The following is a 144,179-nucleotide window of genomic DNA, read 5'->3' on the forward strand; positions in this document are numbered from 1 at the left end:
AGGTGGCCTAATTGAAGATTGTCCTTCTCCAAAGGGAGCTACGCCTAAGTTAGCCATTTAAATCTTTTTATAGCTACTATTTAAGATTTGCTATAACCCCGCTCTGATACCACTTGTCAGGATCAAGCGCTACCGGTTCTTCTAAAACCAATTGGTGGTAGAAGGGGTGCAACCTTTTCCTTTAAACGGAAGCGCAGAGCCCTGCACTAAGCGTCGGGTGGACATGAGGGGCTGCACCAATTCTAAGTAGGGGTGCCGACGAGTTGGCACGCCAAGCACCGTCGAGCTGGGGCCTACTACTACGATCCCTCGCAACAGGGTTGATTGCTTACTTCCCATAAAGCCAACAGACCTGCGTCCCCTGCAACTGGTCAAAGAGATCATCTATACGAGGCAAAGGGTAACAGTTCTTCACCGTCACTTTGTTAATCTCATGGTAATCAATGCACATATGCATCAACCCGTCCTTCTTCTTCACAAATAATACTGGAGCTCCCCAGGGTGAAACACTAGGTCGAATGAATCCCCTATCCAGTAATTCTTGCAACTGCTCCTTCAACTCCTAAAGTTCTGGTGGAGCCATCCGGTATGGAGCTTTAGAGATCGGTGCCTTACCAGACAGCAACTCAATCGTAAACTCCACCTCACGATCTAGAGGTAAATCGGGTAAATCGTTTGGAAACACATCCGAAAACTCATTAACCACCCGAATGTCCTCGAGTCTCAACTCATCCCTTGGCAGTTCCTTCACACAAGCTAGGTACCCCTGACAACCATCTAAGAGTAACCTCCTCGCCTGCAATGCAGATAAGATCTATGGCGCCGGATGCACACACGATCCTACGAACTCATACTCCTGCTTCCCAGGAGGTCTGAACACCACTACCTTCTTACGACAGTCGATCACAGCATAATTGGAGAACAACCAATCCATCCCCAGAATGACGTCAAAACCCGACATGTCGTATACCACCAGATTTGCCAATAGCAGTCTCTCCTAAATCATAACTGGACAGTTTCCTATTATCTTACTACAAACTGTTACACTCCCAGTTGGCGTAATTACAGACAACAACTCACTCATCACACAAGTTTCTGCCCCACACAACTTCACAAAACTAGCAGAAATAAACGAATGGGTTGCCCCCGAATGAAATAAAACAATAGCTCTATTCGAAAGCAATAACATGGTACTTGTCACCACGTTCCCAGTGTGTTCTGCATCTGCTGGAGTAAGTGAATATACTCTCGCCGAAGCCGTTGTCGGAGCTGTGGTTGCCTGATAATTTCCCTGAGGCACCTGATTACTCCCATAGTTCTGGCTCTGTGCAAGCAGAATCCTTCTCTGTTCCGGACAATACTTCGCCATGTGGCCCGACTAGCCACAGTTGAAGCAAACACCTCTGAATAGCTGACACTTGCCTTCGTGCCATTTATGGCACTTTGCACACAGTGCGGAGGATGGATCCCCTGAGAACTCAGCCGCTCGATGTTCTGCCGATACCTAGAACTATAGCTCTTCTTCTTTTTCCACGATCCCTGCCGAGAACTACTCTGAGGACCAGAAGATATTGGCTTCTTGCCCTATACCTGTACAACCTCATCTCCTCAAAGGTTGGTCTCAACTATAGTGGCTTTATCCACCAGAACAGAAAACTCACAGATCTGCAGCATCCTCACAAGACGGCGGATGTCTTTCCTCAGACCCTTCTCAAACATCTAAGCCTTCGCGTGCTCATTTGGAACTAAGTATGGTGCAAATCGAGATAACTCGATGTATCTGGAAGCATATCTCTACACCGACAAAGTCCCCTGCGTCAAGCCTGAAAACTCGTCAGCCTTCACATCCCGAGTGGAGACCGGAAAGTATCTCTCAAAGAATACTTCCTTGAAGCGGCCCCACGTCACATCGGATGAACCAGCACTTTGCCTCTCAAGCAGACTCACTGCTGTCCACCATCGCCCTGCCTCCCCAGCCAGCTGGAAGGTAGCGTACAAGACCTTCTGTTTCTCAGTGCAGTGGAGGACTCCCAAAATCCTCTCGGTCTTCTCAATCCAATCTTTCGCCACAATCGGATCCGATCCTCCCGTAAATGTCGGAGGGTGCATGCGTGTGAACCTCTCGATGGTACACACAGCATCAGTAGGAGAGCTCTTGCATCTCCTGACACTCCGTCCAATTTCCCAGATCACCTGTCTCGCTATACTACGAGACACAGAAGGAGACTCATCACTTGCCGTCTCCTTAGAGCCACTTTCCAAGTTATTATCCTTGGGTTCCATGCTGCAAACAGAATAGGATTCGGTTAGAATCCCTACAACACATACAGTTAACATAATGATCTACACTAATTATGTTAACTACTTCCTGCCAGGTCTAGGTCTGCCCTATCACACCGACACGAAAGTCATCAATGATCTGCCCTGCTTTTACTGGAATCGTCATCCCAGGAAAAACACGGAATAGAGTCAACAATTCCCTGTCTAGCAACCGAACAACCCACAACCAACTCTACCCATATCCACATCCTATACTCTGGTATGTACACATCAATACTCCTAACCAAGTCTACAAGACCTAATAACCTGGTTAGCTCTGATACCAAGCTGTCACGCCCCGAACCCTGAAATGGGACCCAGGGGTGAATTAAGTAACCTAACCTGTCTCTATATCAATATACAACATACATGATACCATATACAAAAGGGTCCAACCCCGTGGGGTAACGAATGCCCTATATACAATACATGTCCATACTCATCAATATACACAACAAAAAACGGTCTTTCTTTACATCAAACTGTACCATACCAGAGTCTATACCATACAAAGTTAAACATACCTACAAACACTATACATACAACGGGTGTCTACAAAATCCATCAAGACAACCCGATTACAAAATCCGTACCTACCAGGTACTAACAATAGCTAAACACACCCCCGCTTCCGGATGCTAGGATGCTAGTTTCGGCTACCCGAAGGACCTGAAAAACATTTGTATATATTCGGGGTGAGACATCTCTCAGTAAGGGAGAAAATAGGTTATATCAGTGTGTGGCATACCAGTGTCATTTTCATACTTCATTACACATACATACGATACAGTTTGAAACACATATGTACAGTTTCAAAACAAGTTCCATACACTCCCATACAATTCCATATAGTTCCAGTATTTTCACAAAATCCATTCCAGTTCATACGATACTCAAATACATACATACATACATATGGTCAGTGTCGTCACACTACTCACAACTGCACAAGTCACCTAGTCTCACAGCGGTTACGTTCCAACACACTAAACTACGAAGGTTTCCGACTCAAGCCCAATAGTGAATCCATTGCTACATATGCAACTACACAAGGTCACCTGGTCTAACCCCGATTACATTACCATGTGCAAACTACACTGCGTCAACCTAGGCCCACTGTGGTCCTTTGCTACATTCGGTGACCAACCGAATCATACTGGTGATATTTCGCACCCCGGATATAGAGTCGGCCACTCTTGCCCACGGTAGTTATCCGTTACAGGGCACAGTGTATGGTAGTTAGCCGCCCCTAGCTATTACGGCGTACGGTAGTTAGCCGCCCCTAACCGTTACGGCATACGGTAGTTAGCCACCCCTAGCCGTTTTTCACAAAACCTAGAATCACTTTGGAACTCACGTCCCTATACATTTCAGCGTACGGTAATAAGCCGCCACATAGCTATTTTTCACAAATATCTAGAACAACATACAAACATACACACATACCACACTTATTTGGTTTATGGCAAATCATATCGTTTACAATTTCAAGTATACAGTTTGTGCAAATAAGAGATGATACCCAAAATCCCCAATTTTCTCAAAAACTATAACCCAAAAATCCCGTGTTTTCACCCGATAGATTTCCCTAAATAAGTAGTCAAAACATACATACGATCGTAGCCTACAGGCTTACCGATCCTGATTTCGAAAATGAACTGATATAAATAGAATCCCCTTACCTCAACCCGAAACCAAACCACGAACTCTACGGCCCTCAAAACTACGATTCGAGACTCCGAAATCTACAAATCACAATACTAAACATGCTTATAATCCATACTACTACACATATACCGAATCAGAAATGAAAATCGAGCCTTACCTCAATTTTGGCCCGAAACCCAAAAATACTCGAATCGAGATTCTGATCCACAAAAGTTGTAGAGAATCCCTCCACAATCCTCGTGGTAACCTCAGATTTTCGATTCTATCAACAACCGGCAAGGAAATCTAGAGAGAGAGAGAGAGTTTAGAGAGAGAGAGAGAGTAGAGAGAGACTTAATGATGAAGAAAGGATAATTCCTTTTATACCCCCTTTGACCCGCCCGATTTTTGTCGACGAAAAGTCAAGGATTTCGTCGCGGATGTCGGCAGCCTTGTCGACGAAGTCTGATATTTAAACTTTTCCAGACCTCTCGGCTTTTCTTCGTCGACGAACCTCTAAATTTCGTTGATGAAAAGTCTACTGCCTTCGTCGATGAAATCTGCACGAATCCATTTTCTATTTTCCGGGTTCTTACAGCTTGTTTCAATCCATATAAGGCTTTAGTTAATTTAAACACATAATCAAGTTTTTGAATATCCTCAAAGTTTGGAGGTTGTGCTACATATACTTCTTCATTTATAAAATCATTTAGAAATGCACTTTTTACATCCATTTGATAAAGTTTGAATTCTTTGTGAGATGCATATTTTAATTGCATTCTTATAGCTTCCATTCTAACTATGGGAGCAAAGATCTCATCATAGTCTATTCCTTCTTCTTGGTTATATCCTTGAATCACGAGTCTAGCTTTGTTTCTTACCACAATTCAATTTTCATCCTTTTTATTACTAAATACCCTCTTTGTTCCAATAATTAAATGGTCATCCGGTTTAGGAACTAATTTCCATACTTTATTTCTTTCAAATTTATTTAATTCTTCTTGTATAGCCACTATCCATGAATCATCATTTAGAGCTTCTTCAACGTTCTTAGGTTCGTCTTGAGATAAGAATGCATAATGATTACGTAGATTTTTCAATGAAGATCTAGTAGATACACCTCATAATGGTTCTCCTATAATTTAATCTCTAGGATGATTTCTTACAAATTTCCATTCTTTGGGTAACTCAGAATTTTCTGTATCATCATCATTCGAAGTTAATCCTTTTTTCTCGTCTTTCACTTCTATATTTTCTAAGACTTCTAGTTTTTGAGTTGTTTGAACTTCTTCAATATTTATTGTTTGATTAAATGGATTTTCCTCATCAAATGTTACATGAATTGATTCCACAATTGTAAGAGTTCTTTTATTATAGATTATAAAAGATTTACTTTTTAATGCATATCCTAAGAATATTCCTTCGTTAGCTTTTGCATCAAATTTACCTAAATCATCTTTATCATTTAACACAAAGCATTTGCATCCAAAAACATGAAAGTAAGATATGTTAGGCCTTCTACCTTTCCATAGTTCATAGGGAGTTTTATTTAAATTTGATCTTATTGATACTCTATTTATGACATAGCATGCGGTATTTACCGCCTCAACCCAAAAATACTTTGGTAGCTTATGTTCGTTGAGCATTGTTCTTGTCATTTCTTGAAGATTTCTATTCATTCTTTCAACAACTCCATTTTGTTGTGGAGTTCTAGGAGCTGAAAAATTATGAATTATTCCATGTTCATTACAAAATTTTTTAACTTCTTTGTTGTTGAATTCTCTTCCTTGATCACTCCTAATATTTGAGACACTATATCCTTTTTCATTTTGAAGTTTCTTGCACAAATTTTTTAACATATTACAAGCTTCATCCTTGGAAGCTAAAAAGAGTACCCAGGTAGACTTGGAGTAGTCATCAACTATGACAAAAGCGTATTACTTTCCTCCTATGCTTTGAATTCTAGTAGGACCAAACAAATCTAAATGAATAAGTTTTAAGGGTCTACTAGTAGAAATATGTTTCTTCTTTTTAAAGTTTGTCTTAATTTGCTTCCCAAGTTGGCAAGCATTACAAATTTTGTCTTTTATGAATTTTGTGCATCGTAAACCTTTGATTAAATTCTTTCTAGATAAGTTTGATAATATATCCATGCTTGCATAACCTAGTCTTCTATGCCAAAGCTAGCTGACTTCATTCATTGCACCCAAGCATGTTACTTCTTGAGAGATTAAGTTTTCAAGGCTTATACAATATACATTATTAACTCTATAAGCTGTAAATAGAACTTCATGTTTTCTTGGATTTTGAACTATGCACTTATCTTGTTTAAAGACTATGTCAAACCCTTTATCACTAAGTTGACTTATGCTTAAAAGATTATGCTTTAATCCAGCCATTAGCAAAACATCATTAATGGTAAGGGAAGGTTCTTTACCTATTTTACCAATCCCAAAGATTTTACCTTTAGCGTTGTCGACGAAGGTCACATACCCTCTATCTTTTTGAACTAGTGTGGTGAACTTGGTTTTATCTCCGGTCATGTGTCTTGAACACTCGCTATCCAAGTATCATTTTTCCTTTGATGGAATGGTCCAAATGCATACCTACAAGGAATGATTCACGGTGTTACTTTTGGAACCCAAACCTTCTTAATTCTTTTAAAGTCATATCTATTTTTAGTGTTTACTTTCCATTCATTTTTTATTTTGACATATTTTAAGTGGACAATTAAACTTTATGTGTCCCTTATTTTTACACAAAAAGCAAGTAGTGTGTTCATGAACATTTGTAGAAGTTGTACTAGTATAGTATTCTGCTTCTTTTACAAAATATCCCGTAAATAAGCTCTTCTTCTTTTTGTTTTTAATTCCATTGTAACCAATTCCTTCTTTATCACTGCTCATCCTTTATTATCTAACCATCTTTTCAAAATTCTCTTTTCCTCTAGTAAAATTGTAAATGATCTTGTCTTTATCTTCAATTTTACTTTTAAGGTCACTTATTTCTAAGTCTTTCTTGCTTTCACCATTTACTTGTAGTTTTACCAAATATTGAGACATGTTGTTTATTTTCTTCAAAATGTCATCAATATGAGAGTCCTTTTCTTTTTCAGCTGATTTATAAGATTCTGGTTGATTTTTCATATTTTCATTTTGTTCTTTCAAAGCTATATTCCTTTTAAATACTTTAATGAACTTATTGTGTGAGGCAAATAATTCAGCCTGGATTTCTTTGTATGAAGGCATACTATCACATGAATCATTACATGATTCTTCACTAGACTCTTCTGATGAACTATAGTAGGAGTTTACCTTGTCATTGTGAGCCATGAAGCACATGTTGGCGACTTCTTGTTCACTTGATTCATTCTCAGATTCGCTTGAGCTTGTATCATCCCATGTAACCTTCATTGTCTTTCTTCAGTTGTGGACAATCAGGTTTAATATGTCCTACCTTTTTGTAGTTATAACACGTAGGAGGTTCATTCTTAGAGACTCTCTTAAGATTTAATTCTATTCTAAACTTAGAGTCTTCATGCTTGTTATTTGTGTAGTCCATGTTGCCTCTGAACTTAAGTTCTCTAAGCTTCCATCAATTCTCTAAGACTTCATCAAGGTGTCTTTCGAATATGCTCTTTGAGCTTTCAATTATTTTTCATGTATTCTTGCAATGAGCTTTGTGATAACTTTGAACTTGAACTTAAACACTTGATTCCTGAAGTATCATCACTTTCAACAAAGTATGTTAAATTACCTTTTATTTGTTATCATCAAAACAAAATTAGTAAGCCATGTTAGGCCAACAAAAGTTCTACTTAACAAATTTTTAACTATTAATGAAAACTCTTTACTTTTAGTGATAGATCAAAACCATCTCCATTAAATGACTAGTAGTGACTGTCCAAAAAATCGCCACTAATAATGTAGGGACCCGAATTCGGAAAATAAATAAAGGAAAAGTGAAGGGAAAGTAAAAGGATAAAATAGTGGAGCTCGTCGATGAGGCTCCATTTCTTGTCGATGAAGTCTTTTCTGTGGCTCGGTGACAAGATGCAAAGACCCGTCGACGAGAAGATTTCGAGCTATTTTCAGAGATTCTGAAATCTCAGGCTCGTCGACGAGGTAACGTTCTCGGCCACAAGCGACCTTTTTCAGCTCGTCGACGAGAACTTCGAATCATCAACGAGGCTGGCCAAGTCAAACTAGTTATAAATAGAATATCCTTTTCTTCCATGCTAAGTTATCCCATTCTCTCTCTCTTTCTCTCTAGAACTTGAACCAACCCTCTTTCACTCTAGGATTCCATGCCATATGATGTCGAGATCAATAATCTGACATCACTATGTGGATTAGGAGGAGAATCTCTACAATTATAGCGGATCAGATTTTTGATCCGAGGATTTTCGGGTTTTTCCCTAAAATCGAGGTAAGGATCCGATTTCATTTTTCATTCGGTAGTTGTATAGTAGTCAAGATTATAGTGAAATAATGTTCTTTAGTTTTTAGGTTTCAGGGATCCCAGGTCCTTGTTTTGGATCGATCCGTTCGTATTTCGGTTTTCAGGATTAAGGTAAGGGGATTCATTTACATCAGTATTTTTTGGAAAACTAAACTGTTAGAAAGTTAGCTTATGTCGTTATGCACATTTTGATTGCTTATCTGTAAAATTTTACTAGGTATGTAATGACCTGCTTATTTTACCATTTTTTTTTTCATAATAATATCCAATATAATAATTCTGACAAATCATAATAAACCTAATAAATCATAATCTGCCTAAACCCAAGAGTACCAGGGGTATACCTGAAATACAATATTGATACCTAAGCAGCAGGAAATGTAAAATCATATACATATCAAATTGTCCAACCAACACAATACCAGAGTCTTACTACAACTATCATATACATACATATATCCCAAAACATCCAAAAGTGGCCTAGGGTCACCACCCAAAAATCTGTCTAACCCTAGAAAAATACTTACCCTTCAAACAGGGTAGGTCAGGTGAATCCTAACGTTGCGGAGCTCTATCTGCTCTTCCATTCGGGGCTCCTAAAATATTTATATAGTTGGGGTGAGATACCTCTCAGTAAGGGAAATAAACTAATATCAGTGTGTGGCAACATGAGTATTTTCGTGTTATACATATAACAGAACATAAATATACTTGATAAAACTGTCTGTATCATATCTAAGAGAAACATGTTTTATCATATCATGGTATAACATATTGAATTTCTATACACAAATCATCTCATATAACTGTACATAAAAAACATCCTGGATGGATAACTGGCTGGTGTCATGTCTTACCCTGACATGACTGGGTTGTGCAGCCCGAAGGCGCGACCTAGCAATGGTTGGCCTACCATGCTAGATCAAACAAAAGTCTATAAGTACGATGGGTCTTCCCCTCCTGGTCCGAACACTAGAGGGACGCCTGCGCTACAATAAACCACATCGATTGCCGATCTCCCACTGCCCTATACGGCAAGCGGTAGCCCTAACATAAACATGATTGTGATCATATAACTATGATATCGTGCTTCATGAAAGGCTCAACCAAGCCAACCAAGTTCTAATAACATATAACATATTTCCAAATAATGATACATGGCTATTACATAATCATATCTATCATGTTAATATTTTCTTACATCTTTGCATAACATATCATATAAAATTTACGACCCTTACGCCGACAATTTGTATTTTATAAATCACGGCCCATACGCCGGTATTGCATTTCATAAACCTTCGGCCCGTACGCCATTATTTTATATAAAACCATCGGCCCGTATACCAACATATCATATAAAAATCTCGGCCCATACGCCAATATATCATATAAAATCTTCAGCCCATACGTCGATATATCATATAAAATCCTCAGTTTGAAAAATCCCTATAACATTTTAACATTTTCCTGGAAGCAGTAAAAACATACTTACTTAGTTAACATAATATTTCATCATCATAATTTCCATGGTAAATATTACTCATGCCACACAAAAGAGGTATTAAACATATTTCTGATCAATAGCATTATTTCCAACGTAATTCTACAATATACATATTTATCTGAAACTATAATTTCATAAAATCCTGACTTTGTTTATCCTCTTACCTGACTTCCAGAAAGCCCCTAAAATAACCAGTCTTGCACTCGCAGGGTTCCCTGTTCAACACCCTGTAAACAACATCGCCCTGAACAAAACTTTAGTATTTCTTCAACTACTACATTTTCTGCAATTGTAGGAAAGCCAAATACTAAACAAAAAGCCTTACCCTAAATTTGGGATGGATTTCAAGATAGCCCCACCAACGATCCACCCCAGCAAACTTAAAGAGAACTTTCCCAAGAGTGTCGTGGTGGCCTCGGATCGTTGAACTGACAAGAAATCAGCCCAAAATCTTATAGGGAAAGGAGAGGGGATGAATAGGAGAGAGAGAGAGAGAGAGAGAGAGAGAGAGAGAGAGAGAGAGAGAGAGAGAGAGAGGGTTCTTCGCGTAATTTCTATAGAAAAATTGAGTTTAGGCTATTTATACACCTGCACTCGTCGACGAGCCACGTCACTTCGTTGACGAGGCCATGAAGGATGTTCGTCGACGAATGCTCATTCCTTGTCAACAAAATTCAGAACTGAAAATAGCCTCTCGACAACTTCTCGTCGACGAGACGTGTGTCCCCATCGAAAGTCCCAATAAGCCACTTCGTGGATGAACGCAAACTGTGACCCCCTTTACAATTTTCTTTTTATCCCTCTTTATTTGAATACCATAATTATTTGGGTCTCTACAAGATATAAATGTTGTTTCTTATGATTTTACATGTAACGACCTGCTTATCTTATCATATAATAAAACATAATAAGTAAAATAGTCAACCCGAACTCATGGGTAACGGGGACACCTATCATACACAGTGGAACCTAGGCAGCAGTAAATGTAAATCATCATTCTCATAACCACAAAATACATAATACCAGAGTCAACTATAATCCAAAACACTTTGTTTATATACAATCTCCCAAAAATACAAAAATAGATAAAAATCTAGAAACCCATAACGTAAATCTCCTGTTCCTAGATCAAAACTTACCCTCCTAGTAGGGTAGTAACACACCCTCTCAATGGCAGCCTCAATCCGCCGATCTTTCTGGGTTTCCTGAAAATTGTTTAAGTTTGGGGGTAAGACACTTCTCAGTAAGGGAAAATAAACTAAATACAGTTGTGTGGCAACATGAATATTTAGTGTTATAATACATATACAATACATTCTATATGCTGGAAAACATTCATCAATAAAATACTGAATAATCATATACTTTCATAATTTCTAATAATTTATACTGATCATGAAATTTTTGATATAACTGATAATACTGAAATTTACCCAGGATGTATAGCTAGTTGATGTTATGTATTACCCCCCATGACGGGTTATGCAACCCAAAGGCGGGACCTGACAATGGCTGGCCGACCACTGCTGAGTCAAAAATGTTTGTAAGTACGATGGGCCCGCCACACTCTGGTATGGATTTCCAGGTGAACATCTATAACTCTACACTGAAATCCACATCAACTATCCATCTCCCACTCCCTCTACTAGCAGGGGTGGTTAGCATAAGTCTGAACATAATAATCTAATCTGTATAGCTACGGTACCGTGCTCCTGAAACTGAACTGAACTAACATCCAGGTTCTGATAACATAAAATACATGATAATATACTGTTTAACGTAAAAATATTGATAGAATTTTCTGTAACAACATAAATACATACGACCTTGCGCCGATTTCTTTCATACTACGGCCTTAAGCCAAAATCATACATAATACACGGCCTTTCGCTGGCTATCAATCACAGCCTTGCGCCGAACATTTCATACATATCATTCTAAATAAATAATTCATTTATCATGTATTTTGAAACTATAATGTATTCCATTATTCCATACTTTCGAAAACATACTTTATTCATAAGATTGCCATAGCATAATACTTTCCATATAAAATAATATTCATGTCACACAATGCTGAATAAAACTATACATTTCACTCTGAAATCATATTTTCTGGCATTTCATAATATATATACATTTCAACATAATAGCAGTATTTTTCCAAATATGCATTTTTACGAATCTACTCATTTATGTGTGTGTGTGTGTGTATATATATATATATATATATATATAACACATGCTTCTTGAAAATTAATTTTCTAACAAATAATAATAATTTGCATGGAAAATGATTGATTTAGTTTATTCTCTTACCTGATTTCTGAGAAGAAACCCCCCTAAAATTCACTGGTCCTACACCCGCAAGGTTCCCCGTTCAATATCTTGAAAATGACAACTCCCAGAACTAAATTTCAGCATTTTTTCGTGAATAACATTTTTGATAACTATGGGAAGGCCAAATTTTACATGAAAAGCCTTACCTTAATGCAGGGATGAATTCCAACTCTACCCCACTAACGATCCGCTCTAGCAGACTTGGAGAGAACTTCCCCAGGAGCATCGTGGTGGCCTCAGATCGTCGATCTGGCAAGAAATAAGGCTGGAATCGAAGAGAGAAGAGAGAGAGAGAATTTTTGCTAATTTTCTGCGTAAAAATCCGAGTTTTAGGCTATTTATACTATGGGCTTCGTTGACAAGCTACATCACCTCGTCGACGAGGTCAAGAAGGCTTCTCGTCAACAAACTCTTCCCCTCATTGATGAAATTCAGATTTTCCAAAAACATCCTCTCAATATTTTCTCGTCAACGAAGCGTACCCTCATCGACAAGCCAAAAACACCACATCGTTGACGGAGTCTGCTGCTGCCTTTTTATTATTTCCATTTTCCTCTCTCTTAATTATTTAAATACCATTATTCTTCGGGTCATTACATTACGATTTTATGGTTTTTTGCAAAAATGGGGTTTTGGCATATGAACAACAAACTTTCCAAAACTACTTTATTTGTTTTAAAACTAAAGTAGGAGCTGCTTAATACCCATGTTTGTAGTCCAAATGGTATTTTTTTTCAAATTATATACTGTTTATAGCGGATTTTGATGAAACGAGCGTGACATATGATATGAAATGGAACATACTGAACTGTATACTGGTAAATGAACTGTGAAAACTGAAATTCCATTTTGCTATCTGAAATTGTGGAAAATAGGTGTCGGTTAATCACTGACCTTTATATGTAAAAAGGGTTGAATTGAGAGCGTTTGTGCCGATTAACACCACTGTTTGACAGAAAGAAAGAGTGCATGAAAGATTGCATGATCACGATTGTGAAATTTCTGGAACTGCACAGGTTGTTATGTTTTATTGTAAATTATATATATGATTGATTGAGACCACAACTTGTTACTAAAGGAATTGAAAGACACTCTAAAGGAGTTGAAAGACACTCCGAAGGAGTTGAAAGACACTCCAGGTTATTTGAAGCTTTAAATAGCAAAAGGCGCAGTTACGTTACTAATTGAGGTACAATGCAACCACACATGTGAATCAATGTGGGTATTGAGATAGTTGGCTTGCAAGAGTGTATGGGAAATAATTGACTAGGTGGAGTAGTCGGACTATATTTGTGATGTTTGATAGTGCCTACATGAACAAGGCTATGATAGAGTTTTCAATGCACAACTCGTGCCACGAGGTAATTAGGCATATTACTAAAAGTTCGAAAGCTGGTCATTGTCCTAAATTTTCATATACATGATTTAAAAACTTAAATGGGCAAACTCATAGGGTTGAGTACCGTGTGGAGGGAATCGTACAATGTATGTGCCTGTACCCTACCCTAACCTCGGGGACTCTCGCTTGTAATGATGTTGTATTATGTTTCTATATTTTCTGATAGTACTGTACTGTGAATGTGATACTGTGAAACTATTTTTAATTGGAACAAACTCATGTAGTCACGTGCTGATGTAATATCTTCCACCTAACTGAGAAGTGTCTCACCCCAATCTTACAACCTTTGTTTCAGGTCCTATAGGACATCGACCCCAGTCTCCTAGGGGGACTTTGGCACATAGATTCTTGTTAGTAGACATAAGTTTTTGTATCGGTACTCGAGTCAAAATGAGAATGTGTGTAATGACCCAAAGAATAATGGTATTTAAATAATAAAGAGAGAGAGAAATGGAAACAGTAACAGAAGGAGGCAGTCGACGACATCACACTTTGGGAAAATACCCCAATAAATTTATTGGGGCCTCGTCGATGAAGACAAGGGATTCGTCGATGAGGGTACGATAGAACCTAATCGATGAGGGCGAGCTTCGTTGACAAGAAAATACCGAGAGGGGTTTAAGGCCATCTAAAATTCAACGATGAAGAAGTAAGGTTCATCGACGAAATTACTTAAGGACTCGTCAACGAGATGACGTGACTCGTCAATGAAGGTCGCAGTATAAATAGTTTTTAACTCGGATTTTTACGCAAAAATTTCAATCGAAACCCTCTCCTCTCTCTCTCTCTCTCTCTTTCTCTCTCTCTCTCCCTCTCTCTCTCTCTCTCCCTCTCTCTCTCTCTCTCCTTTACGGCTCCTCCTCCTTATCTCTTCAATTTCGGCCCCGTCAGTCACTGGATCGATGATCTGAGGCCACCTTGACACTCTTGGTGGAGTTCTCTACAAGTTTGCCAAAGTAGATCGTCGGTGGGACGAAGTTGGAATTCATCCTAAATCCAGGGTAAGGTATTTTATTCGAAATTTGAACTTCCAGCAGTTGTAGGAAATGTTGTAGATGTAGAAATAGTGACGTTTTGTTCTGGGACATATGGTATTCAGGGTGTTGAGTGGAGAACCCTACGGGTGTAGGACCAGTCTTAGTAGGGGGATTTTAGGAGAAATCAGGTAAGGGAAATATGCTATGCTAGGTAGTTCTAAAATAATTTCCAGTATGAAATGTATATTTTAACCAGGTTATTATTCATAGCAGGACTTTATACAGTTATTAATTATGAATATTATGTATTAAATTACTGTGTGGCTTGAGAATATAAATATAGTATAGAAACATGTTTTACAGTATTTTCAGGGTATATTTTACAGAATATACAGCCAGTGGATATGTTTTATAGTATATACAGAATACCATGATTATACAGTTTTCAATACCATGATTATACAATTTTAGTACCATGACTACAGATTACAGTTCAGTCCATAAATACAGTTGATACAGTTACAATTTATTTCAGTGTCATGGTTAATACAGTTATTTCAAAATCTTGGTAAATCAAATAGTAGTATATAGAAATATATTATATAGTATCAGACCCTATTGTACCATACAATTTACAGAGCACGGTACCGTAGCTATAGTTATTCAGTTTAGGGTGCAACCACCTATTTAGATAATACGTGGTAGTAGGTCAATCGTGCCCAGACGTGGACAGGCTCCCCATCAGATATGGGTTGAGGAATGGCCGATCTGACTGAGGGAGTATAGTGATTTATCCTAGTCGGCCAGCCAAGATAGATCTCACCTACAGGCCGCACAACCCTGTCATGAGGGGTTAAATCATGACACACAGTTATCTATAGGGAAGTTTTCAGTTTATTATTATGTATATACAGATTTACAAAGATAGAAAATATACTTATGTACATTAGAAGTATTTTAATTAGTAACCTAAAACACTGATATGTTAAGCAACATGGAATGGTGGTGGTTTCTATTACTTGTACTGTATTTATAGATCCAGTTATACATGATTTTATAGAAACAAATTTTCATAATATTGTAACTCATTTGCCACACACTAGCAATAGCATATTTCGTCTTACTGAACGTTGGCTCATCCCGTTACTTTAACATTTTTCAGGTGATCCAGGTAGGCGAGCAGACCAGGCTCGCAGATAGAAGGGCTTCACCTCTGCCCTATCAGTAGAGAGTAAGTATATTTTTGGGAGTATTTTTGTATAGCCCTAGCCAGTTGAGGGTAATTGGGAAATCATCTTCTATGTATGTTTTGAGGGACCTTTTAGCACTCTGGTATTGTATGTAATTACATATGGTTATGTTTATTTGATTTCTGCTTCTCGCTACCTAGGTTGATGGTTGGATCTAATTCAGTTTGGTATCAGAGCATTGTAAATTTTATAGTGTAAAAAAAAATCGAGTTAAATAGCAGGTCGTCACAGTTTGGTATCAGAGCCTTGGTTGTTAGGTTCTGTAGACTTTAGAATGCAGTGAAAACAATACCAGAGTTTAGGAAATGATTTGAGGTTTTATGCTACAGTCTAGAGGCAAGACTTATGTGGTAGTTTCTGTGTTTTTTCGGGGGTGACAATTTCAGGAAAACCATAGTAAGCTATTGTCGGGTTGTGTTCCTAGAATGTAGGACTGGGGATTAGAAATAAGTTGGAAATGTTGAGATAAGTGGTGAGGATAGGTGGTTAAATTATGAGGATAGGATTTCTAAGTTGTGTTTGTTCTTTTTAGGATGGATCCAAGAGGCAGTAGTGCCCATGCGAGTGGTAGTGATGGAGAAAGGCCTTCAGGTGCAGCTGGGGCCAACTCTAATGCGGTATTATGTAGCGTGGTTCAGCAAGTTATGGCTGAGATCGCTAGGAGCACAAGGGAGCAGGGTGGTCCATCTACAGGTCATGGGTGCACCATAAAGAAATTTACGAAGATGAATCCTCCAGCATTCTTAGGTGGGGTCGATCTTGTAGCCGCTGAGACCTAGATGCAGGAGACCAAGAAAGTTTTGGTTGTGTTGTAGTATACCAAGGAACATAGGGTCCATTTTGCCACTGATAGACTGACAGGAGAGGCCGAGAGGTGGTAGACTACGATAAGACTGCTAGAGCAGCAGAGGGCGACTCCTATAGCCATGAAATGGGACCGGTTTAAGAAGTTTTTCTTCAATAGATGTTTTCCAGCTACTGTCAGGGAGGCTAAAGTGGAAGAGTTCCTACGTTTGAAGCAGGAACAGTTATCAGTTCATCAGTATGCAGCATGTTTCATCGAACTCTCTCGTTTCACCCCGTACATTGTTCCTGATGAAGTGAAGAAGGCGAGGTAGTTTGAGAGAGGCTTAAGGCGGAGTATATTCAAGCAAGTGGTGGTGGTGGTGGTGTGGATACAGGACTTTGCTGAGTTAGTCGACAAAGCAGCCTTGGCAAAGATTAGGGAGTGTCTCGATGCAAAGGAACAGGGACAGAGGAAGAGATCTGCATCTATAGGCTACCAGCAAGGTCATAGATCAGGTTAGTGGAGAAGAGGAAATCATGGTAGAGGGCGAAGATAGGAGACTGGAGGATGTGAGGTTCAGCCAGGGCAGGGTCCTCCAGTCTGTCAGACTTGTGGTAGGAGGCACTGGGGAGAGTGTCGAGCTGGTGGTGTGGTGTGCTATCGCTATGGTAGATCGGGGCACATGGTGCGAGACTGCTCTACCCCACCAGATGTAGCTCTAGCTCCTAGACCATACTGGGGAGGTTATCAGGCGCCACGTGGGGGCCAGCTGAGGAATGCGGCTCTAGCTAGGGTGTTTACTGTGACGCCAGGTGAGGCTAAGATGGCAGGTGACGTGGTGACAGGTATGGTTATTATGCTTTCTTTTAAAGTTATTGCTTTGTTTGATTCAAGAGCTATGCACTCGTTCATGCCTTCGGGGTGTGTTAAATTATGTGGGGCTGAAACACAAACATTAGATGTTGAATGTTCGTAGCTACACCGACTGGGTCAACAGTGAGGTGTAGTAGGGTGCTCCAAGGTTGTCCAATTGATATCCAAGGAAAGACTTTGTCCGCTGATTTGATAGTGCTGGACATGCACGGGTTTCATGTTATATTTGGCATGGATTGGCTAGCAGCTAATTTTGCTAGCATAGATTGTCGAGCACGAGAAGTGATATTCAAATCTCCAGGGAAAGCAGAATTCAAGTTCATAGGGTTGCGAGTGCAATCCCTGCCTCGACTAGTTTCAGCTATTCAGGTCAAAAGACTACTGCTGAGTGGTTGTCAGGGTTTATGGCTATTGTGAAGGAGATGTCAGAGAATGAATTGAAACTTGCTAGCACACTTGTAGTAAAAGAGTTTACAAATGTTTTCCCAAATGAGTTACTAGGCTTGCCACCTAATCGTAAGGTAGATTTCCCTATTGATCTACCTTTCAGTACAGCACCGATTTCTAAAGTACCTTACTGGATGGCGCCAACTTGAAGAATCGGTTGCAAGATCTACTTGATAAGGGCTTCATACGACCCAGTGTATCTTCGTGGGGAGCTCCAGTTTTATTTGTGAAGAAGAAAGATGGGACTATGAGGATGTGTATAGACTATAGGGAGATTAATAAAGTGACAATCAAGAACAAGTATCCTCTACCCCGTATCGACTATTTGTTTGACCAGCTCCAGGGTACACGGGTGTATTCGAAGATTGACTTCAGATCCGTCTACCATTAGGTAAAAGTGAAAGCGGAAGACATCTCAAAGACGGCCTTCAGGACCAGGTACGGGCATAAAAAATTCCTCGTTTTTCCGTTTGGTTTGACGAATGCCCCAACTGTGTTCATGGATTTGATGTACAGAGTTTTTCACCAGTATCTAGATCAGTTTGTAGTAGTTTTTATTGATGATATATCGGTGTACTCGAGGAGTTTTGAGGATCATGAGGTGCATTTGAGGTAAGTACTACAGACGCTCAAGGAAGAGAAACTCTATGCCAAGTTTACAAAGTGTGAGTTCTGGCATGAGAAAGTTGCATTTTTAGGCCACGTGATCTTAGGAGACGGTATTTCAGTGGATCCTAGCAAGATTGATGCAGTAATGAATTGGGTCAGGCCAAAGAATGTGTAGGAAGTCAGAAGTTTCTTGGGGTTGGCATGTTATTACCGTCGATTTGTGGAAGGGTTTCAGCTTTGTCAGGACCACTTACACGGTTGACTAGGAAGAATTCCAGATTTGTGTGGGATGAAGAATGCAAGAAGAGTTTCCAGGAATTAAAGCAACAGCTCGTCATTGCACCAGTACTGACAATTCCATAGGGAGGTAATGGTTATGTTATCTATAGTGACGCGTCTCTGAAAGGGCTTGTATGTGTACTGATGCAGCATGGTAGGGTGGTAGTGTATGCGTCCAGGCAACTGAAAGAGTATGAAAAGAACTACCCTACTCATGATCTGGAATTAGCTGCGGTTGTACGTGCACTGAAAATTTGGAGGCATTAGCTTTTGGTGAGAGATGTGAGATATTTTCTGACTATAAGAGCCTAAAGTATATCTTCACACAAAAAGAGTTGAATATGCGCTAGAGGATGTGGTTAGAACTCATCAAGGATTACGACTGCACCATCAGTTACAACCCAGGTAAAGAAAATGAGGTAGCTGATGCACTGAGCCATAAATCAGAAAATACAGCACAACTAGTAGCATTAGTTCAACATCCAATTCAAATGGACTTGGAAAGACTCGGTGTGGAATTAGTGAAGGATGATCCTCAGGTGTTTATCGCCAATTTAGTGATACAGCCTACATTATATGGGAGAATTAGAGCTGCTCAGAGAGATGATCCAGAGTTAGCGGAGGTGCTTGCCAGAATACAGGATGGTCATGGAGAGGAATTCAGTATTGCCAATGATGGGGCCCTCAGATTTCGCACTAGATTGTGTGTGCTTGCAGATGTCAGCATCAGAAGGACGATTCTAGAAGAGGCACATAGATCTCTATACACTATTCATCCTGGCAGTACGAAAATGTATAGGGATCTACGAGATTATTTCTAGTGGAGTGACATGAGAAGGGAAATAGCAAAGTTTGTGCGGCAGTTTTTGACGTGCCAGCAGGTTAAAGCTGAGCACCAGAGACCGACTGGTCAGTCGCAGCCACTTTTCATTCCTGAATGGAAGTGGGATCACATATCTATGGATTTTGTTACGGGGCTACCACCGGCGCCACATGGTCAGAATGCCATCTAGGTAATAGTTGATAGGTTGACGAAGACAACACACTTTCTATCTATTAAGGTTAGCTACGCTATGAACAGGTTAGCATAGATTTACATACAGGAGATTGTTCGACCCCATGGAGTGCCGGTATCCATAGTCTTGAACCGTGATCCACGTTTTACATCGCGGTTATGAAGGAGCTTACAGGAGGCATTGGGGACTTAGCTAGCACTCAGCACCGCTTTCCATCCTCAGACAGACGGTCAGACAAAAAGAACCATTCAGGTACTCGAGGATATGTTGCGAGCGTGTGTTTTGGATTTTGGGGGTAGCTAGATTCGGTATATGCCATTGGTGGAATTTTCTTACAACAATAACTATCAGGCTAGCATAGGTATGGCTCCTTATGAGGCACTTTACGATAGGAAGTGTCGTTCCCCTTTATACTGGAGTGAGCTGGGTCAAAGGCAAGTTTTGGGACCAGAGATAGTTCAGTAGGCGTACGATAAAGTTCGACTCATTGGAGATCGAATTAGTGCAGCACAGAGTGAGCAGAAAAGCTACTCAGATACTCACCGCTGGGATCTGGAATTTGGAGTAGGTGATCAAGTATTTCTAAAAATAGCATCGCTGAAGGGAATCATGAGGTTTGGGAAAAGGGGTAAGTTGAGCCTGAGGTTCATTGGCCAATTTGAGATACTCGAGAAGATTGGATCAGTTGCCTATCGGCTAGCTTTACTGCCATCCCTATGCAAGATTCATGATGTGTTTCATGTATCTATGTTAAGGAAATACGTCTCAGATCCTTCCCATATTATCAGCTATATGGAATTGGAACTCAGTGGTGATCTAGCATATGAGGAAGCTCCAGTACAAATTTTAGAGAGAAAAGAACAAGAATTGCGCAATAAAAAGATACCACTAGTAAAAGTCCTGTGGAGGAAACACACGATTGAGGAGGCTTCATGGGAGCTTGAAGATGAAATCAAACGGAAATATCCCCACTTGTTCGATGAATGATAGTATTGATGTATATGTTAGGATGGTAATTTTATTTTTGTTGAGTCTAGTGTAAATGTAATGTAGAGTATAGGTTAGGTAGTATTTTGGTTTTGGGGGAAATTTTATTTTATGGTTGCAATCTCCCAGGACTACCCAAGTAACCCTGGTATTCCTCCACCATAAGTGAGGGCAAGTAATAAAATAAGAAGACCATTTGCCTTTATGGGATGATAGAAGGTAATAAAGATAGTAAATTTCGAGGACGAAATTTTATAAGAAGGGGAGAATGTAACGACCCAAAGAATAATAGTATTTAAATAATAAAGAGGGAGAGAAATGAAAATAGTAACAGAAGGAGGTTGTTGACAACATTGCACTTTGGGAAAATACCCCAATAAATTTATCAGGGCCTCGTCAACGAATACCAGGGATTCGTCGATGAGGGTACAGCAGGACCTCATCGACCCTCATCGACGAGGGCAAGCTTCATCGATGAGAAAATACCGAGAGGGGTTTTAGGCCATCTAAAATTTGTCGACGAGAAAGTAAGGTTCTTCGACAAAATTACTTAGGGACTTGTCGATAAAGGTTGTAGTATAAAAAGTGTTTAACTCGAATTTTTACGTAGAAATTTCGGCCAAAACCCTCTCTGTCTCTCTCTCTCTCTCTCTCTCTCTCTCTCTCCTCTATGGCTCCTCCTCCTTCTCTCTTAAATTTTGGCCCCGTCAGTCATCGGATCGACGATCTGAGGCCACCACAACACTCCTGGCGGAGTTCTCTGTACGTCTGCCGGAGCGGATCATCGATGGGACGAAGTTGGAATTCATCCCAAATCCAGGGTAAGGTCTTTTATTTGAAATTTGAATTTCCAGCAGTTGTAGAAATGTTGTAGACGTAGAAATAGTGGCATTTTGTTCTGGGACATATGATATTCAAGGTGTTGAGTGAAGAACCCTACAGGTGTAGGACCCGTCTCAGTAGGAGGATTTTAGCAGAAATCAGGTAAGGGAAATATACTATGCTAGGTAGTTCTAAAATAATTTCCAGTATGAAATGTATATTTTTACGAGGTTATTATTCATAGCAGAACTTTATACAGTTATTAATTATGAATATTATGTATTAAATTACTATGTGGTTTGAGAATATAAATATAGTACATAAACATTTTTTACAGTATTTTCAGGGTATGTTTTACAAAATATACAGCCAGTGGACATGTTTTATAGTATATACAGAATACCATGATTATACAGTTTTATATACCATGATTATACAATTTCAGTACCATGACTACAGATTACAGTTCATTCCAGAAACACAGTTGATACAGTTACAGTTTATTTCAGTGTCATGGTTAATACAGTTATTTCAGAATCATGGTAAATCAAATAGTAGTATATAGAAATATATTATATAGTATCAGACCCTATTGGACCATATAATTTATAGAGCACGGTACCGTAGCTACAGTTATTTAGTTTAGAGTGCAACCACTTATTTAGATAATACATGGTAATAGGTCGATCATGCCCAGACGTGGACAGGCTCCCCATCAGATATGGGTTGAGGAGTGGCTGATTTGACTGAGGGAGTATAGTGATTTATCCTGGTCGTCCAGCCAAGATAGATCCCACCTACGGGCCACACAACCCTGTCATAAGGGGTTAAATCATGACCCACAGTTATCCACAGGGAAGTTTTCAGTTTATTATTATGTGTATACAGATTTACAGAGACAGAGAATATGCTTATGTACATTAGAAGTATTTTAATTAGTAACCTAAAATACTGATATGTTAAGCAACATGGAAATGGTGGTGGTTTCTATTACTTGTACTTTATATACAGATCCAGTTATACATGATTTTATAGAAACATATTTTCATAATATTGTAACTCATTTGCCACACACTAGCAATAGCATATTTTTTCTTACTGAGCATTGGCTCATCCCGTTTAACATTTTTTAGGTGATCTAGGTAGGTGAGCAGACTAGGCTCGCAAATAGAGGGGCTTCAGTACTGCCCTGTTAGTAGAGAGTGAGTATATTTTTGGGAGTATTTTTGTATAGCCCTAGCCAGTTGAGGGTAATTGGGAAACAATCTTCTATGTATGTTTTAAGGGATTTTTTAGCACTCTGGTATTGTATGTAATTACATATGGTTATGTTTATTTGATTTCTACTTCTCGCTGCCTAGGTTGATGGTTAGATCTAATTCAGATTGGTATCAGAGCATTGTAAATTTTATAGTATAAAAAAAAAAAAAAACCCAGTTAAATAGCAAGTCATTACAATGTGAGTCATTAGGGTACGTCAGTACTAGGAATATTGAAATTAGGAATAGCGTCCCAAGAGGGGGGGTGAATTGGATTCTTAAAATTTCTTTTAATTCCTTTTAAGTTACCTTAAACTTCTTTTTTAACCAATTCTTGACTTGTTTGTTTAATTTTTAATCAGTCAAGAATTTAGTTCTTTTATCTAATCAATAACACAATTAAACAACCAATCAATTGAACACAATCAAACATTCGATCTTCTACCACACTTTGAAAGTAGAAACAATTAAACAAATAATCACAATTTCCAAACCAATACACCCAATTTGATTGCCAAATATAAATTCACTTCAACACAATAAGATTGATGTAAAATTCAAGATTTAGCACTTTTGGAATACAAACACTATCCAATCAATCTCAAGCTTTATACCATTCAATCACAATATATCTTTTGTTGTCAGCCCTGGATATGAAATTGTAAGCCCTGTTATTGAATTATAATTTATACTTACCTGATATAGATTTGCTTCTTCAATATGTTTTTAACAACACATTCACACTCTTCTCAATATTCAGAACTCAATTAAACTCTCAATTAATTTATCCTTGGGCTGTTAACCAAGTAACGTACTCACTTATGGTTTCCACAAAATATGGTATAACCAACGTACTCCCTTTCGGTTTCCGCAACCCAAATCAAAAATAAATTTTAAGTTTACTTGATCTCTATATTACTTAGTATATATGATTATCAAATAAACCATCCACGCAATTTAAATATGTTGAAAATAAAGAGTAAGGGAAAGAGAGAGTGAGACGAAGATTTTTACGAGGTTCGGCTTATACCCAGCTTACGTCCTCGCCTTTGACAAACCGCCAAAGGATTTACTAGTTCAGTTCCATTGACGGGTGGAACAATATCGATTACAACACTCCTTGGTTAAGCCTAAAGCCCGACTTCTCCAAACGATATCCCCTTGTTCGGTCACTCCTTACATAGGCTAGAGCCCGCCTCTCTAAGCAATGTCCCCTTGCTTAGACCACGATCCAAACAACCCTTGGAATCATCAATCTACAAGAAATAATTCAAATAGATGCATACAAATAATGCTCACACAAAGAGCTGATTAGTACAAGTTAGAAACTAATATACTCCAAAATCAAAATATCAAAAGAATGAAGTAAGAAGCTCTATGTGAATATCACCGGATTACTTCTCTTTGATGAGGATCAAGAACTTAAATCGAATGCTTCAGAGAAGTTGAAAAAGCTCAGAGATTTTTCAGAAATTTCGCAGCAATTCAGAACTTTAGAAACAAAATAACTAGAGCTTTGAGTGAAAGATATCTTGAATGTATTTTCAATGTTTGATGTATTTTGATTCTCATAAACCATGTATATATAGGCTTCAAAAACACTTTCGTTCATGCTCCCCAAGTTTCCTTAGAGTGCCCTCAAAGTTTCCAAAAATATTAGGGCATAAGTCAATTGGATTTGAAGAAGAGAAGTTTAAAAAATCTGCCCGTTGCCGTACTTCGGTTGCCTGATATCCAACCTCAGTAGCCTGAGGTACGTTTAGGAGCCTGAAGACACAGGGTTAAGCGCTTGAAGGTACACTGCCTACTTAATTTTCTTCAGAATAAATCTTCGGTTGCCTGAGATTTTAACCTCGATCGCTTGGGCAGTGCACAACTACTTTCATTCTTTCTTTTTCAAAGACATTTGGTTTCTTCGCTTTCTTACTCTTGAAAAACATTTTCTTAGGATATTAAAATAAAATCTCTAAGTCCATATTTATCCCCTAATGAGCTTCATTTCATTCATAATGATATTTTTAACTTTGAAGTTCTTACATGAAGATTTCCTAACAAAATAAACATTTCTTGTTTGAAACTTCATGATTCTCTTGAAGCTTTGAGTTCATTCCATCTTCAGATGTCTTTGAGCTTCCCTTTTTTATCTCTTCAAGATATGTCTCATACGTTTAAGTTTCCTAAAAAACATCATTACTTGAACACACAATGTCACCAAACCTTTTTTTTATTTGTTATCATCAAAACAAGAGGTGAAAGCCTTATTAGGCTAACAAATGTTATTATGGGAAGTGAGTTATAGAATTGCAGTATTAGTTGGTTAAGCTTCTAATTGGTTTCCTCAATTGCTTTTCAAGATGGAATCTAAGGATAATACTACCAATGTTGGAGGCAGTGGCAGTGAGGGAGCTGGCCCTGAGGCTGGCAGTGACTCCACGAATGTTCTGCAGGACTTCGCTCAGCAACTGATGGCTGAGGCGGTTCTGATGAATAGGGGGCAGGATTTGGGTTGTTCTATTGATCAGTTCACCCGACTGAAGCCACCTATTTTCATGGGAAGTGTAGACCCAATTCGAGCTGAGAATTGGATCGGGGAGATTGAGAAGATTTTAGACGTCCTAAACTGCACCGAGAAGTAGAAAGTGGCCTTCACAATGTTCAAGTTGTCGAGTGAAGAGGAGAGGTGGTGGAAATCTGTAAAGATGCTTGAAGAGCATTGACCCATTCAAGGAGTTATTCTTTGAACGGTATTTTCTAGCCACAGTTAGGAATGCTAATATGGAGGAGTTTATAAGTCTGGAGCAGGGGCAACTGATAGTTCAGTAGTATGCCTTTAGTTTTAAAGAGCTATCCTGTTCCATTCGTGGTTCTAGACGAGGCAATAAAGGCCTGGAAATATCAGAGGGTCTGAAGAAGGAGATTCGCAAGCAGACGGCTATATGGTAGATGCAGGACTTTGTTACTCTAGTTGACAAAGCCATCGTAGTAGAGGAAAGTCTGTAGGAAGATGTCGGGGTTCAGATCTCGAAGAAGAGACATGCGCCTTCCAGTTCTTATGGAGGGGCAAAGCAGGGCAACTGGAAGAATAAGAATCATAGTGGTGCTTCTCAGAGTACCACGTCCATTTTTGTTTGTTCTACATGTAGGAAACTTCACGCAGGGTAGTGTTGGAGGGCTATGGGGGTTTGTTTACGATGTGGCAAGATGGGACATCAGGGTGAGGGATTGTAATCTGCCGAGGTATGGCGAAGCTCCATAATATCCTTTCAGAGGTGGTGTGCACGCGCCACGAGATGGACAGCAGTGGGTACTGCCTAGGCTAAGGTGTACTCCTTGACTCCAGGTGATGCAAAAAACGCTGGAGATATGGTAATAGGTAATATTTACATGCTTTCCAATAAAGTTGTTATATTATTTGACTCGGGAGCAACACATTCTTTTATCTCCCAGGGATTTGTTAAACTGTACGGATTAGAGATGCAACAGTTGGGTTATGAACTAGTAGTGGCTACGCCATCGGGGTTGGCAGTTGTATGTAGCAAAGTAGTTCGTGATTTTCCAATAGTGATCCAGGGAAGGATACTACTAGTTAGCCTTATAGTATTTGACATGTATAGCTTCGATATCATCCTAGGGATGGACTAGTTGTCATCTAGTTATGCCAGTATCGACTACCATAGGAAAGAAGTGATGTTTAGACCTCCAGAGGAGCAAGAATTCAAGTTTATAGGGTCGTGTATACATTTTGCACCACGGATCCTTTCAGCTTTGCAGGTTGGTAGATTGCTCTAGGAGGGATGTCAAGATTATCTGGAATTAGTGAAAGACATGCCGGTAGAAGAACGTAAACTAGAAACAATTCCTATAGTGTGTGAGTTCCCTAACGTGTTTCCAGAGGATTTTCCAAGATTACCTCTGAACCGTGAAGTGGAATTGGTTATAGAGTTAGCTCCAGATACGGTGCCGATATTGAAAGCTCTATATCGTATGGCTCCAATAGAATTAAGGGAGTTGAAAGAACATCTTCAAGAGTTGCTAAATAAGGGGTACATTCGACCGAACGTTTCTCCTTGGGGAGCACCTGTGCTATTTGTGAAGAAGAAGGATGGATCGTTGAGAATGTGCATTGACTACAGAGAACTTAACAAGGTAACGATAAAGAACAAATATCTATTACCCAAGATCGATGATCTATTTGACTAGCTACAGGCACACAGATTTTCTTTAAAATCCATCTACGATCTGGGTATCACCAGTTGAAGGTGAAAACGGTGGATGTTCCAAAAATAGCTTTCTGAACTCGGTACAGCCATTATGAATATATGGTTATGTCATTCGGCTTGACTAATGCACGTGCAACATTTATGGATTTGATGAACAGGGTCTTTCACGAATACTTAGATTGGTCTGTCATGGTATTCATTGATGACATCCTAGTATATTCTAGGAGTTCCGCAGAGCATAAAGTTCATCTGAGATCGGTACTGCAAATGCTTAGGGAGAAAAAATTATTGGCTAAACTAAAGAAGTGCGAGTTTTAGCTGGAACATATTGCATTTCTAGGGCACGTAGTGTCTAAAGAAGGAGTATCAGTGGATTTGAGTAAGATAGAGGCTGTAATGGACTGGGTGAGACCGAAGAATGTTCAGGAGGTTAGAAGTTTTCTAGGTCTCGCAGGTTACTTTTGATGGTTCGTAGAAGGGTTCTCCAGTTTAGTAGGTCCATTGACACGAATCACGAGGAAGAACTTGAGGTATGATTAGACTGAGCGAGCTGAGTTTCCAGGAGCTGAAATGGCGACTGGTTACTACTCCAATTCTGACCATTCCATTTGGGAATGGTGGATTTGTTATCTATAGTGACGCCTCTAAGAAGGGTCTTGGCTATTTTTTAATGCAGCAGGATAAGGTAGTTGCTTATGTTTCTCATTACTTAAGGAGTACGAGAAGAACTACCCAACACATAATATGGAATCGACAGCTATAGTGTTTGCATTGAAAATCTGGAGGCACTACCTATATGGTTAAAGGTGCGAGATTTTTACTGATCACAAAAGTTTTAAGTACATTTTCACCCAGAAAGAACTGAACATGAGACAGCGTAGGTGGCTTGAGTTGATAAAATACTAGGATTGTATCATCAGCTATCACCTTGGAAAAGCAAATGTGGTGATGCTCTGAGTCGGACATTAGTTGATGCGTCGGTCTCAGCAATGAGAGTTCAGAATTAGACATGTATGGACCTGGAAAGGTTGAGCTTAGAAGTGGTAGAAGGAAATCATTAGGCGGTTCTTTCCAGGTTGGTGATACAGTCAACCTTATAGGAGAGGATCCAAGCAGCGCAGATGGAGGATCCAGAGCTTGTTGAGGTTGTGGAAGGAGTCCAAAGTGGGTTGAAGCCGGATTTCAGTATCTTTGGTGATGGGATTTTGAGATTTCATAACAGAGTATGTGTACCAAATAACGCCAAAATTAACGGGTCACTCTGGAGGAGGCACACCGCTCGCTCTACACCGTACATCCTGGAAGTATGAAGATGTACTAGAATCTGAGGGAATCTTTCTAGTGATTGAACATGAAAAGAGAGATCACCCGATTCATAAAGTAGTGCCTAACGTGTCAGTGGGTCAAGGCAAAGCATCAGAAGCTACCAGGACCACTTCAGCCACTTGACATCCCTAAGTGGAAGTTGGAGCACATCTCGATGGACTTTGCAATGGGATTACCTCTGGCGATGCATGGGCAGAATGTCATATGGGTTGTACTTGATCGGCTGATGAAGACTACATATTTCATTCCAATTAGAGTCAGCTATTCTCTAAATCGACTAGCAGAGGTATACGTGCAGGAAATAGTATGACTCCATGGTATCCTTGTTTCTATTGTTTCAGATCAAGATCCATGTTTTACATCTCGTTTTTGGAAGAGTCTACAGGATGCCTTGGGATCGCAACTCACATTCAGTATGTCTTTCCACCCACGGGTGGGCAGTCTGAGAGGACTATTCAAACGTTAGAGGATATGTTGCGTGCTTATGTATTGGACTTTGGTGACAGCTAGATACGATACCTATCACTTGTCGAGTTCACGTATAACAATAGTTACCAGGTCAGCATAGAGATGGCACCTTACGAGGATTTTTATGGTCGTTAGTGTCAATCTTTATTGTACTGGGATCAGGTAGGCGAGCAGCAGATACTGGGTCCAGAACTGATTTAGCAAGCCTCTGCAATGGTTGAGTTGATCAGGGAGAGAATCAAGATAGGTCAGAGTTGGCAAAAGAGTTATGCTGATACTTGTCGACGAGAGTTGGAGTTTGAGGTAGGAGATATGGTGTTTCTGAAGATCGCTCTGATGAAAGGAGTGATGAGGTTTGGAAATAAAGGGAAGCTAAGTCCTCAGTATATCGGGCCTTTTGAGATCCTAGAAAGGATAGGTTTGGTTGCTTATCCGGTGGCCTTACCCCTAGCACTATCCAGAGCCCATGATGTATTCCACGTGTCAATGCTAAGGAAGTACGTGTCAAATCCATCACACGTGCTGAGTTACAAACCTCTAGAGATCAGTGATGCTTTATCGTATGAAGAGGTACCAGTATAGGTATTAGATTAAAAAGTTCAGCAGTTACGAACTAAGGAAATACCACTAATGAAGGTGTTGTGGCGAAACCATGTAGTGGAAGAAGCTTAATGGGAGTTACAAACTGAGATACGTCAGAAGTATCCTCAGTTGTTCAGAGACGGATAAGTTAGTCAGGTAAGTGAATGTATATGTGTTAGTGTGTTTAGTAAGTAGATATGACCTTTGGGAGAGTTTTGTATGTATATTGTAAGCTCCCAAAGCTTTACATTGTAACCACAGTATTCTTCCACGATAAGTGAGTGTAGGTAATAAATTCGGGCCGAAGCTGCTTTATGGGTAGCTATGGACTCTTCTGTAGGCCTCTAACGTAAGGTAAAGTGAGTTTGGTATAGGTTGGTGAATTTCGAGGATGAAATTCTTATAAGGAGGGGAGATTGTAGGGACCCAAATTCGGAAAATAAATAAAGGAAAAGAGAAGGGAAAGTAAAATGATAAAACAGCAGAGCTCGTCGATGAGGCTCCATTTCTCGTCGACGAAGTCTCTTCTATGGCTCGGCGACGAGATGCAGGGACCGTCAACGAGAAGATACCAAGGGATTTTCAGAGATTCTGAAATCTCAGGCTCGTCAACGAGATAACATTCTCAGCCATGAGCAACCTTCTTCGGATCATCGACGAGAACTCCGACTTACTAACAAGGCTAGCCGGGTCAAACTAGTTATAAATAGAATATCCTTTTCTTCCATGCTAAGTTATCCCATTTCTCTCTCTCTCTCTCTCTCTCTCTCTCTCTCTCTCTCTCTCTCTCTCTCTCTCTCTCTCTCTCTCTAAAACTCAACTCACTCTAGGATTCTATGTCGTCTGATGTCGGGATCAATAATCCGACATCACTATGTGGATTAGGAGGAGAATCTCTACAGTTATAGCGGATCAGATTTTTGATCTGAGGATTTTCAGGTTTTCCCCTAAAATCGAGGTAAGGATCCAATTTCATTTTTGATTCAGTAGTTATGTAGTAATTGAGATTATAGTAAAGTAATGTTCTTCGATTTTTAGGTTTTTGGGATCCCGGGTCGTTGTTTTGGATTGATTCGCTCGTATTTCGATTTTCGAGATTATGGTAAAGGGATTTGTTTACATCAGTATTTTTTGGAAAACTAAACTTCTAGAAAGTTAGCTTATGTCGTTATGCACATTTTGATTGCTTATCTGTAAAATTTTACTGGGTATAAATGTTGTTTCTTATGATTTCTTGGTTTTACGATTTTTAACGAAAATGAGGTTTTGGCATATGAACTCCAAACTTTCCAAAACTGCTTTATTTGTTTTAAAACTAAAGTAAGAGCTACTTAATACCCATGTTTGCAGTCCAAATGGTATTTTTTTTTTTAATTACATACTGTTTATAGCGGATTTTGACGAAACGAGCGTGACATATAATATGAAATGGAATATACTAAACTGTATACAAGTAAATGAACTGTGAAAACTAAAATTCCATCTTGTTATCTGAAAATTTGGAAAACAGGTGCCGGCTAATCACAGATATTTATATGTAAAAGGGATTGAACTGAGAGCGTTTGTGCCAATTAACACCATTGTCTGACAAAAAGAAAGAATGCATGAAAGATTGCATGATCACGATTGTGAAATTTCTAGAACTGCATGGGTTGTTATGTTTTATTGTAAATTATATATATGATTGATTAGGACCACAACTTGTTACTAAAGGAGTTGAAAGACACTCCAGTTTATCTGAAGCTTTAAATAGCTAGAGGCATGATTCCATTGCTAACTGAGGTACATTGCAACCATACATGTGAATCAGTGTGGGTATCGAAATAGTCGGCTTGCAGGAGTGTATGGGGCCACTGGTGAAATAATTGACTAGGTGGAGCTGCCGGACTATATTTGTGATGTTTGACAATGCCTGCATGAACAGGGCTCTGTTAGAATTATCAGTGCACAACCCGTGCCACGGGGTAATTAGGCATATTACTGAAAGTTTCAAAGCTGGTCATTGTCCTAAATTTTCATATACATGATTTAAAAACTGAAATGGACAAAGTCACAGGATTAAGTACCGTGTGGAGGGAATCGTACAGTGTATGGACCTGTACCCTACCCTAACCTCGGGGACTCTCGTTTGTAATGATGTTGTATTATGTTTCTATATTTCTAATAATACTGTACTATGAATGTGATACTATGCAACTACTTTTAATTGGAATAAACTCATGTAGTCACGTGCTGATGTAATATCTTCCACTTTACTGAGAAGTGTCTCACCCCAATCTTACAACCTTTGTTTCAGGTCCTACAAGACGTTGGTCCTAGTCTCCAAGAGGGACTTTGGCGTGTAGGGTCTTATTAGTAGACATAAGTTTTTATATTGGTACTGGGTTGTTAGTCTGGTTGAATGTAAAGGGGATGTAATACAGTTTAAGTTTTAAGCATGAATCTTATGTACTGAAAAGTATAGATAGAACTCTGGTATATGTCTAATAGAACCCTGTAAGAATGTTTATGTTTTCCGTTGTGCTTGAATACAGATATGTATGAGATACACCCATCTGTCCCTGTTTATGGCGATTTGTTGATGTATGCTTATCAGATACAAGAATAACGTGTGTGTAGTAGCACTCTAGGTTCGTATAAAGGACCGAGGCGTTACAAATAGCCATTTGACATAGTTGATATATTTAACAATGAACCGTTTAAAAACTGCCACTATGATGTAGTAGTGACGGTTGGGAGATTTTAGGGACGATTTTTGTCAGTCACTAATAGTTAGTTTTTTTTTAGTTGTGCAATTGGGCATTGTGGTTTTGGTGTTTAGGATAATTTTTCATTTGGAGGTAAGTGCTTCAGAATTTTGTGCTCCTCGTATTTGAATTTTTTATGCTTTGAAATTGTTGTTATTGGTCTTCTAAATTAAGTGCGAATTAGTTCTCTCAAGTTAAGAAATAGGTTTTAGTTGTTTCTTCTTATATATGATGGATATGGATTACCCATCTCATCCTATTTTTTCGTATCTTAATTAATTCATGAGTTTTGTTTCTGATAGTTTTTCAAGAAACTTGGTTTTTGTGATAGTTACAAGTGTCATGGATGTTATCAAGGGCTAAAATGGATCACCCTTAATAAGATTTGCTCAAATCATCAAGGAGTCACGCCTATATAGCAACAAGACTTCATCAAGCCCAACCCAACCATACGTATTCTCATTGAAGGAAACACTCAAATGTCTAACCCAATGGGCAAGTCTCATGGCTTGAATGTATTTAATCAAACAAAGTTTGTCACTGAGGAACCCAAACTCGAATGATTAAACTCACATTCAACTAGCAGTGAGGGTAACTCTCATTCCCACCGCACAATCCTCGTGTTAGTATACTCATCACTTACCGTCCACTAGCTAGGATTAGGGGAAGGGACACCATACACTACTCGGGTGGGACACATGAAGTACTAAGACCCGTCGATAGTCCAACTAGATCTAGAATGACACCACCCAATAATATAGCTAACAACCAAGAAAGGGTGTATATCAGACCTCTGAGTTAAAAGTACCATGTAACCTTATTTTGAAATGGATCTTCCATGGTCTCCTATTCCCACACACAAACCCAAGAAGCCTCTCGAGGATGTTAAAAGCCTGCTCTTGAGTGCTCCTCAGGGTCCTCACTCAGTACCTAATCAGACATCGAGTAAGATAGGCTAGGATTAGGGGAAGGGACACCATACACTACTCGGGTGGGACACATGAAGTACTAAGACCCGTTGATAGTCCAACTAGATCTAGAATGACACCACCCAATAATATAGCTAACAACCAAGAAAGGGTGTATATCAGACCTCTGAGTTAAAAGAACCATGTAACCTTATTTTGAAATGGTTCTTCCATGGTCTCCCATTCCCACACACAAACCCAAGAAGCCCCTTGAGGATGTTAAAAGCCTGCTCTTGAGTGCTCCTCAGGGTCCTCACTCAGTACCTAATTAGACATCGAGTAAGATAGGCCGCTTATTTAGTCTCCTAAAAAATTATGTCTCCGAAGTATTCTTGTTTACATACAAGTAACCACTATGGATCTAATGATCGTACATCTTAAGTTTGAGAACACCACCTGCAGTGCTATTTAGACCAATCCAACATCACAATGACATACCAAAACAATCTCCATGGCATCTGCATAGTTGAATCCAAGTTACCAACAATATTATATGTCAAGGTTGCAAAACTCTAAGACCTTGACACTCTACTTTTTCTTGTTTTAAGTGTCTAATATTTTTCTCCTTAATTTATATCCATTTTTGGCAGTATGACCTTAGTTTGAGAAATGGGTTTTGGTTGTTTCTTCGTATAGAATGATTATGGATATGGATGATGATTATCCATCTCATCTACTGCACTTTATATCTTTGTTCATGAGTTCAACTTTTGCTACTTTCTTAAGAAACTAGGTTCTTCAGAATGCAATAATAAGTGTTTCTAAATTTAGCAAAAGGGGAATCAGTTGGAAAACAATACATGTTATTCAATTTTTATCCAGATAATCTTGATTTAGTCCCTCTTAAGCTTCAATAGATGGTATCATTAATTGTAGCACTGTTAATTTTCAAGCACAAACAAATTTTACTACTTAGATAATTGAATAATTGATGTCTTATCAAATAGAAGTAAAAGGCATTAATATTAGTAATTGAAAACCAAGGTGTAGTCCCAATAGGGAGGGTGAATTGGATTTAAAAATTTTCTTTTAATACTTTTCAAGAATCTTTAACCTCTTTTAATTCTTTTAATGAATTCTTGACTTCTTGTTGATTTATCCAATACACAACAAAAGCTTATTTACTTGTTTAGCAAAAGCTTATTTAGTTGTTCAATCCACAAACTAACAAAACTAAAGTATTCAACACAACACAAGTAAATAGAACTTAAACAATCAACCAACCATTCAACAATCAAAGTGTTCAATCCACAAATACCTAATCAAGATAACCTTTTGGCAATTTTCAGCTTTTCAAGAATTCAAGATATTTTCTTGTTTGCAGCCCTGTATATATGATTTAAATTCAACCTCTTAAAGTAAAGATTGATAATGTAAGTTTGCTGATATAAAGCCTTATAATAATGATTTTGCTTTCTAAAAATGAAGTGCAATACTCTTTCCAAAAGCTTAAACTTTAAATAAACTTTCAGTTAAAGAGTCTTTGGGTGTTTAACCAATCAATATACTTCCTTACGGTTTCTGCAAAGTGTGGATATACTCCCTTTCAGTTTCCTCAAGCCCAAAAACAATTTAAACTTCAATTTATTTAATTTCCAAACTTCGTAGTTTATATGATCATGAAATTAAATCATCAACACAGTTCATATGTATGCTGGAAATTAAAGAGAGTAAGGGTAAGAGAGAGACACCAGGTTTTTATGAGGTTCAGCTTATCCCCAACCTACGTCCTCACCTTTGGTAAACCGCCAAAGGATTCCACTAGATCAGTTCCTTTCTGGACGGAACAACACCGTTACACACTCCTTCAGTAGGCTAAAGCCCGCCTCTCCAAGTGATACCTCTCACTCCGAATAGGTTAGAGTTGCACCTCTCCAAGCGATACCCCACGCTTGGTCAACGATCTGAATTGTAACGACCCAAAGAATAATGGCATTAAAATAATAAAAAGAAAGGGAATTGAAAACAAGAACAGAAGGAGGCAGTTGACTTCGTCGAAGAACGCGAAACGTTCATCAACGAAATTGCATTTTGGATGGGATAATCCCAAGGAATTTTTAGCTCCTCATCGACGAACATAGGGGACTCGTCGACAAGGGCATAAGAGGAGCTCGTCGACGAGAACACGATTTGTCGACGAGAAGTTACCAAGAGAGGATTTATGGAAACCTAAAATTCGTCGACGAGGGTTGAAGTTCATCGACGAACTTTCTACAAGACTTGTCAACAAGGTGACGTGGCTCATCGACTAATCACGCAGTATAAATAGGGTTAAACGTGATTTTCAGTCCATTTTCCTACGTAGAAACCCTCTCTCTCTCATCCTTCGGTTCTTCCCCCTTCTCTCTTCATTTTCAGGCCGGATTTCCGCCAATTCGAGGATTTGAAGCCACCACGATGCTTCTGGGGAAGTTTTCTACAAATCTACCAGAGCAGATCATCTGTGGGGCTGAGTTAGGAAACCATCCCAAATCCAAGGTAAGGTTTTCTACTCAATATTTGAATTCTTGACAATTGTAGAAAGCATAGTACACATAGAAATACTGAACTTTAGTTTTAGGGAATGTTGTTTTCAAGGTGTTGAGTAGGGAACCCTACGGGTTTAGGACAGATTTTCTTAGGGGGCTTTTCAAGAATTAGGTAAGGGGATAAATTAAGCTAGTATTTAATGAAAAATATGTATATTGTCATAACATTTGATTTTAGGAAAATAAATATATTTATATATGATTTATATTTGGGAAAATACTATTGAAAATGATGGTATGTTAAATATGCGGAAAACCTGTTAGTGTGGCATAAGTAGAAATTGTTATAAAATACTATTTTCTGGGAATGTGTTAATGATACGGATTTTTATAATGGAAAATCGGCGTACGGGCCGTGCTATGTGTATGATTTGCCAGCGTACGGGCTAAGCTATGGATATATTTTACCGATGTACGGGTCGTGCTATGGATGTAATTTGCCACCGTACGGGCTAAGCTATGTATATGATTTGCAGGCGTGCGGGCCGAGCTATGGATGTGTTTGCCAGCGTATGGGCTGTGCTATGATATGATTTGCCGGCGTACGGGCCGATGATTTTCATGATATACGTATATATGCAAAATGATATGAATGATTTGATAATTAATGATATGAAATATCCATGTATCACAGTTTCAATATATGTTATATGATATCAGAACCTAGTTGGCTTGGTGTAGGCTAGCATTTGCACGGTATCGTTGTTATGTGTCCATGGTCATCATGATCATGATATATGTGTTAACGCTGCTGCACGGAGTAGTGTGAGATTGGATGATCGATGTGGTTTTTAAGAAGTGTGTGAGCACCCTTGGTGTAAGGACCAAGTCTGGCAGATCTATCAGACTTACAGATTATACTTTTGACTTGGCAATGGTTGGCCAATCATTGTCAGGTCCTGCCTTCGGGCCATACAACCCGGTCATGTGGGGGTAATACATGACAACAACCAGCTAACCTACAGCGAATTTTTTTTTTTTGTATTATTATTATATGAGATAAAATATGTTTATGAAAATGCAGTATGTTCTGCCATGTTTTAATGATATATATGTTTTCCCATATTTGACATAACAGTTTACTGAATATGTTCTGTATGGTGTATGTATAACACAGAATACTCATGTTACTACACACTGGTATTAGTTTATTTCCCTTACTAAGAGGTGTCTCACCCCAAAATTTTATAAACTTTTCAAGAGCCCCAAATAGGAGAGCGGGAAAAGCCCCGCTGATCTAGTGTTGTTTGTCTGCCCTCTTTAAAGGGTAAGTTTTAGTAGAGATAGTTGGATTTTGTGGGAAATGTCCCTAGATCTTGTTTTTGGGATATATATACTAAAATACAATGGATATAGTGACTCTGGTATTGATGGTAATGGGATGGATGTTTTCGTATTTATAATATTGTGATTGTATGTTTCCTGCTGCTTAGGCTTCCGTTATGTGTTTTGATGTATCCCTGGTACCCACGGGTCTAGTGGATTATGATCTGCTGAGTTGGGTTTTGTGATTTTGTAATATGGAAAAAGAAAAAAAATGTGGAAATTAAGCAGATCGTCACACGAACACCTCGAATCGTCCAAGAACAACAAAAAATATGAAGTAAACACTACGTACAAGAACACTCTCAAAACATAGAAGATTAGTACAAATTCAACACTTGTACTTCATGAATTTAAATACCAATATGAAATAGAATTGAAGCTCAAGTATAGAGATCACAAAGGGTTCTTTAGTGATTGAGAAAACTCAGTAGGAGAACCATAGGTTGATGTTTCAGCAGCAATTCAGATGAATACCCCCAGCAAGAGTATGAGCCCCATCCATTTTGACATTGCTAAGAAACACAACCTCCTCACACAACACCCACAATCGAGCAACCAGACCTCGATAACTAAGTGACCTCAACCTGTTGTAGTCTTCTTGATTTGGAGTATCCATAGTTCCAAGTTGACAATGTTCCCAATCCTCAGCCACATTAACACTGAAATCATCAAACACTATGCGCATATAATTAGAGGGGAACTTGTTGCAAATGAACAAATTAGCATTCATGCATTGGTGTATGTTAAAGATTATTTGTTGAGGATATTATATATTATCCATATATCCCATTTTAATAAAGTATGTAGTTCAAAAAAAGTCCCTCATCACTTGGTGTATTTCTTATAGTGCCTCAATCTACTTGTCATGTGGAACATTTCCCCTTGCCATCTACCTTTTTAATACAATTCTTGCCACCGTCAACTACCTATTCAAAAGTATGTTTTTTTTTTTTTCTCTCTTTTTCTTAATGTTCTCCTTGTGTATGTTTGTTTTTAGCATGAAGGTACTGGTGTACTTTTAAGATTATTTGTTGAGGATATTACAAGATTATCCATATATCTCATTAATAAAGTATGTAGTTCAAAAAAGGTCGCATATTACTTGATGAATTTCTTATGGCACCTCAATGTGCCTGTCATGCGGAACATATCCTCTTGCAATCTACCTTTTAAATGTGATTCTTGCCACCTTTAACTGCCTATTCAAAAGTATGTTTTTTATTTTCCCCGTGTCCAAGGGATGAATATAGCCTTTGTCCTCTTACTATTCTCCTTGTGTATTTCTTTTTTTTTTTTTTTTTTGTTGGCAAATAACATATGCCTTGTCGTTGCTTAAAACTAGGTTCTTGTAATGACTCCAAAATGCTTCTAAATTTTATGCATTGTCTATTGAATAATAATAATAATAATAATAATGATAATAATAATAATAATAATAATAATAATAATAATAATAATAATAATAATAAAGGTACTACAAAGAAAATTCTTACTAATGTAATTATTGGTTTCATGGTCCTTAAACTAAACAAAACCTAAAAGGGTTGAAAATAAAATATTAGAAAAGAAATAAGAGTGCAATCGTTATAACCAATTCAAAAAAGAAAAAAAGATTTGCGTTTAAGTTATAACGGACAAAACTTAGCGTATTATAATTTTCTAAATGTAAAACAACTTATTTTCATAAAGTGTTTTTTTATTATTGTTGTTTTTCTCATTGTTTAGTATAATATGCAAGTTTTGGTATACTATTTTGCTTAAATGAATTTACAAAATGAGGATATTGTATTTCTTGAGGGTAACCAAGAAAGTGAAGAAGAGTGTAGGGATGAGGAAACAAATACAATTAACTTATGCCATGGTAAAGGTACATATATGGTTTTGACGGGAACAAAACTTTCCATTCGAATGGCAGTTAATAGTTTGGATGAAGCATATAATTTGTATATTGACTATGCATGTGAGATTTGATTTAGTATTAAGAAGGGTCGAAAGAGGCACAGTAAGAATGGAAATGTCATGTTGTGTCTATGTTTTGTTTAAAGGGGGGTTGTAAAGAATTTTCAAATCTAGTGGATGAGTATGGTTGTCGAATGGACTAAAGGAGTCAAGGAAGAATTGGCTAAGAAGAAAATTTCTAAATCCCTTGACCATAGGGTTGATTCAATTATTGTTCTACACCCTTAATTGACCTCCATGGATGCAGAGGTGCCTTTGTTTGGCCCTCCTTCCAAGCATCCTAAAGGTGTTTCTAGTGCCAAGCTTAAGCATCCTGTTAAGAAGCGTAGGAATCGATTGAAAAGTAGTTCAAAGTTTAGCAAGAAAAAACAACCTACATAAGTATCCATGCTTTCAAGTGCAAGTGTTCCTACACATCCAGATATGAGAACACACATGTCAATTCATTTACCACCTTAAGGTATATTTCATGTATACTTGTGAAATAAACACTAGTAATTATTGAAATGTCTTCACTTTGTTGGTTATTTTGTAGGAAACACCATTTGACTTCCAAACTCCTAATTTAAGCTTCACCAACCTACTTCAAAGTGCCTCTACCTTCTCATTAACTTTTAGTTAGGTATACTTTTATATTTTCATTTTATGGAGGTCTACTTGAATTTAATATTTGTTCTTTTTGTTGTAGGACACAAAATCAAGTTTTGAGGAGTTAACTTTTGGAAGATAGTTGACCCAGGGATCCATTTCACAAGACAAGTACCAAGGGAGTTCAAGCATTTGATGGAGCCAACATTTGCAATTTTACATATTATTATTACTATTATTCTTTGATTCTTTGCAAATTTTAACAATTGATTTAGTTCATTCTGTTGTTTAGTGTTTTATATGTTATTTGCACATTATAACACTAAAGGCATAAAAGCTTGTTATTTCTAGATTGAGTTTGAAAGGAATTTCAAATTTAATACTACACATTTCCTTTTTGCTCCAAACTTGCTTGCTTTAGGCTAGCCTTAAATTCATGCAAGAGTACTTTATATTTTTAGGATTTGTATTTTATATTTACTTGGATATGGCATGCAAGTTTTGTCCAGATAATTATATCTAGATGAGATTTAATTGGTTTTTTTCTTGTTCGAAGTTCCATAAATTTTGAGGTGTTCCCAAAAGATGATTACAGTGTCAAAATGTTTCTAAAATAGGCACCAATCAACAAAAGACATTTGCATGTGTATAAACTAGTTTTTTTTAATAACAACTTCAATAAGAGCTAAATTTTGATAAGAGCCAATGTTGATCATATATAATGATATTAATTAGTTTCTATATAGTAGCTGCTCTGGAAATGTACTTATGAAGGATAAAATTAATACTATTTTTTTTTCCTTTTTTAATGGTATTAGAGCGTAAAGTTATTTTACTCCAAAAAATAAAACTTGATATTAAGAAAAAAGTACTTATACAATTATTTTTAGCGGCATAATAATGACTCTAAAAAGGGAAAGACATCAAAAAATGCTATCACTCATACCATGCATAGTTACAATTACAAACCGATGTAATCAATTGATGATAGTATACACCATTCCTAATTATAATTTTCTAACATAGTTAAAGCAAGTATGATTGGCTTTAAGGTTTTTTTTTATTGGATGAAAGCGAGTACATAATATGTTGTCAATTGTAAGCAACGGAAGCAAACAAAGAATAGGTTTCTTGAAGGCCTCCAACTTTGGAACTTTGAATGAAAAGTTTCTTCTTCATCTTCATTGGATTTGTGATTTGGGTTCTTGTATAGAGGTAAACAAAAATGCATGGGTCCTTCACATGAAGCGAACACGGTCTTCTAGTTCTCAATATTTTTGTTGCGGGATAAAAATGGTGATGACCTGCGACATTACTCTTCAACCTCCGATGACCTAAAAAGGGTGAAAATAAAGGTGGCTTGGAGGACCCGGGGTGTACTCTGGGGGATCACTTTGATGCCTAAGTAAGGAAACACTTCAATGAGGTTGAATGCAACAGTAAAGTAGGTTAAGAATGACTTACCCTGGCCTCTTGCCCGAGTCCTTACTTATAGTGGCCGAAGTTGACCCGAGGGTGTATGGCCATTTATTGGTCAGTTAAGGCGTGGGCATGAATTGCTCTGAATTTTAAGGAGCCGATAACAGTTGTTCGTGGCATGGGCGTGGATCGCTCAGGCCTGCATGGGGTTGATCCCTTCAGAGTAGCTATCCTTGAGTAATAATGACCCTGATTGCTGCTGCACCTTAATGCTCCTTTATGGAAAATGGACTGTTTTGACTATGATATATATTTAGTGTATATCAGTTGTCCCCCCTTAGGTTCGAATTTTCAAAACTTGCTTTTGAAAGTTCGAGATTTGTCCTATCTTTTTTTTTTTGGTTACTGAGCCATAGTGGAGGGAGACGGCTGATCCGAGCCGATGTCAAACTAAGTTCGACTTATCCCAACCAATATTAATATGCACTCAGCTTTGACGAGCCAGATTGGAGGAATATGGCTGATCCGAGTCGATGTTGAGCTGATGTCGAGCCGAATTGGAGGGAAATGGCTGATCCTAGCCGATGCTGGGCCAAATTTAGCTGATCGGAGCCGATATTAGGATTCTTTTGGCTTCGCCAAGCTTGATTGGAGGAATACAGCTAGTCCGAGCCGATGTTAAGCCGGATTGGAGGGAAATGACTGATTCGAGCTGATGCCGAGCAAAATTCAGTGGATCCGAGCCGATATTAGGATGCTTTTGGCTTCACTGAGCCAGATTGGGGGGAAACGACTTATCCGAGCTGACACAGAGCCGATGCCGAGCCGGATTTGGCTTATTTTGAGCCGATGTTGGGATGCGTTTGTCTTCGCCGAGTAGCTTCCCTAGGGAACTCTGTTCTGACCAGCTCTTCTTGAGAACTTTGCCAAGCAACTTCTTAGGGAACCTTGTTTCGACCAGCTCTTCTCGACAATTTTTCCGAGCAGCTCCTCTTGGGTAGATTTTTTCCGACTAGCTCTTCTCGAGAATTTTGCCGAGTAGCTTCTTAAGGGACCTTGTTCCGACCAGCTCTTCTCGAGAATTTTTTCGAGCAGCTTCTTTGGGAACTTTGATCCGACCAGCTCTTCTCGAGAATTTTACCGAGCAGCTTTTTGGGGAACTTTGTTCTGACCAGACCTTCTTGAGAATTTTTCCGAGCAGCTTTTTGGGGAACTTTGTTCCAGCCAGCTCTTCTCGAGAATTTTTACGAATAGTTTCTTAGGGAACCTTGTTCTGACCAGCTCCTTTTGGGGAACCTTGTTCCGACTAGCTCTTCTCGAGAATTTTGCCGAGCAACTTCTTGGGGACCCTTGTTCCGACCAACTCCTTTTGGGGAACCTTGTTTTGACTAGCTCTTCTCAAGAATTTTATTGAGCAGCTTCTTGGGGAACCTTGTAATGTAAACTACAAAGCATTCTTTATGGATTTCAAAGTTTGAGGAAGAAAACAACTAGAACAAATTTCTAGTGGAGTAAATTAACAAAAAAAAATCAGCAATATAATTGATTTTTAATATAACAGCTACCAAAATTCAACATACAAAATTAACAAGTGTAGTTGTGCAGGGTATTCACTAATATGAGGGTGAAATAACAAGAATTGCACACTTTTTAATTAGTATGACAACAAATCTCCAACATCCGAACTCTTTTCCTAGGTTGCGAACATTCAAGGAGAGTTGGAAGATCTACCATCTAGTTCAAGAAGGTGGGTAATGTTCACTAGCTAAGTAGGCATTCCCCAACCTTTTCTTGCCTTATGATGTTTCAAAACTCACCAATATAGAGATATATAAGAAGAGCTCCCCCATTTCGTAACTATTACGCTTCACATACTAAATCAGTATAACCTAAAACACTCGAGACGACTTCTTCTAATCCACTCATTTCCTACATTTCATATTTAGAATCTATAGAACAATGATCATGAACAGTGGACTCATTGCATATCATAGAAAGATTGAACTCTTAACATCATCCCATTAGCATTGTTATTGAAAACGCTAAGGCATGCTTTGGTTATCAAGACAAAAATTCCACAAGGAAGAAACATTAGATTCGTATGCCAATATGCAATGGTCAATTTAAAAAATAAAACATGTAGTTTTATTCAACTGTCGTATCATCCTTACTATTGCCAAAAAGTTGGGACTCAAAAACTTATAACAACATCAACTAAAGTAACAACAAAGAGAGAGTTATACTGTAGAACACATGGCAAAGGAAAATTATTGAATATAAAAGAAACATGTATGACAATTGAAAATTAATAAATTAGGGAACCATAGATTTGGTTCCCTTGCTAACTCCATAATTTTATCTTTTTAACTATAAGACGATTTGGTCCCCTTGTTAACACCACCATCACCACTACTAGAAAGTTTGTCAGCATTATAGTGTCTTCACTGTTGAGTGGAAATCCCTGTTCAGCAAAGCAATGAGGAAGTGCTATCATGATCTTCACTGGATTGTCATACCAAATTTACCTTAAATTGACGAACTTGTTGAGAGTGCAGAAAACCTATATGAAGAGGATTTTTTCTTCTATTATAATTAGTTTAAGTGCCTAACCATAACGTCCAAGCCTTACCAAATTTAGAGAATTATTAGGAGAGTATAATTAAGGAAATCATGTTAAATTAAAAGTAGACGATATAATTTTTGGCCTAATTTTCTTCTCACCTTTGCTAAACATAAATGCCATTATTTTGAATGTAAACCATGCTATATGCAAGGATTGTTGAACTAAAGTGTCATTTAATTCAACTATTAAATTATTTGCCAAAAAAAAAAAGGTGGTGTGGGGGGGTGGGGGGAGGTGGAAGTGTGGTATGAGCACATAGAAAACAAATAGGATCAAATTTGCAAATAAAAGATGGAAAACATACCAAAATCCCATAAATTATAACAGGAAAGAAAATCAAAGGAGCATCAACTAACAACAACCAAGAGAAATAGAGAAATGGATCTCGAGAACACCCCAAAATTGCAAATGGGTACGAAAGGAAAACTAAAAAAACTAAAAATGGAACAAAAACAGACAAACATATAAGAAGTGAGAACTCACCTTGCTTATTTTGTTGTGATAGCATTTCATGCTTCTAAATCCATTTCAAGGTTTCCTTATATCCCATTCATACACTAGTATTGAGCTTGAAAGAAATTTAGGTTTTGCTATTGAGGCGAGAGAATAAAGAGAGAGATTTTCATGCTTCTGAACCCATCTCAAGGTTTCCTCATATCTCATTCGTACACAAGTGCTATGTCTAAAGGAAATATTGGTTTTGCTATTGAGGCGAAGAATAGAGGAGGGAGATATGTGAGTTTCCTTTTCTAAATTTTCATTTTTTATTTTTTTCAAACAAACATTTTAGCAGATTAATGAAAATGACGTTAACACTATTGTGTTGAAGGGAGGCTTCAACAAAGCTAGATCCTAAATGCCACATGTTGTAATTTTAATGCTAGGAGATATATGGAGGTGTAGGTTCCCCCCATGATTCCTTATTTTTTGTGAATAATGCTGTGTGTTGGGGGGGTGACAATGTAATGGGGATTTAATGGGGGAGAGAGATGGCTTTACATGTATTCTCCGAGGATTTGTAAATGAATATCAACTTACTTATGTTATGGCTTGTATAGTGATCTCTTACTTGAATAAAATAAGTAGTCTCTATTTTATCATTGAGCATGAATGTCTCTTGCCTTCCTGATCCATTGGTTTCTATATTGATATTTCATGATTGTGAGTAGTTGCCGAGACTTATGTGATGCTCACGTTTAAAGGTTTGAACAAGTGATTATTGGCTGACTTTGTTAGGGAGAACCTTGATGAGTGCTTCATGGTCCCTTACTTGAGTCTAATCTAGGGGCCTGTGACAGTTGGTACCAGAGCATGGTGTACTCAGCACCATAAACGGTAGAATGAAAACTTAGAAATCCATAAAGATAAAGCACGTTGAGGCATTGGAGGCAAGAGTGGAAAACCTTGAAACCTTGGAGACGAAGTTCTTTGAACTCCAAGCGTTTGTGACAGAATTGTCAAAAGAGAGAGGCGTGCCAATAGAGCCTAAGGCTGCCCGAGAGAACACTTGAGAACCCTATATAGTGTATCTTTGCTTGAGATGAGAATTGTGGAACTTGAGAAATTCATTCCACGTATAAAATCCCTAGAGAAAAGACCAATAGAGCTTGAGGTCTTCTAGAGGAACATTGAGTAATTGGAAGCCTTCGAGAATAGGCTGAAACAAATTAAGGGCATAATGCCATTTCTTACATTGCTACAAGAATTAACTAATGATTTCTATGTTCTTGCAGATAATGTCAAAGAATCTATTAGCACTATGAAAGAGGATTTGAAGGAGGTGGGTAATCTTCGAAACATAACGGATCAATTTCAGAATGACTTACAAGAAGTGAGTACTAAGCTAAATGCAGTGGCCCAAATGTCTCGAAGGCCAATCACCGATACTTGTGGGGGAACTCGGATTAAGGTGCTAGAACCTAAATGTTTTGGGGGTGCTCGAGATGCAAAGGAGTTAGACAACTTCGTCTTCGATCTGAAACACTACTTTAAGTGCTCAAGGATAGACCTAGAGGAGGACTAAGTTAACATTGCGACGGTATATCTTATTAAGGATGCTAAGTAATGGTGGAGAACCAAATGTGAAGACATGCAAAACTATCGGTATACCATCAATACTTGGGAAGAGTTTAAACATGCCTTGAAAGAACATTTTTACTTAGGAAATACAGAGTACATGGCACATTGCAAGGTATATGAGTTACAGCAGATAGGCTCGATAAGGAGTTATGTACGGGAGTTCCAAGCCCTAATGCTCGACATTAAGGATATGGTGGATTCTGACAGACTCTTCCATTTCCTTTGAGGACTCAAAACATGGCCGGAGAATGAGCTGCGAAGGCAAGGGATTCGTGACCTTCCTTCGACCATCGCAACAACTGAACGGTTGGAGGATTTCTTAAGACAGACCCTTGCAACAAGTGGACAATTAAATGACTACCCAACTGGTTCTCAGAAAAGGAAATACTCAACATCTGATAATCATGAACAAAGATCTTCCCGAGTGTATAGATCTACGGGCAGGGGGAGCGACAAGGGATCTAACAGCTTTTTGAACGATAAGGGATCCAGAACAATGAGAGAGTGGAATGACAAATATGAAAGGAACGTGGTGCATTGACCCCCGCTTGCTTGTTTTCTGTGCATGGGGCCCTATCGTGTTGCAGAATGCTTAGAGCGGATGGCCTTGAATGCCTTGAAAACAATCCAAGAGGGAACAAAAATCTTGAACACCAATGTGGGAGAAAAGAAGTGTATGGTGGGCACCCTAAGGCTTCTGGGGAGTCCTTAAAAGCCCAATTAGCGAGTGGAATGGGGAAAAAATACTTACAACTTTTTGTGGACTTATGTTTCATATTAGATGTATTACTTCTGCAATAATCTTTGTGAAATATCTTGCAACTAATAATGCCTTGTTGAGGCGGTGACATATGAACAACCTACACGACCATGACAGTTTGAAGCTGGAGACTTGGTTCTTGGAGAGCTCCATGTCCATGAAGAAGATCAATAAAGATAGAAATGCAGAAGATCAACCCTTCTATAAATGAAGATAGTAGCTAGAGACGTAGTGAAGATCCTTACAAATAGAGTTAGCAATGATAATGGTTGTTAACAACAACACTTGGTTAGGAGAAGAATGGTGGTGACACGACAGAAGACTTTCAGCATCTCACACAAAAGATCCAAGAACTCATGAACTTTAAGACAATGACAACAGGACCTGAAGATTGAACTCTTTATAATAGATTGACGACGACGTCAATAGAATGAGTGAGGGAGAATGTTAGGGGGTGACAATGTAATGGGGATATAATGGGGGAGAGAGATGACTTTATATGTATTCTCTAGGAATTTGTAAATGAATATTAACTTACTTGTGTTATGCCTTACATAGTTTTCTCTTACTTGGATAAAATAAGTAATCTCTATTTTATCATTGAGAATGAATGTCTGTTACCTTCCTTATCCATTGGTGTGTCTATATTAATATTTCATGATTATGAGTGATTGTCAAGACTTATGTATTGCTCACGTTTGCAGGTTTGAATAGGTGATTATTGACCGACTCTGTTGGGAAGAGTCTGGATGAGTGCCTCGCGGCCAATCTAATCTGGGTCCCTGGCACTGAGTGCATCATGAACCCCTAATGATCATGAGACCACGGGCCCATGACGCTGCACATTTTCTAATCCAATTAAACACCTTAATCCCGCAAATCGGAACCAAATGGTCACGACGCCGTGCATAGTAGCATTCGTAGCGCGGACGACTGGCTACTTATGAGAAAAACACTCGGCGTATAACATCTTCCCGACCGCATCAACTGTCCGACAAAAACCGCGCAAGTCTCGATCCCTTCCGACCGCAAATGGATCCAGCTCTTTCGATCACAGTGATTTCGGTTCTGCTCGGAGCTCTGATTGCACTATTAATGTTCAGGAATTGCTTTCGCAAGAGAAGATCTGAAGTTCAATCAATTGCGAAGCCTGCGCTTCACGCTAGCCACAAGGCTTCGAGACCGCCTCAGCCCATCTCTAAGAAGTCCCATTCCAAGCCTCACTCTCATGCCTCTGATAAGGTTTTCTTGCTCGCAGCTGTGGTTTTCTAGGGCTTATGGAGCCTTCAAATCATCGTCGTAATCTCTTCTCTCTTAACGACTTTTCTGTATCTCTCTCTTTAAAATTTTGGAATGCAGGATCAGAACAAGCGGCATCATTCATTAGATGTGAATACTCTGAAAGGTCACAGCGATTCCGTCACTGGGCTATGTTTCTCCTCTGATGGACGGAGTTTAGCAACCGGTATTCCAGTTGAATATTGAATTTTAGACTTCTAGAACATTTTTATGGATGTTTGCATTGCTGGATTTTGTAAGTAAAAGGGGCAATTATAAGCATTTATTAATATTTTTTTTAGACAAAAAAATCCATTAAAAATAATAACAGTATAGTATATGGAGGATAAGATATCCTTCATGAGTCAACTAATTACAATAACGCCGCTGCCCAATGCCTTTGAAAGGATTAAAATGCAGACTTCTGTATAATTAATATCTGTCTTTATTTGTTTGTACATTCGAAAATTACATCCATTGTGGTAAGAATAGAAATGCTCATGTCCGAAAATTTGATTTACATATATAAACGTTAGTGGTTTAATGCAATAAAAAAAAAAATGCATACATAAATGAGATGTTGCTAGAATACCAAAGACTATTACTTTATTCTGCTGTGTGTGTGTATGTGTATCATGATAGCAAGCTTGAATGTAGTCCCACACAAGCCACTAGGAAAAGTAGTATAGATAAAAATATGAAAAAGAGAAAAAGAAAGAAAGAAAGGATTTATTGTTAATGAATTAAATGTCAAGCATCAATGCAAAGACATCAAAGACATTTTTTGCCTTGTTATGTTAGGGAGTGCATGCCTGGGGCCTTTTCCCTCTCCATCACCACTCTCCTTACCTCACTCTCTTGAAAATGTCTCTCGAGTCACTTTTGCCTTTCACACTGATAGGAGATCAATCCTAACACTATCATAATCTACCATTTACACACTGGCAATGTGGTGGAGGAGAGTCAAAGGGATCATTTGTTAGTTGGGATAAGATGTATAGGACAAAGTCTGAGGGTAAGTCTTAGAAGCTTAGTGTCCAAGATATTGCCATAGTGCATAAATAGTTATGGTGTTTTCATTTAAAACAACGAGTCCCTTTGGAATAAGGTGTCTTTTTGTTCAATTGGGATTCATCAAAATGGTTGGGATGCAAAGGCTGGTCTATTGCCACTTTCGAAAGTTTATTAATGAGACTTGCCATCTCTTTTTGCCTTTGGCATGGCTCCTCATTGATAATAGGGAGAGAGCTTTGGATTGAGGATGCTTCTTCTTGTCTCTATTATCTTTCAAGTTGTTAGGATGCTCCAATTTCTAGTTGCTTGACTTATAAGTGGGATCTTGTTTCTTGGAATTTCTACTTTTGAAGAAATTCAAAGCTTAGGGGTGCTTCATTCTTTTCATCCTTCTTCCTAACCTGATCATATGATTTGGGCTTTGGATTCCTTGGGAATTTTTCTTGTGAATTTTTCTATGATCATTGTATTTTTCATTCATATGGCAACTTCCTTTTCTTGAAAAGCAGCAACTCCTTCTAAAATCAGGGTCTTTGCTTGCTCTGCAATTTTTAATAGGATCAATACCAATGATAGTGATGGCTATTTTATATTGAGGAGCATTTGAATGGGTCGAAGTTCAAAGATTTATTCCCACCAGACATCAGGGTAGAATGGCATGGAAAAGAGGAAATCCTTGCAAGGTTCAGACAGGCTGGTAAGTGAGTTATTGAAAATAGATAGTGATGTCCATTTTTCTATTGAGGAGCATTCAAATAGGTCAAAGTTAGATTTGGTAAAAAATTCTATTAAGGAGAAGAAGAAATGGGGCGATCCCTCAAATGATGAAAGTGTGTTGGATAGCAATTTTGTTTGTGATGGCGGTCTACTTTTAGATGAAATTTGTAATTAATGTTTTATGTATCAGATTCTTCTGGTCTAAAGGGTTATTTCTTATGTGCCTTCATCTCTGTTGAGCAGTCTAGTTGGCTGTTTCTATGTTTGAGGATGACGGGGCAGGTGAGGAAAGACAGATGAATGGGCAGATTGAAGTTGGTATTTTTCCCATTCTTTGTTCTTGTCTAGGGGATTCTAATGAGAAGGATCTAGAGGCTCAAGAACTATTGGATGAAATGCCTTTGTGCTTGTCTGACCTAGATAGTAAAGTAATACGTATTGATGGGGGTAGAAATAAGACAAAGAAGTGACAAAATGAATTAGGGAATTTGTGGTGCTCTATCCATTATGATGGTGAGGAGTTGAGAAGAGGATTTCTACATTAGCTTCTGTGAGCTTTTTTTTCCTTCCACCCTTTTTGTTGTGGGTTTTTTTTTTTTTTTTTTAAATAGTTCTCTTGCTGACAATTTCTTGTCCTCTTTTTGGTTATATTTCATTCTCTCTTAATATATCCTTTTTGTTTTTTTTTTTCTTTAAATTTATATAAAACCAATGATATACTTCAAACTAGAAGACCTTTTCGAGCTTTTTCTTTGGATGCCTGTGTTCTTTGTTTCTATAGCAGTAAGATGAATGCACATTTGTTTTTGCATCAATCTTTCTCTTAGTGCATTTTGAGTAGGCTTTTTGATGCTTGTGGGAGCTTTGGTTGTGCCCTTCTTCCTTGGAGAGTTTTTTCCCCCTCAAGAAGTTAGGGGCTTTGGGGAGGGCAAGATACTTTGGAGTTCTGCCACTTTTTTTCGTGTGTGTTATATTTGGTTGGAATGAAATGGTAGAATCTTTCGTGGGTGGAATATGTATTATGGCTTTGTGTGGAGTAGGGTTCTCTTTTTGGCTTCTCTTTTATGCTCAGTTTTTGGTTTGTTTCGAGTGGTCCAGCACTGCAGCTACTTGATAGGCAAAGAGATTGGAAGGCTTGTTAACTCGACGGGGTTCATTGCTTATTGCTTCTTTGCTTCTTTCAATTTTTTGTTGGAGGATATATTGTGCTCCAAATATTATGTTATATTCTTAGTCCTTATACTATTTATTATCACCTTCTTTCAAAAAAAAATAAAAAAATAATACTATTTATTTACTTATCCAAATCTTTTTTTCTTTTTCCCTTCTACACTCAACTTCAAGAGAGCCTTCACCAAGTACATAATGGTGATTGGTGACTTAATGCATTTGCCTTCTAGTTCCATCTTGGGAGATTTTTGGCTGATAATGCTGACTAGTTTTACTTCTTTCTCTCATCCTTAACTCCAATTCTTTTAAACCACAACTGCATGCATGGCGCTTTCAACTTCAACTCTAACCACTCCTCTGCATGAGTGCTATTGTTGGTAATTCCCATGGGTGTGGAAACTATCTTACATCGCTTTTTAAAAATTTTTAATTGGTAAATGGATGTTTTTGTTAAGGAAAAACTCCTAGGGAGGGGGCACCCCAATAGACAGCATATACAAGTTACAAAAAAAAAAAAAAAAACACTATCAACAAAATTTGTAATGAATTATCATCTAAATAGTAATCTAATGAGAGATCAGTGAAGATCTCAACCCTGTTGGACCACGACCTCCCTCAAAGCATAAAGGAAGAGCATGCCATTCACATTAAAGACGACCTTGACCTCTAACAATAACTCCATTGTTATCTACCTGCCCTTGCATTTTGCTGTTTCTAGGTGTCACACTTTCACTCATATAGCTTCCAACCAAAACACCGTCTGAGACATTTCATTGCAGGTGTTGTTGATTCCAAATTTTCTCTTGCAGAGTCATAATCCTTTGTGCTTGAATGCACTAGGTCAGCTAGGAAAAGAACAGCAAAAAAAGGTTTTGCTAGCTAAGACTACTCATATTAAAATTCTCCTGGGATGAGTTTATAAATCTTAAGCATGAAATTGCGGCTAAACGGAAGTTATCATAATCTGAATAACATCTGCACAAGCATAGGATTGAATCCTTGCTCCTGCTAGGCATTCAAAGTCTCACTTATTATCTAATAAAAGGAGGTCCTAGCATGAGTTTTTACCGTTGAATAACCATTAGGTTTGGATAACCCATCTTCAATGGCAGTCAAAGGAGAAGTCCTCTGTAATTGGAGGGGGTTTCTATTTTTGAAAACAATGGGTTGTTTAATAAACTGCAGTACAAGGATGGAATTCTATCTGTACTAGTAGAGGAGATTCCTGGGAAGGATTTAGAAGTTCAAGATCTTATGGGTAAATTGGATTAAAGATGTATGATCCCAGAGGAAATGAAGTATGCTTTGATAGGGGTAAAAATAAAGTGAAGAAGGGCCAGAGTTAGCTTGCAAATTTGAAGTGTGCTTGGTGAATTATGATAGAAAGGGATCAAAAATGGTTTTTCATGGGAAGGATTTAGAAGTTCAAGATCTTATGGGTAAATTGGATTAAAGATGTATGATCCCAGAGGAAATGAAGTACGCTTTGATAGGGGTAAAAATAAAGTGAAAAAGTGCCAGAGTGAGTGTGCAAATTTGAAGTGCTTGGTGAATTATGACAGAAATGGATAAAAGAAGGGGGTTTTCTTGGTTAATTTTATATATTTTATTTTTTTTAATTTAATTTAATTTTTTTTAGTTTGGGTGGCTTCTTGCCCCCTTTGGATGTAACTTCTCTTTCTCAATCTAATATACCTTTTTTTTTTTTTCTTAATTGAAATAAATATTTAGAAAATTGGTCTACTATAACATACATGGGTTGTAGATCCTTCACCTTTGGCATTCCCACAATAAAATCCATTGACAAGTTTCTCCATAGCTTCTCCAAAATAGGTAGAGATTGCAGCAGCTCTGCTTCTTTTTGCCTTTCCAAACTGTACACATCCTCTTCCATCTTAAGCCAATAGTTCAACGGTACTAATGAAGTGTCTCCTTCTTTCTTAGATGTCTAGCTCACTGTGCATCATGCACTTCCCTCAACAACTTGTTCTGAAGCCTGCGGCTGTAATAAACATAAATTTTGTCACCCTTAGCATACAACAAACCATCTTCTAACCTGTAGTTTTACCTAACGGTGACAGCCATTACGGCTGTTATGTAATTGTATCGATGGCTTCCGAGACCCTTACAGGGTGATATCTTGAAAGTCCAACGATTGTAACGAGCATAATGGGCTGTATAGTGTAAGACTGGCTGCAAATGACTTAAAAATTAGGTTTTCAAATTTTTTTTTTTTTTAATAGCATTTTCCTCTCCTTATCCCTTTATTGAAGCTTAGAAACTCAATTTTAAGTTGGTTTATTTTAGTTAGTAAAATTTTTTATAAAAAAAAGCCTTTTTGGGTTTATTTTCCATGACTTTTAGTATGCATTTTTTTTTAATGACTAGCATCCAAATAAACCTAACTTTTTCTCTCGTTAAATTATGTATATTCATATTCTATGTTCTTTAAATTTTTATTTTATTTTTTATGTTTTTCTTTTACCTAATTTGGAGACAAAAATATGTTCTCTTGCTATGCAATTTTGTTCTTGTTTGACATATGAGCATTCTATATATATATTTTTTTGGACTGCGAAAATTCCATTGAAGAACTAAATAGTATACAAAAGATGGTATTCTATATTTTATATTTCTTTATATTTATGATTTTTTAGTTTAAGCTGCACTTATAATTAATAAACTAGTAAAAAAGTATCAAATGCATGCTTCTTCTTGCCAATAGCAACTAAAGCAACCAAGATTACACCCAATTCTTGCAGTATATGTTATATTTTTAAATTGATTAGATTTACTAAAAAACATTTAAAGCATTAGTATGTATGATCTGGGATCAAAACATTGGAATCTATGTGTTTTTAACAAGTTTGCTATCGCAAAAAATGAATCATTGGATGCGGCATCTGTTACCCGATGCGTAATGTCCATGATAGGCTGCAACTATTGCTGTTACTTAAAAACCATGCTCTGACAAGCAGTGATGCATAGTGCCATCTTGCACAATTGAGTCTGTTATAGGTCTTTGCAGCATCCCTCATCTGATACAATGCTACACTAATTGAGAAGGGGCTACGACGTAGTCCTCTACTTCCTTCCGTGCAAGCCACCTAATTTTGTCTTCCTGGTCTATGTACCCATTATGAATCAAACCTGGCCTAAAACTCTTGCCAATGAGTTTGCTTTGGCGAAAGTTTCTTCTGAGTTTTGAAATAGGTATTGGCCACATTATAGGTCACCAGACTTATCACTATAAATCGAGTTCGAGGAGATAATGCTTCCTTAATTCGACCAAAACTTGTAGGTCCCACCTTATAAGAGGCTTGTGCAAGGGTCTAGCACCCATCATCAACTGTATCCTATGATTAGTTGCTCATTGGTGGTGAAAGAGACTTTGGGATTTCTGCAAGCATCACATCAAATCACATCAAAGAATTCCCCCATAATTCAACAACCACATCAGGGACTTCCACCAATTTTGGCTTGACTTCCACAAGGGCAGCCAAGAATGCGGACCCCCTTTTGCAATCCACATTCATTTGCATTGATGATGTCATACCAACTTTCCACTTATCTGCCTTCTTTCTTGGGTAGTTATACACGGAACACAGCAAGAGGCTTGCTCAAATTAAAATTATAGCAAGGTGGGCATTTACATAAACTTAGATTTCACCAAGAAGTCTCTAAGACAATATTGAAGTCATCCAACTGCATAGTTGCCTTTCCCACAATCCCACCGTAGAGCAGCATTGGCCATCCTTTGAATGAGCTTTGGATCAGAGTAATAGCCTGATGTGACTCAAATTCTTAGGACTCGTTTGGTTTAGTGGAATAGCTACTCATTGGAATAAGATGGAATATGGTTTACATTTTGGGAATCAAGGGAATAGTTATTCCACATATATTCCTAATTGTTTCATTCAACATGTAATAAGAAAGGAATAGACATCCCCGTGATCAAATTTGGGAATAGTTATTCCTTGTCTATTCCTTATTAAGGACTCGTAAAATGTTCCACATTGTTATTTGCTTTATAGTAACAACATAATTTCTTGTATAATTAATTATAACTAACCTACTAAAACTAATCTATTTCCTAGGAATATGCGTTCTGCAAACCAAACGTAACTGAAGACTTTTAGAATAAACTTTGTCACTCCTCTGCAGCAAAGTTATAAGTGGCACCTGAGCCACCATTGCATCAACTTCAACCCCATTGATCTTCACATGCATATACATGAGTCCTTTTTGCAAGAGAGACTTCTTTGATAAAAACATCTAGTAACTACAAAGGATTGACGCTTGAGGGTCCCTCACCATTAGAATCACCTTCCTTTGAACTTGAGGCTATCATATCATTCAATTCCTCCCTCTTAGGATAGTAAAGTGCTCAATTAGGAATTTAGGATCACCACAAAAGAAGCAAGCAAAATTTGGGAATTTTTGTGAGTCGTGCTTTTCATTATCTTAGTTACTTGCCCTGTATGGGATTTATCTTGTTTGCCCTTTTCTTTCCCCTTGTCTTCCTTGGCTTAGCTTTGGGAACTCTCTATTTTAGAATTGATTCTAAAGTCCACCAACCCATCTATTGTTTCTATTGCTGCAGGGAGTTCTTTCACCTCTTTTCTATGCAATTCAATCTATGTCCATGGTTATAAAGCTCACAAGGATGCCCAACATCGAAGAACTAAAATCCTTGGCATAGTCACAATCTTGCTTGTATGCTTCAACCATTTCAAGGCATCTTGGTAACCTGTGCTGTTCTATGAGGGAGGAATTGATTTCTTTTCAATCTTCTTTCCCTTCCTTCTCTTTCTCTCCACACGGGAAACCGTAAACCCTCTGCAATACCTTTCCACAGCGCTGTGATTACCTTTCCCCTGTGCAGCTTTGGCTTTTGTTCCTTGCGGCTGTGGGGGCCTCCCCCACCCTCACCCTCACCCTCTGGAGACAATGGTCTTCCCAGAGGGTTTTGATTCAAAAGGTACCTTGTCGAAGTCAGTTACAGTCCACATTTGCACCCATTGCGCTTGGCCTTCTTGCGGAGAAACTTTTCTTGCGATCTCAAAAACTGATCAGCTGCAGGATTTTCTTGTGCACAATCTTTTGCAAACATTGTTGAGAAGTACAACATGGGTTTGGGCAAACCTAAAATTTTCTCCTTCGTAGAACTTGGGACGGAACTGAAGGTGAACAAAAGAACCCTATATGAGGGGGCTCGCCCCTTTGGTCTCCTTTCTCCTAAAACTTCCTTTGTAACCAAACCTAATGCTTACATTCCCTTTACTTCAACAAAAGCACCCTATGTGAGGGGGATCTTCCCTTTGGCCTCCCTACTCCTAAAATTTCCTTTTGTAACCAAACCTAATGCCTATATTCCCTTTACTTCCCACAAATGACCCTCCATGGCATTTGATAAGTCTTCATCCTTCTGGAAAGCAATTGAGCCCCACTTCCAAGTCTTTGATTCTAGTGATGCTGAGAAGGAACCAGATTCAGGACCTCCATTATTGCAGGCTGATGCTACGGTTTTAACCTTAATTCTAGCTTCTTTAAACCACCCAGAGGCCTTTCAATCCAGCCCTAATCCAGCTAATACCCAAGACAACCCCAAATTTGAAATGTTGAATGGTTTAGACTTGGAAGCACACTTTTTAAGGAGCAAGTCTCTAAGTGGGTGTTATGGAAAGTGAAAATGATTAGTAAATTGTAATTGTTTGAAGAGATTGAGAAGAAGATAAGAGAGGAGGTGCAGCTTATCTCCAAAAAACCTATGGGAAGCAACATGAAACTAGATACAAACGGGGAGCTAAAATGCCTAGAATGTACTATAAGTTATATGATAAATTGGGTGGAAGCACAGATTTGGTGGAGGTGAATAATAATTAGGTGTGCACTACTAAACCATGTTAACAGAACTCATTTCTTGGAATGTGAGGGGATTAAATGACAAAGATATAAGGAGCCTAATCAATTTCGTTCTTAAAGAACGAAGAGATGGCATTGTTTGCTTATAGGAAAGTAAACTGGAAAATATGGATCAATTCTTAGTGATCTTTCTGGAATCTCAATGTGGTGGAGATGATCGATCATTCCATCAACTCCTTCTCTGTCTCATGCTTGTTTAAAAATCTAGATGACAATTTTCTATGAGTTTTCGTTGGGGTCTATGGACTATGGCCCAGGTGAAGGACCTCACAAACATTTCTTTTGGATTGAACTCTTGGAGATTAATAGCCGTTGGGATGCACCTTGGGTTACTAGAGGAGACTTCAACATGTTTCTACCCCTATGAAAGGAGTTGGGGTGGAGCTAAGAACAGATCTATGAGAGAGTTCCTAGACTTCACCAATGTGAATGCCCTCATTGGTCTCTATCTCATTGGCGGTGCTTTCACTTGGTCCAACTATAGGGACCCGCCTTCCTTCTCAAGAATTGACATATTCCTCATCTTAGTGCATTGGGATACTCACTTTCCCAGAAACACTCTGGAGCTCCTACGAAGGCCCATGTCGAATCATTTCCCTATCATCATTGACACGGGTGTAATCAAATGGGGACCAACCCCATTTCGCTTTGAAAAAAAGTGGTTAAAGCACAATGGCTTTGAGGACCTCATTAAGCTTTGGTGGTCCACTTTGCACGTTAGGGGAAAGCTAGCTTTGTGCTAGCTTCAAAAATTGAAGGGTTTGAAAGAGAAGCTTAAAGTGTGGAATAAAAACACTTTTGGGAACATTTAGGCAAAGAAGACCATTATTCTGAACGACATCAAGATCCATGACTTAGCTCTTGTGGCCGAACAACGCCAAGTATTACTGGTACCAAGTATGAAAGGTACAAAAGAGTTTTGTTGAAGAAGGAGCTTACAGAGGCTATTAGCCTTGAAGAGATCTCTTGGAGGCAAAAATCGAGAGCCTTATGGCTCAAAGAGGGAGATCTGAATACCAAAATTTTCCATCGAATTGTGGATGGCCATCGTAGACTGAACACCATTTCCAACATTGAAATTGAAGAGAGCACCTTAACTGAGGAGGAGGACATCAAAAGGGGAATCAACAACTTTTATAAACTTTTTTGCTCTGAATCGGGAAGTTGAGGACCTATAGTGGATAATATCGATTTTAAATCTATCAGCCCCTCCGCTACAGAGTGGCTTGAGAAACCCTTTGAGGAAGCTGAAATCCTCTAGGCCTTTAGAGATTGCAATGGGGACAAAGTGCCAAGGCTAGATGGGTTCTCTTTATCATTCTTCCAGTCAAAGTGTGGCAAGCTTAAGCTGGATTTTACTAACATTTTTGAGGAATTCTTAGATTGGATGGATTTTTGAGTAGCATCAATGCCACTTTCCTTACACTAATCCTAAAGAAACCCGAGGCAACTAACATTAAGGACTTTCGTCCAATTAGCTTGGTGGGAAGTATCTATAAGATCCTTGCCAAAGTTCTTGCTATGAGACTTAAAAAATCCACTTTGGAAGTCATTGGGCAATATCAACATGCCTTTGTGGCGGGAAGACAAATTGTGGATGCAACCCTAATAACTAATGAGGTAGTGGACACTTACTAGAGGGAAAAGAAAAATGGGGTGGTGTGCAAACTTGACATGGAGAAAGCTTTCGATCACATTAATTGGAACTTCCTTCTTTTCACTCTCACGAAAATGGGTTTTGGGGAGCATTGGTGTAGTTATATTGTTCATTGTATCAACACACCAAGCTTCTCAGTGTTAATCAATGGGCGCCCCATAGATTTATTTTGCTCCTCTAAAGGTCTAAGGCAAGGGGACCCCATATCCCTTTTTTTGTTCGTCGTGGTGATGAAGTGTTGAGCCTCATGTTGATAAAAACTATAGGCGAAGGGCTGCTCAAAGGCCTTAGAGTTGGTAGACACGATAGATCTATGGAGGTCACACATCTCCTGTTCGTGGATGACACTGTCATTTTTTGTGAGGATGACCCTTTTCACATTTTGAATATGAGATGTATCTTGGCAGGGTTTGAAGTGGTTTCAGGTTTGAAAGTTAACCTTGGAAAAAGTGAAGTCATTCTAGTGGATAAAATGCAGATGAGCCTCTCCTTGCTGGTTCTCTAGGCTGCAAAATGGGTACTTTCCTTGTTAACTACCTTGGGCTACCTCTCGGCGCCAAATTCAAATATAAAGGAGTGTGGGATCCTATCATTAAAAAATTTGAAAAAAGGTTGGCTGGATGGAAGAGGAATTTGTTATCAAAAGGTGGCAGACCCAATATCATCAAAAGCACCTTGACAAATCTCCTTGTTTACTTCATGTCTCTCCTTCCCTTACCAACATCAGTTGCCAAGAGACATGAAGGAATTCGAAGGAGGTCTCTTTTGGGGGGCTTTGGGATGGAACTCAAATTTCGCCATGTCAAATGGGGCATGGTGAAACAACCCTTTCATTTAGGAGGCTTGGATTTTAAGTCCCTCCACATTTTCAATAAAGCCCTGTTAAGGAAATGGTTATGGAGGTTCATGATTGAGAAAGACCACCTTTGGCAGAGAATTATTTGCTGTGAAATATGGGCTTGAGCATAACTATTGGATCTCTCAAGCTAACAAAGGACCACATGGAGTGGGGGTGTGGAATTTCATTAGGAAAGGCTGGAATGATTTTGCTTCTTGTATCTGGTTTCAAGTGGGGAGGGGAGACAACATTTATTTTCGGCATGACTTATGGTGCGATCAAGAAGCTCTTAGTGCCTTATTTCCGGCCATTTATAACTTGGCATGGGGTGAAGATGCTTGCATCAGTCAACACCTTCAAACCTCATATTAGGGGCTCTTCTGGAGCATCCCCTTAGAAATGTGGAAGATTGGGAACTCAGTAAGCTCATGGACTTATACAGCTTTCTTTACAACTTCCAACACCATAATAGCATTGATCTTCCTATTTGGGCCTTAGATGAGAAGGGGGTCTTCATTGTTAGATCCTTCTACAGGAAGCTATTCCCTTTGGAGTCAAACAACTTTGATTTCCTTGGACTCAAATTTGGAAGACAGCAGCCCCCACAAAGTTGCCTCCCTTGCATGGGAGACTACCCAAGGTAAGATTTTGACGATTGATAATTTGCAATGAAGGGTCTGTCAGTAGCCTACAGATGTCCCCTTTGCATGGCTAATGCATAATCTGTTGAGAACGTTGGAAATATTATAGAAGGAAAAATATTTACTAATAAAATTAATATTAAATAAAAACACAAATACTTATTAGAAGTTGAGGCATGGAAGGACCGCTGTCCTTAAAGCTGATTTCGCACCTATAGAGAATATTTCTCGGCGCATATAGTCACTGCGTGCACGACTTTTACTCATCTAACTCGATTTTATGTGCACTCACAAACACTAGAGCAATAGGAGATGTAGTGTCCTTTAATTACCCAACAGAATATAAATCTTAAGAGAGGATAGAAGATAGAGTTGTTTTGAAGAAGAAAAACGTATCTTGAAATGAAGCTGGGTCACAATTTATATAGATAAAATTAAATATATCTTCCAACATCATAAATACGAAACATTAAAGTAGTAGTTAATATTTTAAAAACGTTTATTAAATTTAACGTATACTTAATTAAAATAAAAACCGACGGCTTTTATATAATATTTATTAAACAAATATATATATATATATTTTATATAAAAAAATTTGAAACATCCAACATAAATATGAACAATTCCCCACGCGGTTCAAATTAAAAAAAAAAAAACTAAGAAAGATAAAAACCAGTGTTGGATAACTACGAGATGTAATGCATTGGGTGACAATACCTTTCGGTTTGAATTGCACTTAGAGAAAATATGTTACGAGTTACAAGAACTTGGTGAATATTAAATTATTGTATCAAATTATTTTAGTGTAACACTATAAACATATCACTCATATAACATCTTTAGACACAAAACTCCTGCGAGTTGGTACAAATAGGCCATGCATCATACCTAGATATTCATGAGTGCTCTAGAAAGTTTTAAGCTAGTAAACTTTCATATGAAGCAGCCCCACTTCCACTCACATAGGTAAATCCATCAAGTGTGTAACTGCAACTAAATACACCACCTAACAAAAGATATGGATTTATTAGAGATAAACTCAACCTCACAGTCGTTACAATTGCACCATTCAAACACTTTAGGGATGATTAAAACAAATAATAGTGCTCACCAAACTACTCAATGACTTGTTATTACCCATTTAACCTAATTCACGGGATCTCCATTCACATAGGTTGGGTTGCCATCATTAGTAGTTTTTGTTAAGGTCTTAAGACACATCCCCCTCGATGTTTATTTTCTATTAGCTTTTTATCTAGTCCCTTAGTTAAGGAAATCATTAATCAACAATTGTTTCTCAATTCTCATATTTTGATCATATTGATATTAGGTACCCCCACATTTTTGTGATCACACTAATAATAGCCCAATTTGACTATTCAATTAGTTCAGGTTAGTCCACAAATATAATAACCAAAGCCCAATACTATGGCTATTTTATGGATAATGCACCACAAAAATAAATAATACACACCTATGTGTGTTTACACTTAAATTTCTCCATGCCATTTTATGGCTAGTGACTTCATCCCCACACCATTGCTTGTATTATGCCTTATTTGCCCTTGTTAATTTGCCTCTCAAAGACATAAAAAACATTAATAACAATCATGGAGCATATATATATATATATATACACACACATATATTTATCTGCATGTTTATGCATCATCACATATTTTCATAAATGAGCAAGAATACCAAAAAAAAGAAACACATTGGATACCCCCACAACTAGAGATAATAGTGTGACTTATGAGAATTCGCCTCATAATAACAAATACGAAATAAAAATAAAAATTATCACAATGAAAATCTAAGAACAAAAAAACACGTGAGAAATATGCAACATAATTGCATGAGTGAAGACCGCATGGGACATCCCTTACCGACTAGATAAAATTCTAACTTCAAATCATTCGGCGGATTCCTTTCCAATTTCCTTATTTTATGATCTCATTGGAAACAAAGTTAGGATAAAATAGTTATGTAACAAGGATGTGTAGATATAGTAGGTTGCCAAGTAGTTGGGTATTTTAGAAGGTGTGCTAATTTAACAGCTATTAAGATGTAAGCCTGTGTAATTATGGGTATTATGAAAAAGTCCAGGGTATTTTTATCAAATATAATGTTTTACAATCTTAATGCATTAGAACTTATATATATAATATAAATATGTATTTTTAATATTCACCTGAAAATTTAAAATTGCTTTGCCTTGGAGACTTCAAGTCTTCATCAATATGAAAATTGGTTTTGCAGAAGCTCCTGTTTTGCTGCCCTTTCTGGCATGAAAAATGTAGTTTTTTGGTGTTGACTATAGTGAACTAGGAAAAAAAAATTGTTTGAAGTCTTTTTGTTTGCTTGTGGTTTGGTTTGTTTTGTTTTGTTTTTTTTTTTTCCCCTATTTTCTCTAGTATTATTCAGCAACACTTGCCCTCACAGATTATAAAACAAACTTGTTATCATAAAACAAATAATTTAGGCATCTTATAAAATTTGAAAATTTTCTTCTAGAAATGTATGCAGATACTAGACTTTATAAATTTTAAATTAAGAAGATAGAATCTGCTAATATTTTGTTGCAAATATCATCTAATATCTATATAATAAGCCTAAACACAACAAAGTGTTAGTAATATAGAAAACAACTCAGTGAGTATACAAGAGAGTTAAATTGTTTGGTATAGTAAGATATTATAATTCATTCTTCCCTAGAAATTAAAAACTTCTCCAATTGGGTGCCCATATTAAACCTCATTCTAAAACTCCCATTTTAAGAAAAATAGAATGTTTTACAACTTGGTGACCTCTATTAGATGTAATGTCACTGATGTTTAAATTTAATGGATAGAACGACAGATGCTTTAGTGATTCATAAATTTCCCATTTATGGCCAATTTTGACATGTAGAACCGGCTTTAAGATTGTTGGAAATATTATAGAAGGAAGAATATTTACTAATAAAATTAATACTAAGTAAAAATACAAATACTTATTAGAAGCTGAGCCATGGAAGGACCATTGTCCTTAAAGCTGATTTGCACCTATGGAGAACATTTCTCGGTGCATATAGTCACTGCATGACCTCCAGGATTACTCAGCCGGCTTGGTTTTGAGTGCACTTACAAACACCAGAGCGATAGGAGATACAGTGTTATTTAATTACCCAACATAATATAAATCTTAAGAGAGAATAGAAGATAATGTTGTTTTGAAGAAGAAAAATGTATCTTTAAATAAATTTGGATCACAATTTATATAGATAAATTAAATATAACTTCTAGAATCATAAATACGAAATGTTAAGGTAGTAGTTAATACTTTAAAAACGTTAAAACTAATATATTAAATTTAACGTATACTTAATTAAAATAAAAACGGACGACTGTTCTATAACATTTATTAAACAGATAATTTTTTTTTTTTTTTAATTTGAGATATCCAACATAAATATCACAGAGCATATCCTCCTTTGCTGCGCTTGGATAAGGAATCTCTAGAATATGGCGCTGATTCTGATTCTGATTCTGATCAGACAGGGGATTATTGCTAACTTTGTGGGAGGGATTCGGGCATAAAAGGAGAAGAGAAAAGCTATGTCCGTCTTTCCCCTTGCAATTTTCTGGTGCATTCGGAAAGAGAGGAATAGGCAAGTGTTAAAAAATTCAACCTCAACAATCCAAAACAGCAAAGAACACTGGTTTACTAATGTCAATAGCTGGCATAATAGGACTGTTATTAATGATTATCTTTGATTTGAGTGATATCCTTTAGGGTATGTGATTTACTGTATCATGGGCTGGCATCCTCTTGATGCCTCTTCCATAAAGTTTCCTTTATTTATAAAAAAAAAAAACCAATGGCGCAATGACCCGCTTGGTTCAGTCAATGCCAACTCAAACTTGTTTATATCCGACAAGCAGAGAGGCAGAACAAGCATCCACATAAGCACAAAATTTACAAAGAGCAGCACCTTCAAACCTTTAATCTTTCATTAAGTCAGGAAACACACCCTACACCATGCAGGAAGTAGTCCCACTCACGAATTCAATGGTGTTTTAGGCATGCAATATGTCTATTTACACTGTTGATACCCCCAGTTGCAAAGAGCTTGAGGTTGAGAACCCCAACTGTCCAGACCAAGGTTTTGAAAACCGGACCAGTGGCCAACCTAGAAAGGCCACCGGGTCAGTCGGACCAATGGTCAAACCAATGATGTCAGTATGATGTCATAATGATATGCCTATATATAAATTCATAATTATAAATAACAAAAATAGAAGATATCTAAGAATTTTGTTGTATTTCAAGCAAGATCATTTTAAGTAGTAACCTTCATCTTCAAAATATCAATCAAATTAAAATTTAAACCTACAAACATATAATACAATACAAGAATGCACAAGAAAGTCTAGACTCTTCATCATTAAATTCAAAGTTTAGTACTTCAAATTTTAAATAAGCTTTACATATTGTAACATAAAATAGTCATACAAAGTTTACAACATTACAAGTTTACAACCCGACAGTAAAAGGCTTCAAGTTCCTTAGAATTAAAAATTTATATCTAATACTTTGCAGAATCAATTCCTAAAGTAAAAGTTGGTGTGAATCGAAGTAATGGTTCATCCACATCACTTGTTCCCTCATGAGGACCTTCCTTCTCCCTACCACCACCTTGATCTTGATTTTCTTCATCCAAATTCTCAATTCCAGCATTTTCAATGGTTCCAGAAGATGGAGTCCTTTGCTCAAACAAACCTTAAATAGTGAATGTGAAAGTTTGATTAGAAAACAACTACAAGATTGCCTGGAAATTAGATTATGTAAGAAATTGATTTTCTTTTCCTCGCCAAATTCATTCTCCCCCCATTGAAGTTCAGATCTTATTGGTTCCTCATTCATAGTTTTCCAATCTTCAAGAACTTCTTCATTTATAAAATCAAACTCTTCTTCTGTTATCTAGTCTTTCATGATATATATGGGCAAAAGATATAGGATCATAGAACTTCTTTATCCTCCAACCATTCCTACAAAATATTTGACAATATTCACCCTGAATTTAGTATTAAGAACTTAATAAAATTGAAAAAAATTTGACATTGAAGATATATTATTCAATTTACCTTTCTTGCAAGCGTAGGTTGTAAAGAACATAGACAAGGTCATTGAGCTTGGAATGTTCTAATCTATTTCTTCTCTTAGTATGAACTTGTTCAAAGGCAAACCAATTACGCTCGCATCCAGAAGAGGTGGTGGTCTGACTTAAAATCCGAATGTTCAATTTTTGCAAAAGTGTAGCACAAAATCCATGAAATTGCCACCATAAAGCTATCATTCAATGATAGAAATATAAGAATATAAATTCCACAAACCATTATTCAAAACTAAAGAGCCAAAATGAAAATATTTATGGATTTTTACTAGTAGATGTATGCTAACGAGAAGCAATGGCAACAGCTGTGCCGAAAGTATCCCTCTTCCACGTATAAAGAGGTTTCATTTGTACATTGAACTTGAAGGTGCATGTTATTACTGTAGAATTTTGCTATAACTTTGATAAGTTTAGCACAATAATGAAGCCTTGTCTCTCGAGGAACAGAATAGTAAAACCAAGTTGGATTAAGCAACCATCTAGCTACGTGAATTGGATGACGAAACTGAGATAGCCACCTCTCCTCAACAATTTTTACTGTCAACCATACGCAAAATTTACACAAGTGGCTCAAACCCAGTCACAATAATAGAACATGAATTCCAAAAATCATCAAACATAAGTGTTTGCTTTATCCTAATGGCTTTAGCTTCTTTGGACCATTTATCCTCCCTCCATTCTTGGCTTATAGCCATTTGTTGTAAACCAGTTTGATTTTGGAGTGTCCTTTGCATAGATAAGAAATAAGTTGCAAATTATGTGACTTCTGGCCGAAGCAACTCCCTTCCCATTGTAAATTTTCTCATTAGATTCAGAACAGCAGTATGGTTATAGATGTAAGTGGTGTTGGCCTTTCCTTCTATTGTACTCTTAATATGGTCCACTTTATAATTATCCTCAAGCATGAGATCTATACAGTGGGCTGCCCATGGAGACCAATATATGTGCCCATATTTTTCTGTCAATCTCTTTCCAGTTGACACATAATTAGCACCATTATCTGTGATCACTTGAACCTCATTTTTGGGACCTACTAATTTAACAATGTCACCAAAAAGTCTAGCTAGCAAATCCCCTGTTTTTGAATATGAAGTTGCATCAACTTATTTAAAAAAAACAGTTGCCTTCAAACAATATACAAGAAAGTTCACTGAAGTCCTTCCTCTTTCATCTGTCCAGCCATCTCCCATAATAATGCATTAATAAAGCCACATTGATATTTTTGTTTCACACTAGAACTTCCTGTTCCATAGGAGGCATCCTTTTTCTTTTTTTTGCATTTTCTACATCATTTAACAAATTCTACATCTGCTCTTGAACATTATTTCCCTCTTTGCGTGGCTAACTGTTGTTTAAATCTATTAATTCCCCCTCCTTTAAATATTTTTCCACAATACAAACACTTCAATTGGCTTTCAGTGACTTGTTCACAATGATTCCATGCTAGGTCGGTCTTCCCACGTTGAGGAACATCCTCAAGCTCAGGTGTAGATAGGGGTTCATTCATATTATTTTCAGATGTTACCATTTTATTTCAAGCCTCTGTCCTGGTCACCCAAAACAAATTAGACCGTAGTATTATTTCAATTGTAAATATTAATGAACAATACCAGATTGAACAATAGCCACGGTTCTTAAAAGCATGGATTGAACACAGCAGATTAAAGAAGCATATTGAAATATTGAACACAACAGATTGAACAGAACAAATTGATGAACACAGCAGATTAAAAATTAATGAACAATGGTCACGATTTTTAAAATCATGAATTGAACACAATAGATTAAAATTTAATGAACAATAGCCGTGGTTTTTAAAAGCTTGAATTGAACACAGCAAATTGAACACATGAATTGGAGTATGCATTTTTTCCCTTTCTGGTGGAGAAAATGCTTTCAAGAACCTGTTTTGCGTATGAGATTTTTGTAATATCTTTCCACTTAAGATCATGTCCCAATTGAGGGTTTCAAGGGTGGCCCAGGCTTCTACTAGGAATGGAAACCTTTCATACAAAATAATATGAATGGGATAAAGGGAGCTGTCCTCACAAATAATACTTGCTGATGTTACAAGATTAGAGTCTTTTCTGAAGGCATCATGCCAAATAGAGGGCTTTGAGCAATGAGTGATTTTCCAAGCAAGAGGTAGTCTAAACAACATAAAAAATCAGAGCACCTAGTTTTTAGTTAGTTATTGAGAATTAGAACTTGTTTATGAAAGTAATCCATTTTTTTTTTGGATACAAATAAACTATAATCAACTACCTTGAGGTCCATATATCCTCAACCCAAACATGTAGTGATAAAAATTTTCATTCCATTCCATTCCACAAACCAAACATGTAGTGAGAGTCTTATTTTAATAGTATTGAATATAGCTGGATTCTTCCAGAAAAACATCTGATCTGATAAAATGATCCTATTTTGAGCAGTTTGATTCTTCAACAATTGAATAAAGTCAAATGACTGTAGAACAGATGGAGAGAGAATCAGATGCAATGTATTATTTGTATACAACTTGAAAGGAGTCATAAACATCCACAAAATTTAAGTCAGTGCACAGCACACAATGGTCAACGAACATGTATGTTGATTATTGCGTATTTTTATCCAAAAAAATAAACAAGTCGGTGCTGAACTTGTTTTTGATAGAATGAAGACAATTCACTTGTTGAGCTGTTGAAGCATGGGGATTGGGGAGGCAAATCTGGTAGGAGAAACCAGAAACCGTGTGGCTGCAGCAGCGGCTGTGGTGTGCAGATGTGCTGTGCTGAAGTAGGGATGCGGAGGCATACAGCGGCGTGTGGTGGAGTGGGGACTTCCTGCTGGGGCTAAGGGAAGCTTGGGAGTTTGGGCTGCCGGCTGTTTGGCGGCGTGGAGACATCGGGCTGCAGCTAAGGGGAGCTGGGGTGCCGGCTGTGGGAGAAGGAGAAGTCGAGAAGGGGGAAGAATTGATGGGTGCAGAAGAAGCTGTTTAGGCCTTTAGCGTTTGTTTTATTTTTTTACTTTAAAAATTTTTAGAATTTTGGTTTACAAAATTACCCTTCAGGTAAATGTGTTTTACTGTTTTGACATAAATATTTTTTTAAAAAATAGTTTTGAAATTAAAATAAAATGAACCGGTTGACCCAACAATGAACTCAGGTCACACTAACTTGGACTGGTTCGCACCAGTTCTCTGTCGGCTTGCACCATTTCCGATTTTTCTCCCACACCTGGACTGGACATGTGCCTGGTTCCAGTCGAACCGGGTTGGACCGGCCAGTCCGGCATGGTTTTCAAAACCATGGTCTAGACTATGCTGGATGCCTCCAGCATGTGCCAATGAGGCACTAACCTACTTTAATTTTTGTTGCATGGCTGGAGTACTGCTGGGTGTTGGAAACCCATGAAATTTCCTCAAGGGGAGGGCAAGTCACCCATCACATAAAACTGCTAACTGCTCTGTTGATTAACATGTGAACAACCGTCTATGTGTTTGGTCAGAGCACATGGCTTGCGAATCAAATCTTTGTGTTGTGCATGGATTTCCTTTAATAATGTCACCTCCAACGCATGTGATAATGTGGTCAGATACCATGGCCCCAATCATTTCCATCTCCAACCAAACAAAGCACCCGTTGAGCCACTTGAACTACCATCAAATGGGTATACTTTGTGCTCCTTCCAAGCAGTATGGTTAATAGTTTGAAACCCGAGATAGCCTAAGACGAACCATCTCTTGATGCCCCCTTGGCATATGGTTGAATTGCCTACATGCTGTTGCCATGTCAACTGATCAAGTGGCTGACATATGGCCCAGTGCTTGGTCCCAAGCTCATTTTGGGGTTCTCACTTAGTGCTGGCACAGGGGCGGTATGAAGGGCATCCCTCCCCTCCCCTCTTCCAAAAAAAAAAGAAGAAAAAACAATGAGCTTTTTGTCCCATCCGCACTTGAGCACGAGGAAACATCAAGATGTTTGAGGATTCACACTACTTATTTTCAAGGATGCTGTCATCATGTATTTATGAAAATGCCACTGAGTCACACTAGCACCCAAGGTTTGTTTATGACTCCACATGGCTGATTGCATGTTTCATTTGTGATTCATCCATGATGCATCATTTATTTCCTGCACAAGTCACAGACAAAGGTATTCATGAGGCTGGCATATAAGTTGCATCCCCTGTCCTTTATGATCAATTGATCAACAAGGGATTGCACAGGAGTATTCACATGTCATCCATTGATTATGTCTTTCAGCCTGAACTTGGGCCCTCACTTACTCTTGCTGGATGGGCCTTGCAGAGGAATGCTCATGTTTTTATGGCATTGGATTCTCATCTACATGCATTGCTCAAGCCAACCCCAAGTGTTTCCCTTGGGCAGATTGCTCCTACACCACACTTTTGAAAAATCACACGCCTAGTTCATATTAGGCGCAAAAGCACTTGTTCTGTGAGTTATATGCACTCTTTAAAGGGCGGTGGCCTCTAGTCAAACCTGCTAGCCACCTCTGCGCCCTTACCTCTTAATGGAGAATGTCAATAGGACATGAATGGACAGGATAATGGAACTTGGAGTCAAATATTCAATGTTAAGGTATTAATGTAATTTTTTAATTTCTAATTTTGTGACATTTCCTAGTAGTATTTATGAGGCCATAAACTCATAGATTTTGGGTAGCTATTAGGAAAGTAATGTTTTAGTTTTTTTAAGGTTACCAAATTTTATTTGCTTGGTGCCCAAGCATACTTGGCCTGTAAACATATGATTGCAATGTAAACATATGATTGCAAGAGATTATTTGGAGTTGAATAATATAAATTAAGTTATTATGGTTGATTCCATTTGTGTAAGAGGGTTGGTCCTGCATCAATTGGTATTAGAGCCCAGCTGTCATTACCCATGTTGCTGTTGCTCCACGACTGTGTGCCAGTTGCTTTTTGTCATCATCCCCCTACTTCTACATCCCTATTACGCCCAGTTGACACATCCCATATCCACTCAAGCTCATGACTCATCTCTGTATTCATCTCACCTTCAAATATTAGGGAAAGACACTAAAGCTTCCACGTTGTCGTTATTTTTTCTGTTGACCTGCCCCACCAGCCATTAGGCTGCTGCTATCATCATGAAAAGCAAGACTCCTCATCATATACAATAAAATACTATATTTCCCTTGCTGGAATCTTCAATCTTCATCTGGGTCTTCTTTTATTGACCACTGTTCACAAAGAGCGTGAGAAGGGCAAAATTGCAATGAGTAAATCATCCATGGAGGACAAGTGTGTTGAGTTCAAGGTCGAAGACATGAGCGAGATTGCATGTGAGGAATTTGTTTGCTTACTTGCAATCCTATTTCTTGTTGAAGCATGCAAACTATTTTGTTGATCTATAAGCTAGTGTGATCCCATGCATCTTCATCCTTCGAATGTTTCGAATTTGAGACTGAATTTTCTCCTATCTGCAGAGAATGACGGAGAACATCATGAGGACATGTATCGGCAAGATTAAGGCGTTTGGTGTCGACGATTCAATTTTTGAGTAATGGCTGTAATTTTTGTTTTCTCTGTTTTCTGTTCTAGTAGTATTTTGATCAGCCCCAAAATTAGTAGATTTAAGTATGTAACTATGAAATTTTTTTAATTTTATTAGGTTTCCTTATATTATTTGCTTGATTCTAGGTCTATAATATATGATTGTAAGAGATTTTATTTGGAATCAAATAAAATGAATCAAGTTATTAGGATTTATCCCTTGTGCATGAGGATGTAGTCCTTATGATTGAGCAATAATATAGGGGGCCTTAGCTGGTGATCTGGGAACTTTCAATTTCCTTCATTAAATAATTAATTGGTGCCACTTGGACTTTCTCAGTTGAGCTAGCTCAAAGGTATTGGAGAAGTCACATATTTTTCCTTGTAGAGAAGATGGCCCAGAGTACAACAAGGTGGTTGTAGATATGTTGTAGACCTTGGCAACAAGTTAGGCATTGCTTTAGTCTTTTAGCTCATTTGAATTCCCTAATAGAGAGAAAGGATTGAAAGAATTATTGTTTGAAGAACATTAAAAAGAAAGGCCCTTGGAGACATTGAGCAACCCACCATTAAAATCTGAATGGCAATCTGATGAGTTAGAAGAAGAGCCCAAGAAAATAAGAGGGGCCCATTTTGAAATTTGAGCCTAAGGAATTCATGAAAGAGCATGATAAGGACGAAATTGCAATGAGTGATCTATGGAGGAGAAGCGTATTGAATTCAAGGTTGGAGACATGAGCAAGATTGCATGTGGAATTTGTAATTCCCAAGTACTTCAAGTATTTTTTCCTACTTTCTATACTATTTCTCGTTAAAGCATGTGAATTATTTTGTTGATCTACAAGCCAGCTTAATCCCATGCTTCTTCTTTCAAATGTTACGACTTTAATTTCAGAATTTTCTCCATTAAGCATAAAATGATAGAGAACATCAAGAGGACATGTATGAGCAAGCAAGATTAAGGCATTTGGAGTTGATTACTCGATTTTGAGATATCACTGTAATTTTAATTTTTTCTGTTTTGGATATATTTTTCTAGTAGTATTTGATGGATGTAGAAGCGTAGGGCCTTAGCTGGTGATCTGGGAACTTTCACTTTCTTTCATTTTTTCATTACTTGGTGACTCCTGGACTTTCTCAAATTGCTTTGTTTCATTGTTCTATTCTGAATTGTCATGTAGTCATCACCTTTGCTATCACATATTCGCGATGGCTATTAGGTGTAAAAAAAATATTTCATGTTCTCTAATTTTTACTTGCAATGGGGCTGTAAATATTTGGACTAGGCAGATAGCTATTAATTAATTTCCTACCATCTTGTCAAGATAATGCTATTTTTCAGCAATGTTTTGTTTATTCTTTCAGTAATTGATTTGCTCTTTCTCTGTTTCTAGCAAAGCTCTCTCTCTCCCTCTCTCTCTCTCCCCCCTCAGGCGTGACTGGATTTAGGTTTTTAAATAACAAATCTGCTTTTCTGCCTATATATTTATTAGTTTTTTGACAATAAGTTTGTATTACTTGAGGACTCTGCCGCCATGCATGGGGGTGGGGGGATCACCCAAGCACAAATCATAAGTATATACAGTGAGAGGTTACAGAATAAAATTTCTACAAGATCCGGAAAGCAACTGAAATTAGTACAAATAGACTAATTCAAACTAAAGTATAGAAAGGGCGTTTGCTTCCCTTTCACTTTTTCTGTTACTTCTGTCAAATATTTGAAGACTCTTGTATTTCTCTCTCCAAACAATTCAAAACAAAACTAAAGGAATGACGCCTCACATGTCCTTATTTATGCTTTATGTGCAATCATCTCATTTTCAAATGCTGTTAATTCTGATTAAATTAAAATTAGCATTTTATGTCTTCATGTGTCAGGAAGATTTTTCCCCATACTTACTAATGATTATGTTTGCATACAGCCTGTGCTGATGGAGTAGTCAGGGTTTTTAAGTTGGATGATGCTTCAAGTAAAAGCTTCAAGTATATATCTGTCACACACTTGATGACTTTTCTCTTTCCACCTATATTGATGGAATAGTTGTTTTTTAACTTGCATCATCTATGACTGCTGCAGATTTCTGAGAATTAATGTGCCCATGGGAGGTCACCCAACAGCAGTGGCATTTTCTGATGATGCATCTTCCATAGTGGTGGCTTCTCAAACTCTATCTGGTTCTTCTTTATACATGTATGGAGAAGAAAAAGCAATAAATGCTAGTGAAGCAAAGCAACAATCCAAGCTTCCTCTCCCAGAAATCAAATGGGAACTTCACAAAGTCCACGAGAAAAGAGCTGTTCTGACCTTAGTTGGAACTACTGCAAGTTATGGTACTGCTGATGGTAGTACAATTATTGCCTCATGTTCAGAAGGTATTGCTGATCTCATTCTATGTGTGTGCCTGATAATTATGTTTTGGTATAAATTTATGTTATAGAGCCTATTCAACTTTTAGTTGTTGGTGTGACTCGATTGAGAAAATTTCCAATGAATATGGAAAAAAGGAGAAGCAATAGCTCTTTGAAATCAGACAACAGTGAGGATCGATAATGTCAACTAAATATAGAAAGGATTTCTCTTTGAAATGCCTAGGGCAGCATCATGTTGGCTAAAATTTCTCTAAAATGTCTATTTCATGTGGTCTTATTGCTCCCACACCTACTAGCTAAATATATAACAGCACACATCCGTAGACACTTAAAATTGTCATCCCACTGGCATTCAGACAATGTGTTCGAGGTTATAGTGTATCTATGTTTTTTCCCAATTAGTAATGTGAATTTTACTATTTGTATTAAAGGGCAATGCGGGGCACCACCCCAAAAAAAAAATGCAGGGTGAGAACAAAAAAGTGAAAACCAGATATCGAAACATTCAAACCAGAAAGAAAGGCCTGGTTTTAAATTACCTGAAGTCCAAGAAAAAACGGTGTGTGCATATCATGTTAGGCAATTCTTTCCCCTCAAAAGCTCTAATGTTCCTCTCTGTCAAGATGTTTCAGTCTATACAAATTGCCTAAACCAATTCCTGATTACAGCCCCTTCTTACCGAACTGTGTAATAATGTCATGGTACCATCAAATACTCTGTTTTCAGTAAAACATTAGTAAAACAGACAGATTTCACTGGTAGATTGTGTGACGAGCTACAGTTTCCTTAAGGATTGCTTTTTGGCTACAATGCTGCATAGTAATCCATCCGTCAGAGGATCATATAACTTGAGAAGACGAGTAAGTAATCTTTTGTTAACTAGTTCTAGTCCAGCAACCCATCTTATAGAATCGTCCAGATTAAGATTGATTCTTGTTCTGTATAAGGCCCTAAGAAATGGCACTGCTTCTTCTTTCACTCCTGGACTGCCCTGAGGGACAAGTTCCAACCATTACCAGACCATCCTCTCCAATTGATAGTACATTGGCCATTAATTCGTACTTGTTCCTGGTGACTATTTATTACACTCGATGGGTGTCTTTCAATGTTGCACCCCTACCGAACATCTAAAAAAATCTAATCCTGTTCACACCAAACGTCAAACCAAAATCTGATGCTGTTCCCAGTTCCCACCACAAAGCCAATCAATTCAGAGAACTGCCCTTTCCCACTCTGACAGCCTACACCATGGCCATCCCAACCTCATCTGAGAACTAGACCCCATCTGCCTGCCCAAATTTCACAACAATTCCTGACTTCCATCATCTCTCCTCTCCTGAAACAAATCTCCAAAATCATTTTCCATTAGAGCTTGATTGAAAAGCCCCAGATCCCAAGTTCTATTTGGGGCTTCCAGTTAATCAAATGGAATCTCCTCACTTTACTGAGCCAAGGACAAATCTCTTTGCAATTTCTCAAATCTTCTAGATATATAGGCTGGAATTGACAGGTAGTTTTAAGCTTACTAGTAGTTTCACCCAGAATTATTTCCAATGAAAATGCAGAAACAAAATAGCTGTGTTGCTATTCCAAGTTACTATTAGAACAGATTAAAATTGTATAGCTGGCCCAGTGCATACAAGAATCTTCATTCAATGTTAAGGAATTTATTTTGTATTGTTCAATGGCATCTTAACCTCACCAGACAAGAATTGTTGAAAGTTGAAACATGTATAACAATTTTATTTTATTTCATTTTTTTTTTTTTTTTTGGGTGGTCACCTACTGAAGCTGAAGTATTATAACATCTCACTGCCTATTGACATCACTGACCTAAGCTGCATTGAAAATAACATGTTTGGTATTATTCATATAAATGAAAACATGTTTGCTACGATACTCTCCTACATTAGGCATAGACTTTCTATGAACATTAAGTCAACAAATTCTTATATCGTAACTACTCACTGCTTGCTACACATTCTTTTTCACCAGTTAATTCCATTCAGAACCATATTGTATATATAGATGCCAGTGAAGATAAAACTCAATATACCACATTGGTAATTTGACTTGTTATGCAATAACAATCATATAAAAATGATTAATATTATTAAAAGTCCATGTAAATATGCTATTATACTGTATTTAAAAAAAAAAAAAACAGTACGGTTCAATGCAAGCAGCAAAAGCAATCACAATACTAAATGATTTATGTGATTTTGCACTAATCCCTATTTCCACAGAAGGTATAAATAAGAAGGCAATCTACTGAGCAACTTTTGGAAGCTTATACAAAGGCATAGGTGATGATGGGGGCTGAGGGGGATCAATTGTAGTTGTAGGGGAAGCAGATTCTGGTGTCCAACCAGTTTGTACCTCTGTCCATGGGAGAAAATGCAGAGGATCTGTCTTTTTGAGTCTTACGATTTTGATGAAGAGGGATTGTTATCACAAAAGCTGTGATTTAAGGAAGATATGGACTTTTGTAGGAATGAGATTATGCAAACAAAGGTCAATCGAAGGCTGGAAGGACTACACTGTGATGCCTCTTTATTTGCTTAGCTTGATTTTATTTCTACTGAGGAAACTCAGATCTCAGATGAGGGTTGAGTTTTGGAGGGGCCTAGCCAGATATGACTAGGATTTAATTGCTTCCCCTTTTGTTTCCCTAGTTTGAATCCGTTCTAGAGAATCTGAAATGCAGTCCTTGTAAAGGGCTATCTGATGCTGTATTGAGTTATGCTGCCTTGAACATATTTTTTCCACTTTGTTGTGTTCTCATCTGTGGACCTTCTAGGGGATTGGGGGTACAATCAGGATATTCAAGTCCTTCCTGATGTGTTTGAGGTCTTAGTCTTGTGAATCCTAGTGGAAATTTGTTAGAATTGGTAAAGGGGGTGTTTGGAGAGATGAAACGTTTCGGAGTTGGGTAGAAAGTTAAGTAGACTTGCCTCTTCCCTAAGTATGATAAGATAGCAGTTTGGGTAATATTAGTGGTTTTAGATGAGGCTTCTATCTTGGAATGTTTGGGGCTAAGGGAAAGTAGAAAGCTTAAAGTGGTGAAAGAGCGAGTGTGTAGAGTTTCTACTGAAATTTTGGAATCTAAACTAAGGGAGGGAGGTGGATGCTATTTTGGTGGAGGATTTGGGAGTCCCAAATTAGAGATTGGTGCTTTGCTCTTTTGTTGCAGCATCCCCACTGGGTGGGGGGGGGGGGGGGGGGTGAGGGGGTGGTTTGCAGATAATAGCATGGGATATTAGAATAACTTCATTTAATGAGTGGTTGGTTGGTTCCTTTTCATTGTTAGTTTTCTTTGAAATGAGGGGTTCCAGCGATTGGTGGTTTATGCCTATGTATGGGCCTACTTTGTGCCTCCTTGTGAGCCTATTTTCTTTTTTTTTTTTAAGGAGTTGGCGTGTCTTTTTGGCCTCTATGGCTCATATTGAGTTGGTTGAGAGGGGGGATTTTGACGTCATTAAGCCCTAAAGTGATATTTTATGAGGGTCGAGGGTGCCTACCAGTACAAGGATGTTTGATTTCTCTATTTGGTACTTAGGAACCAAGGTTTCTAGAATCGGGATCCTACATAGAATCGTCGGAGGGTCGGTAGGGTCGGATCATAGGATCAAGTTGTGGATCGTAAGATTCTACGTACAATGTAAATAACAACAACAACAAAACCAAACCTTAGTCCCACTGGGTGGGGTCGGCTATATGAATCCTTTTTCGCTAATTTATGCGATCGTGGACCATTTCTTTTGATAGATTCAGGGATATTAAATCCTTACTCACTATTTCTTCCCAAGTTATTTTAGGTCCACCGCTACCTCTTCTACTGCCCCCACAGTAACTAACCCACTTTTCCTCACAGGTGCACTATGTGGCTTACGTTGCAAGTGTCCATACCATCTAAGTCACCCCTCCCTTATCTTATCTTCTATAGGAGCTACACCTAACTTACCGCGAATATGTTCATTCCTTAATTTATATTCCAATGTTATATCACTCATCCATCTAAGCATTCTCATCACGCCAACTTTTACTTTTTGGATATTATGTTTCTTCGCCGCCCAACATTTCGATCCATATAGCATAGCTGGTCTTATAGTTGTCCTATAAAACTTCCCTTTCAATTTTAAGGGTATTCTACGATCACAAAGCACACTTAAAGCACTTCTCCATTTTTCCCTACCTGCTTTAACTCTATGCATTACATCATCTTCAATTTCTCCTTCAGCTTGCATAATAGATCCAAGGCATCGAAATCGACAAGTGCTATTTATTTTTCCATCAAGTTTAACTTTGTCTCCAATATTCCTCTTATCATTACTAAAATTACATTTCATATATTCTGTCTTATTTCTACTTATCGTAAAGCCTCTAGATTCCAAAGTTTCTCTCCATAATTCTAATTCAGCCTCTACTCCGTCCCTAGTTTCGTCAATTAATACAACATCATCTGCAAACAACAAACACCATGGAATCTCTTTTGGAATACTCTTAGTCAATTGATTCATCACTAAAGTAAAAAGATAAGAACTCAAAGCAGATCCTTGATGTACACCTATGGTGATTGGAAATTCTCTAGTTTCTCTATCTATAGGTCTTACACTAGTCATTACTCTATCATACATATCCTTAATGACATCGATATACCTACTACATACACCTTTTTTTTTTTTTTTTCTAAAACCCACCTAGAACTTCCCTAGGTGTCCTATCATATGCTTTCTCAAGGTCAATAAATATTATATGCAAGTCCCTCTTCTTTTTCCTAAACTTTTCCATTAATCTTCTTAAAAGATAAATAGCTTTTGTGGTAGATCTCTCAGGCATAAAACCAAATTGATTTTCTGAGTGCTTTGTTTCTAACATTAATCTTTGTTTAACTATCCTTTCTCATAGTTTCATCGTATGACTCATAAGTTTAATTCCACGATAGTTATTACAATTTTGAATATCTCCTTTATTTTTGTATATAGGTATTAACGTGCTTTTCCTCCATTCATCTGGAATTTTCTTAGTTTTTATAATTGTATTAAATAAATTTGTTAACCATATAATTCCGTTATCACCTAAGCATTTCCAAACTTCAATTGGGATGTTATATGGTCCCATAGCTTTCCCATTTTTCATCTTTTTTTAGTGCAAACTTAACTTCGTTAACTCTAATTTTGTGAATAAATCTCATATTTTTAGTCTTTTCCTAGTTTGAAAATTCTAAGTTTAAGCCATCTATTTGGTTTTCATTAAACAACCTACCAAAGTAACTCCGCCATCTTTCTTTAATGTCTTCGTCCTTAACTAAAACAATATCATCCTCACTTTTTATATATTTTACATTTCCTAAGTCCTTACTCTTCCTTTCTTTAGCTTTAGCAAGTTTAAATATATCTCTTTCCCCTTCTTTTGTACCTAATCTATCATATAAACAATTAAATGATCTATATTTAGCTTCACTAACAGCCTTTTTTGCATCTTTTCTTGTCTCCTTATACTTTTCAAAGTTATCCCTGTTTCTTCATTTTTGCCATGTTTTATACCAAATTCTTTTTGTCTTTATTGTATTTTTCTACATCTTTATTCACCACCAATTTTCTTTGCTATTCGAGAATGTTCCCATTGATTCACCTAAAATCTCTTTTGCTATCTTTTTAATAAAGTTAGCTAATCTACTCCAAAGAGTATTTGTATCTATCCCATCCTCTATAGTCCAATCTCCATCTTTGATCATTTTATCTTTAAATTTTATTATATTTTCTCCTTTTAGGTTCCACCATCTAGTTCCCTTACACTGGTTTATTTTATCATTTTTCATTCATTTTTTAATACATATATTAAACACTAAAACTCTATGTTGTGTGGTTAGGCTTTCACCTGGAATACCTTTACAATCCTTGCATGATAAACGATCTACCCTCCTAGTTAAATAAAATCTATTTGCCTTCTATTTTGTCCACTTTTAAAGGTTATTAAGTGTTCTTTTCTCTTCTTAAAGCAAAAATTCATCATACTAAAATCATATGACATAGTGAAGTCTAAGATCATCTCCCTAGGCTCATTTTTGTCTCCATATCCATATCCTCTATGTATCCTCTCATAATTTTTATTATCCTTTCCAACGTGTCCATTCAGATCTCCTCCTATAAATATTTTCTTAGTCCTTGGTGTGCCTTGTATAATACTATCCATATCTTCTCAAAATTGTCTCTTAAGATTTTCTACTAAGCTGACTTGAGAAGCATAAGCACTAACGATATTTATTTTCTCTTGTCCTAATACCATCTTGATTTTTATAATCCTATCCCCTACTCTAGTTACATCCACAACATTATCTTTTAAGTTTTTGTCTATAATAATGCCTATTCCATTCTTATGTTTTTCTTTTCCAGTGTACCAAAGTTTAAATCTTGATTTATCAATTTCTCTAGCTTTCTCCCTCACTCACTTATTTTCTTGAAGGCAAATTATATTAATTCTTCTTCTGATCATTGTATCCACAATTTCCATGTTTTTACCCGTAAGTGTTCCTATTTTCCAAGTTGCTAATCTAATCCTAGTTTCCTAAACTAACACCTTTACCTGCCCACGTCTAGAATAATGCAGGAACCCTCGCATATTTGACACCGTACCCAGGCGCCGACATGGTGAGTCACTTTAGGGCAACGACCTAGCCCACCCTCGCCCACTTTTCGTTACACCAGCGGTGGTTCAAGTGCAGCGCGTCACTCGTAGGGGACGCCCCAGCAAATATTCGGTAAGGATTTACATCATAGTGATCTAACAAATTTTACCCTAGCTATCAGCTACCTAACGCAACCCTCCTCCTTTACCCAGGCTTGGGACCAGCTGTGTGTGAAAAAATTAGGACATTAAGTTCACCACTGGTGGAGTTCTACGTACAATGTAAAGTAAAACAAAACATATTCGGCAAATTATGACAATTCTCAATAAAATAATCCTAAAAACTTGGTGGTAAGTTTAAGAAATTAAAACAAATTTTAAGAATGTAGCTAGCTTGCTAGCTAGCACCTAGCAAGTTTTTCCTTCAACAATTTTGACCGTAAGAAGGAAATATGAATAGCCTGAACTGCAAAGTGCTGTGCAAAGGGTAGCCTGTTGCTAGCTTATTTATTTTATAATTATAATTAAAAAGAAAAGCAAAAAGAATGAAGAGAAGAAGGAAGAAGAAATTTTTAATCTTAATTCAATGAACTGATGTTAATTTCTCAGTTTCTACTATTTTTTCATCAGATTGTAAGAAGAAGAGGAGAAGCAAGAAAAAAAGGTAGTGGAAGAACGTTTTGTTAGTCGCAAAGAAAAGAAGAGGAAAAAAAAGCTATATGCTCTCTGCTTCAGTTAAAAAGATGTCTCTGGCTTGTTGATAATAAGAGAAAAAGAAGAGGAAGAAAGTAAAAAAAAAACTGAGAGAGCTTTCCATTGTGAAGGAAGAGGGCTTTCAAGAGATGCTCAACTGCTCTCTCGACTTAGATTGAACAAATCCTGGAACATGCTCGTTATTTTGCCCTAATTTTAATGCATTTGAGCCAACTAGACCAAGTTTTGTGTCTGCTGCAAAAGTAAAGTGTTTGGGCCAATAAAAATATATATTTGGCCTTTTTCTTTCAATTCCTAAACAGGAAAAATCTATATTTGATTGCAAAAGTAGGATCAGTTGGATCGCAAGTAGGATCGTGATCTTAAGATCCTAACGATCTAGATAAGATCTAGGATCCTACTTTATTAAGATTCTACCTAAAATCTGGATCGATTAGGCAAGTAAGGATCATAAGATCATAGAATCGCATGATCCAGATCGGGATTTTGATAACGTTGCCTTGGTTAATGGTCATTTTACTTGGGTGTCTTTGATGGGAGATAGGCTAGCATATTCTTGTATTGCTAGGTTTTTGTTCCCTAATGATTGAAGATTTATTTCCGAATGTAGTTCGGTAGGTTTTAGTTAGGCTAATTTAGATCATTGCTCAGTTCTGCTGGATGCTAATATCGTTCAGTGGGGCCTTTCCCATTTTAGATTTGAAAATTTTAGATTTGACCTTTGGGGCGTGTATTAAGACTTGGTGAAGAGAACTGAGTGTGAAATAAAGAGAATTGGAAATATAAACTAACAGAAGAATGATGTTATTGATGAGATTGAGTGTTTGGATAGAATATAGGAGTATGATTTGGTTGAAGGAGAAGATAGAGCTTGAAGGTTTCAATTTAATAAGGATTTGGAAACAATCCTTTTCTGAGAAGAAATTAGTTGGTGGCAGAAGTTGAGGACTAAGTGGATGAAAGTGGGGGACCGTAATTCAATATTTCTTTCGTAGGGTAGCTAATGGGAGGAGGAAAAGCTTTGTTAAAGAGTTGTATAGCTATATCTGAAGCCAGGAAGTGGTGAAATATCATAAGCTGGGAAGGCAATTCTGAATTTTTATAGGAAGCGAAAGAGTTGTTAGTGCCGGTTCCTGGTGGAGGGTTTTGATTGAAGTCCCATTGATGGGCAGCTAGATGCATGGTTAGAGTGCCCTTTTGATATGGAGAGGAGGCAATGTTTGAGATGGAGAGTTATAAGGCCCCATGCCCTGATGGTTTTACAATTACATTGTTTCAGGATAGATGGGAGGTGATTCAGGAGGATATTCAATTAGAACTGGAGTGGTGGGGAAGAGTGTGAACTCTGCTTTTTTATTGCTCTTGTTTCTAAAGATGAGTGTTCTGGGAGGATAAGGGATTTTAGACCTACTAGTCTGGTCACTAGCCTTCACAAAGTTTTGCCTAAGATTTTGTCTGAGAAGCTTTGAGAGCTGTTAAGAATCACACTTTCTTTGGAACGGGCTTCTTTTATTAAGGATAAACAGATTTTAGAGACTTTGGTTGCTATTGAGGTGGTTGAGGGATGTTAGGAGGAGGGGAGAGGGGATTTTTCCTCAAATAACATGATGAGTTGGGATTTCTTGGATATTGTTTTGGCTATGATGGGTTTTGTGTATTGAGTTTAGGGAAAATATTTTTTTCTTATATTTTGACTAGTGCCAATTTTTCCTTTCCACGCCGTAAAACTTGGAAGGCCAAAAATTAAGGTTTTTATTTGGTTGGTTGTGTTTAATAGAGTTGTCAGCAATAATATGTTGCAGAGTAGGAGACCTTCAAAGGTACTTTCTCCATATGTGCGCTTTTTATGCTTTAACAGTTCTGAAGCAGCTTTTCATTTGTTTTTGCACTGTGCTTTACCTCGGAAATGTGGAATAAGCCTTTTGGTTTATAGAGAAAAAGTTGGGTTTGACCAAACTCGGCGAAGAATTTGTTGGGTATCTTTTTTTCTATCTTTGGTAGGAAGAAGAAGCTGTATATTTCTTTGTCATGGGATAAGAGTCATTACTTAGCTTTACTTTGGCATGTTGGTTCGGGGTGATTTAAAGGAGTGAGCGATTTATAGGAGTGAGCTTCTCTGGCATACAATGGGATTGATTATCTTTGTTGGTCTGATTGATGCTTTTTTCTTTTGTTTTTCAACCCTTTTTTTTCTGTTTAGGAGGATTTTTTATTCTCTTTTTTGCACATTCTTTCTTCTTTAATGAATCATCTTCTTTTTCTATTAAAAAAAGCATCAAGAGAAAAGAAGCAAGTGCTTCAGAACACAAAGCAAAGAAAAAAGGTAGAAGGAAAGGCAACCAAAAAACAGAAATATCCTAACTAAAAATCCTTCCAAAACCAAACCCTACCCCCATCTTCCACTTTATATTTGATACAAGGAAAAAGGAAGAATATACCTGTGAAGTGAATTTCCATGGGCTTTCATGAGTCACTCTAGCTGTAATATTGGCTTTCCACCCATTCTCCTGCAGATCAAATTTGAGTTTGATAACCGTATGCCATAAAGATTCTGTTTCCAAAGGGAAATGCCATAACCATTTACCCATCAAAGCAGTGTTCTTAGACAGCAACTTACCAAGACCCAAACCCTCCTCTTCCTTGGACCTACGAACTACCTTCCAACTCACAAAGTGAGCCCTCCTCTCAGCAACCCCTGACCAAAAGAAATATCGCATAATCCTCTCTAGGTGATTAGCAGCCCGCATCTGAATCTTAAATAAGGATAAAATATATTGGGGAATCGAAAAGAGACATGCACAGATTGAAGTAATGCAACTTCCCATCGAGTAAAACGTACTTTTGACCCATCTAGACATTTGAAGACCTTAGCAATCACTGGACCCCAAGATCCCATCAGACCAAGGATTCCCACTTAAAGGAACTCCTAAATAAGTCAAGAAGCCAGTGTCAAATCCCAGAACCTACAAGAGTAGATAGCCTAGATGTCACCTTTGAACTTAGATTAATAGAAAATAGGCTACACTTAGTTAAATTAATCTTCAGACGGGAAACTGACAAAAAAAGACTTGTAAAATGGTGAGAACGTCACAAAAGAGACTTCCTATGACCTAACAAGAACAGAATGGTACCCTCATCAAAGCAGATAGGAGGCAACCCACACCATCCCTACCAACAAGAAGACAATGGTTGTATAAATCATCCTACTCAACACATCACCTACCAAAATAAAGAGAGAGGGAGACAAGGGATCCTCGCCTCACACCCCTAGATGCAGTAAACCAAGTATTAGGTTGCTCATTAATGATCACAAATAAAAAAAAAGGCAGAAGAAAGAAAACCTTTAATCAACAATGCTGCTTGCTTCTCCTAACATCCTCCGTCATCTCATTAGTCACAAGTATAGCATCCAAAATAAATCTACCTGTACACGAGTCGCTTCGGCACTAGAAGTGGTGATTGGTGATTCCTATCACCTCCTTCATCCTATTAGCTAGGACCTGCAAAATTATTTATAGACACTTGTAATCAAATTAATAGGGCAAATCACCAAATCTAACCTAGTGGTCATTTGCAACTAAAATGATAAAAGCTGATTTCAAACTTTTGGGAATAGCCCCATCCGCATTAAAAAAAAAAAAAAATGCTAGAAATCACTCTTAGCCACATCCCAATGACCCTGAAAAAATCCAAAGTTAAAACCATATCACCGTGAAAATTTATCCCTGTCCATACTAAATACTGCCTGCTTAACCTCATCCTCCTCTCAAAAGATCTCTCCAACCAACCAGACATCTCTGTAGAAGTGGGACATCAGTCCAACCACTCATCATAGTATGTCAAATATTGCCCTCCTTGAAAAGATTTCTTACAAACCTAGTAATCTCCTCAATCATTACTGTATAACTGTGTGAACAACAAAATTCCTATCAGCTTCAATTCTTTAATCGCACTCTTGTGTCTGCAATTGGCTATTCTATGGGGGGGAAATCTTGTATGACAATCCCTTTCGCCCATTTAAGCCAAACTTTTTGTATCCAACTCATGTCCTCCCACGTCAACAAAGCCTTGAAATCATTAAGAAAAGCTCTCCTAGGAGCAAACTCCTCTTAAATATTACCCAACTCTACCACATGATAAATATCCTCAATCTCTCTTAAAATATTATACTTTCTAATCTGCATATAACCGAAGACTTCCCTTTCCCCTTTCCCAGCCTACCTTTAAAGTTTTCAACCTCTTCATAATGGCTTCACTCACATATAACTTATGCGCTGGAAGTAACCACTAGCCCTTTCTTTTTACATCCCCTAAATCCTAAATTTAGAATTCATGAACTGCTCTAAAATTAGAATAATTATTTAGACAGAACAATTATGTTGTCTGTATTGAAGACTAAATGCCCTTGCAAGAATCATTGAATTCACCCAGGCCTTAGATTCTGAGATGACGCATGGAGAGTTCATTCGAAAATATAGAAGAACCACTATGAAAATGAAAGCTTAAACAAAAATGCATTAATTTTACCAAACCTGTCAAATATAATTAGAAAAGAAGCAAGCTTATATACAAAAACCAAGAGAGTTCGCGAATTTCCTTTTATTTTTTTGGGGAGGGGGGACTGCCTTAGGAGAATAAACTCTTAAGATTCCCAAAGATTCTCCAGACCTTTGAAACTCCATACATCCATAGATACTCAAATCGTTTGAATTTCATTAAATCTGGTCCAACTTTTGGAAGTTGATGCCTTGGATATCTCATGTGAAAGTGAGAACATAATCTTTGGAGGCATGAACTTGTTTATTCGAGGGAATTTATTTTGAATTATATTTGGCATGTCATGCACTTGTATTGTCAACACATATAAGTAGAATAAATTGTGAAATACCAGATTTTGAAACTGAACAGAACATGTCAAGTCTCAGATAATGCTCTTAGGTGAGAAATTGTATTGTGGTGATTTTGCACTTATGCAGTGACTGATAGGTGACATTTGCTTGTATGAGAATAACCTCGGTGTGTATTAGTTTGGAATCCTTTTTTCTGTCTATCATATTTGACGATTGACATAAATGATCCATAATGCATTTACTGGCCTTTGCAGAACATAACCATCTTACACAACTTCTTACTCTTACATCTTCATCTTCTTGCTTACTGGAGACTTCTCGCCTTTTTAGCTTCTCACTTATAATTTCTCCCCCAATATTTTATCTTTGATATACTATTTCAATTTTCAAAATGCTTATTTGATTAGAGATTGCTTCTTGATTCTAGACAATCCAATACTAAAAGGCAAGGCTAGTCTTTTGACCATTCCCAGGTGTTCATCTTTCCATTTCATTGTTTTACTTCTATGGGTAAATGTCTCAAGATTGAACGTGCAATTCTTTATTTTCAGCTTTTCAGAAGCATCTTTACATTGCTCTGACTAATGACTTCTTAGCAAATCTCCCCCTCAAAAACATAAAAATCTCCGAAGTGTAAAAATATTTTTGATTATTTCTTTTATCTACTCATTGCTATTGAGAATATTGTGCAAAAAATTATGTGAAGGCCACAAGCTATGCTCTTTTTTTTTTCTTTTTTTTTTTTAACATATGGTGCTTCTAATGCTAACTTATTATTGCATTTTTCCTCCATACTTGGTCCCTTTGTCCATAGCCAATTGAAAAAATAATAGTTTAATGCCAATCCACATAGTTATGGTCATGCTAGAGTAGACAGCAGTCCATTGAGTGCGCTTGATGTTATAAATGATTTGGTTAATACACTTCTCTAAAATTTACCACCCTTTCATAATTTTCCATTTTTCCTTGTTTCCCGTAAATTTCATTTTTGACTGAATTGCTGAATAATCTGTTATGTTTTAAAAGATTACCAAAACATTTGCTCTCCTGCCCCTTGCTTCTGATAATCTGTTAAATTTCAGGGACTGATATCATACTTTTGCATGGAAAAACTGGGAAGATACTGGGGAATGTTGACACGAATCAGCTCAAAAACACAATGGCTGCTATCTCTCCAAATGGGCGCTTTATTGCTGCTGCAGCTTTTACTGCAGATGTGAAGGTGGATAATCTTTTAACGTTCATGTTCATTAATAGATGACCACATATGATAGAAGGATTGTTTAGAAAATTTTTGTGGTTTATATGCTTTTGTAATATGTTTGTTGGCAAAACTATATGCAAGGGTTAATGCTTATCATTGTACATGTATTATACTTGATTAATGCTGTTGTGCATGATGATTATAGATATATAAAAACAGCAAACAAATAAGCCTCGAGTCCTGCTTGCTGGGGTCAGAAACATGAATCCTTTTTCACCATTCTGCATGATCCACGGCAATATCCTCTTAATAAATGGAGGGCTACCAAATTGTTACTATCTCACTCTTAAGTTATTTTATGTCTACCACTGACTTTAGCTATCTCACTCCCTCTCACTAGTGTGGTATTTGGCGTGCGCTACACATGCCAAAACCGTCTTAACCACCCACCCTTCCCTTATCTTGTTTCTATAGGTGCTATGGCTCAGATGTGTTTATTTCTTAATTTATCTTTTAAATCTACACCACTTATCCACCTTGGCATTCCCATTTAGGTAACTTATATTTGTTTACTTACTTTTTGGATATGTTGTTTCTTAGTTGTGAAGGGGAGCTTAGGCGCAATGGTAAGATTGTCGTCGTGTGACCTGGATGGAGGTCACGGGTTCAAGGCGTGGAAACAGCCTCTTGCAAAAATGCAAGGTAAGGCTGCGTACTATAGACCCATTGTGGTCAGCCCCTTCCCCTGACCTTGCATACGCGGGTGGTTTGTGCACCGGGCTGCCCTTTTGTTTCTTAGTTGTCCATCATTCTTATCAATATAGCATAATTTGTCTAATAGCGTCCTATAGAACTTTCCTTTTAATTTTAAGGGTATTCTACTTCCAATCTTCCACACAACATGCTTGAAGCAATTCTCTATTTTCTCTTGCTTTAACTCTATGTATTAAATCTTTTTCAATTTCTCATTTAGCTTGCATAATGGGTCTTAGGTATAAATCTATTAGTGCTATTAATTTATTGACCATTAAGTTTAGTCTTCTCTCCAATATTCCTCCTAGCATGAATAAAATTGTATTTATATTTTGCCTTATTTCTACTAAAACCTCTAGATTCCAAACTTCTCCCAGAAATTCCAACTTATATCTGCTTAACCTCTAGTTTTATTAGTCAAAACAATATCATGTGCAAAAAACATACGCCAAGGAACTTCATTTTGGATATTCTTAGTATGTTTCTAATGCTAGAAGATAAGGACTCAAAGCCGACCCTTGATGTACAGCTGTTGTGATTGGAAATCCTTTACTCTCCATCCATAGTCTTAACTCTAGTCATAACTCAATCACACATATCCTGAGGTTTTGTTTGGTTCATGGAATGCCTATTCCTAGAAATATATTAGTTATAACAAGTTAATTACAATTAGTTATATAAAAATGATGTTGATACCATAATTCAAATAACAAAGTGGAACTTCTTATGAATCCATAACAAGGAATATACAAGGAATGAGTTTTCTCAAATTTCACCATGGAAATGCATATTCCTTTCTTATAACATGTTGGATGGAAGAATAAAGAATATACAAGGAATAGTCATTCCCTCTATTCCCAAATTTGTTATTGTATTCGATCTTATTCCACCATATAATGATTCCGCAAACCAATTGTAACCTTAGGTTCTGTTTGGTATCGTTGTTTCCTGTTTTCTGTTTCTATTTCTCCACGGTGAAGAAACATATTATAAAAACTTGTTTGTTTACATTGTCAATTTTCTATTTCTGTTACTGGTTTTCAACTGTTTGCCAAAAAATTGAAAACTAGAGTTTATGGTTTCAGTTGTTTTGGCAACCTATTGCCAGAAATTTTAATATTCAAAAATAGTTTTTTTGGATTAAATTATTCATTCTACACTTTTAAATTAAAAACCAAATTAAATGATCATATTAATTTAAATATAATTAAATGAAAAATATACTTAAATTTCAAAATATAATAATTAAGCCAATTACAAAATACTTTCACTATTTTTCAATTATCATGTCCAATAAAATTTTGACTGTAAAGTAAAATTTGAAAGTAGAACAATTAAAAAATGTAATTATAATAAATTTTATTTTTATTATATTAATTTTTTCAATGTGTGTTATTTGTAATTTTATTATTTTAATCATATTTCTATAATATTATTTGATTTAAAGATGAAAATGAGCATTTTTTAATTAAGTTTTAAATTTATATTAGTGTTATAAATGTTAACCAGATAGATTGTTAGTTAACCATATAATTCCATGATCACCTCAACATTTCAAAATTTCAGTTAGACATGATACTTTTTGCATACATTTGTAGTATGTAATCATAAAGTTGAACATACAAGCATACACATGTGTATGAATGCTGGTGTGGATTGTGAAAATCACAGCGTATTTGCCCTTGAGTTGTAATTCTCTTTATTGTCATGAAGTTATATTGTTAAGATTGGATTATAAGCATTTCAAGTTGTCATCCTTTTTTAGTTGCCATTTTTATTTCATGTGAATATCTTTAAGAACTTGTATGTGCTACTTTTTGCCCTAAAAATGATTTTAGTGGGTATGTATACTCACAAACTGCCCTTTTTTGGCTAGGAGTTGAACTTTGATTCGCATGGATTTTGGGGTTTCGGGATTGTTTCTTTTTATCATGTGACAAATGTTTCTTAAAAGATTATATTATTCAATTTGTAGTAGAATTCTGTAGATTATTTCTCATATTAATTAATGTCTTCAACAGCATATTGCTTACCTTTGAGTCATGTTTAGACATGTGGCTTGCAGCATGATATGGTTGGACAATTAATTGTTCTACCTTGAAGTAACCGGTTGGTTTGCTATTAATAATATGGTTATGCAGGTGTGGGAGATTGTATATTCAAAAGATGGTTCAGTGAAGGAAGTTTCAAAAGTGATGCAGCTTAAGGGGCATAAGGTCATGTACTCTCTTTGCAACCACTTGATGTGATTCAACCAATGTCTTTGTGTTTCCCTTTTCCTTTTCAGTTTTTTAATTGAGTCAAGTGCTCATAAAGTTTTAATTGTAATTTATAAATTTTTTTGAAAGTTTAAGTAAACTGAATCAACATTGGTGGCATTTTTTCCTAGTCAAATTTCATGAAGTATAATAATAATGTTGCAAAAAGATCTTCAAGATCAGTAAAAGGCAGCCTAGTGTACAGTGCTCCTACCAAAATTGAGTCTGATGAGGGTCAAATGTCTGCAACCTTATTCCTGCATGGAAAGGATGTTTCCGGTTTTCCACAAGTCAACCCCCTGACACCTAGGTTGATAGAGCAACTTAGTGATATTTAAGTACTACCCTCATTTTATTGAAAAAATTGAAGCATATTATTGAAGCCATGCATGGCTAAGGGTCCGGTAAACGCTATTAATTGTTATTAAAAACTGCTTCTTATTATAGAGTGTAATTTAACAATTTTTTTTACTTAAATATGTGACATCAGAAATGAGGGTAATGATATCGATTTTAACTGGATTTCTTCAATTTGTTAAGTGCTTATGTTCTTTGTTATGGATTTTATTCACACAATAATTTGATGACCAAATGTTAAATTCTCCTCATACATAAAATTCATTCTCCTGATTTTCAGAGTGCGGTAACATGGTTATGCTTTGCTCCCAACTCAGAACAAATCATTACAGCATCGAAAGATGGTTCAATGAGGATATGGAATATCAATGGTATGCATACTATTTTTAAAAAAAAATTGGATATGTCCTTTTGGTAAATTATTGTTGTGTTATCTTGGTGAATATATGTTAGTGTTTTGATTGCTTTAGTGGTTCAAAAGTTCCTTTCTGCGATCTTAATTAGGAATCATCTAGAAAGGAAGTAGGAAATATTTAAATAATGCTAGGGTACAAAAAAAAGGATAATTCTAGTGGCACAATGAGTTGCATACAGACTTGGTGGAAGATGGGAGTTGAAAAAGTAAAAAATGGAATTACATAGTGAAATTTTTTAAACCTGTTACACAGGCAACAGAGATTTACACACAAACTAAATTGAATCAAAAGCCACCTGTGTTGTCACCAGAATGTTAAATTACTTTATAATATAATACCTTATCAACAACTAGCCTTTTGATTTCTGTAATCTGCTTGCATGATGACTCCAAATAAAAGGATAATAGACAAGAATAAATGAATATATATATATATATATATATATATATATTTTTGTATGCTAACTGCAATGTATCTTGATAATAGCAAGATTGTCTAGTTAGTTTATTAAGGGAGCATGGCTTGTCCTGTAGCTCCTTGTTGACACTTCAGTATATATTTTTGAGTTTTAAACTACAGAAAGGAAATCCATATTATATTTTTACTTGTCATTATGTCGAGGCCTGGTCAAAATTGAAGCATGCTCAGGTATGGAGGCTTGGATTTGGAATTGAGTCCATTTGGAGAAAATTCTGTTCAAATCCATGTTGATTTTCTTTTCCAAATCCATTAAATAAAAATCCAAAGCTTCAAATCAAGTTCCCAAACACAACATTAGCAGAATAGCACTAACTTATCACCCATGAAGGGTACTGCAAATTCATAGTTCTTTGCCTTGGAACTAGTTTTTTTTAACAATGCACTACCTATTGCAACTATGTAGCATGTTTTCTGTGGTCCAGCTGCACACTGTCATAGTGATGAGAATGAAATATCTGTTCTACACATTGCAATGACCGTACTGCCGCATAGCAGCGGCTACAGCCACTGCAGGGCCACTATGGTCACCGTGGGATTGTTACAATACTAAAACTATTTTTTAAAATTTTTCTTCTTATTTTTTCCTTTCAACATCAAACCTGACTTTCCTTTTCTACTTTATTTGTTGTTCAAGTTGTTAGTGATTTATTCTTTCAACAAAAAAAAATTATGATTATAATATTATAATTGTAATTTCTGTAGCTTAGAATTATTTTATGACTAAGTTAATGACAAATTTGCAATATATTTATTAATTTGTTAAGGCCTGCGAGTGGAGTGCGAGGAAGTAATGATATCGCATCTTCAGTTTGTTGACGATACTATCTTCTTCTTAGAGGATCATAGGTCATCTTTTTCGAATATTCCAGGGCTTCATATATTTGAAAGCGTTTCAGGGGTTAAGACCAATTTGGGGAAGAGTGGTATCACCACTATTAATTTGTCATAGGAGCATGGTAGGGAGTTAGCCTCGGAGGTAGGTTGTGTCGTTTTGGATTGGTCATTATCTTATTTAGGAGTTCCTTTTTGGGGGGTAATCCTAGATTCGCTAGTTTTTGGAACCCTGTTGATGAGAGAGTGTGTAAGCGATTAGATGGTTGGAAGGGTGCTCTTTTTTCTTTAGGAGGTAGGGTTACTCTTGTTCAAGCTTATCTTTATAGTATCCCACTGTATTTTCTGTCTATTTTCAAAATTTCTGGGATTGAGAGAATCATGAGAGATTTCCTTTGTTCAGGGGAAGGAGTTTGTAGGGATCATTTGGTGAGTTGGGAGGTGGTCTGTAGGTCTAAATGGGAGGACGGCTTGGGTCTTGGTAATTTGGTGTCTAAAAACAGAGCTCTATTGGCCAAATGGCTTTGGCGGTTTCCTTTAGAGGTCTCTTCACTGTGGCATAAGTGATCAGCTAATGTTATTGACTTCCAAGCGCAGAAGTTGTCAAAGTAATACAAGGGTGAGTCCTAGGATTGAATTCACGGGGACAATGGGAAATATGTAAGCATTAAGGTCTTCAATTATAACGTGAGAAATCAAATTACTATTTATGGTGACAGGAATTCCTAAAACAAATAATTAATTAACGGGTTAAAATAATAATCAGGAAAACGAAAGATAAAAATAATGAGGTTCACACACAAGAAGGATTTGAAGGTGATGATGAGTCTAAGGTTCTAAAATTACCAATAACTAAGCAATTTAAAGGGAACGTGTAGAAATTAAATTTCAATTGTAAAAGACAATTAATTAAACACTTGAGATGCAAGTTTCGCCTGTTTCCGATTTGGTAATGAATGTTCCTCCAATTTCTTATTCTCTCAATCACTTTCTCATTCCGAAAGATTATGATTGGATAATATAACATTCAACCCTGCAATTTCAGTATAATCCAAAACACTCAACAGGTTGTATAACAAATATAAACAATGAAAGAAAACCATTAAAATCTTGCCACGAGTTCAAGCATCAATTGTGCCTTAATGTCTACAATTGATCAAGATCAAGAACATAAAATTTTAAAGTTCCAAGGGAAAGGAGGAAATCCAACCCAAAACGGTCCTAGGTTACTCCTTGGATCTCAAGATAAAAATCTAGCCTAACATGTTTGCAATCCGAAATTTCCGGAACAAATTAAACCAAGAATAAATCATTGACAACAATGAAAAAAAAAAAAAAAGAGAGAGAGAGAAACTAAATCTAAGGGACAAAGCAAGAGAGGGGAGAGAGGAAGAGAGTGAGTAATTCAGCTTTGCCAAAAAATGCTGCCCGAATGCTTCTTCACGAAGGCCTTCACGGCTGTCCTCTAATTTAATCCCCATCTCCTTCTCTTTTCAGCTGCTGCTGCATGCATGTTCCCCCTAAAAGAAAACCTAAATTGGCCTTCTCGGCTGCATGCAAAGCTGCTCACGCAGCAACTTTATAAGCTGCTGTTTGCCCTACTTTATTCTCCCAAAATCTGTGCATGGCCCATGCAATTTCCTCTGCTGCATGCATGCTCCTTTCGCTGTGTTTGGTGCGCACTTCACGGCCCACTCAATTTTCTCCCTTCACACACGCATGGCCCCTGCTGTCTTGGCCCAATGCTTCCTTTAGTGATTCACAGTTATTATTTGTTTGGGCCAAACTCTGCATGGCCCATGCAATCTTCACGCACGGCCCTCACTTCTTTTTAATTCCCTTTGGCCGCATGGGCCCTGCTGCTCCAATGTGCTGCTGTATTTTAATTCTCTCCTGTGTTTTTATCTCCCAAAAACAACCTGCAAAAATTAATCATCAACTCATAAACTTAAGGGCAAAGAATGGAATAATGGTTCAATTAAAATCGATTACTAAAATTGTATACATAACTAAGCTCTTAATTCATTTGGCAATAACCAATTAACTCATTTAAACACCTAATTATGCAATTTTGACACTTAAATCAATTAACTTATAAGAAGTAAATTTGGACTTGATGGGAATGGATGGGATTCCAATTCGGTTCTTAGATGTTCTTTGGAAAGTCTGTGGAAAGTCATCTCTCGGATTTATTCCCTTTTTATTCCCCATACTAAATTTCTAGGTAGGGGTTGCAATATTCGCTTTTGGAAAGATCTATGGTTGGGGAATGTTGTTTTGCCCCCTTGTTTTCCTCGCCTATTTCGCTTGAGCTCAGGACAGGATGGATCTATTTTTTCTTTCATTGTGGAGCCGAATGATCCTTTACCTTCTTGGGATTTTCAGTCTAGGAGACCCTTGAATGATGGGGAGATGGAGGAGCTATCCTCCTTGTTAGTCTTGTTGAATAATTGTTGTCTCATTGAAAGTTGATAGCTGTTCTTGGTCTTTGGATCCCTCAGGGTTTTATTCCTGCAAATCTTTTAATGAGTTCTTGACTAGCTCTGGTTTTTCTTTTCCTCTCTATAAAACTATCTAGAAGGCCAAAGTCCCCTCTAAAATCGAAAATTTTCTCTGGCTGGTTGTGCTTAATAGGATCAACAGCAATAACTTGTTACAGATTAGAAGACCGTTTAAGGCTCTCTCCAGACGTATGCGTGCTTTGTTTCAATTGCTCTGAAACTGCACTGCATCTTTTCTTACGTTGTGATTTCGCCTGGAGGATTTGGAACTAGCTATTTAGGTATTTTGGGGAATGCTTGGTTTGTCCAAGGAGGAGTTTTTCGCAATTCATTTTTGTTGGTTTTGGCAGGAAAAAAGAGGGTAAGGAGTTACTGGAATAGTGCCTTATTTGCTGTATATTGGGGGGTTTGTGGATGGAACAAAACACACACATTTTTTCAGGATGAATTCGCCTTTTTTGCTGGTATGGGAGAAGATTCGCTGTTTGGCTTCTCTTTGGTGTGTGGGTAATGAGAACTCAGGGGAATGCATTTTTCATATATGTAGCGTGATTGGCTTTCCTTGTTGAATTGATAGGGCATGCTGATTATTTCGGGTTGTTTCTAGTGTTCTTTTTGGTTTTTAAGCAGAGTTTTGAAAGGAGATGCCTTATTGTCCTGCTTGTACATTCCTATTCTATCAAAGAAATTCTTTTCTTACAAAAAAAAAAAATTGTTAAGAATTTAACTAATAGAATGACAAAGCTTATATAATTTATTTTATGTTTTATGTGTCTAATAGAATACTTGTGTATATTATATTGTCTCATTAATTTATTTATCACATTTTATCGAGCTATATGATCTACTTTTCAACTTATTTATATGATTAATCAATGACCATAATACACACACGCATATACAGAATACAATAGTCAAGAAGTATAATAAATCTTCCAAAAAAACTGCAAGAGACTCAAGACAATAGAGAACAAAACTGATATGAAAATGCAATCCAAAACCACCATCAACTCTTGCTGCCTCGCCGGAAATCAGGAAAACTATGGCACTGAAAACATCAAGAAGGCACATAATGATGCCAAAAGAATCTTCCCCACATTGATCAGTAGTCACGTAACAATCTGGAAATGTAAGCATTTCTCTTAAGCCAAATCACCCATAAAATAGCCAAAACTGCACTGCACTACACCATAATCTCCTTGCTTCAATTTTCCTCTCAGAACCTCTGAAAGCAGTCAAAAGAAAAGCCTCCAATGAGTTAAGACATACTGGATATACCAAATAGTTGTTCCAAAGACTCCAAGCACTAGCACAATGAAGAAACTGGTGAACATGTGTCTTACCACTAGAAAAGCACTTTACACAAACATTGGGGAACAAAGCCTTGTGGGCCTTCTAGTTTGCCACTGATTGTCGGTGTTAACTCTATTAAGAAGACCATTTTATATTTATGCTCATTAAATAATGAACATGTGAAAGAAACCGTATAAATTTAGGTCGTGCATGCTTAAAAGTATTCATGTTGATTACGCCTGCTTCCCACAACATAACATTCACTACTTTCACTTTCTGCTACCATATTACCTCTGCCCTACTATAGTCTGTCATTTCTCCAACTCTTACAATTTGGGATGCAATTCAAGTTCCCAATGTAATTGTGTCTTCTTTCTAGCAGAAACTTCTACTCAAATATTGGTTGGCCAATCCTCTAATTTACCAGGAATGCAGTGGGGGTTCTTGTATGGAGTGAAGAATTTGTACATTGTGCACAATTAGGGTATGTTCTATAGAGGCGCATAGAGGAGAACTAGGCAATTCATGAGAAGCTCAGGTGTGGAAGGTCATAGGTGAATGGTTAAGATGGCTAGAGGGATTCCCAGAGCTAGTGGGAATCCAAATGATTCAAGAGCACTTGTTTGCTTCAGCGTCATAATATTCCACTAGAGAATGATTGGGGATATTTATAGGGGAGGCAAATGGATTTAAGTTGTGATCATGGAATGCCAAATCTTGTCTCAACCGGTGAAAAAGTGATAATTGTAGGGTTAGTTGGAATTTTCTTGGTCATGAATGGCTTTGGTGATAGGTTAAGGTCTTGGATGAGGGTTGGTTTGTCTAGTGCTTCTTCCTTTGTCACTATAAATAGGGAACTTGCTTCAATGCTTTCTAGGGTGTTAGGTAGGGAGATCCTTTGTCTTCTATCTTTAGCTGGTTGTTGTTTAGATTGACCTTTGACTTATCTAGGTGTTCCTTTGGATAATAACCATCAGTCTTTTGCCTTTGAGGATCCTGTAGTGACTAAAGTGGTTAAGATTCTTGATGATCGGAAGGCGATTTTTTTGGGGCACTCTAACTTGGGCCCATCTTGCCACCATTTCTTTTTCTTTTTGTTTTTTTGGGTCTTTTGTTTAGGATTCAATTGGGTAGTGGATAGGGTGGAAAAGATTGTGGGATTTCCTTTGATCGAGTGTGGGGGAGAAGAGAGATCATTTGGTTAGTTGGGAGGCTGTGTCATCCGTCATGTGTGGGGTTCTAAGGTTGTGGGTACGCTGGTGGGTGGTGTTAGAAACATGGTTAGCAATAGTTATGGCGGTTTTCCTTGGAAGTGAACTTCCTTTTGGCACAAAGCGATTAAAAGTAAATTTGTCTCTTGCACAAGAGTGGACAGGATTCCAATATGGGAATCAGAAGTACTTGTGAGATCCCTTGTAGGTTCATTTCATAGATTTTATTTTGTGTTCTTTCCTTTCATCGGACATAAATTTGGTGATAGTTCTTAAATTTTTTTTTTTAATTTTGGGGGGGGGGGGGGGGGTTTGCGGAGGATATTTGAGTGGGAGATGTCTCTTTATTCTTTTTCCTCATCTCTTCCAACTCTCCATGGTTCATAATGCACCTATTTCTTGTTTTATGTTGATTGTTGGGGATTTCATTTTTTAAAATTTTCATTTCTTTTTTTGGGAGGGGGGGGGGGGGGGCGCAGGGGGTGGTTGGAGAGGAGCTTTTGTTTTTTTCTTGATGCTTGTCGCCCTTCTAATTGGAGGGATGTTCAAGTGTGGGTTCTAGATGGTTCATGGACATTCTTTTGTAAATCCTTTTTTTAATTGTTAAGGGTTGATATGCATTGTTGGCTCACAATCTAACAGCTTAAGCATTTAGGTAAAATGGTTTTTTAACATGGTATCGGAGCCATGGTTTCTAGGAAGTCCTGGCTTCCAGCCTTGTTGCTTGGGTTTATCATTTGCTTGTTAAAATTTTTTCTATTCCTTTGTAATGGACGTTATTTGTCGTATGTTTCTCTCCACATGCAATTGGGCTGCATGTGCAGGGGAGCATAGTTGTTAGCATGGTCTTAAATTTCCACAAAATTGTCGAAATTTTCATAATTTTCAGATTCCATCACCCATGCAATCGAAATGGTAGTCAATTTATGTCTTACGTAATTTTCGTCAAAATTTCAACGAATCATTCGAAATTTATCAAAATCTCAAAATTTTAGCGAAACTTGTCAAAATTTTAACTAGACAATGAAATTTCCTCGCAATTTAAATGAGAAATTTAGGAGTGAAGTGAAATGTCTCTCTCTTAATTTATTTTATCAAAATAAAAGATTATTATGAGAGCTTTTGAAATTATATGAAAAAATAAAAATTCAACAACATTTTATTTAACAATTCATGTTGAAATAATCATTATTTGTATAATAAATAATATTTATATGATTTATGAATTTCATTTGTATTAAGTAAATATGTTTAATGCACATTATCTTACAAATATGTTTGATAGACATCATATTATAACTTTTCCGCCTCATACGCAACATAGATGTATTTAACTTGTAATATATTAGTCATAAAACTTATATTATTATGTATATTAACTATTTCTAAAGTTCCATAAAAGAATCCCTTGCTTTACTATTGATTTTCATTATTTTTCAAACTGAAATCAAAATTTCCAGCAAATTTCCATACTTATGGAGCTTTGAAGTTTGAGTCGAAATTGAAATTTAAGAACTTGGTTGTTAGTATCTTATGGACTTGCAATTGGATTTCTATGCTTCATGTCAATTCCACACCAAATCAATTTGAATCTTACTAGAAAATGTAAAATAACTGAAATGTTGCTGAATCTATCATTTCACCTTGTGATCTAAAGAATCGTTCTGAATCCATCAATTCACACAATTCTAGAGCTATCATATCTTGAGAGACACTAGTTTAAAATCCCAAAAGCACTATTTCTTTTTATTATTTTTTTTCGTTCTTTTTATTGCTTTTATTTTTACACGATCCTCTTGTTCCTTGTTTACATCATTTTTGTGCTAAGAAAGAGGAGAAGATAGAAACTTTAGGTCTTTTGTTGCCCTCACAAAACCATTCTTCACCCTTGCAAGGATATTTGTTCTGCCATTGAGAAGGGGCAGACTACTCATTGGCTAAGGTAGTACTCCATGTTTCATTGTGTTAAGATGCAAAAGCTGGTTCTTTTAGTAGTTTGTTCAATTACTATTTTTTAACTTAATTATTTTTTCTTTTTAATTCGAGAAAGACTATTTGTGATATATATATATATATATATATATATATATATATATATATATATATTTTTGTTGATAAACACCAAAAGATTGTTTTATTTTTTTCTTTTTTCCTTCCCTTAAATAGCATAAGGTTCATTTAAGGGAAACACACAAGAAATATGACTTTTCTTTATTATCAAAATTTAAATATATTTTACTATTTCACATGTTGGAAATTTGTACCAAATCTTATGGCTTGATTCAATTTTTGATTTTTGATTCCCAAATTTGGAATTTCGATACACAGGATCTGGATTTGACAACAATGCAGGGGATTGTTAAGCCTTGATATACATTGTTGGTCCACAACTTAACAGCATAAGCTTTTAGGCAAAAAGTGGTTGTTTAACATTAATTATTTATTCAATCTTGTGGGTCTTTCTCTCTTCATCATTGTAAGGCAAAAGCTCCCTTAGGACTAGGGCATTTATTTGGATGTTTGTTGGCCTTCTAATTGGAGGTATGTTTGAGTGTGGATTTCGGATGGTTCAGGGACATTCTTTTGTATATCTTTTTTACTTTCTTTCTTTCTTTCTTTTTTGATAGATGTCTTTCTTCTTCATTGTTGTATTTGGATGGAAAAAGTTCCTTAAAATTAAGCCATTTATTTGGGTGTAGTCCTTAATAGAATTAACACCAAAAACTTGATGCAGAGTTGGAGACAATATGAAGTTTTATCCTTGGATGTGTGCTTTTTATGTTTGGATAGTTCCAAGACTAGTTCCCACTTTTAAAAAAGTAAAATAAGAAATAATACTAACATTCCACAGGCATTTGGTAATTGTGGAGTAGATTTTCTTTTTTTAAGAGAAGATGCCGAGAGTTGATTGAAGCCTTTATGCTTCCTTCTTTCAGAGGCTTTCGTAGGAGTAAAGGTGCTAGCAGGTTGTGGAGATTTGTTTTTGCTATTTTGTCGGGAAGTTGATTGAAAGGAATGTATAAGCCTTTTGAGACAATCCTTGTTCTAGAATCAGGTTTTGGGCTTCTCTTTGGGGCTGCTTTAAGGGGGTGTGCTTTTTGAATTTCTAGTGATATCAACAGGCTTCATTGATGTGCCGTTGTTGCTTGCTTTTTCGTTTTCCTTTTCTGTGTATATTTCTTATTTTTATTTCAAATGGGAATATCTTATCCTCCGCTTGGTATATTATTCTCTCTCAATGAAATTTATTTATTGATTAAAAAAAATATTGGCTGGAAGATTGGCTATGGATTGATACATATTAATTTTCCCCAGTTGACCACACTCTCTGCCAAATGCTTTCATTAACTCTTTTATATAGTTATTTAACTTATTTGTCCATCATATCTTCTAAATTTAATCAGATTCAATTAGTTTATCTAGGGCTTCATATTTTGATCATTTGATGCCTGTGTTGGCTCTAGGTTTTTTTTTTGGTGAGCTAATGATTCTAGTTTATTTGTTTTACCTCTTACATGCTGCTAAATTTGATTCTGTTAGACCTAACCGTGTCTTTATCTGTTCTTGCAAAGTTCGATATCATCTTGATGAGGACCCAAAGACTCTGAAGGTCTTTTCTATTCCACTTCATGATTCAAGTGGGAACACTTTGCATTATGATCGTCTTGGTATTTCCCCCGATGGAAAGATATTAGCAGTCACCCATGGTTCAAAATTGCAATGGTTATGCATTGAAACTGGAAGGGTTTTGGACACTGCTGACAAAGCCCATGAAGGTATGCGCTTCTGTGTCAGAGTTTTTGTAAAATGATCACTTTGTGAATATTGTATTAAACTTAATTGAATTCATCATATAGGTGACATCACAGGGATTGCCTGGATACCTAGACCTATTCCCGTGGGTAAGTTGCCTTGTCCTGCTGAAAGTTGCTATTTGTATACAATTGTGATGTTTCTGGCTGTCTAAGTTGACTAGATTGGTCAGTTAAATCGGTTCATATCATTTTTGGTTTGCAGAATAGAATGCAATAGGAGTGGAATGGAATGGAAAGAAAATTTGAACAGTGATCATGACAAATTCAAGTGATAAAACTCGATTACATTCCATTCCTATGTACCAAACACGTAGTCAAGGTTCATTTCTTTTTTTCTCATTTTGGGCAAAAGGTTTTGGTGTGCCTTTGAGAACCACCAAAATTGTTGATTCAATGCCCAAGCCCTACATGTAATGATTTATATGGTTTTAGCTTGTTTTATTTGTACCTGGAGTCTGGGACATTGTATTTCATTACGTTATCATGTTTCTCTTCAGGAAATACGCAAGCCTTGGTGTTGGCCACGGCTGGTGTGGACAAGAAGGTGAAGTTGTGGGCAGCTCCACCCCTCCATCCATCATAGACAAATCTTGGAGAGCTTTGCTATCAACACAGGAAGGACCTCTCAATCTGACGTTGTAACTGATTTTACCTCGTATATGCTTTAGGAGGTTTGGCATTAGATCCTCACAGGTTTTACTTCTCCAGTAAGTTTTGTGCACACTACATTCCCTTGAGCTGTGAACAAATAGCAGTGTTTATTGGAGCCGCTTTATAAGGAGCCAAACAATTCTCTCTTCCCTTGCATGGGCTGATTTTGCTCAGCTGTGTTAGTGGGGAAGTTTTTGCAAAGTATGGTGGTCGAATGAGTGCTCAATGTCATTTTGAGTCAGAGTTGGGTTGAACTGCAGTGCTGTGAGAATGGAGTTCACACACTTGTACGGAAATGCTGACCCCAAGAATGTGAGTATATCTTATTTTATCAGTGTGTACACATCGCCTCTGGTCTCGAGCATCATTATGTGACTTCTTCCAAAATACAGAACAACGCACTGCATGTGCACAACCCACCCTCCCCTTTCCTCCTTGAAATGAGGAACTTACTAATCCCATGGTTAATGTGGATGTGGATGATTCGTGAAGGGAATGTTTCATTCACAATTTTTTTAGTGGGATCTTTCATTCATATTTTTTTTTCACCATGAACATTTTATAAAACTCTGACCTCAACCTTCAGATTGTTCCATATAAATTTCTTCTTCTAGATCATTTGAAAATGCAGTTTTTACATCCATCTAGTGTATATTGAAGTTATATATGAAAGATAGGACAATTAAAGCTTTAGTACTTGCGACCTTTGTGGCTGGAAAATAAGTATCAAAAATATTGTCTCCTTTTTGTTTATTACCTTTAGCTACTAATTTAACTTTAAATTTATTGATACTCTCATCTGGTCTCAATTTATTTTTGAATATGTATTTATATCCTATTGTTTCATGTCGAGGTGGTAAATCTACGAGGTCCCATGTATTGTTTATTTTTAGGGATTCTAATTCATCTTTAATTGCTTCTTTCTAATACATAACATCTGAGTATGTAAGTGGATCATCTTCAACTAGAAAATTTGTTACAAATTATATCCAAAAGTTGTTTCCTTTCTACGTCTTTTGCTTTTCCTAGATTCAAGATTTTTTGCATTATTATCGACAATTTCTTTTCAACTAGATGTTTCATTTTTAGCTATTGTTTTATCTACTATTTCTTTTCTAAGTTTTAGAGGAACAAAGTTTCCAAAAAATTATGCATCTTGTGCTTCTATTATTGTATTAGATTCTAATACATTATTATATAATTTAATAATTAAGAATTCATATATAACACTATTTTGAGCATATCCTATAATAACACTATTTTTATGACCAATTTTCCTGTTTCTTTACTTCTTGTAAACCTACTTTAATTAAACATCCCCAAACTTTCAAATATCTTAGATTGGATTTATAATCATTCCATAATTCATAAGATGTTTTATCACTTTTCTTAGGTGGTATTCTATCATGTGATCAGCAAATAGAATAGTTTCCCTCTCACATTTAGTAGGCAACTAATCTTATTAACATTGCATTCATCATGTCTTTCAATGTTCTAATTTTCCTTTCAGTCATACCATTTTGATTAGGTGTATAAGGAGTTGTTACTTCATGTATTATTCCATTTTGTTCACAAAATTCATTAAAAATCGTGAATCATATTCTCCTCCTTGATTAGTTCTTAAACTTTTGACTTTGCTATCTGTTTGATTTTCAACTTCTATTTTATACTTAATAAAAGCATCTTTAGCTTCATCTTTTGATTTTAAAAAATTAACTACTGTGTATCTTGAGAAATCATTAATAAAAGTTATGTAATACTTCTTACCACCTCTACTTATCTGACTTTTAAAATTTCCTAAATCACTATGAATGAATTATAATAACTGTATGCTCGTAATTGTTATAGATTTAAAAGGTTTTTTCATAAAATTTAGCTTCTACATAAATTTCACATTTTCCTTGAGTTAATTGAGCCCACTATACAACCTAAATTCCTCATTCTTCTACCAAAAGTAAAGTTTATATATATATCCTAGTCTATCATGCTAAAGATATAAAGAATGAATTAAGTAGAACAACTAAGATTTTTATTCATACTATTAATAACAGTAAGCACAAATAGTACATTATTATAATAACCCTTATCTAGAAAGACACTGTTACAAGTCAAGATCAATTTGTCCAACTCAAAAACCAATCTGATACCAATCTTATTGAGGATGGATCTAAAAATCAAGTTTCTACTAATATCTTATACATGATGCATATTAGTTAATTTTAAGATTTTTCTAGAGGTAAGCTTTGACATTCACAATATCCTTTCTTAACAGAGGTGAAGATTGGGCATTACCCATAAATATTAAATCCCCATAAACCTTTTCATATATGTTGAAAAGGTTACAATCGCCACATATATGTTTGGTGGCTCGGTATCTACTAGCTAGTCAAATGGGTTTTCCACAAGATTCACTATGGATACCATGCAACAATTACCTCATCCTCCACTATATTAGCTTGAGGCTTATTGTTACTATACTATTACCACCCCTCTAGAAAAACCTACATTGAGGTGCATGATGTCTAGGTTTACCTTGAACATATCAATTGCCTTTTGTCTATATATTAAATGAGTTGTACCTCAAACAATTGTCTGAATGGTTGTTATTTTGATTGTCTCCTCGATTGTTGATTCGGTTATACGGTTAGTTGTTGGTTTCATTGTATCCTTCTAGCATTGAATCTTTTGTTGTTGCTCCCCCTAACTTGTTTCCTAATTCTGAAGTTTTCCCTAGACCTCGCCTAGTCATCTTCCATCAAGTTCACCTTTCCTATTACTTCATTATTTTGTATCACCATTTTCCTATTGGCTTCTTATATTCTCAGGAAGATAACAAGTTTTATATTCATGTCTTTCTTCTTGTGCATCAAAGTTCACTTGGTCTCATTCCAAGATGGTGGCAATTTATCAATTAGGTAAGTTGTCTAGAACACATCATTCACTTCTATTCATACTACCAACATATCATGAAGCAATTTTTGAAATTCCTAATTTGGGGATCTATTCAAAAAGAGGGGGGGGGGGGGGGGGGACCACCATGACTCCTCTTCTTGAGAATTCATACATCCTATGTTAGTGTATGGGTAGCTGTCTCTCGAGCACCAGTTTAGGTTCAACCTTAATGGGAAAATCAAATGGAGCACCTAACAACGCATCATCATAGACCAAGAACTACAAGAACACCCTAGAATGAAAGGGATGACGGAGGGATCATACCATTTGAGCCTTTTTTGATCTATCATCTCGTAGCAGAGGAATTTGTTGCAAGAAAATTTCTTGGTTCTTGCATTTTCTGTAATATAGTTCTTGTTGAAATTTCCCATATTTCCTTGGTGGCGTCATAATTATAATAAAAATTATAGAACTCATTCGACAAAGAATTGAGAATGTAATTTTTGCACCTTTGGCTATATTCCTCCCACTTTAGTATGATGGGATTATTATTCCCTTATGGTTGAGTTTAGGGAGTCTCTAGAACATAGAATACTAACAACATTTTTTAGGCAAAATAAATTTTTACTCTCCAACGCTTGTAGTTGGTCCCATCATATTAAAAAATGGAGGAAAAAGAGTAACATAAATCGACACAAAAGGATTAAATGGTGGAGTTTGAAGAGAGATAATATAGTCAAATTCTAAGATAAAATGATTAAAAAGTGTGATTGGACCATAGGAGATCAGGTAAATGCAAATATTGTTTGGAATAAAATGGCTAATTTTATCATAAGAATAGCAAAAGAGGTTTTAGGTGAGTTGAAAGAAAGATACCAGGATAGTAAAGAAAGTTGGTGGTGGAATCAAGAAGTCCAAAAGCAGTTAAGACCAAAAAAAAAATGGTATAAAATATGGCAAAACTGTAGAAATATAGAAAATCTTGAAAAATAGGGAGGCAAGAAAAAAAAAAAAAAAACTATTAGTGAAGCAGAACATAAGTGCTTATAATACTTTATATACTAGAGACTATATGCAAAAGAATGAGAAAAAGATATTTATAAACTTGCTAAAGCTAAAGAAAAAAAATGCAAAGATTTAGATGATATAAAATGTATAAAGGATAAGAATAATAAAGTCTTAACTAGAGAAGAAGACATAAAAGAGAGGTGGCATAGATACTTTTATAAGTTGTTTAATAAAAAAAAAAATGAACTTGGAAGTGACAAATGAGAAGAAGACTAAAAATAGTATATTTATTTGCAAAATTAGAGTTCTTGAAGTTAAGATGTTGTTAAAGAAAGATGAAAATGAGAAATTTATAGGAACAAATAAAATACTAATTAAAGTTTGGAAATGTTTAGAGGTAAAGGAAATATTTGGTTAGCTAATTTATTCGACATTATTACAAAAACCAAGAAAATATTCGAAGAATTGAGGAAAAGTACGTTAGTACCTCTATATAAGGGAAAAGACAATATTCAAAATTGTAATAATTATCATGGAATTAAAATTATGAGATCTACAATAAAATTACGGGAAAGGATAATTGAACATAGAATAAGATTAGAAACGAGAATTTCAAAAAATCAATTTGGTTTTATGCTTAAGAGATCAACAACATAAGCTATTTATCTTTTAAAAAGCTTAAGAAAAATTTAAAGAAAAAGAAAAGGGACTTGTATATAGTTTTTATTGACTTAGAGAAAGCTTATGATATGACACCTAGGGAAGTTCTTTTATAGGTTTTAGAAAAGAAGGGGCTTTGTAGTAAATATACTGAAGTCATTAAGGATATGTATGGTAAGGTAATGACTAGCATTAAGATTGTAAGAGGTCTAGAAATTTTCCAATCACAGTAGGTGTACAGCAAAGTTCTACTATGAGTTCTTATCTTTTTACTTTAGTGACTCAAATATGTATGGCGCACAACAAAAACATAGGAAACAAAGGCATAGCACACAACTTGCACAACAGGAACAGAGGCAATGAAGGCAAAGAGCTAAGATTCCAAAAGTACATTTCTTATGACTACAATTTGTGTACCTTGTATCATCTTTTAAATATTTTTTTTCTCAATTGGGTATCAGCAAGGAGACAACTACAGCATGGTCGTGGAGGGCTACTGCAAGGTTATCCTTTCTAATAGTTGAAAGTGTAACGATGAGTTTAGGAAACTTTGCTCTACTCCACTCTTTTGAAATCATCCTTTTATATTTTGTTGTCAAATATTATGGAATCATTATGTTCTTTATTTATTTTACTCCACTCCACTCTTGCCGTGAATCATTGGAAAATCAAGTACATAATGTGCCATTGCAAGCTACAAACAAAATCCATTCTAAGACATGAAGTTTTATTCTTTTCAATGGATGGTTGCAAACGAAACCATGGAAAATGGTACAATACAAGAATGAAGAACAAGGCACCCCTTGGCTTTATACAATAAAAAGCACGCACTAGTACAACATCCCTAGCTCATATCAAAACAATGCATTTCCCTTGAAATACAGACGAAAGGGCAGACCTTCCTCCCATATTCCTAAAGTACCACAATATGAAGATGACTTCAATACAAAACATCCTTAACAATAGAAACATAAAAAAAAACCCCTCAGCCTTTGACTCCTCTCCAACCTTCTATGTTTTCTAAAGAATCCACTAATCACAGACAAGGAATGACTTGATATATAGTAGAATCCACATGCATTTGACTTCTACAAAGGAGAGTCATGGGTTATGCATATAATTGAGAAAATGGCAACTCAAAAGAGATAGTAGTAAATTACTCCACACTTTTGACAACCAAAAGCCTTCTTCCTGAGTTGGTCATCAATTGTCTACAAAGGAGAGTCGTGGGTTATTCATATAATCGAGAAAATGGCAACTCAAAAGAGATAGTAGTAAACCGAATTTCAAGAGATAGTAGTAAACTGAATTTCCTACTCCCTTCTTCCTGAGTTGGTCAGCAATTGCGCCACTGAGTGGCATAAGAAACAACTGCATTGGTGCTAGAGATGGACATTAGGGATTCAAATAAAGAACCTTTCCTCTTTTACAACTTTTTGAAATCCTAACTCAGCAAGCTTAAAACATGCCCATAGAGGATTCACACGTTTGCACATAATTTTTTCTTAAGTGAAAAATTGGGTGGCATTAGCCAAGGTGGAACCCATACGGCACGCACACAAAAAGGACATTCCATGTAAACATTTCTAATAGATGTCCATTAGTCCTAAATTAAAATAGGTACATTGCAACACTTCGGTAAGGTGAATGCCCTAAACGCACAAACTAAAAGTTGAATGACCTCATTACATTTAGTGAATATTTTAGCGACCACAAGTGCATCTTACCCATTATTTTATTAACCAAGTCTAGATCAAAACTTGGAAGCTTTCATGCAAAGCTTTCTCTCTTCAAAACTCCACTAAAAGCTTTTGATTTCATCACTTGTTTTATTGACCACTCATTGAATTATATATGCAAGGCAAAAATTAGTGCACAACAATGGGGCACCGCTCAATGATCCTTGTTGAGAACACTACTCTTTTTTGGTAGATTGCATTATTAGGTAAAATATCACAAAGGGTAGGTCTTATTTTTTTTATTCAGGAGCACCCAAAGATCTTCCCCTCACCCCTCATAGGAGACATGATTGGAAGCTAATTAAAACCCATATGCTCATTTTGATTCTATTTTGTCTGCACTTGAAGATATGGACTCCGCAAACAAGAAACTTTTGGTTTGAATTTTATATTGGCAAGTTAAATTTGGCACTACTAAACTAAGCAAACACTTGCAAGCCATCCTTCCACCCTTCCCTTGCAAGATGACCGTTGAACCGCTTCCTCTTATAACAGAGAACCTCTTCTCAACCACTGTAAGCATCTGTGTATAGAACACGCCAAGTGTGAGGCAATCTCTACCTTCGTGTGCAGCTGACTTCTAATTTGGAAATCTCTTACAGTGGGGGGAAACAGAGCAAGTCCGTGTGAACTTCATAGACTTTTCAAGTCAATGTGATCTACCTAAGACTTTTCCTTTTTATTGAGTTATTCATCGACAAACATGTGAAAATGTTAAAAGAGGAACATGCAGGGCATGCCTGCTTTGCTTGAATGAATGTGATAACCATATTAACATAGAATTTGTTCTACCAACTTTCCAGAAAACTCATTGAAATTTTTATTAGCCACGTCATGTAAAAAGAAACTACTCTTTTCTAGTTTTCAGTGGGCTAGAAAGAACTGCAAGCACGTGGTCCTAATTTATTCAAACATGGGTTATTTTGAATACTTCAACTGGAAAATCCTTCCTCAGAAAGAGCTCCAAATGTTTAAATAAATGGCAAAAGCAACAAAGCAGATACACTAGTTTAATTGGACATGCAAACTTCACTTAGTTATAGAGCAATGTAATAGATTTAAAAAAAAATTACACGATAGCATCAGGTTGTCTCTCTGGCGATGAGGCCTGGAACTCCGGCAAAGCCATATACGATCCATTAATTCTACTTAAAATAGGGAACTTGGCCTGCACAAAATTCAAGCAAAGAACAGTTCACTTGCCTTTAACAGATTTAACATAGGAAGTATAGCATCTTCAAATGTATCAGCCTATGCCAAGAGTCCATTTTTTTTATAGTAAAAGAAGAATTTCATTAATAGATTAAGAATATACATCCAGAAGAATAAGCTATCTCCTTAGTAAAATCTGGAAAGATCCAGATATAAAAAACAAAATAAAACTGTAAAACTAAAAAAACACATAAAACCATCACAGACTAACAATCCAACACAAAGGACCAATCACGTTGATATCAGAAAACCTCAACACTCTTACAATTCCCCTATCCCGCACACCAAAGAGAAGCCAAATAATGTATCTTTTCCCAAACCAACAGAGGCGACAACTTCTTCCCTAAAAAAATTTGCCCCCACAAATAAAAAAAAGGAACACCCCCCAGTGTGCTGCTCTATCCTTGATCCTGCCAAAACCAACAAAAGAAACTGCCAAGAAGTCCTCCACTACCTCTGAACTCACCCAACATTCGCATAAAAACCCAAATAACTTGTTACATATCCTCCAAGCATAATCACAAACACAATGAATAAAAAGATGCGATGCAGATTCTGAACAATTAAAACAAAGAACACAAACGTCTGGAGATGAGCCTTCAAAGGACTCCTGACCTGTAACAAGTTATTGGTATTAATTCTATCAAGTGCAACCAACCAAATAAAAGCTTTGATTTTAAAGGGTACTTTGGCCTTCCAAATGAATATATTATATAGAGAAAAGGATAAATTAGATCTAGTCAGAAAATCCCAAAATGATTTGCAAGAATAAACTCTCAAGGATCCAAAGACCAAGAACGACTATCCTCCTCCAAATAAAATTGACAGCTATTCAACAAGACTAGCAAAGAGGATAGCTCTACCAACTCCCTATCGTTCAACGACCTATGAAAATGAAAGTCCCAAGAAAGCAAAGGGCTACGTGGATCAGCAATAAAAGATGAAATGGGACCGTCCTGCCCTAAGTTCAAAAGAAAGAGGAGAGAGGAAAAGAGGTGGATGAAACTACATTCCCCAACCAAGGATCTTTCCAAAAGAGGATATTACTACCCCTTTCCACCAAGAATTTAATGTGAGGAATGAATACGAAATAGCTTTCCATGGACTCTCTAAAGAACATCTACGTCTCAAATTAGTATCCCACCCATTCTCGTTTAATCCATGCTTACTTTTAATAATAATTTTATGCCACAAGGAATAATTATGTAGCGGAAAACGCCAATTCCATTTAGCCAGAGGAGTTGTATTTCTAGAAACCAAGTTTCGAATACACAAACCACTCTCCTGTTTAGACCTACCAACCACTTCCCAACTTACCAAATGATCCCTCAAGCCCCTAACCTCAACCACAAGAAGTCCCTCATTATCTTCTCAAGTTTGGTAGCTACCTCTACTAGAATCTTAAAACATAAAAAATGTATAAAAGGATAGTAGAAAGACAAGCCTGAATGAGCATAATTCTACCATTGAGAGAGAGAGAAAGGGGGGGGGGGGGGGAAGAGCACCTTTCCATCCATCCAACCTCTTAGAAACCCTCTACACAACCAGATTCCAAAAGCTGACAGACCTAGGATTACCCCCCAAGTGAACCCCTAAATAGGAAAGCGGACAACCCAAGACACTACAACACACCTCCGCACACAATTCCCTAATATTATCATCAGGCATATTGAAAGTTGCAATACCACTCTTCCCCATATTAATCCTAAGCCCAAAACCCCCTTGAAAGCGTGGAGAACCAAAATATTCAAAAAATGAGGGTCTACGATCCTCTCGAAAGAAGATAGTATCATCATCAAATTGGAGGTGCAAAACCCAAGTCCCCTCTCTCCCCACCTCCAACCCTTTTACTAAACCTCTATCTACAACCCTATCCACCATCTTAATATATTAACCATTAAAACAAACAAAAACAGGGATAGAGGGTACCTCGCATAATCCCTCTCGTAGCCTTAAACCAAGACTTACACTCACTATTCACTAAAACCGAGTAACTCACATTATGCAAACAGCCTCTAATCTAACACTGCCACCTCTAACCAAATACCATACAAAAAACTTATCCAGGAAATTCCAATTCACTCTATCACAAGCTTTCTCAAAATCCAACTTAAAAATGAAACCCGCTTCTTCCTTCTCCGATCTTTCCATCCCCCCACAAATGCACTCTGAGCCTTAGAGATAGTCCTACCTAGCACTGAACTTAGCCTTGCTGCCAATGTGTGCCATAGGGCTAAAAAGTTCAATGTGGGTGATATTGCCAAGGTTCACATTAGAGCTGAATGCTACCCCAAAAATTCCTTAACTCCATGCCTGAGTCATTGACCCATTCTCTATCCTTTGGAAACTTGGAACTAATTCATATATGTTCAATTTGTCTCGTCATAAGAACCCTATTCCTAATTTCAATGAGGAGAATTTGACACATCGCTGAGGTGCCTTCGGAGCCTCCTGCCTTGACTTCTATACTGTCCCTAGGCTCCTCCCATTAGTTTGAGGATGGTACGTACTGCTTCTGCAGCTTAGTTGTAAGCAACCTAAAAAGAGTTTTCTAGAGTTGGTAAAAACAAATGATGAATAAATTAGATCTAGAAATGAATCGACGGAATTCTAATCTCTTTTGCGAGAACAAGACTATAACATCCTCTATCCAAATCAAATTGAAAATTAGATTTGATTCAGTCTCTGTTGTATTGGGCAAGCCATGTAATCTCACCATTCCGGAAAAAAAAAATGATGTGCTACATGAGCAGAATCTAGTATCTTTTGCATGCTATGAAACGTGCCATTTTTGAGAAGTGATCAACAACCACAAACACATAATCAACACCACTTGTTGTTTTTGGCAACCCATAATGAAATCAATACTTGCCTCAACCCATGGATCAGAAAGTTTTGGTGAAACTAACATTTTCGTATTGACAAGCTTAGCATCTCTCCACATACTGTAAACATCTCAAAGTGAAGTAGGCCAAAAATACCATTCAGCTACCAAATTATCCTATCTTGACTAAAATGCAAAATATAATGCAATTCAGAAACTAGGAACTCCCTCCGAGAAGCAAATCAAAGTTTCAAACACACAATTGGTTTCCCTTGAATAAATATCCATCTTGTAGGGCAAATTCAGAATGCATTTGTTGTCCCTGACTGTCTCCCCAAGCTGTCTTTAAAACAGAGCTCTTCTACGTTTAGCTTCTCTTCCAACAATTTTGATAGACACGGTTACCAACAAACAAACTCTTCTATTTAGAGAATTTATCACCTTGGTTTATGAACCAGGCTAGTAGCACCCAAATATGATAGTATATTCAAGCAAGAAGGTCACCCACTGTCCACTTCAAAACATCTATGATTTACTCCTGGGAGCTTAAATTTTGTAGAGCTTCACGATCTGAATGTAAATTAAACTTCCAAGGAGAACCAAGAGAAAACACTAAAATTTTAGGGCAAAAGACACTAACCTTTCATAAGATTTGGAAAAAAGACATTAACCTCCCCTGAGGTTTTAAAAATTCCAGGGACTGCCCTTAAGGTTTCAAGAATTCTAAGGACCTCCCTCCCCTAAGGTTTGCTAAAAAGACACAAACCTCCTCTTGTATTTTGCAAAAAGATTAGTCTTTTAAGGGGAACTTTGTGTCATTTTGCCAAATCTCAGAGAATGTCCGTGGCAGTTTTGAAACCTCAAATGAGGTTAATAGAATTTTTAAAACCTCGGGAGAGGTCCCTATTTTGTTTTTGCCAAATCTTAGGGGAGGTGAGAATCTTTTTCCCAAAAATTTAAGGATTTGACAATAGCTACTGGTGGGCTATTTCTGACATGTCTCACGAAGGGGCTGTTTGGTATCCCTCTCAAAAATTATGAAACAAAAACCAGAACTGAAAAGTAAAAACCAAAAACTAAAACTAAAAACCCAAAACTAGCAACATCATTGGTTAAAATTTATAAAACTAATACAAATTAAAAACTTGATTGAACAAATGCTCATAATTGTCCTTAGATCAAATAACAATTAAAAAATATGATTTAAATAATTAATAAATAAATAAATAAAATTATAATAAAATAGAAATTATTATAACTATTTACTTAATTAGTATATTTCAAAACTCAATTTTTCATGCTACAAGAACAATCTTATTGTACACAAAAATTGAAAAATAGTAAAAATATTTTTCAAATGACTTTTTCATTTTTTCAAATTTTTAGAAATATGATTGATAATTTTACTTTAATTATATTTAAATTCACAGTCATTTCATTTAAATTTTAATTAAAAAATATGTATTAAATGAATAATTTAATTCAGAAAAATTAATTAATATGTATTAAAGTATTTTGGCAGGTTCCAAATCAACTGAAAAACTGTAAAATATGGTTCTCTGTTTTTACCGACGACGGAAACAGCAGCATAAACAAAAGCTTTGTCATAATTTGTTTATAGAAATGAAAAAAGGAAAACATTATACAGAAATGATACCAAACCTTGCTGAAATGAGAAACTGGATGTCCCCTCTTGACAGCCCCAATCCCTAGTTACATGCATCACCATCCACTTGACAAACTTTTTCAGAATAAAAATACACAATCCAATTCAGAAACTTTAGACGCATCTCTTACCTCTCATTTTTCTACTTTACACTATGTTCTCTTAATTGACAGTGAAACAGTGTAAAACTCCCATACAAAGTGAAATCAGATTTAAATGCTCAAGGTTGACAAGGTCAGCTCACACTTCTCTTTTATAATTCAAGTCATAATTCTAGTGACTGTTGGGTGGCTGACTTTTATAAAAAAAAAAAGTGTTTTTCCTGTCCTTTGTACGAAAATATGCCATAAAAGTCTTGAACTAATACATACTATTTGCATAACTCATAAAAGGTTCACAGTTTAGAAGAGAATCTCAAAATTCTTCAAGATAGAAACATACTACTAACAAATAGGGGGCCTCAATTTGCATTTTAAGTCAACATTCATGAACATTGTCTTTCAAAAACTCCATTTGTGCAAGCTGCCGAACTGCAACAGGACAAATACTGGTAATAAGATAATGAAAATCAGAATAGCCTGATCAAGAAAGTATTCAGACTCTTTCACTTGTCCTCTTTCTAAGTCTAGTTCTCTTCTTTAATCCCAAACTTCTGGAAATGCTATCCAACTTTATTCCTCATTTTCAACCTGCATCATTCACTCCCTGTCAGGCTCAAATGGAAAGCCCTAAAACCCCATCATGTCACCCATTGCCATCACACATCCCCCTTGACAACTAGCTCTTTACACAACGAAACATATCACAAAATCATCTCAAACTCAAAATTTTGTTCAGAATGCTCAAGTGGAAAGCCCTAAAACCCAGCATATCATATAATCAGCTAGAACTATTTTGGTCAGTGAGAAAAATAATAACAAAAAACTCACATTGTCACGATAGTTTATGTTTTAAGCTTGTCTAGAAAGGATTTGATAAATGGCTGCAGAAAGAAAATTGGGAAACACAAAAAAAAAAAGGTGTCTTCACTGCAAACACTAAAAAAATGAGAAGATGAAGAAACATTTTACACAACTTAAAGAATTTACAGCAAACAGCATTCATCGTACACCAGAAATAGAAAAATAAACTAGTGGTAGTTTGACAAGCAAAGAAATTCATGAGACAAAGGAAAGAACTTTACCATATCAATTTTAAATCTCTCTGTGGCTACAGCAATCTGTGGGGCCAGAAAAACATCAGACTGCACATGACTACATTAAATTAGTTTGTACTCAGTAGTTTAAACATTTCCTTTTCCAAATCATAACCAGATATCAATGAATTTCCTGACTTTTTAATTTTCACGATAGAATATCACTGTCCATGTGATTGACAAATAAAATCAACAAAACGAAAGGCATCTGCTCTTCCAAGACAAGAAAAACAAGAAATAAAAGGAGGGGGGAGAGAGAGAGAAGAAGAAGAAGAAGAAGAAGAAGAAGGATTTATATTACACTTAAAGCTTAGACAGTGGGCAAGCATTCAAGATTGCTAAATATAAAAAGAACATATATTTTCAAATGAAACATGAAAATAAAAATAATAATAATGATAAAAAAAAAAGTCTTTCATGGAGCATGGCGCTCTTAAGAAGCACAACCTTGTTGGCAAGTTGAAAATCATCCAAAATCAACCAAAGAAGAACAAATTATTAGAGTTAATATCCCAAAGAAGCTCCCAAGTGAACCATTGCAAGTCACACACAAATCCTTCATTAAGGCACTTATGTCATGCTTTGATTGAAGATTGGAATAGGAAGGAAATTGATTTGTAATTGTATACAAATGTGGTAATTTAACAAAAATAAATAAATAATTTTTTTTTATAGCAAAAGAAGATATATTAGATAAAGAGGAGAGAAGGTACATTGTGCAGGGACAAGGAATCCACCAAATAAAGGAAGAAAAAAGAGAGAACGAAAAAAAAAAACAAAGCTCATAAAATAAAACTAAACATATTAGCTAAGGATCATAGTTTACCAAGCTCTCCAAATTCGCTAATTCCCTTTGTCCCTTCATCTTTTGACTTCTACCACCATCCATACGACTTCATTCCCTCTAATGTCATTCAACTTCAAAATCCATTTTATACAAAAGATTTTGAGCTTCTAACTCCTCCTGAGGAATCTCCACATTCCATTCCAGCACTGCAGCTTGTTCATCAATCCATAAAAAGGGCGTCCCCGGGCCATAAAGAACTCCATCCAAGCCTTCCAATGGGGGTCGATGGACATACGATAAATCCCCAATTTCATCACAAGAATCAGAAATGTACCCCTATTGTTCTCAAATCTCATCCAGTAACAACCCCCCACCACAATCAAACTCATTAAAATCACTTTCTGAATCTGAAAAATCCCCCCATTTCTTTACCATCTTTCCTTTACTAACCTCCTTACTACATCCAGCCTTCTTCTTAGCATGCGGATGTTCCACAATACTAAACTCCCCTCTAGAATTTCTCCTTAGTAACTTTGGCACTCACCCCCATTACTTTACCATCTTTCCTCTGCTAACCTCATTACTACATCTAGCCTTCTTCTTCGCATTCGGGTGTTCTACAATACTAAATTCTCCTTTAGAATTTCTCCCTAGTAACTTCGGCACTGACTCACCATAACTTTCTCTCTTTCCTACAAAAGCCTTCTTCATTTCAGCACCCATACAACCCAGGCTCCTACAAGCATAAACCTTGTTACTGTCAAAACCTATCAGCATTAAGATGATCGCCAGATTTCTCCCCAAACCCATCTTCTTCAGTTTTACTCTTTTCCACACCACCTTCTAATACTTCTTTGAAACTTAACACAAATTTAACCACACAAACTTGTTTCAAATAAAACCTGCTGCTAGAATTCTGAACTTATTGGTCATTCTGACTCAAATCTCAGAAAACTGAATCTGGATATGGATTCCTTACACAGAATGTTTAGAGTCCTCCCCTATACTCATTTCCTGAGTCACAGAGCAAAATTTCAGACCCGCCTTTATCCAGAACCAACAAGGAAGTACTTGTGTCACCATTACCACACACATGTGCCTAAATACCATCTTAATCCTTCAGCTGGAAGCACATACGAGAAGAGCCTTCCTTTGGATTCAAAAAATTGAACTTTCCTAGACATTAGGCATGTTCAAATAATTGGCCCAATTTAGTCAAAAAAGAAATACCTTCTTTTTCAACAACTTGGGCTAGGTATAAAATAAATAACATACAGCCCAGTCCAATTTTTTCCGCAGCCTCCCTAAAAGAAACCCTAGCCACCTCTGATAAGATTACAAAGCCACTCGGAACCTTAGATTCCTTCACGTTCTGATTGATTGACTGTGATCGATTTGCAATGGCCGCAGGTTCAATCAGATGCAGCGCACCTCCACACTGGTGGCGCAGTTCATCTTTCCAGGCCAACACACACCCTGATTTCCAGAATTAACCTGGCCACTGTGACCCTCTCCTTCCTTTTGTTTGCCTTCCAACACCACTCGACTCCACTATCTTTGGTGTGAAGAACTATCAGCACTAATACCTCCAGAATCCTCAAAAAACCCTTTTGCTATCTTGCAAATAACACTTGTGAAGCTTTGCCACCCATCGCCTTTAGCGCCTCCAGGAATATACACTGAAGATTTCTTTCCTTTCCACCCCAACCCTAATTCCAAATACTTTGCCACCTTTGTCCACCTTATCAACATCCAATACTTAGCAAATCCCATTCGAAAATAGTTCGAATTCCTCTTTGCATCTGACCAAAAGAAGATAGACCATCAGCAAACCAGAACACAGCTTCTTTAGAAAACCTAACCCACCTGTTTCGAACGACATTATAGTTGGCCACAAGCAAAGGCAAGTTCTCCCCAACTTTGTCCAATCGCAGATCGAAGGTTTTTCTTTTATCTGAACCAACATTTCAGCAGAATCTACCACTGCTCTCGCCTTCAATAACTAGATTGAAATTTTTTCCTCTCAACCAGCACTGTTCGCTTCAGTCAGCCATAGTCAAAGGATGGAGAGTGAGAGATGTTGTAATAACCCGGAAAAAAAAAAAAAAAATTAAATAATTAATTAAAATTATTAATTAATTAAGTGGTTAAACACTATTAAATTAATGTATTAAATAAACAAATGAAAATAAATAGTATGAAAAAAAAAACAATGAAAAGAAAAAAAAAATTAATTAAGACTAATTATTAATTAATTAATGATTATTGAATTTATTAATTAAATAAACAAATAAGAAGAATAGTGTGGGAAAAAAAATTGAAATAAAGATATATATATATATATATATATTTTTTTATTATAATATATTTATATAAGTTAAAGTATATATATATATATATATATATATAAGATTTAATAATATAATAATATATATTAAAGGTAATAAGATGGATTGGATTTCAATTTGAAATCCAATTCCATCTTCCTGCATCTCTCAGCTTCGCTCTCTCTCAGTCTCTCTGTACTTTCTTCTTCTCCCACTCTCCGTCTCCGTCTCCGTCTCTCTCTCTCCCTTCATTTCTCAATGAATATTCAACCAATCGGGAAACGGAAGGTGTCGTTGGGTTTTTAGCTCCGCCACCGACATTTCCACTGGAGCGGATTTGTCGTGGGAACAACTTAGGCACTGCTCCTAGGGAAAGGTAATTTTTCCCAATTTCTCAATTTCTGGTTAAATCTGCTATTAAATCGACGATCAGGCACCACCATCGGGTCCTAATCGTCGTTGTCGTCATTTTGGTGTAGGTAATTTTTTAATTGGGGTTTTCTAGGCCTTACTCCAAAGCGAGAGTGAGATTTGAAAATTTTGGCAATTTTGCTAAATTTAAGGGTATATATTTATTTATTTAGGAATTATAGGCCTAGGAAATATTTAAATAATATTTTATTCAAGAATAATTTATTGGAGTTAGGAATTTTTTTATTGAGGGTCCGGGTGAGCGCCGCAGGTATTTTTCAGAGTCCCTGTTGGCGTAGTTCAAGAAATCAGGTAAGGAAAAAATATATATTAAATAAGAATTTTTATGAATTTAAAGAAAAAATAAATTATGTTATATGTACGTGTATATGTTTCGATATAGGTAAAATGCCAACTGTTTAAATTATATTTCTTTCAAATTTAGGATTGTTTATTAGATATGTATATACGAAAATGAACTGATGAAAGTGGAAAAATATTTTCAGGATAATTAAGTAAGAAATGAAAGATATTTTCAGTATATAAACACTAAATGTTGGTTGGCTTATTTTACAGGCAGTGTATGAATTTTATTGCTAAATTGTGTGGCATGAGAATCTATGCAAATTATATGTTAAATGTATGAGATGCAAGCTAAGTAAATAAAACAATGAGAATAAAATATGATATGGACAATGTTGCCTGTGTATGTTAAATGCAACCATGTAAATGTAAGACAGCTGAAAGAGAGCCATGTTAGCAGATCTAGCACACTTCTGTGTAGACTAACTGATGACAGCTAAAAGGAGCTGTATTAGCAGATTTAGCACGTTTCTACGTAGACTAACTGATGATGGCTAAAGACCAGCTGTAGTACGAAGTAATGAAATGAAATGTTATGCAATGAAATGACGATGAAATGGCAATGAAATGAAATGACAAATGTAAATGATGTAAATGGGAAAGAGCCACTTAAAGTGAAACGAAATACAAAGTTAAGTTATGAACAGGAATGAATGTGCATGAATGTATAATGACAAAAAAGAATGATGTATTATGATAATAGAAGTATGTATATACGTAGAACATGTTACGATTGGGCGAGGCGTACCTTTCGCCTAAGGGCTTGCTGAGTAAGGCGAGTGCATTAGTAGCTTCAGATGTAGCAGTAGCTACATAACGCACTAGGACAGAGGGAACCTACTTGTATGGGCGGGTAGAATTCCCAATCCTTAGGGCCTTTGCCAGTAAACTATTGTTGAATGCGTGAGTATGAGATCAATCTAACACTTGAGGGCTTACTGAGTAAGGTGAGTGCCCTGATATGCTTAAATTGTGACCTTCGGGTTGCTAAATGTATCAGAGCAGAAGGGTACTACTTGTATAGGCGGGTAATCACCCCTATCCTCGAATAATCTCGTGGGTTAAACATTTGCATGTGTTTGTTTAGGATCAGAAAATGACTTTCAGTATTATGTTAATGATTTGCAAATATTATAAAATGATATGTATAATCTCATGATGGCCACACGCTAAGTTTAATATATTGTTTCTTCCCTTACTGAGATGTGTCTCACCCGAATATGAATTCATTTTTTTTTTCAAGATTTCTCAGGATCGAGCTTTGAGAGCTCGAGATTTTATAACATTTTTGGAAGATATAAGAAAAAGGGTATATTTTTATGTTAATTCTGATATGTATATTTTATGTTTTATATCTTTATGTTTTAACTCAATTATGAAAGGATAGTTGTGAAACATACTAGTATTAGTGGATAATGTTTTGGAGACATGTATTTGAATACTGGTAGATGATTAATTTATTATGGTTGGTAGTTAGAATTAGTAAACTCTGGTATTATGTTATATGGAGACTATGGTTATGTTTTCCGCTGCATATATTATGGATTATGGATTATCAAGGATTTTATCAGGTATAACGCGCCGGACCCGGGTTTAACGGTTCGGGGCGCTACAGATGTCCCCCTGTTACAAAGAACCAGAGTAGGAGGTGAAGATGAGACTGAGAGGTCGAGTGAAGTACCAGAGTGAGGTTAAACAACGAATGAGGATCCTCCATGGTAGCAAGCTTGGAGGAAGGTATCAGTAAAAGATGATCTTCCAGAGAAAGAGTATTTTATTTTATTTTATTTTATTTTATTTTATTTTCTATGTCAATAAAATAAAATACTCTTTTAAGGCAAATGAACAAGCAAAAAATGGTCTCACTGAGTGAATGTCCATTTTTGTGCTGGTTGAAATAGCACCAGCTTTGTCATGGTCAGTTGCCTTAAAATAGCAGTGACTATTTTTTTTTCTTTTTTGTAAACTATTATATGTCTACAAGTAGCTATTCCATTATGCAAATCAAACATAACATTATTATGTACAACACCATGCATGAAGTTCTCACCAGCAAGCCGCATAAAAATCACCACATTTGAAATCAAACAGCTAAGGCATTTAGATAGTATAGAACAAGGTTTTAGTATCAGAAAAGAGGAGACAAGCAGAAAATGACCATAAATACATCTTCTCCGGTAGCATATCTGCTAGCAAAATCTTTCAGCAACTTCTCGAGAGCTGTGCAAAAAATACAAACTAATCATGCAGTAGCAACAAGGAGAAATAACATTTCAAGATGAACATAGAACAAATTCAGAAATCAAAAAGTTCAAAACCAATATGATCTTCACACGCCATGTAAAGCTCAACATGATGTTCAAATTCTAGAAAGTACACTAGCTGTGGAATCAAACTGACTAAACCAATCTCAACTGGCTTCATATGTGTGACATAAAACAAAAGGATTTTCAATTTCTAAAATGTTCATCCCAATTACCCTCAAGTAATGTGGACCAAGGATGCATCTTGATATAGATGCTGATGCAGGAGCAAATGTCAAATAACACTTTAACCGCTAGATCATCATTTCCACTTGAATGCATAAAATAATGTTAAAAATTGCATATTTAACCTCCAAGTGGATGCTTCTTGCATTTGTGATAGGCACCAATTTCAGTAGCAGGCTAGAATTTAGAGATACTTAAATGGACATGTTTTTACCACACTGGCATAAAGGAAAAGAGTTGACATATCATTCCTAGCCTTCCTGCGGAAGTGATAGATTTAAAATTTGTGCAAACCATCAAGTCCCATAAACTCTTCTACACGCAAATTAAGTTCCATCTCAGAATTTACCAAAGAAAATGGCCAAAAATGTATAAGATATTTAGTTATTTACCAGACTACATAGCATTTTAAGGACATCATTTTTTGCCTATTCTGTGCAACTGAGAGGGGGTTTGTCTCAACATAAGTGACTTAGACACACTCTACAATGCAACATTCCAGTTCACCGTTCACCAAAGATGGCAACAAATGTATTGGATATTAATTATTTACCAAGCTGCGTAGCATTTTTTCCAACCTAAGCACAAACATTTTACGCCCAATTATTAAGATCATTCAATCGTCCTACTTCAATAGAGGTAAAACCAATATGACATACAAGAACATGGTAGTTAAATTTAAATTAAAAAAAGGACTGAGAATGCCATCATAAACAAGAGCATAAACTGAAAAATCATGATTTTCATCAACATGACATAAGATAGTGAGACCACTACAACCATGGTCTTAAATTTCTGTGAAATTGTCAAAATTTTCATAAATGACAATCAATTTCTATTTACAAAATTTCCATCGAAATTTCCACAAATCAGAATATTTATCAAAATCTAGAAATTCTAGCTGTCCAAATTTTAGTTAAAGAATAAAATTTCCATGAAATTCAAATTTGCGATTCAAGACCCAAAATGAATTTCTCCCAATTTTTCTTCCTTATTTTTAGTGAAACTGTGAAACTAAAGATTACTACATGAGGGATATGAATTATGCTTTCAGATTTCTGAAATTATATGAAAAATTAGCCATCAAAATTAACTTCAACACATCATTTGACCATTTATGTCTAAAATATCTGTATTTGTATAGAAAATAATATTTAACACATCTTTGCATTTTAATTATAATACTTGAATATGTTTAATATGATTATTATATTACAATTATCACACCTTATACATACATATCCTTGATGTATCTTTCAATAATATTTCATTCCTTAATCTTACATTATTACCTCTATTAGTAGTTACTAAAATTTCATAAAAGAATTACATGCTTTACTACTAATTTCCATAATATTTTTGAATTAGAAATCGAAATTGACATTGACTTCAAAATTTCCAATGAAGTTTCCATATTTTTAGTTGAAATCAAAATTTAAGACCTTCACTACAACAACCACTTTTGCCACCAAACCATTCCCCAATCCACACACCCCTCCCTATATATGGTATGAATAAAATTGGGTGTAATTCGCACTCAATTCATAAGATAATAAAAAAAATTCAATCCTAAATGAACCTATATCCATACCATAAATAGTGGAAAACATTTGTTTGAATAAAAATATCCTTGACTTCATCTTATAAGTGGACATAATGGCCCTTAATCTTTACTAATCCACATTCATAATACAATATCTAATTTTAAACAAACTCTTGTCTTATCCCAAATCTTTAGCCAAATCAGTTCCTAATATTAAAGGGTTTACATCCATTAAAATTGTTAGAAGAGGAGGAGCCCAGGTGCAATGGTGAAGTCACCGCTATGCGACCTCGAGGTCACGAGTTCGGGGCATGGAAACAGCCTCTTGCAAAAACACAAGGTAAGGCTGCGTACTATAAAATTATCGTGGTCCACCCCTACCCCAAACCCCATATATGCAGGAGCTTTGTGCACCAAACTGACCTTTTTTTTTACATGCATTAAAATTGTTCAAATGGACTAACATTTTATCTATAGGAAATTTAAATTCCATTAAAAAAAAATTTGAAACTTCTATCTTCCACAACAACAACCAAACCAAGTCCCACCATGTGAAGTCAATACATGAATCCTCTTTTGTCATTCCACACAATAATCTTTACTCACTATCACATCAAAGCTATTCTAAAATATAAAATTCTCCTCCTATTGTCACTAACATAAACTAGCTCACCCCTCCTCACTGGTGCATTATTTGGCCTACATTACAGTTGCCCAAATCATCCTAACACCCTTCCCCTATCTTATCTTCCATGTTATACCTAACTTACCATTAATAGTTCCATACCTTAATTTATCTTTTAGAGTTATACCATTTATCCACCTCAGCATTCTCATCCGACAATTTGTACTTTTTGAATATGTTGTTTCCTGGTAGCCTAACATTCTAAATCATATAATATAGTCGGTCTTATAGTCATCATATAAACTTCCCTTAAAATTTAAGGGTATTATACAATCACACAACATGCCAAAAACACTTCTCCATTTTACCCAACCTACTTCAACTCTATGTATTTCGTCTTCTCCATTTTCCCTTCCAACTTGAATAATAGATCTAAGACATTGAAATATACTATTGTTAATAATTTCTAACCATCAATTTTAACTTTTTCTCCAATATTCCTCCTAAAATGATTAAAATTACATATCACGTATTTGTCATATTTCTAAAATTAAATACTACTCTAGCTACAATTTCATCATTATATCATGTACAAACAACATACAAATATTCCTAGTAAGTATGTCCATCAATGATGCAAAAGACTCTAAGTATACCTATTGTGATTGAAAATTCCTTTAAGACTCTCTACCGTAGTCCTAACACTAGTCTTTCCTATGTCAAGTCTACATATCCTTAATGACATCTATATTACCTACCACATACTCCCTTTTTTCTAGAACCCATCATAGGACTTCCCCAGGTATACTATCACAAACTTTATCTAGATAGATAAAAACCATGTGCAAGTCCCTTTTCCCTAAACTTTTCCATTGATCTTCTTAATAGATATATAGCTTTTGTACTCTTTGGAATAGATTAGCTAGCTCTATTAAAAAGATAGCAAAAGAGATTTTAGGCGAACCAAAGGGAAGATTCTCAAATAGTAAAGAAAGTTGGTGGTGGGATAAAGATGTACAAAAAATCATAAAGACAAAAAGAATCTGGTATAAAACGTGGCAAAAATGTAGAAACAGCGATAACTTTGAAAAATATAAGGAGGCAAAAAAAGATGCAAAAAGGGCCGTTAGTGAAGCTAAATATAGATCATTTAATAGTTTAGATTAGGTACAAAAGAAGGGGAAAGAGATATATTTAAACTTGCTAAAGCTAGAGAAAGGAAGAACAAGGACTTAGGAAATGTAAAATGTATAAAAAGTGAGGATGATATTGTCTTGGTTAAAGACGAAGATATTAAAGAAAGATGGCGAAGTTACTTTAGTAAGTTGTTTAACGAAAACCAAGTAGAAGGCTTAAATTTAAAATTGTCAAATGAGGAAAAGACTGAAAATATAAGATTTATTCGAAAAATTAGAGTTAACGAAGTTAAATTTGCACTAAAAAAGATGAAAAATGGGAAAGCTATGGGACCAGATAACATACCAATTGAAGTTTGGAAATGCTTGGGTGATAACGGAATTATATGGTTAACTAATTTATTTAATAAAATTGTAAAAACTAAGAAAATGTCAGATGAATGAAGGAAAAGTACTTTAATACCTATATACAAAAATAAAGGAGATATTCAAAATTGTAATAACTATCTTGGAATTAAACTTATGAGTCATACGATGAAACTATGGGAAAGAGTAGTTGAACAAAGATTAAGGTTAGAAACGAAGATCTCAGAAAATCAATTTGGTTTTATGCCTGGGAGATCTACCACAGAAGCTATTTATCTTTTAAGAAGATTAATGGAAAAGTTTAGGGAAAAGAAGAGGGACTTGCATATGATATTTATTGACCTTGAGAAAGCATATGATAGGATACCTAGGGAAGTTCTATGGTGGGTTTTAGAAAAAAAGGGTGTATGTTGTAGGTATACCGATGTCATTAAGGATATGTACGATGGAGTAATGACTAGTGTAAAGACTATAGATGGAGAAACTAGAGAATTTCCAATTACCATAGGTGTACATCAAGGATCTGCTTTGAGTCCTTATCTTTTTGCTTTAGTGATGGACCAATTGACTAAGAGTATTCAAAAGGAGGTTCCATGGTGTATGTTGTTTGCAAATGATATTGTATTAATTGACAAAACTAGGAATGGAGTAGAGGTTGAGTTAGAATTATGGAGAGAAGCTTTGGAATCTAGAGGCTTTAAGATAAGTAGAAATAAAACAGAATATATGAAATGTAATTTTAGTAATGATAGGAGGAATATTGGAGACAAAGTTAAACTTGATGATGAAGAAATAAATAGCACTTGTAGATTTTGATACCTTGGATCTATTATGCAAGCTGAAGGAGAAATTGAAGATGATGTAATGCATAGAGTTAAAGCAGGTTGGGTAAAATAGAGAAGTTCTTCAAGTGTTCTATGTGATCGTAGAATACCCTTAAAATTGAAAGGGAAGTTTTATAGGGCAGCTATAAGACCAGCTATGCTATATGAATCAGAATGTTGGGCGACGAAGAAACATAATATCCAAAAAGTAAAAGTTGCCGAGATGAGGATGCTTAGATGGATGAGTGGTATAACATTGAAAGATAAATTAAGGAATGAACATATTCGTGGTAAGTTAGGTGTAACTCCTATAGAAGATAAGATAAGGGAAGGACGACTCAAATGGTATGGACACTTGCAACGTAGGCCTTATAGTGCACCTGTGAGGAAGAGTGACTTAGTTACTGTGGGGGGCAGTAGAAGGGGTAGGGGTAGACCTAAAATAACTTGGGAGGAGATAGTGAGTAAGGATTTAATATCTTTGAATCTATCAAAAGAAATGGTCCATGATCGCATAAATTGGCGGAAAAGGATTCATATAGCCGACCCCACTTAGTGGGACTAAGGCTTGATTTTGTTTGTTTGTTTTATCCCCTTAGTCTTTGTTCAATTACCCTTTCCTAATTTTTTTATTGTAGGACTCACAAGTTTAATTCCATGATAGTTATTATATTCTGAATATCTCCTTTATTCTTGTATCTAGGTACTAAAGTTCTTTCCCTCCATTCATCTAGCATTTTCTTAATTATATGAATGTGTATTAAAGAAGAATTCATTAATAGAATAAGAATATACAGCTAGGAGAATAAGACATCTCCTTAACAAAGTCTGGAAAATCCAGATAAAAAACACAACAGAACAACCTAAAGACTAAAGAACAAAGAGAATTAAAAAAATAAAAATAAATACCAGTTCAAACTAACACTCCAACACAAAACGCCAATCGCACTGAATATCAGAAAAAATCACCCCCTTAAAATTCCCTTGTCCCACACGCCAAAGAAAAGCCAAATAATGTCTCTTTTCCCAAACCAGCAATTGAGGCAACTTCTTCCCTGGAAAAATGTGTTCATTACACTCCATCCACAACCCCTAAAAGACTGCATAAAAAAATTTTAAAAAAAAAACACACACACATTTCCAGCGCGCTGCCCTTTACAGTTTACTTTTCCTGCCAAATCCAGCAAAAGACACTGCCAAAAAATCCTCCACTGTCTTAGAACTCACCCAACATTCGCCTAAAATACCAAATAACTTATTCCAAACACTCCAAGCATAGTCACAATGAATGAACAAATGCGATGATGATTTCGAACAATTAAAGCAAAGAACACATGTCAGGAAATATAGCCTTCAAAGGTCTTTCTGATCTGCAGCAATTTATTGGCATTAATTCTATCAAGCGCAACCAACCAAATAAAAGCCTTAACTTTAGAGGTACTTTGGCCTTCCAAATGGAACTGTAGAGAGGAAAAGATAAATTAGACCTATTCAAAAAATCACAAAAAGATTTGCACGAATAAGCCCCCCCGAAGGATTTAGAGACCAAGACCGCCTATCCTCCAGTCATTCAACAAGACTAGCAAAGAGGATAGCTCTACCATCTCCCTATCATTTAACAATCTACGGAAGTGGAAATCCCAAGAAGGCAAAGGGCCACCAAGATCAACAACAAAAGAAGAAATGAACCCATTTTGCCCTGAGCTTAGGCAAAAGAGGCATGGAAAAGAGGTGGACAAAACTACATTCCACAACCAAGGATCTTTCCAAAAAAGGATATTACTACCCCTTCCCACCAGGAATTTAATATGGGGAATGAAGAGGGGATAACTCTGAGAGATAGCTTTCCACGGACTCCCCAAAGAACATCTAAATCTCAAATTAGTATCCCACCCATTCTCATCTAACCCATACTTGCTTTTAACAACCAAATGCCATGGAAGAATTCTCTAGCGGAAACCACCAAAGCCATTTAGCCAAAAGAGCTGTGTTTTTAGACACTAGATTTCCAATACGCGGAAACCGCCAAAGCCATTTAGCCAAAAGAGCCGTGTTTTTAGACACTAGATTTCCAATACCCAAACCACCCTCCTGTTTAGAATATAATTGTGTTAATAAATTAGTTAACCATATTATTACATTATAACCTAGGAATTTCCAATTTTCAATTGGGATGTCATATGGTCCTATAGCTTTTCCTATTTTTCATCTTCTTGAATGCACAATTAACTTCATTGACTCTTTTTTTAGTCGCAAAAGATGAATAATATTAATAAAGAAAGAATGTATAAAGCTGCAAAATAAGAAATCCTTCTAAAAAAAAAAACAAAATAAAAAATAAATTAAAACAAATAATTAATACAAAATAGCAAACCAATCACACTAAACAACACCTTTTTTTAGACAATAAAGCAATTCCATTGAAATGACATAATTACAATGAAATGATGATAAGAAATCCTCCAACTAAAAGCACAAAAAAAAGGAAAAAAAATGAAAAATTAACATATTACATCAAAGCAGCTTTTCAATCCCTTTGAATGTAGGACAGCAAAAGATCCCCAAAAACCACAAAATACTAAGCCTAGAAAGAAGCAAAAAATAACTTTCTCCCAAAGCAATCTTGGAGAGGTCTTTTGATTTTAAAAAACTCTAGCATTCCTTTCCAGCCAAAGCGACCACAAAATTGTAAAAGGAGAGCAGTCCCAAAATATTCTCTCTCTCTCTCTCTCTTCCCAAAGCCCCAAACTTCACTTTCAAAAAATCCTGAACTGTAGCTGAAGCCACCCAAACCTCACCAGAGTATGAAAACTAATTGTTCCACATGCATCTTGCTACCTTCCAATGAATGAACAGCTGAAAATCATTAGACTCATTGCACATCATACAAATATCTAGACTAAGGGCTTTGAAAGGCCTCCCTAATTGCAACATATTGTTCGTATTGATCTTGTTAAGAATTAAGGTCCAAACAAAGGCCCAGACTTTAAAAGGCATCTTTGCTTCCCAAACAACTTTATGTAAGGGAAAAGGGCTATGATTTATGGATTTTATGATATTGGAAAAGAAAAGACTTTGAAGAGAAAGACCCTGAAGCATCCCCAATCCAAAGCCTTGAATCCCCCCGTGAAGTTGGCATGAAACACAAAAGAGTTAACTCACCAACCACTCTCTCATTGAGATTTCAAAAGAAACAAAAATCTCACGATAGAGACCCCCCCCCCCCCCCTCTCTCTCTCAAAAGAATAAAAAGCTGAAATTGGTGCATTGCTTTCCAAAACTTATCATTATACAATACTATGGCCTCCAGTTTCTTACCTTCCAACCTCAAAGCATATTGACACATGGCCCACTCCTTTGATGCAAACATGGTTTGAAGAGCAAGTTTGTTTTCATCATAACTCTTCAATGTGAGAAAAGATGTAGCAAACCTTGTAACTCCGGCTCTCTTCAATTATTTTTTACTAGAAAACTCTCTAAACGTGTTAAGCACCCATATGTGTAGGTAAATGAAGACACACACATCCTTAACCTTTCAAATTGTATTATGAAAGATAGGCAAATCTCCAATATCATGCAAAATTAAATCAATGCAATGGGCAGCACATGGAGACAAAAATATATGTTTCCTCTCCTCCATTACCAACTCACCAGCACCTACACAAGCCAAGGCATTATTTGTCACCAATTGAACCACATTTTCCCCTCCAATCTCTTCCACTAATGAACCAAGCAATTCATACAATTTATAAGCATCCTTCACTACACTTGAAGTGTCTATTGATTTGGGTAAAACCATGCCACTAGGACTATAAACAAGAAAATTTGTGAGATGCCTTTGTTTTGTGTCGGTTCATCCATCTGACATCAAAGTACATCCAGTCTTTACCCATTCTTTCTTATATTTTTCCATTATTTGTTTGACGCTATCAACTTCTTTCTTCAAAAATGTGACTCTAGCCTCGTGATAACTTAGGAGCTTCAATCCTTTTCCAAATTACCCGAAAATCTTCATCACTGATGCAAATAATGGACTCTTCACCAAGTTGAACAGTAAAGCATGTCTATATAAAAACCGATAAATGCTTTGAACCACCTGCTCCCTATTTTTCACCAATGCATTCAAGGTTTGTTGCTCAAACCCTTTCCCCTTTACTCCTTTTCCCTTATTTACAAAAGCATCCATGGTGCCTCGTCTTTGTCCTCCTGTAATTTGAACTTCTAGTTCTTGTTCTCCAAAGTCTTCTTGAAAAATTTCTTTTTCATTGTCAACATTCTTTTGTTTTACTCCTTACAAAAGATTCACAATTTTTCCCTCACCTCTTCCAGACACTTCTTACTAGGAGCAACATTATCATGATCAACTGCAAAATGAAGCTTTAGTCTAATTATGCCACCCCATATTTCAAGCTCACAATAGTTGCACTTCAAGTGCATCCTCTTGTCATTGATTCGAAAACAAGGATCCCACGTAGGATCTTCACTCTTTGTGTTAGAATTCTTTTTTCTAGGCTTAGCACTTGAACTAGAAGCCATCTTCCCACACTCTAACACTCAAATAAGCACTAACTTTCCAAGTCAAATTTCAATTTTCAACCTACAGATAAACAATGAATAACATATTCAAAAAGAGTAAGAAACAACTAAAGAAGTATAATATAATCATATAAATATATAATTCTATAACTATATTACTTAATAGTTAGTTACTTGCTAATTTATTATAAATTTATAACTCTATCTTTTGTACATTGATATATAATATAATACAGGTATAATACTATAATGATTAATGAAGAATCGAATATTATAAAACATCACAAAGTTCAATAGTGAATAGTCAACAATAATAAACTATTAATTGTTGAATAGTTGATGGAAATGCAATATATTTAAGTACTTAACAAGTGCATGCATTCTTTAAAGAATATAAGAGAATGAATCAAGACAAGAAAATATCAATAGAAAATTGAACTTTGTGGTTTTTAAGACTATATTTTAAGAGAATGTGACATTATAAACAATAAAGATTTGAACTTTATTGTGTTTTATAAGAAAAAATATCATTTTTTTAATGTATAGGCTTTCTTTAAAACTTTAACAACTAAAAGAAGTAGAAAAAGTAAATTAAAAGTAAAAAAAAAAAAAAACTGATTAAAATATAAAAAATGAATAAAAAAATAAATAAAAAATGGAAGGAAGGCAACAAAGTAAAGTTATTAGTTACACATATCATCACTTGAGTCTTCTCGGCTTCTCCCCTGTCACGAGACTCACAACTACAGACTGGTTCTTCAATGGTAGAAAGAGCAGCCAGCCCTTCCTCTGGTTCTCTTGTCTTTCTTCTATGGCAAAACAGAACAATAGAGGAGAAGACTGGTAGTCCTTCGAAGCTCAATCTCAAAGGCAGAAGCAGAGCACAGAGGAATGGTTGAAAAGAAAACAGAGGGGTGCTAAAGGGAAGGCCAAAGGTCTTGTTTCTTCTCTCCTTTGGGACAAAAGCTACGTAAACGGCACAACTAACAAAATCATGCAAAAAAATAGGGGTAAAATTGGGTTTTCCTTGACTTTTAAAGCAATCAAATATGTACGTGCCGCAAGAGACAAGAATCAATCGAATTGTATGATTCAATTCGATTCGATTCATCGATTCACTGCCTTAATTGATCAATTCACCTTCGATTCAGATCTAAACTCGATTCCCCTAACGATTTGAATCAATTTGCTGCCTATTTGATATAAATCGTACAGTTTATATTGAGAATCGTACAATTCTAACAACCATGCCAAAGACCAACAAGGTTTCTTTCCCCTGAAAATACAAGCGTTCCTTACCATCCAAACACCCACAACACAGCATACAACCCACATTTCCAAAAGGACAGATCTGCCTTCACTGCTTCCCAAACCTGAAAAAGAAATATCTAACATATCCCCCATAGACCTTGGCCAAACCCAACTATCCCCAAAAACACCAAAGAGTCTTCTGAATCTTCCAGGAGAAAGAACAATGCAAAAACAATTGAGATTCAGAACTATCAAGTTCTAAACAAAGAAGACACACACATGGGGATAAAGCCTTAGAAGGCCTCCTACTTTGCAACAGATTGTTAGTGTTAACTCTATTAAGAACAACCAATCAAATAAAAGTTAATTTTGGCGGGAACTTTGGCTTCCAACTACTATGATATATAGAAAAATATCAGTTTTCTCAATCAAAAACTCAAAGAAAAATCAGCAAGAAAATTCCCTGAAGTTTCCAACCTCCACTCCCTCACATCCTTCTTGTTGGAAGGATCAAGCCACCAACGACCTCAACAAAGACCCAAGCTCAACAACCTTTCTATCATTCAGAGCTTTATAGAAATGGAAATCCAAAAAAAAATTCTCCACATAAGAAATCTTTATAACTCTAGTTTTGTGAATAAATCTCAAATTTTTAGTCTTTCCTAACTTGTCAATTCAAAGTTTAAGCCTTATACTTGGTTTTCATCAAATGGCTTACAAAAATAACTTGCCGTCTTTCTTGCATATCTTCTTGTTTGACTAAAACACTACATCATCTTATTTTATACATTCAGTATTACCAAGTCTCTGCCCTTTTTCTCGCTCTAGCAAGTTCAAATATGTCTTTTCCCCACTAGTCTAGTATATAAATCATGCATGCTCTATGTTTATGTTCATTGAGAACCTTTTTTGCATCATTTCTTATCCTTTTTATATTTTTCAAATATTTTCAATTTTAAACTTTTTTGTATTGTCTTAAATCACATCTTTTTGTCTTAACGGCATTTTGGACATCTTGATCCCACCACCAACTCTCTTTAACAATCATGCATTTTCCTATAGGTTCATCTAAAACCTCTTTTGTTATTTCTTTAATAGAACTAGCTATCCTACTCCTAAGAGTGTTTGGTTCTACATTATCTCATTTTCCTTTCACCATATTTTATCATTTTATTATCTTTAAATTTTATTATATTTTCTCCCTTTGATTCCACCACCCAACTCTCTTACATTGACTTATGTTAGACCGCCTCTTTGATTTTTTTATGCATATAACTAACACTAATACTCTGTGTAGTAGTTAAACTTTTGAATAACTAATACCCACCTAGTTAAGTAAAAATATAATACTCTGTGTAGTAGTTAAACTTTTGAATAACTAATACCCACCTAGTTAAGGAAAAATTTATTTGACTTTTACTGTCCATTCTGTAAGGTTATTAAGTGTTGTCTCATCTCAAAGTTCGTATCATTCATTGTAGAATCATATGATAACAAAATCTAAGATCATATCACCAGACTCATTATTATCTCCACATCCATGTCCTCAATGTATCCTCTCATAACTTTTATACTTTCCAATGTTTCAAATATGCTCCTATGCATATTTTCTCACTTCCTAATATCCCACGTATAATATTATCCATATATTCCCAAATTTTCCTTTCAAGGCTTTGCAAAGACTATTTGAGGAGCATAAACACTAATAGCATTATCTTTTACCCAAAGACCATCTTGATTTTCATGACTATTCCAATTCTTTTAACATCTACAACACTATCGCTATCTTTTAGTCTTTGTCTACAACTTTCTTACTCTACACTTTATGTTTTTTTAATTCCTATAAACTTTTCCCCCCACCAATTTAGTTTGTTGAAGGCAACTTACACTAATTTCTCTTCTAATCATTGTGTCAATTACCCCAATGAATTTTACTAGTGTTTTTGGGAAGCCTCATATATTTGACATCGTATCTAGGCACCAAAATGGTGTATGGCTTCAATGCAATGACCTAGCCCACCTGTACCCATTTTTGCTACACCTAGGTGGTAAAGTGCAATACATCACTCCTGGGATGCTCAGTTTACGCTGATTGTTAGTTGCCTAGGGCAACCCTCCTTTACTATAGCTTGGGACCAGCTGCGTGTGGAAGAAATTACAACACCAAGTACTCATAGACACAGTTCTATCTACCTTCTTAAAATGTCAATGGTATCCATATCTAATTTAAACCTCATCTATGCACTTTCAACTAATAAAAAATAAAAATTCTCCGATTCTAAAGATCTCTCATTACCTTATATCTAGTCTTCTGCTAATTAAACCCTTGCACAAGAAAGAATTCTATCTACCTACATATATATTTTTTTTTATTTTTAGACTTTGATGTATGCTAATATTGAAAATGTGCTTTTAATTGAACACGCCCAATTTTATACTTCAATTTCTTATGTTCATTAAAGTTTTCATGTGCAATGCATGCACATCATGACTTGTGCGCACAACTACACATAAGTTATTAGTTCTCCAACACTTCCCACACAAACAGCTCAGAAGTTATAATATAACCAAGTGAAAAAATTTTGAAGGAAATACATACCATTGAAACCTTTCTCTATGTTATATCGAGCCCATGAGAGTCCCTCTTCCGAACCAAGTTTCTCTTCAATGAACTTCTATAAAAAGGAAATATGAAACATATTCAGCACATTAATAAGCAGTTTTTTTTTTTCAATGCACATCTGTGAGCACATGTAGATAAAACTCCGTCTTTGCAAGTAAACTCCATTCAAGAGGAACTCACCAGCACTGATATCATATGAAGGGGTTGTATACTGGAGCTGATTATACTTGCAGCCTGTCACATCATATGCTTATTAGCATGAGTGTAGATGCTAAATTGCTAATGCAAAATACATTTCAAAGGAACAATGTCCAACACTAAATAACTGCAATTCAACCTTGAATAAAACTAGTACAAAGAAGGCTTTTAGAGGTTTACAATGCTTGGGGCATGAGAAAACTAATTTTAGAAACCTAAATAAACTAGAACATGATTTTTTTTTTTAAATAAAATATGATAGAATCCTAAAATATGATCCCAATAAGCGGAGCCTAAAAAATTTATAAAAAATTAAAATTAAAATGAATTTTAGAAACCTAGATAAATTTTAAATGCTAATCTGTCTATAGTTTCATTCTTGCATGAGGTTGGGTGTAGTGTTTGCAATTGTGATCTTCCTTGCAGCACTATTTGATTCATAGTATAAATTCTCTCACCCCTCACCCGTGTACGCAAGCTTCAAAGCCAAACCATGTAAATCTTTTTTTATTTCATTTGTTTACTTTACTGTTGCCTTTGTTCTAGGGTTTGATCTTAACATAATTTTATAAATAAAAGTATCCTAAAATCTTAAAGAAGTTATCCCAATTTAAATATTCTAATAAAAAAAATTCAATAAAAATGGAAAAGTAGAATAGCTCTTGCTTGCATATTGCATCAAGTACACTTTCACAATGAAAAGTCTAATACAAGATTAAATTACTCCGTTTCAAGTACGCTTCATATTCAATATATGGCGCCTCAACATAAAGAAATAAATAAAACTCATAGGCAGCCCACAAAATTTTAAATTCAACAGTTTAACTATTATTATTACTACTTTTGCTCTTCATCTTTCAATTGTGGTCAATAGTAACCCAAGTCCATATGATTTGGTAATAGTGTAGCAACCAACTAGTAAAATTAGCTTCCATTTGTCTATAAAACAAAGACTTTGTTGGATTTCTAGGGAATAAATTAGGAAATTCTATTTTTTAAAATCTGAAAATACTATTTCAGTTTCTAGTCGTTTCAGTTTCCTGTTTTCTAGCCTAGAGATCTGGTGATTTGATTTGCTGTGTGGCCTTCCTAATTTAGGTGGCCTTCCTCTACTATTTATCTTCTAATCGTGTCTCTTGAAATTCAATAAGAATGGTTATTCTTCTTCTAAAAAATCCTTCATGGTATCAAAGCCTCGTGCTCTTTTCTTCTGATGATGTCGTATAAGTCGGCAATGACTGGAGCCCAAAGAAATCCTACCATTCCACCCAATCCTCCCAAGTCTGTATCCGCTGATTTCTATTCTCAGAATTCAGCCCTTTATCTCACGGTTACAAAACTCAATGGGCGTAAGAAACCATGGTGTGAACATTGCAAAAAACCGTGGCATACGAAGGAGACGTGTTGGAAGCTTCATGGTAAACCAGCAAATTGGAAGCCAAAATCCAAACGTAACAGTCACACCTCGAATGCAGTCCCTTTTACCGAGGAGCAATTAGAGCACCTGTACAAATTGTTTCAATCTCCAAAACTGTCCTTAACTCCATCTTGTTCTTTGGTACAGAAGGGTAACTCTCTAGCTACTGCATTTTTAGGTGTAATTCCTAATTCTATTCATTCTTGGATAATTGATTCTGGCGCAACTGATCATCTGACTGGTAGCTCCAAATTGTTCTCATCCTATAGTCCGTGTGCAGGCAATAAAAAGGTAAAAATTGCAGTTCTCGGTAATTTCCGGGATAGGAACTATCCAACTCACTCCGTTGTTAACTCTCCATGATGTGCTCCACGTTCCAAATTTGTCTTGCAATTTGTTGTCCATCAGAAAAATTACCTCTAATCATCAATGTCAAGCTAATTTCTACTCTTCTTATTGTGAGTTTCAAGAATTGGCCACGGGGAGGATGATTGGCAGTGGTAAGGAAAACGATGGGCTTTATTATTTTGACGATGGACCTAACTCGAGTAGACAATGTCAAAGTACTTGCTTAAATTCTGTTTTCAAAGATAATGATATCACGTTATGACATTATAGGTTAGGCCATCCTAGTTTTCAATATTTAAAATACTTATTTCCCAATTTATTTCAGAATAAAAGTTCATTTTTCAATGTGAAGTTTGTCAGTTTGCTAAACATCATCGTGCATCCTTTTCCACCCAACCCTACAAACCAACTACACCATTTACAATGATTCATAGTGATATTTGGGGCCCATGTAGAACATCTACGTATTCTGGCAAAAAATGGTTTGTGGCCTTTATTGATGATCACGCCAGATTAAGTTGGGTTTATTTGATAAAGGAAAAATCGGAAGTGGAAACAATTTTCAAAAAAATTTACACCATGGTACAAACACAATTTCAAAAAAATATTCAAATATTGCAGAGTGATAATGGTCGAGAATATTTCAAAAACATTTTGGGCCAATTTTTTCTTGAAAAAGGAATTGTTCATCAAAGCTCTTGTGTTGACACTCCACAACAGAATGGTTTGGCTGAAAGAAAAAACAAACACTTATTGGAAGTAGCTCGGGCATTGCTTTTTACCAATTAGGTACCTAAATATCTTTGGGGTGAAGCCGTTCTTACTGCTACATATCTCATAAATAGAACGCCTAATAAGGTTTTAAGCTTTGAAACACCTTTTGATGTTTTTCATAAGTTTTATCCAAAAAATCGGCTGTCTTCTTCTTTACCACTAAAGATATTTGGTTGTACTAGTTTTGTTCATATTCATAGTCATAATCAAGGAAAACTTGAACCTCGAGCCACAAAATATGTGTTTGTTGGTTATGCTCCCACTCAAAAGGGGTATAAATGTTTTGAACTCATTTCCAAAAAAATGTTTGTTACCATGGATGTTACATTCTTTGAATTACATCCCTATTTTGCACCTCATCTTCAAGGGGGGAACCAAAACAAAGATTCGGCTGTGTTTCATGATTTTTTCCAAACTGAAGACTCAAAAAATGATCATTCTCCAACTTTGATCATTCAACCTAAAAACCCTTTGATCATTCAACCTGAAAACCCAAGCTTTATTATACTAGGGGAAAGTGAGTCGATTTTTTTAGATACTGAAAAGGCAGGTCTTCCTGCAGTGCCATCTCATGGTGTTCATGATCCTATAATGACTAACAAAGGAGAAACTGGAAAAAAAAAAAAAAAAAAAACACCCCAACGTTGGTACCATTTGACATTGTCTACTCGCGACCTAGGACAACTCAAAAGAAAGGGTCTTCCAATCCTTTACATTGTTCAGAATCCGTAAACCCTCCAGGTAATGTTCTCACCGAGCCTTTACCTCATGTTCAGTCCATTTCATCTTCGAGTTCTAAGTCCTCTAGTTTTGAACCCGAGTCTGGTTCCAATCCTGAGTTCGATGATTATGAACTTCTCATTGCTGTCCGAAAGGGTGTGAGGCCTTGCACCCAACATCCATTATCCAATTATGTGTCATATAAAAATCTCTCACCTGTTTTTCGTGCTTTTACCTCACAATTGTCTTGTATAGAGATTCCTAATACTGTGCATGATGCTCTGAAAGCTCCTGAGTGGAAGGAGGTTGTCTTCGAGGAGAAGAAAGCTCTTGAAAAAAATGGCATGTGGGAGTTAGTTGATCTATCAAGAGGAAAGACAATTGTAGGGTCCAAATGGGTGTTTACAATCAAGTATAAATATGATGGTTCTGTAGAACGGTACAAAGCTCGATTGGTCGCCAAGGGATTCACTCAGACCTATGGCATTGATTAGTTGGAGACATTCGCCACAGTCGCAAAGTTAAACTCTGCGAGAGTTCTTTTGTCACTTGCAGCGAATCGTGATTAGCTTTTGTAACAGTTGGACGTAAAAAATGCATTTCTTAATGGAGACCTGGAGGAAGAAGTGTAGATGGATGCACCTCTAGGATTTGGTGAAAAGTTTGGCACAAAGGTGTGTAAACTAAAGAAGTCCTTATATGGGTTAAAACAGTCACCGAGAGCCTAGTTTCAAAAATTCGCTCAATTTGTTAAAAGTCAGGGGTATACTCAAGGGCAAGGTGATCATACGATGTTTATAAGACATTCACAAGATGGGAAGATAGCAATACTGATTGTGTATGTAGACGATATAATTCTCATTGGAGATGACGCACTTGAGATGAACAAATTGAAGACTTCCCTCTCATCAGCATTTGAGATCAAGGACTTAGGATCTCTGAGGTATTTCCTTGGAATGGAGGTTGCTCGGTCGAAGAAAGGGATTGTTGTCTCCAAACGGAAGTATGACCTTGACCTCCTTAAGGAGACTGGGATGAGTGGTTGTAGGCCAGCAGACACTCCAATAGATCCCAATCAAAAACTTGGAGATGACAAGGAAGGTGATCCAGTGAATACAACTCGGTATCAAAAGTAGGTGGGAAAGTTAATTTACTCATCACATACACAACCCGATATTGCTTTTGCTGTGCGTTTGGTAAACCAATTTATGCATTCAACCTACAAGAAACAAATTGAAGCAATTTATCGGATTCTCAAAATACTTGAAAAGTACACCAGGCAAGGGTTTAATCTTCCAGAAGACCACACAGCAGAACATAGAGGCATACACTGATGCAAATTGGGCAGGCTTAGTTATTGACAGAAGATCCACTTCAGGATACTGTACTTATGTCTGGGGAAATATGGTCACATGGCAAAGCGAGAAACAGAAAGTGGTCGCAAGGAGCAGTGCCGAGGCAGAATATAGGGTTATGGCTAACGGAGTTTGTCAGATGCTATGGCTGAAGAGAATTCTTGAAGAGTTGCAGATGCCGATGAACATGCCAATGAAGTTGTATTGTGACAACAAAGCTGCCATAATTATTGCTCAAAATCCAGTATAACATAACCGCACGAAACATGTAGAGATTGACAGACACTTTATAAAAGAGAGGATTGATAGTGGAGTTGTTAGCATGCCTTTTGTTCCTACTACTCAACAAATAGCCGATATCTTCACCAAAGGACTTTTCAAACCTAGTTTTGAGCTCTTTGTAAGTAAATTCAGCATGATAGATATCTACGCTCCAACTTGAGGGGGGTGTTGGATTTCTAGGGAATAAATTAGGAAATTCTATTTTTTTAAATCTGAAATTACTATTTCAGTTTCTAGTAGTTTCAATTTCCTATTTTCTAGCCTAGAGATCTGCCGGTTTGATTTGCTGATTTTGTGGTGATTTGATTTGCTGACTTTGTCGCCTTCCTAATTTAGGTGGTCTTCCTCTACAATTTATCTTGTAATTGTGTCTCTTGAAATTCAATAAGAATGGTTATTTTTCTAAAAAATCCTTCATACTTACCATTAAAGTTTTAAATAATAAATTAAAATATTTTCCAAAATCGGAAAAATTAGAAACACAATCAGAGAAAGGAAGCCACAACACAACAAAAGAATTGATGTTACAAAACAAGCAATTCAACAAAAATGCAAACTCAAACCGCTTTACATGGAATAGCTTGATATCAAATTGATGCAGGACAGAGAGAAAGAATAAACGGAGAGAAAGAAAGGAGACATGGATGGGGAAGAAGAGAGGAAGCAGAAGAAGAAAGAAAAAAATAAAAGAGAAGAGACTAGATACGCTTGGGGGGGGGCGGGGCGTTCTGAAGTTTAATTTGCTACTATACATTAGATTATGGATACTTAAGTTTAATTTAGAAATGGGTCTGCGGCTACAGTAGGAGGTAAACAGTGGGCTTGGAAAGTAGTAAGGAAGAGAGAAGATTTCTCTCCCTTATTCCCCTTGCTATTTTCTAGGTTGCATGGAGAGAAAAGAATAGAAGAGCCTTTCAAAGAATTATCTCTCCTATTCAGGGTGTCACGGACCATTGCTCTGTGTTACAGTCCCACATCGAATGTGTACTAAGGAGATCACTCTAACGAGGACGTCAGAAATCGGACAGGAGATCCTATCACGATCCCACATCAGATGTGTATTAAGGAGATCTTGGGCTTATAAAGAGGGTTTGGGCTCCAACTAAGTGAGACGCCTTTTACAGGACAAAGTTGTGAGGCCAATGGACCAAAGCAAACAATATCTCACCAAGGTTGGGCCCAGGATCGTTATATTTGGTATCAAAGCCACCCTGGGGTACTATCATGTGACGGATCTGCCCTAGAGGTATTATCATGTGAGTGGATCCTACATAAAGGTGTAAGCCACTTTGACGAGGACATCAAAGATCAGACGGGAGTAATGCGTACTAGAGAGATCACTCTAACGTGGACGTCGAAAATTGGATAGGAGATTTTGTCACAATCCCATATCAGATGTGTACTAGGGAGATCTTGAACTTATAAGAAGGGTTTGCCTCAAACTAAGTGGTGCCTTTTATAAGATAAACCCATGAGGCCAGTGGGCCAAAGCAAACAATACTCACCAGAGTTGGGCTCAGACTGTTACACACTGCTACGATCACTACTTGGCATTCTAGACTAGTTGAAAGGGACCCCTTTGTTATCCTTGATTTTCTTGATACTGAACTTTTCAGCAAGGGGGTGTTTATTTCCTATTCGTTCTTTGTGCTTGGGTGGCATCCCCTTGATGCCTCGTTTAATATAATTACACTTTTCTGACTTTAAAAAAAAAAAAAAAAAAATTCTAGTTCAATTTTAAACACATTAATTGAAAGCATTTGTATTGTCAAAAAAAAAAGTATGCAAACTATACCTAGAAGTAAAATAAATATTCACAAAACAACCCACAATGAGCTAAAAATTCTAAAACAAACATACTTCCCAAATTAAATACAATTCCTAACTTCCTAAACCTGCAGAAGATTAAGTGCACTGAATAGGCAACCTAAGTTGCCATCCTTGATCAAAAATTTTCATGAAAGAAAATAATCACTCTGATCTTACCTGCAGATTGAGAGCTCTTAACTGAGGATCAACTGGCAGTAGGGCTTTCTGAGGGTATTTCTCTTCCAAATACTGCCAAGAACAACAATAACACCGTATTGACCATTCATAGATTTTGAGAAAACCAAATGCAGGTCAAAACCACAAATTCAAAAAACTAAAACCAACCATTAAGATTGCATATGAGTCTGAAACAACCAAGTCACCATCCACTAACACTGGAACAAAATGAAGAGGGTTCAACTGCCCAAACTCTGCAATTTGATTATAAGAATTTAAGTTCCGAGGTTTACCAATTGTGCAGCTACTCATGAACTAGTGCTTACATTACAAAGATACATGGGCATGAATAAAAATCAATTGTGGGTGCGCATATAAACATACACACACACACACAAAACCTTCATTGCTAAAACCTGAATGCATGACAATTTGCAGATTCACTTCACTCGAGCCACCCAAGGTAAAGGTACTTGCTTTCTTCTCTTTTTTTTGGTTCTTTAGGTTGTGGGGGAAGCAACGGGATGGGTGGCAGAGGGAGCAATACTGTAGAACTTGGACTAAAATTCTACATGAAGTAACATTAGCATGGTTCCTCACTAGGTGTTTTAACTTCAAAATAAAATTACCAACAATATGTTCTCAATTTAGAAGTGCCCCGCCCACATCAATTTAGCAGAGATTCAGCACAACCAATTGCATTTTCTTCCGTCTGCAAGATCAACAGTATTTTATTTTTTAAATCACCTGGGGTAAACTGCTCTCCCTTAGCAAGATTAACCGCTCTGTATTCGTACGGAAGCCCTGCAGATCCATTTAAAATAAAACCAAAGAAAAAAATTCGCAAGTAACTTATCTGCCTTTTAAGACAAATAAAAAATACAAATAAAAGCACCGGTTTCAGCTTCAACAGACGAGAAGTACTCTTGACGCGATAAGCAAACAAAGCCTCAAAAACTTTAAAAGCCTCGACCTTTTAGGCTCAAAGCGAAGCGAACGCGCCACGCGCACGAGCTCTGCCAGAAAGAATACAAGACGAGTTTTGAAGGCGATGCCGACGAATCGATAGCCTTTCGCTGAGAAAATGCACCAAAGAAGGAGTGTTGTATAAATCGAATCGCGCGTTCCGAAATGCTTTGCGAATTAATTCAACTTCACAGAGAGAGAGAGAGAGAGAGAGAGAGATAGAGAGAGAGAGAGAGTACCAGAGTGTTGGAATCCATGGGAACGGAAGGGTTTGACTCGGAACTCCCATGGCCTCGCAGTTCAGTAGCGAGTTTTTTCAGATTTTAAAATTATTTAAAAACAATTTAGATGAACTTTATTTCCCAATGCGTCCCAAAAAACGGCTCCCGTCCCACGGCGATTAAAAATCGGTATTTGATACAGCCTTTTTTGCAAATTATAATAAATAAAATAACAAAATAGAGATTTATATATTTATAAATTAAAGTAAAAGTAGTCGGATACATTTATTGCAAGAGTGAAGCTATTTGATATACTTAAATTTATCTTAATTTTTTTTATTCTAATTATTCTAAAATTATTTAAATTCCGACCAACATTTTAATTTTGAAAATATTACTTTCATAAAAACTGTCATGAAATTTATTTTAATAAATCTAATTAGATATATTTATTGAAAAAATAGAGAAATGTTACTTTAGTCAAATATTTAAAATTATCATTATATTGCTTGTAACAATTTTTTTATGTCAAAATAAATTTATATTTTTGACTTTAAAACATATTTTCTGTTGGACTAATTTTTTAAAAAAGATGTATTTACTTTTTTTCCAATTTGAATGTTATATGTACTAAAGATGCAACACCTCATCCAAATCAATTAGTTTTGATGATAACAACCCATTCGTGGCCCTCAGGACTAACCAACCTACGCACTCTAGTTCAGTACAAGACAACAAATGGATACTAAAGCAAGCATAAGGATTAGGCGAACCTTGATGAAGCAATGACTAAAAGCATACACAAGCAGGTCAGCCTGACCTTAAGGCATTTAAGGTGCTTGCCTAGGATTCCAAAAATTTTGATGCCCCCAATTTTATTTTTTTTAATGTAATAATGTTAACATTATTTATGATGTTCTATTTTCATATATTGACTTTCCCATTATCAAGTAAATAAAATTGTATTTTAAAATGTAAAGAAAATGTAATTTAATTCTTTCTTTTTCAAGTAAATTTTAGAGCCCCCAATTTTTTTTTTAATGTAATAATATTAACATTATTTATGATGCTCTCTTCCCATACATTGACTTTCTCATTATCAAGTAAATAAAATACTTGTTGAATATAAAACTTTAATTAGTGATTTTGCATCTAAAAAAGTTAGAAAAATAATTTTAAATAAAAATAAACAAAATATTAAGATCCCCTAATTAAATCATTCGCCTAAGGCCCCATATTGTGAAGAGTCGGCCATGTACACAAGGAATACTCAAAGAACAACCAACTGAAGTCTATATGAAATCTTATATAAATATTGGGTTGTGTGTGAGGTAGGAAATTCTTGTAACTCTTGTGGCATGATGTTGGTAAGAATATTTAGCAAGAGTTGAGCAAATGCATTTGCATGATAGTTTATAGGATATCAACAACAAACTTAATGAGTTTTCAAATGCATTTTATACAAGATATCTTATACTTACATAAATTTTTATAAGGACAAGTTTTAAACAAGATTAGCATTATAATATCTCATAAACTTGATCCCCATTTAGCTTAAGTAATGGTTAAGCACCCAAAGGAATGGAACAAGTCAAGTGCTTAGATGGTTTCATAAAAGGGCCAAAAATGAGTTTGGCCTATAGGAAACCGTCGATGGTTTGGGAGAGCCCAGAAAAACCGTCGACGGTTTTGTAAGGTGACAAAATGCTAAATGGGCGAAAAACGGCTAGTTCTCAACTTGTCTTATTATATTAAATGTCCAACAGCCATAAAACGGCTAGTTTACCCCCTTGCCTATAAATACAAGCTACTAGCAATTATTAAACACCTTGATGAGTGATTGATTGATTGTTGCAAGCATTCTAATTCATCATTTTGCTCAAATCTCTCTCGCTCTTTATTCTTGTTATACATCACAAGGGAGTAGTGTGAGGTTTTATATTGTACTATCAGCTCAAGAAGGAGCACTCTTTGTTTCATCTACATTATTGTGATTTTAAATTGGTTCTTGGTGAACCGTATCAAAGAAGGTTCTTGGTGAACTTCGTGTATTGGCTCTTGGTGAGTAGGTTTGGTACTCGATTTTTAAAGGTTTCTCCGTCTTGAAAGGAGATTGTTTACTAGATTTGACAATCCTTGAGTTGGTCTCAAGGCGTGGACGTAGGTTGGGTGCCAAACCACGATAATATCTCGGTGTTAAGCTCTTCTCTCTCTCTCGATTACTTTATTTGTTTGTGTCATTTACCTTTCTATTTATTGTGATAAAAATTACTTGTATCTTGCCAAGTTTTAATTGTTTTGTATAAAATTACATTATCTGCGAAAAGTATCTATTCACCCCCCCTCTAGACCCACTATTGAGCTGATAAGTGGTATCAGAGCTAGTCGCTTGACTTTCGGAGTAATTTCTAGAGTGCAAAGATTAAATGGCAGATGCGATTGAGGCACCTCTCACCCAGGGATAATCCATTGATTGTCCACCAAAATATAGTTGGGGCAATTACCTAGCATAGAAAAACTAAATGACCATTTTCATCCAATCTTACGATCTTAAAATGTGGCAAGTTATCACAAAAGGAGACTACGGATTCAAAGATGATAAAGGTGTACC

General features: G+C 36.4%; 2 protein-coding genes across 2 annotated transcripts; one reads left to right on the top strand and one right to left on the bottom strand.

Moving 5' to 3' along the window:
* Positions 1-47,281: 47,281 nt before the first annotated feature.
* Positions 47,282-101,465, top strand: LOC131166406 (uncharacterized). The gene is made up of 10 exons (XM_058124930.1): positions 47,282-47,814; positions 47,932-48,037; positions 72,416-72,476; positions 72,571-72,866; positions 86,137-86,276; positions 89,153-89,227; positions 89,907-89,997; positions 99,931-100,134; positions 100,216-100,260; positions 100,671-101,465. The coding sequence occupies exons 1-10, from the start codon at positions 47,605-47,607 to the stop codon at positions 100,754-100,756; spliced, it is 1,314 nt and encodes a 437-aa protein (XP_057980913.1). The 5' UTR covers positions 47,282-47,604; the 3' UTR covers positions 100,757-101,465.
* A 6,605-nt stretch (positions 101,466-108,070) lies between these two features.
* Positions 108,071-141,810, bottom strand: LOC131166407 (glutathione S-transferase 2-like). The gene is made up of 10 exons (XM_058124931.1): positions 141,587-141,810; positions 141,355-141,457; positions 141,129-141,185; positions 140,550-140,635; positions 140,382-140,453; positions 133,482-133,535; positions 133,278-133,353; positions 120,067-120,128; positions 114,009-114,068; positions 108,071-108,291 (listed from the first exon to the last, which is right to left on the bottom strand). The coding sequence occupies exons 1-10, from the start codon at positions 141,602-141,604 to the stop codon at positions 108,193-108,195; spliced, it is 687 nt and encodes a 228-aa protein (XP_057980914.1). The 5' UTR covers positions 141,605-141,810; the 3' UTR covers positions 108,071-108,192.
* Between the last annotated feature and the right edge of the window lie 2,369 nt (positions 141,811-144,179).

The sequence above is a fragment of the Malania oleifera genome, chromosome 10 (genome assembly GCF_029873635.1).
Source record: "Malania oleifera isolate guangnan ecotype guangnan chromosome 10, ASM2987363v1, whole genome shotgun sequence".
Classification (NCBI taxonomy): domain Eukaryota; kingdom Viridiplantae; phylum Streptophyta; class Magnoliopsida; order Santalales; family Ximeniaceae; genus Malania; species Malania oleifera.

Bases quoted from the DNA above. Each gene is read 5' to 3' on its own strand.
- LOC131166406 (XM_058124930.1), top strand. From the start codon at position 47,605: ATGGATCCAGCTCTTTCGATCACAGTGATTTCGGTTCTGCTCGGAGCT. The intron at 72,477-72,570 runs GTATATATCTGT...TGACTGCTGCAG, and splicing joins GCTTCAAGTAAAAGCTTCAA to ATTTCTGAGAATTAATGTGC. The intron at 72,867-86,136 runs GTATTGCTGATC...GTTAAATTTCAG, and splicing joins TATTGCCTCATGTTCAGAAG to GGACTGATATCATACTTTTG.
- LOC131166407 (XM_058124931.1), bottom strand. The intron at 133,536-140,381 runs GTAAGATCAGAG...ATGATGTGACAG, and splicing joins TAAGAGCTCTCAATCTGCAG to GCTGCAAGTATAATCAGCTC. The intron at 133,354-133,481 runs GTGAGTTCCTCT...TCCTTTTTATAG, and splicing joins TTCATATGATATCAGTGCTG to AAGTTCATTGAAGAGAAACT.